At 48.5% G+C, this 135,671-nt stretch overlaps 8 protein-coding genes and 3 long non-coding RNA genes across 31 annotated transcripts in view; 9 read left to right on the top strand and 2 right to left on the bottom strand.

Annotated features, from left to right (window-relative positions):
• Nucleotides 1–2,322: 2,322 nt before the first annotated feature.
• Nucleotides 2,323–4,877, bottom strand: LOC141948829 (uncharacterized). Its single transcript, XR_012630562.1, has 2 exons — nucleotides 4,646–4,877; nucleotides 2,323–3,599 (listed from the first exon to the last, which is right to left on the bottom strand). It is a non-coding gene; the product is annotated as an uncharacterized LOC141948829 (long non-coding RNA).
• Nucleotides 4,878–9,167: 4,290 nt separating this feature from the next.
• CHST4 (carbohydrate sulfotransferase 4) lies at nucleotides 9,168–15,054 on the top strand. The gene is made up of 2 exons (XM_074881554.1): nucleotides 9,168–9,342; nucleotides 13,211–15,054. The coding sequence occupies exon 2, from the start codon at nucleotides 13,227–13,229 to the stop codon at nucleotides 14,361–14,363; it is 1,137 nt and encodes a 378-aa protein (XP_074737655.1). The 5' UTR covers nucleotides 9,168–9,342; nucleotides 13,211–13,226; the 3' UTR covers nucleotides 14,364–15,054.
• An 8,375-nt stretch (nucleotides 15,055–23,429) lies between these two features.
• Nucleotides 23,430–33,918, top strand: KARS1 (lysyl-tRNA synthetase 1). Of its 2 annotated transcripts, none has more exons than XM_074881276.1 (14): nucleotides 23,430–23,779; nucleotides 24,249–24,399; nucleotides 24,606–24,771; nucleotides 25,184–25,277; nucleotides 25,549–25,735; nucleotides 25,910–26,035; nucleotides 29,339–29,458; nucleotides 29,701–29,863; nucleotides 29,963–30,136; nucleotides 30,859–30,944; nucleotides 31,186–31,271; nucleotides 31,589–31,715; nucleotides 33,352–33,495; nucleotides 33,784–33,918. In XM_074881276.1, exons 1-14 carry the CDS (start codon nucleotides 23,445–23,447, stop codon nucleotides 33,868–33,870), a joined length of 2,046 nt encoding a protein of 681 aa, XP_074737377.1. In that variant the 5' UTR covers nucleotides 23,430–23,444; the 3' UTR covers nucleotides 33,871–33,918. The 2 variants fall into 2 exon arrangements, with proteins under 2 accessions (XP_074737377.1, XP_074737378.1); XM_074881277.1 differs by having other exon boundaries at nucleotides 23,474–23,601.
• Nucleotides 33,919–34,034: 116 nt separating this feature from the next.
• ADAT1 (adenosine deaminase tRNA specific 1) lies at nucleotides 34,035–66,375 on the top strand. 10 transcript variants are annotated; one of them, XM_074881694.1, is made up of 10 exons: nucleotides 34,035–34,140; nucleotides 34,464–34,655; nucleotides 35,410–35,478; nucleotides 37,110–37,164; nucleotides 37,921–38,051; nucleotides 39,492–40,110; nucleotides 45,177–45,322; nucleotides 47,706–47,805; nucleotides 50,257–50,343; nucleotides 57,616–62,471. In XM_074881694.1, exons 2-10 carry the CDS (start codon nucleotides 34,487–34,489, stop codon nucleotides 57,746–57,748), a joined length of 1,509 nt encoding a protein of 502 aa, XP_074737795.1. In that variant the 5' UTR covers nucleotides 34,035–34,140; nucleotides 34,464–34,486; the 3' UTR covers nucleotides 57,749–62,471. The 10 variants fall into 10 exon arrangements, with proteins under 10 accessions (XP_074737795.1, XP_074737785.1, XP_074737787.1 ...); XM_074881686.1 differs by lacking the exon at nucleotides 57,616–62,471 and adding an exon at nucleotides 66,025–66,375 and having other exon boundaries at nucleotides 34,047–34,655; XM_074881685.1 differs by lacking the exon at nucleotides 57,616–62,471 and adding an exon at nucleotides 63,967–64,427 and having other exon boundaries at nucleotides 34,047–34,655.
• GABARAPL2 (GABA type A receptor associated protein like 2) lies at nucleotides 64,227–70,957 on the bottom strand. Of its 3 annotated transcripts, none has more exons than XM_074881697.1 (5): nucleotides 70,785–70,957; nucleotides 70,401–70,456; nucleotides 66,867–67,039; nucleotides 65,908–66,037; nucleotides 64,227–64,809 (listed from the first exon to the last, which is right to left on the bottom strand). In XM_074881697.1, exons 1-4 carry the CDS (start codon nucleotides 70,816–70,818, stop codon nucleotides 65,932–65,934), a joined length of 369 nt encoding a protein of 122 aa, XP_074737798.1. In that variant the 5' UTR covers nucleotides 70,819–70,957; the 3' UTR covers nucleotides 64,227–64,809; nucleotides 65,908–65,931. The 3 variants fall into 3 exon arrangements, with proteins under 3 accessions (XP_074737798.1, XP_074737800.1, XP_074737799.1); XM_074881698.1 differs by lacking the exon at nucleotides 64,227–64,809 and adding an exon at nucleotides 65,237–65,794; XM_074881699.1 differs by lacking the exon at nucleotides 65,908–66,037 and having other exon boundaries at nucleotides 70,785–70,945.
• A 337-nt stretch (nucleotides 70,958–71,294) lies between these two features.
• TMEM231 (transmembrane protein 231) lies at nucleotides 71,295–77,974 on the top strand. 3 transcript variants are annotated; one of them, XR_012630559.1, is made up of 8 exons: nucleotides 71,295–71,462; nucleotides 71,542–71,711; nucleotides 72,744–72,872; nucleotides 74,226–74,369; nucleotides 74,656–74,737; nucleotides 74,871–74,976; nucleotides 75,855–76,139; nucleotides 76,768–77,974. XR_012630559.1 is itself a non-coding variant. In XM_074881696.1 (7 exons), exons 1-7 carry the CDS (start codon nucleotides 71,321–71,323, stop codon nucleotides 76,042–76,044), a joined length of 963 nt encoding a protein of 320 aa, XP_074737797.1. In that variant the 5' UTR covers nucleotides 71,295–71,320; the 3' UTR covers nucleotides 76,045–76,213. The 3 variants fall into 3 exon arrangements, 1 of the variants encoding a protein (XP_074737797.1); XR_012630560.1 differs by lacking the exon at nucleotides 76,768–77,974 and adding an exon at nucleotides 75,512–75,564 and having other exon boundaries at nucleotides 74,871–75,389; nucleotides 75,964–76,213; XM_074881696.1 differs by lacking the exon at nucleotides 76,768–77,974 and having other exon boundaries at nucleotides 75,855–76,213.
• Nucleotides 77,975–90,602: 12,628 nt separating this feature from the next.
• LOC141948807 (carbohydrate sulfotransferase 5-like) lies at nucleotides 90,603–94,496 on the top strand. Its single transcript, XM_074881695.1, has 2 exons — nucleotides 90,603–91,567; nucleotides 92,986–94,496. The coding sequence occupies exons 1-2, from the start codon at nucleotides 91,473–91,475 to the stop codon at nucleotides 94,193–94,195; spliced, it is 1,305 nt and encodes a 434-aa protein (XP_074737796.1). The 5' UTR covers nucleotides 90,603–91,472; the 3' UTR covers nucleotides 94,196–94,496.
• A 5,854-nt stretch (nucleotides 94,497–100,350) lies between these two features.
• On the top strand, nucleotides 100,351–127,747 carry LOC141948725 (uncharacterized). Of its 6 annotated transcripts, none has more exons than XR_012630537.1 (7): nucleotides 100,351–100,758; nucleotides 100,912–101,002; nucleotides 124,972–125,167; nucleotides 126,344–126,510; nucleotides 126,598–126,638; nucleotides 126,729–126,758; nucleotides 127,010–127,283. It is a non-coding gene; the product is annotated as an uncharacterized LOC141948725 (long non-coding RNA). The 6 variants fall into 6 exon arrangements; XR_012630532.1 differs by lacking the exons at nucleotides 100,351–100,758; nucleotides 100,912–101,002 and adding exons at nucleotides 123,564–124,410; nucleotides 127,290–127,747 and having other exon boundaries at nucleotides 127,010–127,050; XR_012630533.1 differs by lacking the exons at nucleotides 100,351–100,758; nucleotides 100,912–101,002 and adding an exon at nucleotides 123,564–124,410 and having other exon boundaries at nucleotides 127,010–127,050; nucleotides 127,136–127,283.
• On the top strand, nucleotides 101,265–104,730 carry LOC141948764 (uncharacterized). Its single transcript, XM_074881595.1, has 6 exons — nucleotides 101,265–101,305; nucleotides 101,371–101,698; nucleotides 101,808–101,924; nucleotides 102,470–102,666; nucleotides 102,925–103,106; nucleotides 104,368–104,730. Exons 1-6 carry the CDS (start codon nucleotides 101,265–101,267, stop codon nucleotides 104,517–104,519), a joined length of 1,017 nt encoding a protein of 338 aa, XP_074737696.1. The 3' UTR covers nucleotides 104,520–104,730.
• On the top strand, nucleotides 105,745–118,292 carry LOC141948727 (uncharacterized). Of its 2 annotated transcripts, none has more exons than XR_012630539.1 (13): nucleotides 105,745–105,959; nucleotides 106,130–107,396; nucleotides 107,540–107,722; nucleotides 107,897–107,951; nucleotides 108,787–110,043; nucleotides 110,218–110,272; nucleotides 111,108–112,364; nucleotides 112,539–112,593; nucleotides 113,429–114,690; nucleotides 114,866–114,920; nucleotides 115,756–117,018; nucleotides 117,191–117,245; nucleotides 117,600–118,292. It is a non-coding gene; the product is annotated as an uncharacterized LOC141948727 (long non-coding RNA). The 2 variants fall into 2 exon arrangements; XR_012630538.1 differs by having other exon boundaries at nucleotides 106,133–107,396.
• A 2,947-nt stretch (nucleotides 127,748–130,694) lies between the features above and the next one.
• LOC141948659 (uncharacterized) overlaps nucleotides 130,695–135,671 on the top strand; it is a 10,276-nt gene continuing 5,299 nt past the window's right edge. The window contains exons 1-5 of the mRNA XM_074881392.1: nucleotides 130,695–130,753; nucleotides 132,614–132,941; nucleotides 133,051–133,167; nucleotides 133,713–133,909; nucleotides 134,168–134,349. Of these exons, the coding sequence (XP_074737493.1) occupies nucleotides 130,695–130,753; nucleotides 132,614–132,941; nucleotides 133,051–133,167; nucleotides 133,713–133,909; nucleotides 134,168–134,349 (883 nt within the window). The remainder of the gene's footprint in view (nucleotides 130,754–132,613; nucleotides 132,942–133,050; nucleotides 133,168–133,712; nucleotides 133,910–134,167; nucleotides 134,350–135,671) is intronic.

Here is a 135,671-nt window from a genome sequence, read left to right on the forward strand (position 1 = left end):
CTGACAAGGAGGATTGTGAACATGCCCAAGTGACTTGCAGCTGAGGTGTAGAAAAACACATATATCATATGAATTTTTGTTTAGTCTTGTGTTTGACAAGTAGAACATGTGTTTAGGTAACAGGTCTGTGATAGACTTAGAGGCACCTATTGAACATGTTTGAGATTTCTGCCCTGCAGTGGGAAAGATCAAAGCACGGTGGTAAGCTATGCCTGCGTGAATCCCTGACATACAGGCGAAAACAGCCAGCTCAGCGATGCTCTAGCATGGACCGAGCTCTGTGGTGCCTGCGTCTCTGTTCGTGTGCTTCTGCCTGGGTGCTGCTTTGGGGGTCCCCCAGTTGGTGAGATAATGAAAATAAATTTATTCTTTGCATTTTGTCTGTGGTTTTGTGGTTGTTGCCGTGTCCTGCCTGTGCCGGCTCACACGCTGATCCACAGCCATCCTCCCTGTCTCAGCTGGGGACCACCAGCTATATACCCTGGAGAAGGCTTGCAGTGTGCTTCTGCTCTCCTCTGCACTGGACTGGCTGCATTTAGGAGGAGGGTGACCTACCCCAGACATGGGGACCTAGACAGTGAGGCAACCAATTTCCTTCCTTGGGAAAGGAACTTCTCAGCTCATGAGCAAATGAAGGTGAAATGTACAGGTCCGCAGCTTCCAAAGGGACTGGCAGTAGGCCCCAACCCAGCAGGGCCCAAAACTGCCCCTGCGGGCGGGTTGGGCCAGCTCACACCTGCCAGCAATGAGGCCATCAGCTCCTCAGGTGCTTCAGGAAGGAGGATGTGGCCCAGCCCCTGGTCCTGGTCTCACCCCACCTCTCTCCTGAGGCCCTGACTGCCTGCAGTGGGGCTGCAGCCTGGAACAGTCTCCCAGTGTCTTCCTGCTAGGGCCATGGCCCTTGGCCCTGAGGGTCTGGCTGAACCTGCCTGCTCTCCACCAACATGTAGGTGCCCTGTGCACCTGCAGCAGGAAGATGTGGTCTGCCCTAAGCCAGACCCAGGATGGCTGCAGGGAAACAGTCTGGGGGTGAATCAGGACCCATCCTGCTGGGGAGCTCAGGTGAGGTTCGAGCATTGTGTGGGAGTGGGAGGGGAAGAAGGGCCCCAGGGGAAGGCATCTGTGCAAAGCTGCTTTGTACATGAGGGTGGGCACATAACCTCATTTTCCCAGGCTGTGTGGACCTGTCAGAGGCCAGATGAGCTGACCTGCTCATGAGGGCTGGAGGAAGAAAATACTTGGTGTATGGCAAAGGGAGGTACAGATTGGTTTCCACAAGGAGGAGAAGTGGACAGGAAGACTGTGGATGTAAGAGGAGGCAGCAGCAGTGGGCTGTAAGGTGACTGGGTGGGATTTTGCAAACCAGACTGTGAGAGGGTAGAGGAGCTCTGGATGAGAAGGAAGGCTCAGCATGGGCAAAGTCTTGCTATTGATAGGACAGCCACAAAAGACACAGCCTCAGCAGGGGTCCAGTAGCTGGAAGGCACCTAAAAGCTGGCTAGCTAAGCTTAACAACTGGTCAGAACAAGGTTGTGGTTATATCTTCTATATTGGCCTTCAACCTGGGATCCCAGCGCTGTGGAAGCCTTCTGAGGGGCAGAAGCCCTGGATCTTCCTCATGGTTTGGTTGTGTGGTATGGGCTCTCCCTCAGTGCTGGGAGCCCAGACTGGATACCAGCCCTTTGCTTTGTCATGTCTTGTCTTCCATTAGTTTGTCTGATGTGGATCAGTCTTCCCTGAAGCCTTGCTGGAGCAAACAGGTGCTGTCGATAGCTCTGAGTGACTTATTTCCAGGATGCCTGACAGAAGTAGTTGGTGCTAGCGCTGGGGCTTCTGCACTCAGTGTATTGTGTGGACTATGCATGCTTCAGCTCTGCTTATTGCTGTTCTTCCTCTCAACTCTAGACTAGCTGTTCTACTCCAAGCTTCAGTGCATGTGCAGATTTCTGGTTTTAGACAGCCTATGTATGTAACAAAAGCAGAAGCTGACCAGTGAAATTAATTCAAAAGATGAATAAATACATTTTTTTTCTTACTATTTTTCTCTTTTCTGTAATGTGTTGATAAAGTATTATGTAACCTCATTCTTAGAGCCTTATTTACATAAGATTCTTTCTTTCTCTCCTGTTTTCCCATTTTCCCATTCCCCCACCGCTTGAGATGTTGGAGTGCTATAGTACAATGAAGTCAATAAATGAGTTGCCATTGCATTATTTGTAAGAAGTGGGAACATGGTCCAGTAAGGTTCTTCCTGGGTTACAGATCCCTACTTCCTGCTATTGAACAGACAGCTCTAGGGCAGATCTGTCTTACTAGCCCAGCCATGGTAGAATACCTTTATTTGTCATTCTGTAAGAAAATGAAAAGGCAGATAAACAAAAATAAAATCAGTTAGTACACAGTTTGTTAGTAAGGAGAAAATAGTAATATTAACTCAAGCGATGGAAAAGTAGGTGATATTGGAGACCAGCCAGGAAATGGAATAATGTTAAGCAGATATGGCCAAGATGTTTGTTCAGTAACGCAAGGAATCGGCAGTAAGATAGAGGAACTACAACTCCTGATACTGGCCATGGAGTGGGGGGAACTTACAGACTGACATAGATAGGCAATCATGAATGGATCATTCGCATTCAAGGACGTGCATTGTTCACAAAGGGTAGAAACACAAGTAAAAGTCATGTGACAAGGGGTAAAAACCACAATTGCTTGTCTGAAAATCTCTCTGTAGAGAACTTAGAAGAAAGCATGATGGAAGGGGTCTTATTGGCCCTGTGCAATTACATACACAGATCTCCACGATACTAGAATAATAAATGCAGCGAGGAACTGTGTGATTATGGAAGACTTTCACTTTTTTCATGTAGAGCCCAGAAAACTAACATTACTACTAATAATAAGAATCAGTTGTTTCCTGATGTGATGGGGAGATTGTTCACTGAATTAGTGAGCTAATAAGAGTGACACTACTTCAAAATTGTTTTGGCAGGCAGTCGTCACCTTCTAGAAGAGGGTCATGGAAAATAACTTCCAATCATGTAAACATAAACCGGGTCAGTTTAAATTATGGAGAGAGAAACAAAGGTCAGGTGAAGTGAGGAGCACAAATACTAGGATGTGGATAAGGCTTGTAACTTTCCTGGACTGTAATGTATCTTTATGTTCATCTCTGTAGTCTGGAACAAGGGGAATAGTTGTTTCCACTCAGCAATGGTGATTTCATGGTACTTGCCAATGGATTGTGATCTACCTAAAAGCCTTCTGCTGGTCCAAACTGCTACACCCTCAGTAGCAACATACATTGGTTCCATTTTCTTTCTTTCTACAGAACTAGGGCAAAATTGTTCACTTAAAAGCTATGCTCTGTTGCCTGGAGGTTGAGCATGTTTCATTATGACTTTCCTGCTGCCTACCACGTATCACTCTGTAGTTCCTGATGGCTGCATTTATAGCTCATTTGTCTTCACTGCATACCGGAGTCCTCGAGTCTGTGTACATGTTTTGCAGTGGTTTGTTCCTTTCCCAAACTGTTCAGCTGTCCTCTTTGGATGCATCTCTCTAAGGCAAGATTCATTTCACTCAAGTTTTGCTGCTGCCATCTGAAATCACAAAATCGTGGAGTAATTTTGGTTGAAACGGACCTCTAGAGCCTTATGGTCCAACCCCCTAATTAAAACAGGGTCAACTAGAGCAGGGGCCTTGTCCAGATGAGTTTTGATATTTCCAAGAATGGAGATCCTACAGCCTGTCTAGTCTCCTGTTCCAGGGTTTGACCCTCATTGTGAAAAATTTTCTTTTTGTATTGAGTGTCTCATCCTGTGCACCTCTGAGATGCAGTCTCCCCTAAGAGAGGGGAAGGCAACCTTCTGCTGTCTGCGAACTTGTCGAGAGTGCACTCTGTCCTATTGCCCATGTCACTGATAAAGACATTAAACAGTATGTGCACAAAGATTTCTTTAATTTGGAAAGCTGTACCACCTCCACAGTGATATATAAATCCTGTCTTTAACAGAAGCATTACTTACCACTTCTGCTGCTTGTTTTTTGTGAAAACTATTATATTTTTATATTTCTGACACTTCATTTTGTGCAGGGGCACTCAGGAAACAAACATTTTCATTTGCTTTGATATTCTAGGCTCCACTGTTTCTTCTTTTCTAGTCCCTTTCCTTTCCCACAGTGAAAATGGAAAAAATAGTTTCTTCACCTGAAGAATATCTTTAACCTATTGCTATGCTTAACCTCAGGTTTTGTTTCCATACATGTAAAGGTTTTCACATGGAAATTCAGTTACCCGGTTTATCTAGAACATGTGTTTTGCAAATTTGCAGTTTCTAACTATTGGCTTTATGTGCTAATCATAATCTCTTCTTTGCTGTTGGTTTTAGCAATCCTTCTGCTCCAGTGTGTTTCATAGAGCATTTGCTGAATTACAGGAGAAAAGTTCCTTTCTTGTGAGAGTAACTTAGCTCTTTGTAAAATAACTGTTTATAGAGATACTGCAACTGCAAGCAGGGTGGGGGAGGGAGGGAGTTAACCACCATCCTTACTGTTGCCTACTACATCTTTGGGTCCTCCTGTGCCAATTCAGACAATCTGCCTATCTCAAACTGCTTCTAAACCAAAATGTAATTTTAAAACTTACCTCAAACACGAGGGAAAGGCCATAGCAACCAGAGTGCAGAAGCATGCCAGCCTGCCCTTGGAGAGAGGTCTCATAGGACATCATATCAGTCATTTGTCTCAACTTTCCTTGTTCTGGAAGCCACACGGGGCAAGATCTGCTCTGGCTCAGGAGGAATTTGCTCTGAATGGAATTTAGCGCAGACATTGCGCCTCTAGAGCTCCTATGTGTTCTGGAGCTCGCCTGACTACTGCATTTCCTTTCCATCCTCTATGAATGATGATTTCTAAAGCAACCAGAGGGACTGTATACAGCACCCCTGCCAAAAAAAAGCTCTTTCCAAAAGCCAGAGTTCTGCTCTGTTGCTTCATCTCTATGAAAGTGATGAGCAACTGACGTACGAACTTTTTTTTTTTTTTGAAGATTACTGTTTATTTTCTGCAAGGAGCAGGGTTTTCCCTGTGCATTTCAAAACACAAAAATGCAGCAGTATGCAAAATCCAGTGATCAGTAGGGGAGATCATGCACAGTCCTTGTGTGAGTGGTCACAGTGTAGCTTTCTGTCACAGTCAGTCCCGCAGAGCCATAAATTTACGTCTTTCCTTTACAGCTTTAGTGGTGCCAGCTAGAAAACACCCAAACTCCCAGTGCACAGTCACTGCACTGACTCTTACAGAGCTCCCTGATGTCATACCTTTGGGATGCAGGAAATGTGAACCATCCCATCACACTCCTCTTTCAGGTGTATTGTGACACCGGGAACTGTTCCCTCTAAATAAATATTAACAAACACATGAGAGAGACTTGTATTCTCCCGAATCTGTCTTTCTGCCAGGAAGGTAAGAACAAATGGCAGCGTTTCAGTCCTTGTGTTTGGGTCTAAATGTTTTTCAAAGGTCAAGGTTGTGATCTGAGTCAGGCAGGATGTTGCAAGACAGCAAACTTCCCTTCAAATTTTAGAAGACAATGACCCTCTCATCTCTGCCTGGAGTCCTGCCAGTGAAAGAACATTGCTGTCTCCAAAGGAGGGTGCTTTCAAGGGCAGGGTTCATGAGACAGATGAGTTGATGTACTGAGGAAGAGGGGAGAAGGATGCAGAACATATGAAGGCCTTTCATCAGTCTGAGTCCCCTTGTATGCTGCACAGGGTTGTGATCTATCTTGCATGTGACAGATGGCTCCAGGGTTAATATTCTTCCTCTGACTTAGTCGCGTGGGCTCCTTCTGCAATCAGTGGAGACGGAGACTTTCACATCATGATTCCCATGAGCTGCTTTAGATATCAACCTGGTATGAGTTGTGTTCTACAGGGCATATGAGAGCAGATACTAAAATCCTGTATAGCTTAAAGACTGTGAATAGGGAGAAATTACTCATTGTCTCTCTTGATTAAAAAAAATGGTGGTATTATCAAATACAGTCTTTATATGCCAGGCTCAAAACAGAGGGAAGTAGTTCTCACAACATGCAGCCAAACATATTCACATTGCCAGGGAATACTGTTGATGCTAAAAGTATCTGTGAGTCCAAATCAGGATCGGACAAGTGAATAGAAAAAAATCTAGGCGCTATGAAATCCGAAGACAAGCTTGATCTTGATTGAATTTAGGCAGCTTCAGTGCGGATGTCTACTCACAAGCATCAACCCCCACTCTTGTCACAGCCAACAGAAAGAAACAGGAACTTCTAAGGCATCACTCACTAGCTTATTTTGGACACCTGCATTCAGAGAGATGAATCATGTACTCCAGAGTCTGTTGCAGGCCAGGAGAGCACCTAGGGAGGAAACATCTTCTTGTTCTCTTCCCTGGGCATCTGCTCTTGATGATAGCAGGAGACAGGGCATGGGGTTGGTCAAACTTTTCAGCTGAGCTGGTTCCACTGCTCTAGGTATGCCTGTTTCTCTATCAGACTATCAAAGACATGCCCTCAGGGAGGGACTCTTCTCCAGTGTCAGCACTGAGGAGTAACCTCCAGTCTCTACCTCTGACATTACTCCTCAGTCTACTCCCGTTGCTGTTGCACTGGGTCAGGTGCGCTCTGTGTATGTGTGCTGGAAAGTACAGCACACATTGCTTCCTTCTTCAGGGTGTAAGAAATGGAAAGTCTGGCTGCATGGGCAGTTCACAGGGATCACTAGTCTCTGAGTCCCCAGAAAACACTTTTAATCCTGGAAAAAAGGTAGAAGGCAGAAACGTGATCAGCCATCGTGTGAGGTGGAAGCAAGGTATACAAGGCCAGGTGATATGGGGCTGACTGCCATGTGAATCCTAGAATGGTTTGGGTTGGAAGGGACCTTAAAGTTCATCTAGTTCCAACCCCTCTTGCCACGGGCAGGGACACCTTCCACTAGCCCAGGTTGCCCAAAGCCCCGTCCAACCTGGCCTTGAACCCTTCCAGGGAGGGGGCAGCCACAGCTTCTCTGGGCAACCTGTGCCAGGGCCTCACCACCCTCACAGGGAACAATTTCTTCCTTAGATCTGATCTAAATCTGCCTGCTGTCAGTTTAAAACCATGACCCCTCATCCTATTTGCGCCCCCCCCCCCCAATCAAGAGTCCCTCCCCCCTTTCCTGTAGCCCCTTTCAGTCCTGGGAGGCCGCTCTAAGATCTCCCTGGAGCCTTCTCTTCTCCAGCTGAACCCCCCAACTCTCTCAGCCTGTCCTCACAGGGGGGGGTGCTCCAGCCCTCCGAGAATCTTCGTGGCCTCCTCTGGCCCCACTTGAGCAGGTCCATGTCCTTCTGATGTTGGTGCCCCAGAGCTGGACCCAGCACTGCAGGGGGGTCTCCTGGGAGAATCCTCCTGCTCGCCCTGCTGCCCACACTGCTCTGGATGCAGCCCAGCACACGGGTGGCTTTTCTGGGCTGCGAGTGCACATTGCTGGCTCAGGTTCAGCTTCTTGTCAGCCAACATCCCCAAATCCTTCTCCTTGGGGCTGCTCTCAATCCACTCCTTGCCCAGCCTGGATTTGTGCTTGGGATTGCCCTGACCCATATGCTTCTGACCCACTTGCTTTGTAAAGCAAAGACACACAGGGAGAATAATATCTGTTGTTCAGGAGCCACAGATTCCTCCTTCACTTTCTACAACGTGCAGGTCTCGGGAAATGCCGTGTGCCAGAACTGGCCCTCCCAAGCCTTGTCTCCAAAGAAGAGTATATTCTCCTCCTCTCTGCAGCTGCTCATGCCACAAAGGCTGCCTTCTGGAAAGCTCAGCCAAGTAGTTAGAACTTGGGATCTGTGCAACTGAAAAAAATCTGCTCGGCTCTGTGAGTAGAGGACTGTACAGCAGTGTTCAGTGCTGTCATGAAGCCTGAATATCGGTGCCGAAGGATCAGCGTGTCTTGGGCAAATGACATACAGGTTGGAACAGGAGTTTTGATACACCTCTGTTTGTGCAGTTGTTGTTCAGGGAGGAATAAGTCTTCAGGAAGAGCCGCTCAAGTGGTGTGACCTTTACAAACCAGCTTTGTAACACTTCACGACATACAGGTAAACCCTTCCTACAGATGGTGTCAGTGCAGGGCATAGTAATACACAGCTGAAACCCAGGTTGCACAGAATACTGCATCGTTCTCTCTGCAGGGCCCTCCCTGGATCACTGCCAGCTTCTCACCTTGTTTCCCAGGCCCGGTTTACCAGGGCTTGACCATCTGTGTTTGCAATGCAGCAAGTGAAAGGGACCATGACCTGCCCTATTCAGGTTGTCCCTCCCGCTGGAAGGACCAGCCTTGCCCAGATTTTTTGCTTCTGCTGTCTCCTATACTCCACTTGCCTCAGAGCAGCTCACTGAGATCCCTGGGGACAGGGTACACCATCAAGAGAAGGTCCACACCTCCCCAGACGGTGTGACAGAAACAATGAGATCTGGAATAGGAATGATCCAAAGCCATTGCCTCTGCATGGTGGCAGAAAACCATGCGTTTCTCCTGAGCCCAGTGCTGTCCTGCTTCACCACCTCACCTGGCACAGCCCCACTGCAGCTCCAGCACCCTTGTGAATCATTAACAGCCCAGGTCCAGCTGTTCCTTTCACAGCTTCTCCTTTAGCACAATTTTCTTTCCCAGCCCTCAAATGTTTTACTCAAGCACAGCACAGACACAAAATTGTCAAAAAGACTTTATGTGAATCTGCATCTGCTGACGTGGCAAGCAGCCAGAGCAATGGTAGGCAGATAGGGCCTATCTCTGTGCTCCAGGTGAGCGAGCTGGTCCTTGCAACAAGGATTCCTGTTTGTCCATTGCTCTGATGCTCCACAGACACCCCTGTTCCTTCTTTTACAGCGAACAGTCTCATTTGGGGCTTACGATGGAACTTAACATAAAAGCACCTCTCACTATCCTTCATAAATTTCCTGGCCCCCCTTCTTTACTAGCAGTGTTTGGTGATTTGTGCCCCTGCAAGAAACTGCCATTCCCATGCTTTGTGGCTTAGTGCAGGGTGGAGTTTTCTAGTGTAAGGCCGGTCAAAGTAGGCGGGCACTGTAGTCGTAAACCTGGGACATACACAAATGAAGGGGTCAGCAGGGAGCAGGCACAGGTAGAGGTAAGAGCTGAGTACATGTGCGTGTGGGAGCCCGGAATGAAGACGGAGTGCCAGTACATGAACACACAGCTGTTGGTGTGGCTGCCTGGAGGAGTGTGTACCACAGCAGTGTACGTGTGTGAGGGCCACTTTGCTTGAATTGGGTCAGGTGGTGCTTCAAGAGGACTTGTTAAGGTGAGATTTTTCAACCATTTCTTGATATCTGGTGTGGATGCTCTGGCATCCAGAACTGCATTCACTGCTCATCATCAGCAGCCTGAACTGGGAGATAATTTTTGTAAAACACTGTAAACATAAATGCCAATAAATTCCTACATGATTTCTGTGCAGACAGAAGCTGTTGGTCTGGCTTAGAGGGTAGTTCCTGCTTCTCCAGACTGTCTTCTCAGTGCCCCTTCTCAGCATTTCCCACTAGTGACAGTCATGCCATCTGTTCTGCTCTGAATGGGCAGATGTTGCTTCTAATTCTGCTGAAGCTGATCAGGCCAAATTGAAGAAGAATTTGATAAAACTATTATCGACCATCAGTGCCATCCAAGACCAGTGTCTGGGGCTTCTCTGACACCAGATCCTCTTCGCTACGCTGCTGGCACTACAGCAGTGAGGGATCTGTACAGGTCTGGAGAGCTCCTCCACGCTTGCAGAGCACTCAGCCAGTCTGCATAGCATGAGGTATTTTGGGCTGTACTGTCATAACCCACCCCAGACATGCAAAGGTTCAACAAACCTGTACTCTGGAGACATGCCACCCACGCTCGGGGTGCGTTTTGGGGTATGTCTCCCTGAGACTGCTTGCTGCTTTCTGTAATGCTTTTTCTTTGCAAAGGATCAAGCTTTTTCCAAGGCCCTTGTGTGCTTCTGGAAAAGCTTAAAACTCTGTTCATTTTTTTGGAGACACTAGCTGCTCAGACAGGCAGATCCAAGTTCTTTGCTTTCTCATACGTGTGCTGTGGGACTCTAACATAGTGACACTGGATTGTCATATTTTTCAGTAGTTTCTGTTCCTCATGCTTAGTGCCTTGAGATTCTTCCCGTTCTTTCTGTTCTCGGCCTGGCTCATCTCTCTGCCAGCAGGCAGTAACAGTGTGCCTTTTCTTGTTCTGCAGCTGAGAATGTCTCAGTCATTCTGGGCTGATCTTTACTCTGCAGCTCTGTGAGGGCTTCATATTTCACTTTTCCAATATGAAATTAACTGAATCACTTGTGACTCTAGGTGTTTGCTGTAGGGAAAATGTGGTTAAGACCTTAGTTTAGAAACTTCCCAGCTGCCATGATCAAGAGATACAGTGGTGAAAAATTGTTATGTAACTAATATTTTTTTCATATTAGGAAATGTCTGATAGGACCTTTACTGCTTTTTGCTGCTCCTCTATTCCATTCCAAGTCACACACAACTCATTTCAGTTCTTCTCCCCTCCCTGTGGGACAGACTGGTCAGGGCAACAATCATCACTACTTCTCATATAAGAGTGAAGAAGCCGTTGAGGCTGTGGCCTCACGTGAGAACACTTCTACCAAGAGCAGTCACAGGGATGGTCTGCATACTCTGTGAAATGTCTAAAACATCCAGCTGTCCCACCCTGGTTGGATTCAAGATGAAAGTCACCCTTGCTTCCCCAAAAAACAGAATCCGTTCTCTTTGACCCATATTCAGGCTATTCACACACAGGTTTCCAGAGAAATAATTATTCCTGTGGTTTTAAATCTGCCTGGGTTCATGTCTGCTCAACAGAGTTTTTCTCAATTAAGAGCTGCTGGCTATAGTCCAGCAACTCTGTCAGGAGTTAGAATAACTATATTAATGGTGCCAGATGGAAGTGATATCATCAAAGTTCATTTGGAAGCGGGGACTTTTGGTAAACACTGCTGTATTCATTTGCAAGGAGGAAGCTGGTACATGACTTATTTTTGCAACAGTTGTTGCAGCTCTTCCTAGGCTTGGTCCATATGTCAACCTGAATCAGCTTCTTGTCAGACCTCAACACTACAGTCCATTTGTATGACCAAAAAAAATCAGTGGGCTTCTTGTCCAGGAGACCAGAGGCATGTGTTCCCTCACTAAATGCACAGCCCCATCCTTGCAAGACTTTACTAAAATAAAATTCATATTGTGGTAACACTTGCTGGCAACAACCAGGCTTACCCGTTGGGCTAGGTATTGTCCTGACTCTAAGAAAATATAATTGCTGCCTCATAAACACTAAACTCAAAGCAAGCGCACAGCAGGTAGATTAGCCAATTTATGCATATATGCTGGAGGGAAAGATGAGTGCTGTTTGTAGTTGGTTAGCAGCAGTGCCTGTACCTGGAAATTCAAACATCAGTGCTACAGGAACTGAAGTCATGGGAGGAGACACCTCCATGTAAATTAGTCTGAAAGCTTTGCTGCAGAGGGAAACTGAGGCAGGGCATAAGGAGGAGATTAGGGAAATTTTGACTGGGAACATTCATGCGTTACCATGGACCCAGAAGAGAACGTGGTAAGCACATGGTGTGGAAGCAGTGTCTGCACCGTGGCTTGTTGGGGCACACTTTGTACCTCTGCTGCTTTAGCAGGGAGGCAGCTGCTCTGCGTGGGCATGGCTGCCTGAATTCAGTTCAGACGTGGGCTGTACAAAAGCAGTGTTCAAAGCTGTAGGGACCTGGGCTCCAGTGCTGCTCTCTTCAGGAGGACTTCCCGCTTGCCCCGCAGCCCTGGAGGCCCTGCTCTCTCCGTCCTGTCTGGCTGTGGAAGCACCTGGAAGGACCGACCATGACTGAGAACCAGTAAGGTTTTTTAGTTTCAGTTCACCTTGGGAAATGTAAAGCAGTTGCACTGGCCAGAGATTCCAGTGTCCAGTGTAGCACAGCTCAACTGCCAGCCTGGCTCCTGGTGAGGGAGCACACCGTGCTGTGTGGACTCCTGTGCTACTGGAGCAGTCGTCCCCAGGCCACCCGTGTTCTGCAGGCACCCACCCGTGTTGGGCAGGCACAGCTGGGGAGGGGAGGAGAGCGCACAAGAGGGGAGCAGTTGGCAGAGCATGCTTTAATGTACTTTTTAAAAATCAGGTGAATCCCTTCTGCCTCAGATGCTATCCCTGATCATGTACTTCCTGCAGATTCCTGTGCCAGCAGGTACACAGGCTATGAGTTGTCCCCAGGCAGCACAATGGACATTTTCCTATAATGAAGTCATCCTCAACAGGTAGAATAGAGGTTTAGGGCAAGAAACAAGGTGCCACCTTTGGGTAGATCTTTGAGCTGGACTGATGTGTCGTACCTCTTCTCATAAAAGACCTATGGGATGAGTGGGATTGGAGGGAGGGGTAGCAGGAGACAGTCCTTAAAAAGGAGTTAGGCTAAGAAAGAGGTTAGTTGTAGGTAAGCCTGCCTAAACAAAGATGGATGAGATAAACCCTTTCTAGCAAAGTTGCCTATGATTGTGGAGGAGATACTGTTGTGCTTGGATTTGTTACAGTGCTAGATGACTTCCTTTGGTATGTGAGTTTTTGCCTGTGATAACAATAAATGTTTCCTGAAATTCCAAAAAGAATATAAGCAAAAGAAATGGAAATCTGATTGTGTTTTTACAGCATTCTGGTATAAAAATAACATGTAAACAGTGGTCAGAGCAGGAGTTTAAAAGTAACAATGTGGAACTGTTGAATTCTCCACAAAAACTGTTTGTTCCATCTTTCTTCCATTAAAAATTGCTGGGATCATGTCTGCAGGGATTGTTTACACTAAATACACGTTTGTGTGTACTGAATTATTTCAGTACACTGAACTAACTCTTAAACTTTGATAAAAGTGCCAACAATCTTTTCAGGGATCTTCTAAGACTGCATTAGAATGTCTTACTGACAAACAGTGTTCGTGTTACAGAAAACTTTCAGCCCTGCAGTATTTATGCACTCTCCAAAGACATCTGTTGTCACAGTATCACTGGTAGTGTGGCAGCTTTCCAAAACCCTGAGCCTGCAGAGGGATTGGCAGGAGCCTGATGCACCGCATCCTGCCTTCTTCATGATCCAGTGATGCTGAACTTCCTCTGTCTCTGCAGGTCCCTTGCAACTGTGATGAAGTCTAGAAAGGTGCAGCTGTTCCTGATTCTGGCAGTTCTGTCCTTCCTTCTGATCCACTTCCACTTCCTACCCTGCAGCAACAATGCCCCCATGGAAGAAAAACCTTCTCCGGTCCACATCCTCATTCTCTCCTCCTGGCGGTCAGGATCTTCCTTCACTGGACAAATCTTCAGCCAGCACCCCAGTGTCTTCTACCTGATGGAGCCCGCGTGGCATGTGTGGGTTACAATGTACCAGAACAGTGCCAAGGTCTTGCACATGGCAGTGCGGGACCTAGTAAGGTCGGTCTTTCTGTGTGACATGTCTGTATTTGATGCTTACATGTCTAGCCAGAAGAAAAAGTCTGATTTATTTCAGTGGGAGACAAGCCGAGCCTTGTGCTCCCCCCCTGCCTGTGACTCATTCAGTCGCAGTGACATAATCACTGCAGGCAATTGCAGAACAATCTGTGGCAAATACCCATTCAGCAAGGTGGAGGAGGCTTGTAAAACTTACAGCCATGTTGCCATCAAGGAGGTTCGGTTCTTTGACCTGAAAGTTCTCTACCCCCTTCTCACTGATCCATCCCTGAACCTCAAAATCATTCACTTGGTCCGTGATCCTCGGGCTGTGTTCAGGTCCCGAGAGAATACAATGGCAGACCTGAAACGTGACAGTAACATTGTCGTGGGGTCCCAGAGGACAAAGGGAGAAGTGGGGCCCTACAACACAATGCAAGTAATCTGCAAAAGCCACGTTGAGATTTACAAGGCAGGCAGGCAGGCCATTCCCAGCTTCCTGAAAGACCGCTACCTGCTGGTTCGCTATGAAGACATTGTCAGAGACCCGCTAGCAAGGGCTGCTCAGATGTACAGGTTTGCAGAACTCCATTTCACACCAGAACTCCAGAAGTGGGTGCACAACATCACCCATGGCAAAGAGCAAGGAGCACAGGCCTTTGAAATTGGGTCCAGAGATGCGCTAAGAGTATCCCAGGCCTGGAGGAAGACCCTTCCCTTCCAGAAAATAGAAAAAGTGCAAAATGTGTGCAAGGATGCAATGCACTTGCTGGGTTATCGGCTTCTTCAGTCTGAAGAAGAGCAAAAAAATATGTCGCTGGATCTTTTGTTTGCCGAGAACTCCTTTGAGTAACAAATTCTGGAGGCAGAAAAGCTGCTCTCTGCACCTACTTGCTGAAGGCTGCAGAGTAGAGAACTGTTTACAAGAGCGAAAAGAGAACAAAGGTGCAAGCATATGTGTGTAAGAGTGCATGCATGGGTGTGCTATGCAAGGACAAGTAACACAGGAACCCTGACTGCACTCACGAGAGCTTTCTCAGCAGCACAAGGTCACTCTCCAAGGCCCCTGGAGGCTCAGCCACAATGGAGGCTGAAGTAACCCAAGTCTGTTTTCCAAATGAAGTCCATGGTTTATGTGAAAGAGGAAGTGTGTGTGGACTGGAGCAAACAGAAAGGAGTGGGACCAGATAGCTCAAACACCTCACAGACCACAGCTAGTGAAACCACAGGGAGCAATTGCATTGCAAAGGAAGAGGAGTTATAAATGGAAGCTGAATAAAGAGAACATTATTTGTTGTGCTGCCACCCAGGATATTTAATGCCAGAAGAGACGCAGGGATAACCAGACATCAGTTTCTGGAAAGATCCTTTTTTCTGAATGGTTGAGTTTCAAGACGAGGTTTTCTCTTGCTCCATTCCTGTGCCTGGGCATCCAGCCTTGGTGGCAGTGGTGGGGAAATGTTTGTGTTCACTTACTGTATAATGGGAAAATGGAATAAACCAGCTATAGTTGAAAATAAAAACTCCTGGGTTTGCATATGGGCATACATTTCTGGGACTATATGAATCAATTTTTCAGCTGAAATAATTCTGTCTTCTAGCTTTCAAAACCAAGAATAGCTCTTCCCCTGGGAGTTCTCACAGTCCACATGTGTGACTGAGAAGAATTCATGCTAAGGTTGATACTGTAAAGACAAGGTAAGGATACAGATTCTGTTGGTATAAATACTGGAACTGGGAAGATGATAGGTTTATGGCAGTGGACTTAAGAAGCTGAGAGGAGAACAGGAAGTTACCCTATTAAACTATTTGGTGAGAGTATTTCCTGTTTTAGAGCACAGCAAAAGTGCATTTAATAGACTATGCCATTCTCCACCATGTCCACTGGAGATACCCTTCTCCCACCTCCAATGGGAATACGTAGCTCAAACCTGAACAGCAGCATTGTTTTTACCTCTTTTAACAGTGTTCCGTAAGACAAGGAGAAAAGCTTGTTACCAGACTTGGGGAGTGAAATGCCTACAAATACCTCCTTCCAAACATCTTATTTCCTATGTAAATTGCAGCTTCCTTTTAACATGCATCTGTTTAACGGTGCATTCAGATGTTGCTCCAGAGCTGGAATATTTCCACTACCCTGCAGACGGCAAGGCAGCTGTCCTAAGGTAGGATCACAAGCATAGACAAGGGATGAGGCTCCATTCTGAGACTGTGCATCCTTGGGAGAAGGTGATCGAGGCAAGGCTGGGCGTTGGAGGTGATCTGAGGAGCCTCCAGGCAGGATCAGGGTGTTCAGGGCCATGGGAAGCTGTGTTCCACTTCCCTTTCCACCAACACCACCCCCACACCCCCCATCCCCAGTTCACTGCTGCTCCTCCTGGTGCTCCCCTCCCTTCTCTGCCCTGGCTGCAGCCCCAAGGCCCCTTTCACTTTGTCTGTCAGCTGCCCCCCCTCATGCCAGTGAGGTGAGGAGGGCTCATATTAAACCTGCCAGAGGGCATGTGGTGCCCACTATAGAAAAATGGCAATGTCTACCTGGAGGACTAGACCTCATTTGCATGTTATTAAAAAGTTGCAATATCTTCTTAAAAAGAGAAACATATCCTGCTGAATTTTAAAATTAGGAGATATAGTGACTCTGTTCCTGTTTGAAGGTATATAGGCAAGAAAGTGTCCAGCCTCTAGCTACTGTGTGTGTGTTTGAAGGGTGACAGAGATGATTCAGTTTAACTGAATAGCAATCTCTGATAGTAGGAAGAAGGCTCTTCTGACAGGTTCACAGCAGCTGCGTGTGTTGGGGGGTTTTGTACCAGAGAGTGCTGATTCTGCTGAGGAAAGTAGGGAAAGTAACCTTCCAGACAGACACTGAGCAGTTATGTTGGTTAGCAAGAGAAAGTAGCTGCTAGCTGAAGAGTGGACCTGTGGAGTGAACCCATGAGCCATCCTCAGTTAACAGTCAGCTCTGAGACCACAAAGAGGAGGGAGAGCTTCCCAGCCCAGAAGCAGCTCTGTAGTTACCTTCACTGGGGTCCAGACCTTGTGTGTACCTTTGGGGTAAGAGACCATCCTGCAGCAGTTAGGAAGAGAGTTGCAGAGTGAATTATGCAACACTGAGTGGTGAGTAGGGGAGGTTATTTGCCCAGCAAGGTAGCTCTAGAAGCAGAATTGGTCAGCAGCAAGAGAGACAGTATAGGCAGGAGCCTTTCTTTCAATTTCTATTACATTCAGTGTTATTGATAATTATTTAGATTTCACAGGCTGGTGTTTTGTTGCAGCATTTCTCTTATCCATGAAATTCTGTTTCTTCAAATGCCGCTGTGTACACTCGTGCCTTGGCACGGGGTGGGTGGGCAGGGCAGACCTCAGCTTGTTACCCAGTCAGCAGGGTTTTCCTGGTTTCTGGGTGCAGGACTAGACAAATGATGGTGGTTCTGAAGGAGCCCTTTGAAATTGAACCCAGACATCTCTTACCACTAAACAGGGCCTAGCACACTGAATTATTCAGATGCACTACTAAGTCTGTACACCATACGAGCTGAATTTCTCCTATAGCTGCTGGTGATTCCTTCAGCAGAGAGTCAGTCACTATCCAAATTTCATTTTCAGTCATGCTTTTCTTTTGGATGAAATAATCAGACCTGATCACCAAGACTAAAAACTAAAGCAGCTGTGGATGTTTGCTCCTCAGGGACATGGTTTCTTTCTGGAGACCACTAAGGTAAGGTTCCTCTAAGTATGAATCGTATTGTTTAAAACAAATCTTTTCTTCTTAGTGGTTGGAAAGATTTCAGGTGCTATTTCTGTGTCTTTCCAGAGTCTGAATTTCCATTTTATCATCTGTAAAACTGGAATAATACTGACTCAATTAGAAGAGGCTGATGCCAATCTTTTATTGTGTAAATAAAGGTTTCAGAATGGAGAAATCAGAAGTTTCATCCAACATTTAGGCTTTACTGACATTTACAGATCACCTGCTACCATAGCACTGTGGATATCTACATTCCTAGAGCTAAACCCCTAATTCCTGCAAAGAGTGGGATGTATATTATAGAAATCATAGTCTTACTACTAGGGATTCTGTTGTGGAATGTCAAAATCCATGCTGGGCAGGCAGCACTGGCATTGTGGTAGCAAGTCCACTGAAAGCAAGGTACCTCCTTCACAGAGTGTTAGCACACAGAGAAGGTAGGCTGGCCTAGACATGTAGAACTCATACTGAGCCACAGAAGCACACTGCTGCTGTTATTCTTTTAAAATCCATTTAAAATGGACCTTAACACATTCAGCTAAAAGCATGGAGTCTCAGAAGCCTGTTCTTACTGCAGTCATGGTAAAAAGCTTCCTACCTTAAGTAGCCAGGAAGCCTGTTTCTGAGCAAAAATAGGCTCTTTTCAGTACACTGCTAATTATAGCTCTACATTAACCAATGTCAGCTTGAGTGGCATAAGTTTTACTATGAATACTTGTTTTCAGTGGTTTCAATCAATTCTGCCTATCAAATGTTTAGCTGGACAAAAACCTTCATAGTGTTTCCAGTCAGCCAGTAACCAAATAACATAGGATCCATTTTCTTAATGTACTGTTTTGAAAGTTACTTTAACATCTCCTTCCTAAACTTAATCAGAGAAAAAGCAGGATCGCTGATTTCAGTGTATTTTTAGTACACTTCTTTAGCTGTGTTTCCTCCATACAACAACTGGTAAGATTTTATTTTTCCTGGAAGCACCAAAGCCACACAGTGTGGTCACATGAAAATTTAAAGTTGTCTTAATGGAAGCAGAGATGACTTAAAGTGCTTTTTAGAGGAGGAAAAAAACAACAAAAAGACCCCCAAACTTTCAAGACGTGAGAATGACATTTAAAACCATGGCTACATCCTGTGGCATGAAATAAAGATCATGAAAGTCTGTTTAGAAACAAATGTCAGGTTTACAGTGTGCAAGTTCAGAAGAGTAAACTCTGCTTTTATACCAATGAAGTGTAAGAAGAAGTAACCAATCAAAGCGACATTTAAAAACCAACTCTTTGGTGTTCCTGTCTGCTGCTCTTCAACCTGGTGCATGCGATCAGTTCTTCACTGGTAACTTTAGTTATGAAAAGCCAGAATTCGATTTTGATGAATGCTGACAAACTCTAAAGGGAAGCAAATGAGAAATACCCAAGTTCCAGATTATAGTTTGCACACCCAGTATTTCTGCCTCTGTAATTGTCGTTAACTCAAAGTCTGGCATGCATATTGCCACTCTGCTCACCCTTCTAGGTTTACAAATATTGCTGCTCCAGGCAATAATACAAAGAAGAAACTTGTATACTTCTTTGAGCTTCAAAAAGAGTGTTCCTGACACTCCCTGATAGTACAGGGACCTGATATGAACATGGAAAGGCAAACTGTCTCTAGCATATTGGAAGTAATGTAACTGTGTCTTTGGTAAGACAAAGCAAACAAGGATTTTTATTGTGGGAGAAGGCAGAGCCAGAATGCCATGAGGCAGAACCATATGACTGTTCTGCTGATCAAGGATGCCAATTAAACTCAGACACCAGAGTGAAAAGAGTAGGCTGATTTTACTGTTAATCAAAGAACATAACTAAGTACTACAGAAAATAAGCAGTAGGAAAAATACAGAATAGTACACTTACTTATTACTACATACAGTTAAGCAAGGCAATGAACCTAATCATTACTACATGATGGGGAGAATAGTGATTAAGACAGACCCATCACCACTTGCACCCGTTCCCATCATCCAGACCCGCAGGCGCTGGGCAGCCCCGGTTACAGCGAGGATTTGGAGAGCCTTTCCCGGCAAGTGGGAAGTCCTACGCGGTGCGTCCACCCGTAGGTGAGGCTTCCAAAGTCGCTGTGAGCAGGTCCAGCCTTACATACCAAAAATCAGCAAGCCAGAATAGCTGGCACCTTTAATTTGAGCAGGAACATCTGGTTTCATCCTCCTGTTGAATTCCACCCAGAGCCTGGCCAGGGCTCAGGGGGGAAAACCAAGGGAGTTTCTAACAAGGCCAGACACGGGTTCTCAGCCTTGAACAAGGCTAAACAAGGGAAGTTGGATACATTCTCATAGCATTTCATCCTACTAACTACATTTTGTCTAAGCCACATCTTTCACTAGTGAGCATACATATTTCATTAATGATCAGATACAAATAATTAACAAATAGTAATACAGATTTTACTAATTAACAGATACTAATAACGGATAACATTTAGTTGTGAGGTTCATCTAGAGGTCAACTTTGTTTCAGGGCCTGTTATTCTGGCCCTAGCACTACAATGACATAGTGACATCTCCAGGTCCTGTTAATGGGAAAGTGGACTGAGGAGACCTAGACCTGTGTGCCTGCAGATAAGCAGTGCCTTTCAGGAGCTCAGAACAGATGAGAAGGCAACCTGGAGTAAGCTGTGCTCTTTGTGTCTTAGTTCCCATGCCTACTGACTGCACCAAGTGGATGTGGAAAGGTTCTCAGAGTTAGACAGTGTGTTTGTACGGTTCTGCAGAGGTAACAGCACTGTATGTGGACGCAGAAATATGCATTACATGTCTGACTAATTGTCCTGAAAAAGACAAACTCACTCTTAAATAAATGTGTCACTTAGAATTATAAAAAGATAATAGTAAACCTTACACCTGATCTTTTATGTTGCAGCCATTGAATGTGTTCTACTTTTCACTTTGAATTCTAGACCAGTTTTGGTTAACCTGGACAACCACTGAATGCCAAGGTTATGGTGCTGTTGAGACCTGTACACCACCCAGGATAGAAAGGGAGTTTTTGGCTGCAGGAGGTGACAGTTCTGTTCATGAACCTGGTCATCAGCAGTCCTTGGATTTCAAATCCAGCTGGTAAAGTTTCTAATCTTACTACTTTATTTGCTGTGTTGTCTTACACTCTCTTGTTAAGTGCTTGTTTGGTCTTCCACACAAGTCTCAACTAACCAGTCTGAACAGTATAAATGTTCCAAGTAAATAATTCTCACTTTTTCAGCAGGAATGACCTGTCCAGTGAAACTCTAAAACAAGAGTTTTAGCATTTATTTGGTTACATTGGTTAACTCCCCAAATAATCAGTTGGTGTTTCAGGACAGCAGTTTTCTGAAGCAGCAGTCTCATTATCAAGTTATCATTAACTTTTAATATAATCTGAATTTGGTTTAAAATCAGCAATTTACTAACTCACCTTTTTTTTTGGAGTGCCACAGTGCAATAAGCAAAAACCCCAAAACATATTTCTAAGGAAACAAGAATAAAACTCAATCTTTGCTTTTACCAGCCCATTTTATTTCACCAAAAGAATGAATTCCAGATTTACAGGACTGACTTCAAATATTAAAATAGTGACCAGAGCATGATTTCAGGCTTAAAGTACCGAGCTTTTCAGACTGACTGTGTACCAGCAATGGTGTTCTCTCTCTCTCAAACATGACTTAGGTGATAGATACATAAATAAACTCTGAGCACCCTTTCGTAACTTGTATCTCCTACTTGAACTATTGCATGTGGCCCTGAAAGCTGGTCTACTTTTTCCAACTAGACTTTATGGTCTAGTACAAGTGTTACTTTGCCTGGATTAAAGCTGTAACTCTTCAATCTGTAGAGATTCAAGCTGGGGCAGAGTTATTTATTGTTTTTGAAATCATGAAGCAAAATGGTAAAGTTAATGTTATTAAATCCTGCAATATTAGCACTGGAGAACATGTGCTGAAGTGGTAATAAAAACTGAGATGATCATCCACAACAGTTTGAAGTTAGGCACACGACAGAGAGCGAGCTGCTATTGTGCACTAATAATGCACTACGGGTTAGAGCACTTAATGTGATTGTCACATTTTGGTGCCAAATCTATTCAAAATCCTTTGCACGCAGCAATGTACAGGTAGGACTGTCAGCTGCTTTATATAGTAGATACACACTTTCAAGCAAACTTTCAGTGAAAACTTGATACTGTATAGAACCTTTCTTTTCATCATTTTCTACTTTTAAATGTTTAGCGTACTCAGTATTACAAAGAAAAATAAATACAAAATAGGTCTTTTATAAAAAAGATTTTAAAGCATTTCTGAAACTTCAGAATGTTGCATCAAGTTTTCCATCACATTTGCACTTCTGAGATTACTTTTAGTTCTTGCCACAGTCCTAGATCAGTCATTTCCCTCTGCTTTGCTATCTAACTTTTCCTAAATGCTACCCGCTTTGCTACATTTTCAGCTCCAAATTTTGCTATCAGTTTATTTCTGGCATGTTCATCATCTTTTTGCAATTCCAAATCATCCTCTCTGCTCCATACAGGGTACCCATCCAAGCGCTGCCCTGTCTGCAGGAAGTATAAAGTAGTCTCCACTTCACCAGTGTTTTTCAGAAAGGCCTGTGTGACAGTGAACAGGTCCACACTGAACTTCTCCATGAAGTGCTGCATAGTTTTTACTACTTCTCCCACCACACTGGAAGAAGAGCAAGTGCTTGGTCTTTCTTCCCTCTGTAAGGGCGTGTCAGGGAGGGCAGAGTCCCCTGGTCCAGTTTTCAAACCACATGCTGTTTTTCCTGGGGACTTTCCCTCTCCATCTTGTGTAGAAAGTTCTTCTGAAATGTCTGAAGTGTCACTTCCTGACTAAAAGAGTGAGCAGTGGAGTCAACCATTAGATATGGTATTTTCTGGCAAACTTCTTTTATCCCTGCTACCCAACCACCTTCCACAGTGACTTTACAGTATATAAAAAAACTCAGAAATTACTAGGTATAGTAAAACTCAGTGATTGAAGTGAAGCTGTATGTGTTAATGAGGATACACAAGATCAAACAAAAGCATGAAATATAAGGGAGAATTTGAACAAAGTATAAAAGGCAAAAGTTAATGCAACTGCAGGAACATTTTATGCCCGAGGTGAAAGGATGAGTTCCCCTTGCCAACGCAGCTTTTAACGTGGCAACACTGTCACATGAACTTCCCCCGGTCAACCTGGGCAGGGAATCAAACTAAGAAAATATGCCGGGGCCCGTAAGCCAGGGGCTTCGGGGCTCACACGAAGCTCCCGCTTAGCCACAGCAGAAGAGAGGTTTTTGCGCACCGCTTTTAAGTTAATTTTGGGTTAGTGCTGTGCCGTTTCCTGACGGGCAGGCAGGGCTGCTCGAGCAGCTCGCCCTCAGCGGCAGCGCTGCCCCCCGCGCCGGCCCGGGCGCTCACCTCCGTGCTCTCGAACTCCCGGTTAGCCGCCTCGAAAAGGCCCGTGCCTCGGGCGGGCTCCTCCGGCCGCCGGGGCTCTGCGGGAACACGCGGGCATCGGTGGCGGGGCGCGGGGCGCGGGGCGCGGGGCGCGGGGCGCGGGGCCGCCCCCCGCCCCGCTCACCGTCGAGCAGCGGCCGCCGCCCCCCGCCCCGGCCGCCCCCCCGCCCCGGCCGCCCCCCCGCCCCGCTCACCGTCGAGCAGCGGCCGCAGGTGCCGCAGGTACCGGTCGCGCATCGCCTGCCAGCTGTGCCGCGTCAGCGCCGCCCGCTCCAGCTCCTTCCACAGCGCCCGCCCGCCCGCCCGCGCCGCGCGCCGCCCGCGCAGCGCCCGCAGCAGCGCCGCGTCCTCCGCCGCCGTGAAGGCCAGGCGCCCGCGCGGCGCGGCGGCGGGCGGCGCGGCGACGGCGGGCAGGCGGAAGGGCTCCAGCGGCAGCCGCCGGTTGCGCTCCACGCACTCGGTCACGTACTCGGTGGAGACGGCCCCACCGGGCGCCGCCTCGCCGGGCTGCGCCAGGAGCACGGCCCCGGGCTCCTGCACGCGGCACAGTCGCCCGCCGCCCGCCAGCACCAGCGGCGCCAGCCGCAGCTTGGCCAGCCCGGGCCGCACGTAGAACCGCATCGGGCTCCCGTCGTCCCACAGGAACAGCGACCGCGACCGCGTGGCGGCCGCCGCCGCGCCCCCCGGCTCCGCCGCCGCCATGACCGCGCCCCCCGGCTCCGCCGCCATGACCCCCCGCTCCGCCACCGCCGCGCAGGCGCGGGAGTGCCGGAAGCGCCGGCCGGAGTGGGGAAGATGGCGGAGGCGGCAGAGCGCGCGGGCGAGGCGGCGGAGACCGAGTCGCGCCTCAGCAAAAAGTGAGGGCGGGCGGTCGGGCGGGCGCAGCCAGCCCGGGGAAGTGAGGGCCCGGCCGGCCCGGTGCGTGTCCCCGCCCGAGAGCACCATGCTGAGCGCCGGCGCCGCGCGGCTTCGCGGCTGGGCCCAGCGGGCCGCGCCCGCGCTGCGATGGCGCCGGGCGCTCCATGACCGAAGCAGGTCGGTGCTTTGCGGCCGGGCCGGGCCCGCCTCTTTCCTCGTGAACCCCCGGCCGGCGGGGCTGGGAGCAGCGGTGCCGGTGGGGCGCCGGGCCGGGCCGCGGGGGCGGTGTCGGGCGTCCTGTGTAGCGGGGGGGTCTCGGGGCAGCGTTGGCCTTATCTCGCCTGGGCGGCGCGTGGGGTTGGTAGGCGCCGCTGGGCCTGCGGGAGGCCCTTGGGCGCGCGTCCTCAGGGTTCTGTCTGTGTAACGCTTAATCCACTTTCAGCTTTTTTGGAGTATGTATGTCTCGTAGGAAATGAGCTAAAAGAGTTCAAAGAAGAAAATGCTTAAGGATTGTTTTGACTTTTGGGCAGAGCAGGAGAAGTGACAGGGTTATTTGTACAGCAGGCTTTCGGCAGAATCCTGCCGAGTGTTTCCTTGTAGAAGCATCCGGAGTATCTGCTGCATCTGGTTTCACTTTCTCTTGCAGTGAGCTGAAGAGACGTTTAAAGGCTGAGAGGAAAATAGCTGAAAAAGAGGCAAAGCAGAAGGAGCAAAGCGAAAAGCATTCAAATAAGCCTTCCTTGACTTCTGACTCTGAGAATAACGTTGTTGCTGACGAGGAAAGCTTGGATCCAAATGTGAGCATCTGGCCTTATGTTCATTACTGTTCTGAGAATAAATGTTACTGATTTACATTTGATTTTTTATACAAGGGGAACTAAGTGGTTGAAAGGGGAGAGACCTACATGTTCCTACATAAGGGCAGCTGTGTTTTAATTTACAACCTGTAAAATATTTTCAGTTTCTAATGAAATCGTTTGGTTTGGTTTGTTTCTGGTCATAGCAATACTACAAGATCCGTAGCCATGCGATCCAGCAGCTGAAGGGCACCAATGAAGATCCCTATCCCCACAAGTTCCATGTAGACTTATCTCTCTCAGATTTTATAGAGAAGTACAGTCACCTGCAACCAGGAGATCACCTGACAGACATTACCGTGAGAGTGGCAGGTAAAGGCTTATCTGAGATACAGAAAGATGATCTGTTGCTTTGCTAAGTCAGGTCTTAGCTGCTTTTAGTGATGGGGTGGCCTCTTTCTGGATTTTGCTGATCCCCTGTTACTCGGTCATGAAGTCTGTAGCAGTGTCAGACTATTCAGGACATGTCCTTTCAGACTGAGTGGAATCGTGCAACATCCTTTACAACTACAAGATCAACTTGTGATATGGGCTCCAGGATCCAAAGCTGATATGGTCTTTTGTGCACTGGTATTAATTTTGAGGCTTAGCCGTCCCTCTTTTGAGGTTAGTGGTCAGTTCAGAGCTGATGACCCTTTGTCCAAGTGGTAAATACTGTGCCTTTTGCACCTGTATCCTTTCTGCTAGGGACTCTTCCTGATGTCCTGTATACTTTGATATTTAGGTCGAATCCATGCGAAGCGTGCCTCTGGAGGGAAGCTGATTTTCTATGATCTTCGTGGTGAAGGAGTCAAGTTGCAGGTCATGGCAAATTCCAGGTAGAGGTATTCCCAGTAGCATTCTAAACTGAACTGCATTCTGAGGCCTAGAGATCTGTATTTGGGCGTTCTATTCCTTCATCTCCTTATGCTATTCATCTGTGGGTTGGCTTAGGCAGCCAGGTAGTGTTTTGCTTAGGATGTGGTTGACTTCCCTGCTAGAAGAATACTTTTTTTTTTTTTTAAGGGTTTGGTCTGGGGAGAGACTTGCAGGACAGTTTGGAATGTTGAATTTTATGCAAACGTGCTTGCATTGGTTTTGTAATTACAGGCTCTACAAATCTGAGGAAGAGTATTTCCGTGTTAACAACAAGCTGCGTCGTGGGGACATTATTGGTGTAGAGGGGAATCCTGGGAAAACAAAGAAAGGGGAACTGAGTGTTATTCCTTATGAAATAACTCTGTTGTCTCCATGCCTCCACATGTTGCCTCATCTTCACTTTGGCCTCAAAGATAAGGTACTTGTCATACCTGTCACTCTTGGAGGCAGTTTGACAAATTGGTCTGAACGGATGACCTTTTATATCTGCTGATGGTATTAGTCAACAAAGAAACATTAGTTTTGTTTTGGTATTTTTTCCTTTGACAGCGCATTTTGTCTAGCCTGTTCTAAAGATACTTGTTCTTTTCAGGAAACTAGGTATCGTCAGAGATACTTGGATTTAATTCTTAACGATTACGTGAGGCAGAAATTTATAACCCGTGCAAAGATAATTACATATATTCGGAGCTTTCTAGACGAGTTGGGCTTCCTTGAGGTAAGACTTAAGTGTTTATTTCTCTCTGTGTACTGGATGTGTTTAGCGCTTCTCAGCTTCAAGGATGCTTTCTATGCAGGCTTATATGCAAAGTATTTACAGAAGTGAGAATAATTGCCTCAGCACGGTGTCTTTTATCAGTTTAATGTAATGGGAACCATTCCTTTCCTCTCTTTTTAAAGTTAAGACTGTTGCTTAGTTGGTAAGGTTATGACTCGGGGAAACTCTTATCAAGGTAGTACTTCAAACTACTGCTGTCCTTTCCTCATTTCAGTAAATTAAGGTGGAAGTAATATCTTTGAAATGGTGTTTTGCCTCTGGAGGTAAATGCAGATTTTACTTCCTGTAAGTAAAATTGGTTTTATCTTGAAATCTGTTGCAGAGTAGCATATGAGAAAATAATACTAGTTCTGCTCTCTGTTGCATCCAGATTCTCGGCTGTACTTTACAGTTAGCAAAAAGATTGTAACTTAATGTAGTTTATTTGTAAGTGTTTATCAGCTGAATCTGCAAAAGCTGCTAGTGGGGGTTTTCTGAGGGCAGTGAGAATCTGAACCTGTGCTGTGTCATTTCTGTCGTATGTGTAATGGCTTTAATGTCTGTCTTTGGTTTTGGTTTGGGGTTTTTTTCCCCAAATAATTCTTAATCTAATACTTACAGATTTTACTATTCTGGTAACTTAATCAAAAAGGACCGAAGAGTCCTTCTCAATTTATAAGAAGCTTTGACTGTTGTTGGAATAATGAAGTTGCTTAGGCTTGGCAAGAATGTTGGGAATAAAATAAAAGGCAGAGAAGTCAGGCAATGGCTACCATACAATAGAGTGCAGTATGGAGGTAGATGAGTTGGGCAGTGCTCAGTCATACCAGTACTCCATATGCCACAGTTAGTGTCATGCCATGGACAGATACTAGTTAATTTGGAGAAAAATTAGCTAAACTCTCATGAGATTTGTATCATGCTCTTGAGCTGGTTGTCACATCTTGTTAGTTCAGTTGTCATCACTTAACTTTATTTCTGATGCCAGTAGTGTCTGGGGTGCTGACTGCTTTCTGTTTTCTGCAGTTCAGCTTGTTTTACAATGTAGATCTGTTTGGAGAATCCCATTGAATACTTGTTTAGGGAGCTATATTAATTTGTAGCCTACACAGATTCTCCACTTTCTAAAGTTCTATCTGCATCCTTGGTCTCTTCTTATCACATATTGACTTCTCTCTTTTTTTTGCCCCAACCTTTGTTCTTTCACAGGGGCCCTGAGTCATTCTGTTTCGTAGACACATTCCCCTTCTGTATGGCTATAAGTAGTTCTATTGTGAATTGTGAAATTTGGCTGGGAAAATGCCTGTTTTCACGCTTCTGGTCAGTAAGAGGGCGTTAATTCTTGATGCTAAGGTGGGAGGATATGGACAGGTGTACTGAAGTTCTTTGGTTAATGTGAAAGCCAAGCTGGTTTGTAAGTACAGCAGTTTAACCATGGCATATCCCACAGAATCAATTAGAAAATTGTTTGGCCGCTTCCACCAGCTCTTTGTGTAGAGGACCATGTTTTGAGTTGTAAGTCGTTCAGCTACTCCTTTTTTCCATCATTTGCAGCTACTTTCAATGTCAAGAGACATTGAACTGAAGTCTGTTCCTCATGTAGTTGATAGTGTATATTGCTTGAAGCATAAGTGGTCACCTTCTAAACATCTAAGATGATGCAGCTTCTGTGAAAGAAAACTTGTAATGATTTGAATTAAATCAATCCACTGAAGCCTGCAGCAGATTGATTTAAATCTTTTTTCCTTCTTGAAATTGTGTACCTCTTCAGAAGTTAATTCAGTTGGACTCTAGGATTCCCCATACATATAGAAGATCAGTAACAGCTTTTTATCTAAAGTGATTTTTTCTGTGTATCCATATACTCCCAGCCCTTCTCACCACCAAATATTTTTAAATGCTCCAAATGTAAATAATTTTATTTTTTTCCTCAAAAAGTGATATGATTAGAATTGTTTAGGTTTAGCAAAATTTGCAGTATCCATGGCATTTCATTTCTTTCAGGACTACTGCATTACAGCTTTGCTACAGAGACTATCCTAAAGAATTTGCCACGCAAACAATGATTTGGAGAAGATACTGAGGAAGGCTGCTACTTCCCATAGGTTTTATGAAAGAGCTCGCTCGCTCTCTCTTACCCAAGTGGATTTTATCATAAAACCGCAGTATGGTGTGGGTTGGAAGGGACCTTTAAAGATCATCTAATCCGAGCCGCCCTGCAGTGAGCAGGGCAACTTTCATTACATCAGGTTGCTCAAAGCCCCTGAGCACTTGCAGGAATGAGGCATCCACAACTTCTCTGGGCAACCTGTGCCAGCGTCTCACCACCCTCATCGTAAACCATTTCTTCCATATGTCCAATCTAAACCTAACCTTTTCCATTGGCCCTTGTCCTGTAACTACAGGCCTTGGTAAAAAGTCTCTCTGTGCCTTTTTTACAAGCCCCCTTTATATACTGAAAGGCTGCAAGAAGGTCTCCTCGGAGCCTTCTCTTCTCCTGGCTGAACAGCCCCAAGTCTCAGCCTTTCTTCACAGGGGAGGTGCTCCAGCCCCCTGACCATTTCTGTGGCCGCCTCTGGCCCCGCTCTAAGAGGTCCACCTTTTACTGGGGACCCCAGAGCTGGATCCAGTGCTCCAGGTGGGGCCTCCCAAGAGCAGAGCAGAGGGGGAGAATCCCCTCCCTCCCCCTGCTGCCCACACTTCTGATGCAGTCCAGGAGACGGTTGGCTTTCTGGGCTGCAGTGCACATTGCCAGCTTGTGTCCAATTTTTCACAGACCAGTATCCCCAAGTCCTTCTCCTCAGGGCTGCTCTCAATCTCTTCATCCTCCAGGCTCATTGATACTGGGGCTTGCCCTGACCCAGGTGCAGGAGCCTGCACTTGGCCTTGTTGAACTGCGTTTTCTGCAATGTAGAGAGATGGTTTTGTGACAATGCCACAGCCCAGTTCCTGACTTTGATAACGTGAACCCAGCAGGTTCACACTTATAGTAAATATGAATGATTCTTGATAGCAACAAATAGTTTTAAGTAATTTGTCTTTACTGACTGCATGGGAGCAATGCTCTTTAGTTCAGAATTGTTTTCATATACTGGAATGTCCATAAATGAAATACAGAGATTTTTCATCAAAGTTAGCTGTGGTTTGTTTGCTTGATCTACAGAGTTCTGCTTTGGAAACAGATTAGATGACAGCAGGGCATTGAGGCAGGAGCATGGAAATATTCATGCCACTGTTAATTTTTTCTGTTGTTACATTTTACAGATTGAAACTCCCATGATGAATATAATTCCAGGTGGAGCTGTGGCAAAACCTTTTATCACGTACCACAATGAACTGGATATGAATTTATATATGAGAATTGCTCCAGAACTTTACCATAAGGTAAAATATGAGCCCCTCATGGCTAAGCCTATATTCTCCAGCCTGTTGTGACTTTATTCTAAAAAAGTACATGTAGCTAAAATGAGGATTATTCTTGAAGAAAGGTGGAGTCATTGCATTGGAGGAAACAAAATGTATCTTGAATTTGATTTGTACGGTCGCATAGCAGTTGTGTGTGTTTGAGCTCTCTTTAGTTCTTTTGAAAAAAGTTAGTGTGTTTACTGGAATTTCCTTTTTTTTAGATGTTGGTGGTTGGGGGCCTGGACAGAGTATATGAAATTGGGCGTCAGTTCCGGAATGAAGGGATTGATTTGACTCACAACCCTGAGTTCACAACTTGTGAATTCTATATGGCTTATGCAGACTATCATGACTTGATGGAAATTACAGAGAAGTTGCTTTCAGGTGATGTATGCAATATTAATTCAAAAAGAGTAAGAATCTCTGGAAGAATTGCATATTATGTGGCATACTCTTCTTCTAAACTTCAGGTTCCTTTTGTAGGGATGGTGAAACATATTACTGGAAGTTACAAGGTCACTTATCATCCAGATGGTCAAGATGGACAAGCCTATGAGATAGATTTTACCCCTCCCTTCCGACGAATTAGCATGGTGTATGATCTGGAAAAGGCCCTAGGAGTGACATTTCCACCAGCTGAGTGTTTTGAAACTGAAGGTTAGATGCTGAGTATGAATGTCCTGTAATTCTTCCTTAACAGAAAGAGGGCAAAATGTCTCGAGTTCTCAGCCTGCAGTCTGTTAGTGGCTTTTTTGAGGTGGTACTAACACATGGGATTGCTTTCAGCTGTTTCCGAAGAGTCCAGAAAGAAGGCTTCATGTCTTGCAGCCTTTGGCAGGATCTGATTCTTTTGCCTCTTCCTTTGTTGAGTATATGTGATGCTATGGACTCAAGAGGCATGATGTGGGAAGTTCTTGGCCTGCTGAAGAGACCCAGCTTTTTATTTCTTCTGTCTTTTTGTGCAGTTGATGCCTGTGATCATAGGTTAGGAGTATTTTGGGCTTTCTTCAAAATGTGCATATGTGCTATTTTATTCCTGGAATCCAGAGCCATAAGGAAACAAGTTCATATACCTTTTAGTGATTTCTTTTTTTTGTTGTTGTTGTTCCAACTTTTTTTTCCCCAAATAATAATGTCCAGCAGTTGTGTGGGGTTGTGCTTAACCATTGTCAAGTTTCTGAAATAGAAAATAACTTATATTTTAGCGTAAACTGATTAAAAACAAACACTATTTTTGTAGATTGACATTTAAGCTCATGTTTTTTATGATGTATACCATCAAGATCTTATAAATCACTCTAAGACACATTGATGGATGCAGAAAGAAAAAAACACGGTTGCCTGGGTGGCTTTTCAATGTCTGTCTACAACAATTTCAGAAATTCGCAAGTTCTTTGATGACCTTTGTGCAGAGAGGAATGTTGAGTGTCCACCTCCCAGGACAACAGCCAGGCTTCTTGACAGAGTAAGTAAAGGTGATATTTTTATAATCCTGATGTCTTTGAGGATCTACCTGTATCAACAGAAGTCTCTTCAGAGCAAAATCGTGGCTGCATCCGGGAAAACACGCTGAAATGAGCTTCAGCTATTTCTGTATCACAGTGAAAAAACTTGTTGTGAAGAGAGGGAAGCAGGATGTTTGGGGAAGGCAGTGCTAGGAAAGTGAAACTGTACTCTACATAATTGTTTTGCTTTTGTTTTCCCAGTTAGTTGGTGAATTCCTGGAAGTCACTTGTATCAACCCTACATTCATCTGTGATCACCCACAGATCATGAGTCCTCTAGCCAAATGGTAAGAATAGGAGACACAGTCACTGCGTAACTCTTAAACCCTCTACTCCTGCTTTGTTATAAAGAAAAAAAAAAAGTCGCATATGTGAAAACAGATTTTGATGTTACATACCAGTTTGTGAATTCTGACACTAACCAAGACAGACTGAGCTGTGAAACCCATTGTCCAGGGAAGAGGTGTGCTGATGCTTAGTGGTGTGAAGTTTTGACAGCTGTTAACTGCTAAGCATGGGCAATCCTCCTGAAGTAACGTATTTGCTCTTTGCTTCTGTAAAGATGTTTATTTTAAGGTGTGGTTGGTTTGTCGTCTTCACATAGGCATCGCTCTCATCTGGGACTAACAGAACGCTTCGAACTCTTTGTCATGAAGAAGGAAGTGTGCAATGCATACACTGAACTTAACGACCCTTTCCGGCAACGGCAGCTTTTTGAGGATCAGGCCAAGGTACGGTGTCTTGCTGACAGTGAATCGGTGATACAGGCACGTAAGCAAAGAATATTTCCTGTGTCTATTCCAAATCTGTCATTAGTCCCTGCTGAAAAGGGTTGTAACTACTTTGAGCAAATGTGTCTCAGTCAAGTGAAAGCCTGTCATTAAAACTTAATTCCTTTTAAAGGAACCTTGCTCTCCAGGGCAAACAAGTCCAAACACTGCTGTTGGTTAGTTTTTTAGTAGTGTGACTTTGTTTTGCAATATCTTCCCTTTTATTCTACCTGAAATGCTAATCTGAAAACAAATCTGCAAAGCGTTTTCTCTGTTTTGCTGAGGTTGAAAGTTATTTTTCCTCGCTTAAGCATTTATGTAGTCATACAACATTACACTTCTAGGTTCTTAAATAAATTTTCATGTCTGGTGAGAGTTTGAAGAGGTAAGAAATAGCCTAATTTCCTGAACGGAGTTATTACTATTTTAAATTGGCTCACAGAATAGAGCTGCAGACTGGAAATTATTAGGCCTGCAAATTTATAGTACTAGGTTTCTCTAGATAAGCCTCAGAAAGGAGTGACTGAAACTGATTTTTGTTATTAATTAGTTATACACATCCATGAGTGCACGTGTGCCCGCACGTAATTGAGGTCAGGTGATGCGGTCTGCAGAAACAGAGTTCCTGTTCTTCCTACTCTTTCTGATGGCTGCACAGTGCCTGAGAGGATTAAACAATTGTCAAAACCAGAAAAATAGACTTATGTTAACTAACTTACTTGATAGTAAATTTCAAAATGTCAGAATGAATAATACTACAGATGTCTTTTGCCTTTAGTCTGTTGTATATATGTTTGCTGCAGTTGTCTCTCATGATTATAGCCAGACTTTGCAGACATATGATTATGTATAATGAATGAAAATTTGCCTGAAAATGTTAATGTTAAGATGAAAATTGAGATGAAGGATGGCAGCTCACATTTCAGGATTTCAGACTGGCAGAAAAGTTTGCTTAACAGTCTGCTTTTGCAAAGTCTTCCTTGAAACTGTGAGCAAAAATGTTTGTTGTTGTTTCAAAACTGGGCATTTTCTAAATTTGCGTGGGTTGGCTAGTATGTGTTTTTTATTATGACTTCTGGCACTTGGAGGCTGTCAGGGACAGATGCATTAGTTACCATCTCAGTGTAGGGTTTTTTTAATCTTTCTACTTGAGGGGAAAAAGAGCAATCCCTAAACTTTGTTTCATGGAGCAACTACTGTTCAACAATTCAAACAATCATGCTCAGTTGTTTCTGCAAGCAATAAAGAACCTGAGAAGCCTCTGAAAGCAGTTTATTCCGCTGTCATCTGCTGCTACACGGCCCTGGAGATCACTTTTACTGAAGCGAAGGGCCCGGGCCTTTGCCTAGAAAGGACACTTGCAGATCAGAGAGGAGCTGAGCCTCAGGCTCTTTTGGAAGCACCTGTACCAGTGACCTCCACAGTTCCCCAGGTGCTGAGATTCCTTCACCTGTTACTCACTTACACAGGTGTGCAGGGCGTTGGTTTCTTCAGTGACACAGCTGCTACAAATGCCGATATTTGTCCTTTTGGTAGCGGTTGGCAGAAGTCGCACTGTGTAGCTCTGTACAGCCCACCTTTTATTTTTCTCATTTAGGCAAAAGCTGCGGGTGATGATGAAGCCATGTTTATTGATGAAAACTTCTGCACTGCACTGGAATATGGCCTTCCTCCTACGGCTGGCTGGGGCATGGGAATTGATCGCTTCACCATGTTTCTCACGGATTCCAGTAACATCAAGGTAAACGTTAGAAATGGTGGCGCCTGTCGCTGGCTCTGCCAGAGAACAGGGAACGAAATTCTGCAAAGCAGAACAATGAGCAAAACAAAACAGCGAGCAGAGAGCGCAGCGGTGGGGATCATCGCTAAGAGGAGGAGTTCCCCTTTGCTGCGCTTAGAAACCTCCGCGGAGCGCGCGCCCGCGCTGCCCGGGGCCGCTCTCGCGAGACTGGCGCGGGGGGGGTGGTGTGGGGCGGGGGTGTACCCCGCGGGCCGGCCCTGGCGCCGCTGAGCGCGTCCCTTTCCGCAGGAGGTGCTCCTCTTCCCTGCCATGAAACCGGAGGACAACAAGAAGGAGGCGCAGCCCGACCGGCCCGCCGAGGGCACCTCCGTGTGAAGCCCGGGGCGGCGCGGACCGTGAATAAACGCCCCGCTTTTTACCGCCCGTGTCTGCCTCTCTGTGTGCGCCTGCGCGGGACCTGCCGCTCCCGGCGGCCCCCGCGCGCGTCTGGGCCGGGGGGTGGTGCCGGCCGTTAACCGGCAGGGGAGGGTTCTGCGCCGGGCCCTCGGGCGCGACATCGGCCCGCTCGGACACCGGCTCCCCCGGCTGCGGAGCCCCGCGTGCCCCGGCGGCTGGGGAGGGTGGAGGCCCGGAGGCCTCGGCAGGGTGCGGCGGTGCCTCGGACGCGGTGTGGGGACCGGGCAGGGATGGTGGGGCGCGGTGCTGCACAGTGGGACCCTTGGGAACCCAGCAGCCTCTCCTGCCGCTGGACCATAAGCGTTCTGGCATTGCTTTTTATTGCTGGCCATTTGGGGAAAACGTTTTTAATCTCGTACGGTTGTTTCTTATAAATAATCCTGAAAGGGGTGATGCAGCCAGGCCTTGGATGTTGGAATCCGCTGCAGGAAGGTGCCATGCAGAAGGCGGTGGTAGGGTTTGAAGAGATGGGGCTGTAAATCAGAGTTGTGATGGAATCCAATTCTGTTTAGAACCTGCGCTTGAATCAGGAGCCATGTGGTCAGCTGATGAAATTGCTGAGCTATGTTACCTGCATTATAGGACCAGACTCCCTAAGCAGGGGAAACCAGATCCAAACAGGGAATGGACTTCACTGGCAGCTGTTGTCAAAGTGGAGTCTGCAACTCAAAGAGAGGTTCTTGATAGTCCGGGGAATCTGCAGGGTAAGAATGAGTTGGGATTGGGGTGGGAGGGGAGGGAGAGGAGGTGGCAGTCCTTGATTACTTTTTTTTTTTTCAAGATACATTTTAAAAAAAATACACCCTTTCCTATATCTTTTATGTCTCCACCCAAATTCTCTACTCTTTGTGATTGTACAAGTTTTTACAGGTTCTGTCTGGAAAGAGATGGTTATAGTGAAATGCTGTTCTTCCCAGACTGTAACTAAGAAGATGAAAGCTTCATTTGGCTGTTCAATAAGTGGCAAAAGTCTAGGCAGGACCTGAATTCCTAATGTAAACCCTTGCAAAAGTGGGTTTGGCTACTATTTGAAAGAATCCTGGAAGGGTCTGTTTGCTCTCCTTTAACAGACTGTGTTGTTATATTGTGCATTTGTGTTAGTTCACCATCATCTTCTTTTCCGTTACTGGCACTTGACTGTGTTGTCATGCAGGCTGCATCCCATGCTTCTTTCTTATGTGATGAGGAATCCTGTGCCAGATTTCACTGTGTGTTGTGTAGCATATCAAACCTGTGTTAGCACTCCTGCTGTGGGATCACAGACTTTTCCTAGCACTAGTGCTTCTGCCTACTATGTTCAGTTCTCTAGCTGATACCGTCTCATTTCTGGAACATCGCATGACTTCCCGCCCTGTACCTTCCCTTCTACACAAAGTTCTGTGTATTGTCTTACCAGAATGACCGTGTGAGAGCGGTGCTTCTGGCGATAGTTCGTTCAGGTAATGTTTCTTTTTTCAGTAACGAAGGAAGTTGTTGCTATGGGAACCGGAACAAAATGTATTGGCCAAAACAAAATGAGAAAAAGTGGTAAGTATGGTGTAAAATCCAAGAACAGACTATATATGCTACCTTCTTTCTTGCTGATGTCATAGAATCAATTAAATGCCCAAGGCATTGAGCTCCGACTTCTGGATTGAAGCTAGAAGTGTAAGGCAGACCTCACCTCGACAAGAAGAGAGGGGCTTAGGCAGCCAGAATGGCTGCCCTGAAAGTTTGTTGCGCTTGCTGCCTTATAGGCCAATAAACTTTTTATATGTGGAAATCTGTAGTTTAGGCCCTGAGCCTGCATACCCAAAGACTTCATAACTAAAAGCAAAACAAAACAAGCAAAATAATTGTGCTTCAGTCACCTGCTACAGTCTAGTTTTATTGTAGTCTGATGCAAAAGATACCACCCCTGTGTTAGGGTAGGGGTGTCAGCAGAAAAGCACTAACAGACTTTTTCTCCCTTACCATATATTTTGCAACTAGGTAGTTCTAAGTGTTTGTACAATAAATGTATGGGATAGATACATGACTTCTTCATAGCCACCATTTCTTACCACATATTGAAGGACTTTCCTTGCTCTGCGTGTCACATTTTTTTATTCAGAATGTATCTGAATGCTGAAAAGTGACTAAGGAGGAAAAATGTTTGTCAATATGTAGGTACAGGGCTTTCCATCTTCTTTAGACTTCAGAGGAGGAGTAGAGCAAAATAGGAGAAACAGTTTTTCATGCATCAGTTTTAGGCTGTTTCGTGTTCTGTATAACATCCTTCATATTGAAATGAATTAGTGGGGCAAAAGAGAAGCAGCTAAATTCTGCATCTTAGATTTTTGTGGATGTTTCTTGTGACTTAGCAATCTTAGAAGAGTATTAGTACTGACATTTTTCTGATTGATTTAGGAAAATTGTGATTAAACTGCCATACTAGTTACAGTCTAGGTATTAAAGAGTCAAAGTAGAAATTTGACTGGAAAAGAGTAAAGCTAGTTCTTCTCTCTGTTGTCTTCAGTGATCTTAAGTTTAGAAAATATTTTCCTCTTATGATAACATTCATTTACTTTTAAGTTAACTTGGTTGGTAGGTCATGTTAATGGTTGTCTTTTAAACTTCAAACTTTTAGAACTGTTAAAGAGGACTTTTATCACCTGGCCTTTTATTCCTGAAATAAAAGCTGATCTGCAGATCCTGTTCCTTTAGATACTGCAATAGGCAGACACTGCAAGAAGTTTGAAGATGAAATGTGTAAACCTGGTAAATATCAATTATTTACAAGAAAAATAATTTAAGTTGTGGTACATAGTGCAACAAGAAACTTCAACCAAAAGCTTAACAAACACTTGAAATTTTCTGGATATTATATTTAATCTGAGAATACCAAGCTTTACTGTTAAGAACAAACATCAGGAAGGTTTTGAAGGAAGCCAGTGTTTATTCAACTCAAAGGATTTCAGATAGCACGAGTTGAAATTTGGTATTTAAACCAGTCTCTGACTTGCTGTGGAGACTTTTATCTCTCATTCATGTAGGCTATTGACCTCCTTTTGTAGTGACTGGAAGCTTAAATATCTTGCAGTAACCTGATACCAATGTTAAACCTTCAAATGCTAACAAATCTGGAGAACCATTATCTGTCAAATTCTGTTTGCTTTCTCATTTGGTTGCTGCTTTAGGAGACGTTCTGAATGACAGTCATGCTGAAATTGTGGCCAAGAGGAGCTTCCAGAGGTGAGGCATGAAGTTCACGTGCTGTTATTCAGTGCCACTTGAGGTTGTTTGTTGTGATACAAATGGGTTTGACCTGTAGCTGAAATAGCCAGATTTTTCACCTTCAGGGATGGGAATGTAATAAAAGAGACAGTATTACTTCTATGTAGGCAACACTTTTTTTCCCTTTGTTAGCAGTTTAACCTAATTTTTACACCTCTAGGTGGTGGTAAGGCCCTTTTACAAAAGCTTGTTTCTTCCTCGTTCTTGTGGAGCCTCAGTATGAAGAAGTAGGATCTGATTTCAGGTGATGTCAGTGCAGATCTGATGACTAGCTGTCAAGGGTGGCCTTTTTACTGTTTCCCACGTACCAGTCCTCTTGTTCATATGGGGGATAGGCTGGTTCAAGGAGCCAGGAGAATAGTAATGCCACGGAAACGGGTATGTTTCTTGCAGTTTGATGCCACTAAACTGGCTCTCACAGAATTGGGTGAGTTGCAGTGCTGGTGAAAATACAGAGTGGGAGGAGGGGACCTTAGATACACAACTGGAGGAGATGGCTCCACTGAATCCAAGCCTTTGAGTTCAGTTACTAAGGTTCCAGTGATGTGTTTGTGTTTATGGAGTTGGCTGGATCCCATCTGTCTGCAGAAGCATAACTGATTAGCTCCTCATAGACTTCATCAGGAAAGGACAGGCCCTAGTGGGCATCTAGTTTTTGTTTTCCCATGCTTCAAATATGAAGTAAATGTTTCTTGAAAACTTTCTGCCTAACAGGTATCTTCTCTATCAGATGCAGCTGGCAGCTGTCCATCAGCAATGCAGTATCTTTATTCCAGGAACTGAAACTGGGAAATGGAAACTCAAACCAAATATCATATTTGTTTTCTTCTCCAGTCATACCCCATGTGAGTATGCTGGAGTCAACCAATTTCATGGCTTCCACTTGTAGAATCTTTTCTGCCCCTTGTTTTTCTTTGGTCTCTCTTTGGTCTCTCTTTGGTCTGGAGTGAGAGTGAGGCAGTAACTCACAGTATCAGTATGTGCCCCAAGATGTACTTTTTTGGTCTTCCACAGATAGATTTGGCATTTTATCTCACTGAATGTGATTCATGAGAAGTCAGTAAATCCAATATACCACTCATTACATACTGGAATGCTTCTCTTTCTCTTTAAACAATGACTACTATTTTTCTTTTCTGGAAACTAACATACTTGTCAGAGGTCCTGTCATATCTCCTGGTTGCTTTGCTTTAAACTTACCTCCTTGGATTCAAATTTTAATGAAAACCATTGACATTTACCAGAGTTCCTAAAAAAAAACCTCCACAAAAACCATACAAAAAAACCCCCAACACAAACTGAACAAAAACTTAAAACAGGACACTCCCCTCCCTCCCCTGCCAAAACCAACTCCAGAACTCCCAAAAAACAACCAAAACTGCCCCACCCACAAAACGCTACCACCCCCAACTGAAAACTTCTTGTAGAGTAGAATGCAACCATTTGTTTTGTCATGGAAAATGCTCTTTATGTGTTTTTTAAAAAGCCAGCACCACAAAGATGAGGATCTATTGGCAAAATGTAGGAATGCAGACCTCTTGGTCTACCAGCTTATTGGACATGGCAATGTTGCCACGCTCTTAGTTGTATTCTTCAACTGCTAGTCTGTTACCAGATCAGAGAAGTCTAAGCACTCAACATATGCCTCATCAGTACTTCACATAGTGAATTAGTTGCTCAGTCATGATTTTGATGGCATTGCTGGAATATGCTATGATGGTTTTCTTCGTTAATGTAATATGGGAATAGAATCTACATACTCCAATTTAATAGCAAGATTGATTTCCTGACTGCCTTTTTTTCACAAGCCTGTTAGGCTTTGTTTGCTTTGAACTGAGCTTCAGAATTTTGGTTTTGAGCTTTTTAGTGATACAGATTAAAATTTCCATCATATTTTTAATAGGTTATTATTTAGTTATGCATTTGGAGGGCTGTATTATTTGGTTAGATCAGACTAGTTTTCCTGTGAGTCTTCAGCACTGTAGTCTGTCAAATGCCTTTGACACCTTTTGCTGTATAATTTTTGTTTTAAATTTTGCTTTTTTGATTATTTCTTAGTTAGAATGCAAAACTTGAAATTAAACATGTATTGGCTCAAATTTGAACAAAGACAGATTCATTGTTGTACAGGGCAGTTGTTGTTTGAAAAGTCCATTCTTGTAATTAAATTTGCCTGAGTACGAATCTGTGAAAGCTAATAGTAATCATAATATTACTGGTGTGATGTGTTCCAGTCATGAGAGATGTGCTTTTGGCCAATTTTGATGTTATTTCTCTTGTTTCAGGTGGAGACGCTTCTATTATTCCAATTAGTGAACCAGAAAACCAGCTTTCTAAGCCAGTGACTGGAGATGATGCAGCTGGACAATCAGCAGAGTGTAGAACTAACCATGATCGTTTCGGTCCAGAAGATAAAAGGAAATCAGAGACAATGGCAAGTAATCATATCAGCAAGAGAATGAAGACTGACAACAATGATTATTTTTCCGTAATCACTGAAGAGCTGGCTGTTCAGCAGGCATCTGTGAAACGAGAAGATGACACAAACTCGAAGAGCTGTGAATGTTCTGCAGAGATGCAAACAGCTCATCAGGAGACTGGCTTAGGGAGACCGAAGGTGGTAGATGTTCACAGAACTGGAGCAAAATGCGTCCCTGGAGACCTGGGTGATGCCCGAGTACCTGGGCTGGGGTATCACTGCGTGGGATTACTACGGTTGAAGCCAGGACGTGGGGACAGAACACGCTCTATGTCCTGCAGCGATAAACTGGCTCGCTGGAATGTGCTGGGGTGTCAAGGAGCTCTTCTGATGCATTTCCTGCAGTATCCAGTGTATCTGTCAGCAGTTATAGTGGGAAAGTGTCCATATAGCCAAGAAGCAATGCAGAGAGCAATTATTGAAAGGTAAGTGCTCTCCTCTGGAAATCAGATGGCGTCTGTGGAGACAATGAGTTATGGAAGACAACATGTTGCACAAATACTAGGACTTTGGACCAAAGTCATTTGCAGAAAATGTGAATTTCTGCAAATTCACATTTTCAAAAAGTAGCCCTCTGTAGTATGGAGAAAAGGTGACTACTGCTGGTGGATCAGACTTGAAGATTCATAAAAGAATTTCCATTAGATTCAGGATCCCCTTGGTTGTCCCTTCATGGAGCAGTGAAGACCTGTTACCCACTTGAGTTTTTCTAGAAGCCTTCCAGCAGAAAAAGCAGCAGGAAGGACACAAACTCAGCATAGTGAAGTTTTTTAGTGTAGTGAAGTTGAACTTTCTTCTTGCCCTCTTCCTGATTTCATTTCCTCAAACAGGATCAAGGAAAGGTTTAGTTTATTCTGTTATCCATACTCCACAAAGTCATTCTGAATATCTGTAAGTTTCCTTTTATAGAATTGTTTTGGTGAGCAAAAGTAGCTTTTATTTCTTGCAGGACCATTCCTAAAATTAAATTAAAAAGCCCCCAAAACTGTATCCGTCTATCCTAAAGACAGTCTGACTGAAATGAATCCAGATGAATGCATAGGTAGACTTTTGCACTGTGGAAGGGATGTCTTTCTGGTTGTTCTTACAAACCTTTTATAACAGCCTTAAATCAGCTTAGTTCTTCTGAAACTTTCTCTGATTTTAGACACTGCTTTCAGACTTACTTTCCAGCAAGTAAAAGTTGCAGTATTTTAAACTTGTTTTGAAGGGAATTGTGTTAAAAACAGTTTACTTTTTGCTGTCTTCCTAAGCTTGGATCCAAACTTAAAATTTTCCAGGGGGTTAATATTTGGGTTATTGCATATGCACACAAGTTCATCCCATGTAAAATGTCAAAATTGTATTGTCATTCCATTCTCAGTAGAGGTTTTTGAAAGCTGCAATTCTAAAGTTTTGACGGTATCATGTGCCTTCAGGTGTGCTGCGCAGCCCATGGAAACTGAGTTCTAGACATAACACAGACATTTCTGTGGAGTGGTGGAGTATATTTAGGTTTAGAAAGATGAGTGATGTTTGGCAACCAGATGGGAAAGTCATGATTTCCTGTCAATTCTTGTTTTCATTAGTGTTGCCAGTTTGTTTCTTTTTGAGCAAAACTTCGTACATCTGGGACACTTCACACTTGCATGCAGGCAAGTGTCTCTCATTGGTCTACTCCACCACTTATCTTCACATGATTTGGGCGTGCAGTGCAAGCCCCACCATTTGTAGTCTTCATGCATTTTGAGGTATGCACTTCAGAATACTACTATGAGAGTCTGGACCTTCTGCTTCTGTAAAGGATGAGGTTTGTGGCTCTGCAGCTCTGGCTTTGGCATACTTGTTTCTCATCCTCCTGCTCTGCAATATAAAAAGAATTTTTGTATTTTGCAATTTTTGAACCTGATCCATCTTTCGGAATGATTTAAATGGGAGATAGAGGAGCCAATGAGGAGAGGTGCTCTGCTGGACCTCATACTCGCCAGCGATGAGGAGCTTATTGGGGATATGAACATCGAAGGAGGCCTTAGTTGCAGTGACCATGAGATGGTGGAGTTCAGGATTCTGAGGGGAGTGAGGAGAGTAAAAAGCAAGCTCACAATCATGGACTTCTGAAGAGCAGACTTCGGCCTCTTCAGAGATGTGCTTGGAAGAGTCACGTGGGATAAGGCCCTGGAGGCAAGAGGGGCCCTTAAAAACTGGTTAATATTCGAGGATCACCTCCTCCAAGCTCAAGAGTGGTCCATCCTGTTGAATAGGAAGTTGGCCAAAAATGGAGGAGGTCTGTGTGAATGAACAAGAAGCTCCTGGCCAAACTCAAATATGAAAAGGAAGCATATGGAGGGTGGAAGCAAGGACAGGTAACCTAGGAGGAGTATAGAGGCAGTGTCTCTGTATGCAGGGATGAGGTTGGGAAAGCTAAAGCCCAACTGGAATTGAATCTGGCAAGGGATGTCAAAGACCAGAAGGGCTTCTCTAAGTATATAGGTGACAAAAGGAAAAGCTAGGGAAAATGTAGGCTCACTGCTGAATGAGATGGGGGATCTGGTTACCCAGGATGTGGAAAAGGCTGAGGTACTGAATGCTTTCTTTGCCTCAGTCTTTACTAGCAAGACCAGCCTTCAGGAATCCCAGGTCCTAGTGACCAAGGGGAAAGTCTGGAGCAAGAATAGCATACCCTTGGTGGAAGAGGATCAGGTCAGGGAATGCATAAGTCCCTGGGCCCTGTTGGGATGCACCCAAGACTGCAGTTGTCATTGCGAGGTCAGTCCTGCTAACCTGTGATTGATCGTGGCGGCTGGGAGTTCCCAAAGGCTGGAGGAGGGAACAGGTCACTCCATTCTTCAGGAAGGGCAAGAAGGAGGACCCAGGGAACTACAGGCTAGTCAGCTTCACCTTGATCCCTAGGAAGGAGATGGAGCAGCTAAACCTGGAAACCATCTCCAGGCACATGAAGGACAAGAAAATCATCAGAAGTAGTCATCATGGATTCACCAAGGGGAAGTCGTGCCTGACCAACCTGAAAAACTTCTATGATGAAGTGACTGGCCTGCTAGATGAGGGGAGAGCAGTAGTGGATGTTGTCTACATAGACTTCAGAAAGGCTTTTGACACTGCCTCTTGTAAAATCTCCATAGAGAACCTGTTAAAAGTATGGGCTGGATAAGCAGACAGTGAGGTGGATTGAAAACTAGGGAATGACTGAGACCAGAGGGTGATGATCATTGGACAAAGCGTAGCTGGAGGTGTAACTAGGCATGTACCCCAGGGATCAGTACTAGGTACACTCCTGTTTAACATCTTCATTAATGATCTGGATGATGGTGCAGAGTGTACCCCCAGCAAGTTTGCTGATGACTCAAAACTGGGAGGAGTGGCTGATACGCCAGAGGATTGTGATGCCGTCCAGAGGGACCTCGACAGACTGGAGAAAGGTAGGAGCCTTGTGAAGTTCAACAAGGGAAAATGCAAAGTCCTGCACCTGGGGAGGAGCAGCCCCATGCACCAATATATATTGGGGGCTGCCCAGCTGGAAAGCAGCTTCGCAGAAAAGAACTGGGGATCCTGCTAGAGCCAAAGCTGACCATGAGCCAGCAGTGTGCCCTGGCAGCAAAGGCAGCTGATGGCATCCTGGGCTGCATTTGTCAAAGTGTGGCCAGCAGGTCCAGGGAGGTAATCCTTTCCCTGTACTGGCACTGGTGAGGCCACACCTGGAGTGCCGTGTCCAGGGCTGGGTTCCCCAGTACAAGAGAGACACAGACATACCTGGGAGAGCCCAACAAAGGCCTCAAAGATGTCTGAGGGACTGGAGCATCTCTCCTGTGAGGAAGGGCTGGGAGAGCTGGGACTGCTCAGCCTGGAGGAGAGAAGGCTCGGGGGGGATCTTACCAATGTGTACAAATACCTGAAGTGAGGGCGCAAAGAAAATGGAGCCAGGCTGTTTTCAGGGGTGCCCCGTGGCAGGACCAGAGGCGACAGGCACAAACACAGGGGGTTCCCTCTGAACATCAGGAAACACCTTCTTAGTGTGTGGGTGACGGAGCACTGGCAGAGGTTGCCCAGAGAGGTTGTGGGGTCTCCCCCGCCTTGGAGATATTCAATAGCCGTCTGGACACAGCCCTGGGCAGTTGGCTGTAGGTGGCCCTGCTTGAGTGGGATGGGGGGGGTGTGTGGGGGTGTGGACCAGGTGGCCCCCGGAGGTCCCTTCCCACCTCAACCGTTCTGTGATTTACTGAGGTGGTTCAGGACACCTAGTGTGTGACAGCTTGTACTGGTCAGCTGGAAAAAGACTTTAAGAGTTGTTTTAGACTGGAAAGGCAAAGCTTATGTGCATTTCCGTGGTGGTAAAAATTTGCTTCTTTGATCTGTTTTACGTCCAAGATTTCTCCCTGCTGTGAGTAGTAGAACTCTGATACATAATCTGTCACCTCATGGAAATTTATGTGAGAAGTGCATGCACTGCTGCTAAATGAGGAAATTCATCTGCTGTGCACTGGCTTTCTGGCTCCTCAGATCCTTGAGTTGATGAAAACTACCTCAGCAACAAAAGGATAGGAAATGGGTATTTTTCTTGCTTAAGAGGTTGAATCAGTGCAACAAAGGAATCTGCAAACATTAGAGGAGAGTAAATGGAACTGGGCAGAGTGGAGGGAAAGAAGAGCAAGGAAAACAGGAGCTGAACCACTCCCTTTTAAAAGACAGTTACTAGACTAGTTCATCTGAAAGGTTTGACTTTGTTTAGTAACTCCTTTCCTCCATAGCCCTGCATCCTTCTAGAATGTTTATAAAAGAGGTCATAATATATTAACAGGGGAAACTCTAGCTACCTATCCAGTGGAGTTTACTGCATAATCCTTTCCTCATTCTGTAACACATGGGACAAGAATTTGCCCAGCCTTGTTAGTCTTAGGTTGCAAAGTCAGGCACTTTTTCAGACTCTTACATCTGACAATATGAACCTCAGTCTTAATTCATTCCTTCTCTATGTAAATATTATGGTGGTTTAAACAGGCTGTTTCTTCCTTTTCATATGATCCTAATCCATTTAGTGTGTAACAGTAATTTAAGGTAACAAAGATGAGATGATGCATGGAACTGTAAGTATATTTTGTATCTTTCTAGTCTTTGATTATAAACCTTTAGGATAAAATGACTGTTAATGTAATATGGTTGACTGTAATCATTATTTTTCATTGTGATTGCAGAAGTATACTGCAGTTTTTATCCTGCATACTTCATCAATTATACTGGCTTTTAACTAGACCATTTTAAAATCAATTCATCATCGTTTTCTAGGATGGACAAGGTCTTAATAAACTGTGTGGCTTTGTTTTATTAACAGACACTTTTTTGAAGGCAAAAATGTCTCTAAAGCTCCTTGTCTCTCTTCTGTTCAATTCAGTTTTTATGTGAAAGTAACATTTTAGATTATGAAGGGAAATTGCACAAAATCGGCTTGTTTGGTAAGACCAAACTTAAAATCACTTGCATTTTTCCGTGTTTACTTTAGGTGTCAGCACATCTCATTTTTACCAGCTGGTTTTCTCACTCAGGAGGTTAAGCTGCTGCAATCGGATATTCAGTTTGAACATAGCCGTCAGGCAATTCAGGAAGTTCAAACTAACAGCAAAACAAAACTTGTTCCTTGTAGTGCAGGTGAGTTAACTTGGGCTAGTTGTGTAACTGTGTGCAAAAGTCTGAATAGAAATTAGGTGGTTTTGGTGGCTTCCTAAAATGGAACATCATTCATTGCCAGTGCTAGAGGCAAAAAGTGTGACTTACAGCAAGAAATTAATTTCAGGACAGAACTTAATTGTTAATAATATTCAGCTCAGCCTCTAGTTCCCTGTAGGGAGTTCTCAGACTGAATAAATACTTGGTTGATGCCATTAAGAATTTATAATCTAAACAAACTCAGAAAATAACCAGCAAAAGCAGAAGTTCTGAGGGCAGTAAGAAAACAAAAATATGAAGAGACTTCTGGTTTCAGTTAGTTTTGTATTCTCCTTGGTAATGAACAGAAGACTTGCCATGCTGAGTTGTGTTTGTAATGGCTCCAGAAATCTGTGAACGTAGAAAGAATACAGAGTAGTATAGTGTAAAGGTTTAATTGATGGAGGTTTTGAACATTGCATTTTTTGTCATGGTGATGAATGAATATGCAAGTCACGTTGTGATTTAGCAGCATGGTCTCATTTGAGGGGAAAAAACAATGGAACTAACACTCTATCTGTATGGTTAAGTGGTTTCTTTAAACTTGGACATGCCTACCTTCTGCTGTTGTATATTTTTCTGGCTTAACTGGAACTGGAAGTTATTCTGTTACGATAGAGCTGATGATAAAATAGAATGGAAACGAACAGTTCCTTAATGGAATTCAGATTCATTAAATTGGATTTATTTACAGGTGCAAGGAGGGAAAAGATTCTGATTCTAAGAGATAGGAAACAAAATCCGTCATTGAAAAATGGTGCCAATTCACTTAGCAAAAAAGATCTGAAGCCGACTGTGACTAAATTCCTGTGTATGCCTGCCTTTCTGTACAGTTACTCAGGTCATTCTGTTAAATAAAGATGAATGATGCTTTACCATGCTTTTTTGCATATATGAATTATGCCAGGTTGATTTTTTTTCTTGAAGGGCTGAAAATCAGAATAAACTCTAAGTTCAGGGCTGTTACACTGAGTATTGAAATATGCTTGATAGGAACATTCCCACTGGTATTTTTAAAAAGAAAAATGTCACCCATTTAATATTTTGAAGTTTGCGATAACCATGAAGAAATGAAAGAACAGAAAACATTTTCGTTTTTAAGTAAATTTTAATCTGCTTGTCAGAATCTGATATCCTCTGACCAGGTGGTTTTAGATACTCCACACGTGGAGGGTTTAATGTTTAATACCAGTTGTATGTATTTAATGTAGTTAGACATTACACAGGATTTTAATTTGAGTGATACAGCATTGTACCTAAATCACAATGCGCGTACAGCTTACACTTAGAGTACAGCAATTGCAGTATACAGTTGAATCATAATACAAGTGTGATTAACATAACCAGTCTCTATAATATGCTTTATAATGTGCAGTTTTTGAGCATCTTGGATGACAAGATGGTATCATGAAGGAGAGAAGCTGTGAAGTTTGTCTTTGGAGTTAATGCATGTGCAAGTGTTTTGCCTGTTTGGAACACAGATAAGTGGGAGAACTTGGGAACAAAAATTGTCTCAGAAGTTAAAGGTACTGTTGTTAGGCTGTGGAGGGACAGATAGGGCATGTCAATCAGTTTTGTTTCTGTTAAGATGCTACTGATGCTTTGCTAGTTATTTATAAAATCGATGAGTTGTGGTATGCAGAGTTTCAGCATTAAGATGTTTACAGTCTAAGATGGTAATAAGGTTACCAGAATGAGGGTAAAGGATAAGGTTGTTGGCACTTGCTGTCTTTTCCAATAAATTAATCTTATTTTTATTTGACTACTAACTAATAATATTTTTCAAGTAAAGACTACGGATATTTGATGTGTATCAGCTATCAAACATAGAACAATTTAGAGTATACAATACACCATAAAACAATAGCACACAATAAATTAATAAGAAAAACATAGAGTGACTGGTGCAAGTAGCTTGGGGGAGTTATTTCACAGCATGGTATGAAAATAAGCTGTCTGTCTTGAAAATTTCTTCATGCTTTGTCCGGACAGCATGCACAAAAGAAAGTAGAATCTCCCTAAAAAGGGGAGAATTATAAAGCTGGAGGCCAAATGTTTAGAGGCAGGGATTCTTGAAGGACCCGATTAAGATGAAAGCTCTGTGTGTGTGTGCATGTGTGTATATATATATATATTTATTAATTAATCGGAATTTACCTGTTCTTTTAGGTACTAGAATCCTGGCTCTAGAGAATCGTGGTCTTCTTTTTAGTTTGAATTATTTTGGGAAGCATGGTATCATGTGAACACATAGAATGAAAGGAACTGTTAAGTTCTGCTTTTGAGATGAGAGCACCTCCCTTGTTCATAATCCTTTCTTCTACAGCTATCAGTTGGAGTGCAGTCCCTGAGCAACCTCTGGATGTCACCTCAGATGGCTTCCGGCAGGGAACAACAAAGAAGGGGATTGGGAGCCATCAGAGCAGGTGTGAGAGTGTTGTGCTATCTGGATGCCTGTATCTTAACTTGTTAGCATACATGCCTCTGTCAGCTCATGTGGGGTGTAGTGCATTGTCAGAGCAGAAGGAAATACAGGGAGTGGAGAAAAAGGGGGAAGGTAGGGAACAGGGGAAGAGTCACTGTGTAAGTGAAAGAAGGGGAGTTGGAATGACAGAATTTGAATTGAGGGATAACAAGTTTATCCTATTCTTTTGTCACTGTTGATTAAAGAGAGCATTGTAGATAATGGTGGTGGGGTACTACGATCAATTTTTATTAAAAGACAACTTATTTATTGGTGAAGTTAGAATTTTTGCTTTGTATCTTTTGGGTTGATGACTGTGAAGGGAAATGTGTATGTTGCAGGTCCTCTTTTTACAGATCTCTTTTTCTGTAAGAGTCAGGCCAGCTGACCTGGATGTATGATTGTTAAGTGTTGCTTTGAAATGTGACTTTCTGCCTTGAAGTTGGAAGATGCTATGAAACGCTTGCAGCAGATTTTGAACACAAAACATGTCACCTTTTCAGCTGTCGTCTTGACACCGTGCTCTTTTTAAGAAACCTCATAACCTTCTATCAGCTATATGTTTAAAGAAACAGTTACGTTTTTTCTTGTGGTTGAGAGGAATTACTTGTAAACATCTGCAGACAAATTTCTCCATCTTTCTATACTTTCCTCAGTTTAGGTGAGGTGACCAAACTTATCATTGGTCTGTGGAAGTTCAGCTTGAGAGTTGGGGTCACGTTTTGATTGTTGACTGCTTATATACTACTGATTTATCAATGGTTCCCAGGCTTTCTGGGAGAAAGAAGATAATCCTTACAGTAGTGAATAAAATGATAAGTAGAGCTTAGACAATTCTTGTGGAGAATTCATTCATATGCCTGTGAGTTGCACATTCTGAGCTTCTCGAAGTTAGGCCTGACTTGACTGAAGTTTATCATGTGGTGTGTAACATATTCCAGAAGACACGTGAAAGGTGAAACCAACCAACTGACCCCTTTTACTCAGTAGGCTAAAATTTGTTATGTAGCATTTGTGTATCAACTCTAATAGAGCCATCTGCTAGCTGCCAGTTTGCACAAAACTTTAGGGACTTATGTTGAGAGGTCCTCCTCTCTTTTTAACATGTACTCAAAATTCACTAAAACATTCAAAAGTTATTAGAGAGGACCTACAAGACTCTTGTGATTGCAAAGGTCTTGCTTCCTTAGGAAATCAAGACTAAAAACAATGTTAAGGAATAAGTAAAATGTTTACACTTATGTGGTAGTCACAAAAGGAACTTTTATCATGAAAATAAGGAATTTATAGCCTTAATAGGTGGGGTGTTTAATAATAAACAAGACTTGTCTTTCTACTCTTGTTTTTTTTTTTCCCTCAAGGAGTCTCAGGGTGATGGTGGGGGATGGTGTTTGGGAGTTTTTCCCTTCTCAGTATGCTGGATAACACTAAATATCAAGGAAGGTAAAGCTGACTAAAAGGAATTTGTAGGTAGATGTCTGGTATGTGCTTTTGTTAATGCTTAATTAACTAAAACACCAAAATCTACAATATGAACCTTTGACAGATTAACACAACGATGACATTTTGGGGGTTCTTAAAGAACTTACTAGCAAAATAGGAAGATTTTTTTGATTGGTGTTTTTTTCAATGCTTCTGGAGAATCAGCTTGCCCATGTTGGAGAACTGAATCAGTCATTGTGAAGACAAGTGTATAAAGAGAATTTAACTAAACAGAGAAGCTAGCTGGGGCTTTCAAAAACAAACCATGCTTTATAAACAGTTTTGGTTGCCTTCTCTTTGGGGGAAGAGAAGGGCTTAAAGCTGACAATGATGCATATGGTATCTTCAAAAGACATTTCAAACTTTGACTCACTTTATTTTTTGATGAGCCTCTTTGTATTTAACTGCCCTGCAGCTGTTGCTGGATGGTGTCCTTGTCACCATTGTGAAAAGGACAGCATTGTTCCAGAGATTTATGCTGGTTCTTTTATTTGTTCTGAATAATAACAAAGCTTGCCAGTTTGAACAAGCCTTTGGAGTCCTTCTGTACTTGTTTGATCAGTTCTGGGACTAGTCTTCTAGCTCAAGCTTGCTGTAATTGTGAGCCGATGACTATGCAGTCTCACACAGATAACAGTGTGGGGATATTAAAATGTTCTCTCTGCAAACTGACAGAGTGCTGGCTGGGACAATGGAGGCAATGAGCTCTTTGTCAATATAACATTTAAAACGAAGGGAAAAGGCAGGTGGGCAGCTTGGATAGGGTAGGAGAAGTTGTGGAGATCTTTTTACATTCTTCGAGAAGAGAACATAATGTATTTTTTATCAAAAGTGTTCAGCTGGGATGTACTACTGTGAGCTGTAGGAGGAAGTGCATTTCTGATTTCTTTTTTCCATCAGAATTTCTGATTTTTATTTTTTTTTTCATCAGATCCAAGATCTGTAAAGTGGAACTCTTCCATACATTCCAAAAGCTGGTGACAAGTATTTCACAAGAGGATCTACCAGACACTCTCCGGTAAAGACATTTTCATTATATTTAGAAGAGTGAATTTATCTTAATGAAATTCAAGAATACTGTGATGATGCCAGAATCTGCTCATGAACCTCAGTTTAGATAAGTTCATTGTTAAAATTTGATACTTGAAAAATATATCATGTGCTTGATGGGTTAGAAAGACTCTCTTTTTGGTCTTTTTAATCACCTCCTTGGAGAAGTAGCTATTGCATCTTATGTATTAATGACAGAAGAATTGCAGGTGATTTGTTTGGAGTTAAGGTAAGAATCTGGGGCAGCTGACTTCTTCTGAAGGCTTACTGCTTTTCAAAAGGATAGCCTGTGTTGATGATCAGTAGAGCCTCGTCCTTCTCATGCACTAGATCTGGTGTCTGTTGAACACCTCTGTAACCCTCTTCAACTTGATGTCTTGGCAGAAAACACTACAGTTTGGGGTTTTTTTCTGAGTTAAAGTGAGCTTGTCTGAAAGTGGCAGTGGACAGCTGGGGAAGGAGTGAAGAGGGAGATGAGAGGAGGAAGTAAGTATCTTTTTTGAAAATGTGAGCAGTGACATCAGTTGCCTGCAGAACACCAACCCTTGGTGGCGTTCGAACCTCCCATCCCAAAATTGTCGTGGGGTTATCAATACCTGGTTGGTGTTTAGTAATTCTGTCAAATGCCACTTCTTTGTTTCACAAGAAGTAGAAGTTTTTTTTAGAAAAGTCTAGGCTAAAATCTTTTTTCATCTAAGTGTATGATGGAGTGAGAGTTAGTAAGGTGAGATAGTGCGTAGGGCTCTTTTTGCAAGCATATATTACGTAGATGGAGGCTTTCTGGAAAGAACAGAAAGCTTTTGTCTGAGGAAGCCATACTTGAAGGTTTCTTTTACATTATTCAAAACACATTTGGTTTATCAGACAGGAGTTTCTTGTGGTAATCATCTGGTCTGGCATTGTATTACGGGCATTACATACTTGGTAGTATTACAGCCTGAGTAGCTACCATACAGCAGGGCATAGTTTCATATATTCAGAAACTTATCTCTCACTTCAGCTTAGAGATTCTGAGAGATGTAAAAGGTTCCAAATCCATTGCCTTGAAGGGTTTAGTTTATTTTAGATTTATTTCCTGGTATGATTTCACCAGCTCTGGGATGCAATTATACCATCTGTTGAGCTAATTTAACTGCTTGTATCTGCTGATGGGGATGGTCCTGCAGCAGTCTCTGCTGCTACTGGCTGTAGATTCCTGTTTTCTCCCTTCTATCAGTAGCACTTCTCCAACCTCATGGTGAGCCAGTTCAACTAGCTGATGTGGCAGAAAACAGTTTCCTTGTCTTCTGTGTTTTCTGTTGGACTAATAAGCTGAACTGGCTCATGGAAAGCTAAAATAGATAATAAAACCCGTATAAAGGATGTAGGAGGTATGGTACCAAGACATTAGATAAGATGAACTTAGCCGAAGTAAGCACACCCTGGATCTCTAATTATTAGATCTTGCTTGCTTTTGAGTTTTGTCAATTAAAGATTACCTTCTGTGTCTTAACTGTTTTTAAGTTCTGTTGTCAACATGAACCATGCTATTGCTGGAATGGTTTCAACTGATTCTATAAGTAGAGATACGCTTTCTCCTTAATTCAGTTTTAAATATAAAATTATTAGCCTGTTTTGGGTGGGAGTTTGTCCTCACTAGTTTAGCCATAGTAATTTCCTCAGAATAGTGTGAGCTGGTGCATTGTTGGGTAGGTGACTCATTGTGCTGATCATGCGCTGCTTACATAAAGTCACTTCACCTCAGGGCTTTTCTAGACTTGAGTGGCTTTGTAATTTCCTTTGACATTTTTGTCCTCTACCATTTTTCTGTCTGGGCTTCTCCTGACGAAGTCCAGCTGATTTGCAGATGTGGCATAACTTTTAGGCTGCACAAACTCTATTTATACAGTAGAGGTGCTAGCTCACCAGTCAGCCTGTCCTGTTGCTTTCCTTTTGAAGTCTTTGTTTCTCCTACTCTTCACTTAAAAAGCAAAGTAAAAAAAGTCTTTGTATTGCTGCTTCCTTTTTCTTCCTTTTCTACACAATATTCTGATGTGTTTTCTTACTTTTTCTTCCTTTCCTCCTTGTGGTCTGAATCTGTGTGGACTTCAGATAAGAAATCCCCCACTCTCAAATTGTTTCCTCTAAACTCTTTTGTATTTAACTGTTACCCAGTTTTATATTTTCTTCCCATTCAAATGTATCTTGTCATCTCCTCCCACAAATGGTTGGCTCTAGTGCTCTGCTGTCACTCTGTTTCCTTTTCCCACTTTGCCCCTAAGTTCCTGCCCTGCCTCTTCTAGTCCACTTTTTGGTCTCTTGCCTCCCACCCTTTCTGCTTCATCAAGGGAATCTCATTCTGTACTCCTTTCAAATTTGCTGAACAGCTTGTCCTCATATACCCTACAACTATCAAGACAACAATCGTTCTTTACTTAACCCTTCCTTCATCTACTGTTGTCTGCTGTCAGCCCTAGGATACTGGGGCAGTTACAGCTTTACATGGAACTAGTGTACTGATTCTGATGTTCTTTTGTTTTCTTCTTTCCTGTTCTAAAGCTGCTTCTTCTGCTTTCTGTGCCTTCCTTTCTCTTTCATTCTTCACTTCTCTCCAGAGGATCAGTGCAGACACTGTTTAATTGGAACAGGTAGAGAGGCTACTGGGGGCAGAACTTTCCTGGCACTCCTAAAAGGCAAGTTTAAGAATTTGTAGTGGTGTAGCTTAGCTAAGGTGCTGAGCATAATATTCAGCAGTTTTTTTCAGGATTCCATTTATTTGCTTTCGGCTGAGACTGTGAGGAGGAGATGGTGTTTGGCTGGCATTAGCTACTTCTTCACCAAGAACCAGATGGTGCTGTATTGTGCTGTTCCACTTTCTTTTGTCCTTCTGATAATGTCTTTGATCTGTCTTCTGTGCCTTACTTAATTCTCACTCATCTCTCTAGCTAGACTATCTAAAATGTTGTTTCTTTATAACCTCTTACCTCCACCTGCCATGCTTCATTCTTTTCAGTTGATTCCTCCTCACATGCTGTTTCGTGTTAATGTTTTGAAATTACTGGTACATAAATCCATCTTTTTTTTTTTTTTTCCATGTTTTGCATGCTCACTGTCAAAGGAGTGATGGCACACCATTGGGCAGTGTTGTGCCATTGCTAATCTGGATTGTTATGTAAAAACCTCTGCAGTATTATGTTGTTTCCAGATCACTTGGTGAATATGGCAAAGGAAGTTTTTTGCATTGTGTTTTTTCAGTGCTGGTAGAAAAAAACCATGCCTTGTTCATCACCTGAGGAGGTGAAAGCCTTCTTTTGTGATACAGTGGCATCCACCATCCAGAGTCACCAGGCATTGGTGTTTGTGCAAGGTGTGGCTGGCTGTGCAACCTGTTGTCTGAATCTAAGGGAGACTTTGTAACATAAACCTGCCTTGAGTTTCTTGATGGACTTGTTAAATGGATGACTGAGCTTCTTTTCTCTTAAATTATAGTCGGAAGCTGTCACAATTAAGCTTGTGCTTTCTTACTCCTTCCCACTCAGGCTGCAGTGTGAACAGTTCCCATGACACCTGGTTGGAGGGGGTGGGCTGTTGTGCAGAGGGGTGCAAGGAGTTTCAAATGGGTTTAAGATTTAAATATCTAGACTAAAGTATAGAACCTTTGCTTGTACTTCATGTTTGAGATTTTTTTTGCCAGTGTTCATTTATGAAAAACAGAAGGATTCTGCCAGGTGATGGCTAAATATTTCCGGCTGGAGTGGCTGAGGATGATTGTAAGGAAGTGTCAGCCTAATGAGAGTAACTGTCATGGGAGGGGTGCAGTTGCACTATTACTGCTGTTTGCCAATTAAAAAAAAAAATTGTATTTGGCAAGAATTTTGTTGAAATTTTCTAGTCCCTTCTCAATTTTCTTTTTAAAGTTTGTACATTAAACAATTTCTGTGATGGTCCTACCACTGCGTACAGGCCTGCAGGACAGTTTGGTCCTTTGACCTAACTAAGAAAATCTTTTCTCTACTGTACATCACACACAGGTGCTTGTTAGGTCTTTGCCAGATTGAAGAGCCTTTTATTAAGTATCATTTTCTGCCCCGTGAAAATACTTACCCATCATAATTATCTCAAGACTTGAGCTTTTTTTTTTTTAAATTACTCTATCGAGCTTCTACATCTTTTCCTCTGTGTGAATAATTTTTTCCACATCTCAGATGACATTGGAAAAAGCCGCAAAGCTGATTTTTCAATAACGTTTTGAAAATTTGGTCTTCCAGGCTAGACACAGCAATGCACTAACAGTCTTCCAAATGCTGCAAAACCTTACATTGCTGTTAAAACTTGTATTTGAGTGGAACTCACTGAGTTAGCTCACTCTGAGACTTTGTTCTGTATCTTCTTAACAATCAGTGTCAATTACAAAGTTTGCCTGCAATGACTGCATTTTATCTGAAGCATTGAAGAAGATACTAGTAGAATCAGGCTAAGCATGGTTTCCTGACCCCGTATCACCATGGACTCACAACAGATTTTCATATATTGAAGTTCTGTGAGCTTTTGCCCTCTTAGACGCGATTCATTAATTTTTGTATATGAGTAACGTTTTGGTTGATGCCTTGCGCTTATGTCAACATTTTTCATGTGCAGTATGTCTGTAATCTCAAACGTACTTTATGGGTTGAATGTAAATATTTGAAACTGGGATTAAAGGTGGGCTTTGTTGCTGAGAGGAAAGTATTGCAGCAGTGTATTGCTTTTCTTTGCAGCCTGCCTTGTTTGTGAGACCATTTCTGCTCAGGTTTGCAGTGGCTGAGCATGTGAATGTTTTCAAGCATAACAGTGTAAGGCTTTTTCCAAGAGTGTGATTCCTTTCAGAATGAAATCTGTGGATCACCTCTCGTGTCTCTGGTACACAGCCATCAGAATCACTCTGTCTCTCACACAGTAGTGTAGGGGCAAGATTGAAATAATAAAGGGAAACATAAAAGGAGTGTAGTCAGGCAGACCTGGATAGGCTGGAGATTTTATGATTGTACTGGAGTTTGCCTGGAGCAGCAAGCTAGTGTTCACTTCTGCCCAAAAAATGTCACGGGTTCTTAATTTCTAATGCTCAGAGCCTTAATGGCCCAACCAAAGCTGAGATACAGTCAAAGCATGTGAGGTTTTTAGGCAGGTGTAATTGTACTTTGAATTTGAAAGCATTTTTCCTGTACGTATGTTGAAAATTTCTTAGAAGCTTAATGCAGAAGTTGAACATGAATTAAATAAGTCTGTCTGATTTTGGCAGCTGAGGAAGCTGTTTAAAACGCAGCTTTGTTGCATCCACTGTTGGAGAATGAGACCCCAAGAGGCTGCGATCACGTGTGCTCTTTTAGCTGCTGTAGTGGGGTGAAAATACTGAGCTGCTCCTTACTGTCTATCCTGCTTTTGTTCTAGCTGTGTTCTCCCTTACTGTCCTCTGTAACAGTTTCCAAACAAAGGTGTCTTGGAATAACCTAGGTTAGAAGAATCCCATATGTGTTTGGTTAAATCGAATCAGACTGTCAGATGTGAGTTGAAGAGCCATTGATTTGCCAGCAGACTAAACAAATGTGTCAGACGTACTTCAAGTGCAAGAAGCATGCTAGCATAGGAGAGTTTCTTCCCAAAGAATGATTTGGTCGTTATCCTCAAGTGTAAGCATGCATATTGCTCCCCAGAGAATGGTTTTGAGGTGGAGGAGAAGGTGCAGGTGGTTTGTACTGTGTCTGAGGTACATGGTGGAGTACCTGGGAGAGGAACTGCTTGCTTCTGCTGGGGATTTGGAGCAGGTTGTGATGGGCTGACCTTGGCCCTTCTTGGACCTGTGTGTTTTCCTGAACGCCTGCTATGCAGATAGTTGCTGGTCTTTTGCCTGTTCAGTAATTCTCCTAAACCATGATCTACCATTGATAATGGGGTTCTGTGACTGTTCCACCAGCCAGGTGGAAGAGGGTGGCAGTGGGCCCTTCCATGGAACTTTCCAGAGCAGCTCAGAGGTTAGTTTCAAAGAGTTTGATTAACGTGAAAGTGGTAGAGAAAGCAAAATGGATTAGCTGTGGCAAGAGTGCAGGCAGATTTGTAAGAGTATACATCTACCATGTTCAGCAATGGCATAGTCAAGTTCTCCACTCTTGTACGAAATTTCTGAACCTAAGGTCTGCAGAATAGATAGTATCTTATGGCTTGCTATGCTTGTCACAGTCTTCTAGAAATCCATTTATAGCAGAATGCTGAATGCCTGAAATACAGCTTTTGTTAGTCTGCTGTTATGTTTTGGGGAGTTTTTTGGGGTGGGGGTGATCAGTATTGCCTTTGAGCATGAAAGCCCGTTCTGGAAGTTAGTCCAGTGGTTCTCAGACTTCTTAGACTAGGGGTCCTGTAGTAGTTTGTCCCTTCCTCTTGATGAAGGTCATGTTGCCTACGATTTTCCCTTCATATTGGGTCGAATGTGTAAGCGTTATGCTACATGTGGCTGACAGACTGTTTGGCAAAGGGAGACAGAAGAGGCTGGGAAAGGCATGCAAGGAAAGGAAAAAAAGTCTTGATGAAATTGTCTTAGAGGCACTTGTGTTCAGATGCTCTAGACCTGAATTTCCCTACTTTGAAAGTCAATGGTATAATTCACTCAGCCAAGTGACCAGTGGTTCTGCTGAGATTGTGGGGAGCTGGTGCAACATGAGGAAGGGGAACAGAGCACTGAAACTGCCGAGTCTCTTTTGACTTAGGGAGAAGATAAAAAAATATTTTCTCCTTGGTCTCACTCTTCCTCATTATTTTGTGTTGGAAAAGAAAAACTGTCCTGTTTGTCCTTGTTCCCTTCCCTTCCAGTCAGCAATCGTATCCATTCTTCTTGCAAACAAGACTACTTCCACCCAATTCAAAGCACCTGTCTTTAGCCACCTTTTCTGCTTTGCTTCAACATTTTTTGCTATCATGGAAGTTTTCTGTAACCTATTGTCACACAGTCAAACACTGACACTTCTGTTGCTGAAGAGTGTGTAGGAAGCATGGTAGAGGAGTTGTGGTTTTGCTTCCTTTTGTAAGACTGCTGACAATGTCTAGACACACTAGCTTCAGGGCCTGGGCCTCTCCAAGTCTCCCAAGAAGCACAAGAAAATGTTGTTTAGTAGCATGAAAGAGCTCATAGGGCATTGTTGTGTTCTTAGATGCTTGATCGCTTTTTTCATTTTCTGACACTACATCCAATAGGATAATAGAAATATTTTCATTGTTGTGCGTTTTCTGTCAGGATGAAGACTCTAGAAACCTACTGGGACTACAAGGAAGCTGCATTAAATTATCAAGAAGCCTGGAAAGTGCTGCGTAGCCAAGCCCTGTCGGGTTGGGTCAAGAATGACAAGGAATATCTGCACTTCACATGAGAATACATGCGGCTGTGTAAATCCAGCAACAAGCCCTGGTGCACAGCAGATACCTCTGCAGTTCAAGGGCCAGGAAAAGTTGTCCGCTAGTTCATACACTGTGAGGAGACAGGAGTGAAAAGGAAAGCAGTTTAGGAGTCTTTAATTTGGTTGAGTTGAAGCCCCCTTTTTATTGAAATATAGAAAAGGATCAGTGCACACTTAAAAGTTCTGAGCTGCATGAAACAATATGCCTCCAAAAGAAAGAAGCAGTGATGTGCTATCCTCTGAGGATATGATCTGTCAGCCACAGTCCAAGAAGTAATGTCAACTGCAATTGAAGCAGTGCTATGGAAGAAAGCCTGCCATTGTAAAATTTTAGTGCTGCTTTTTTCTTTCACTCTTCATAATGTTATGGTTGGTTTTGTGTTGCTGGGACAACCCTAATGTATAGTAAGTAATATTTTTTATAACTCTTGGCTCTCCTTGTATGGTGCCTGGAAGAATTTTCCATGTCTCCAGCCCCATTGCTTCTAATGGAAATACTAGTTCTGTTAAAGGGTCTTTTTTTCTGGGAGTCCTTCATTTAAGCTTCTATTTACTAAACATAGTCAAAGCGGAAGCAAAAGAGTGCTGGGGAGAAGGCTGTGTCAAATAATACCACTTAAGATATCCCGTGCATCATTCTTAATTTCAGGACTTTGCCAGGTACCTCTTCAGCTGCTTTGCTTCTTTGGGCAGGAAGGAAACCTCCTGAATTACCTAGTTCAAACCTGTCACTCCTGTGTAATTCCAGGCAAACATTTACCTACTTTTCAGTGTTTTGAGCACTGTCCATTCCCCTGTACCTCCATGATACATGGTTACTTAAAAGCAGGGATGCCTTAGCCATTTATGTCACTGTTTCCTGGCAAGTGTTCATTAATAGCCTGGCAAAGGTGGAGATGCTTTGGAGGGGACTGGAAAGCAGTCTTTGCCTTTACACTTTATTACCAAATAACATCTGCATGGCGAAACAGTCAACATTGTGAGCTGGGGGGAAGCAGTGGGTAATCCTCCTTAAACTTTCTGTCCTGAATTATTGCTTTCTGTGAGCAAATTCAGGACTGCAGCTGCTACTGACCACACTCCCCTTTTGTACTTCTTCTGTTGTAAACTACAATTCGTAAAATATTTGGACAAGACAATGGCAGGATGAAAGAAGTGGATAATTGAGAAGAATTCTTCAGTGATTTGAGTTTTCCGTTCTTTGGTATCTTACTTTAGTTTTGGATTTGAAAAATGGGCACAGCAGTTCTCCAGACAGCCTTTACAGTCAACCTACTGAGCTACATATGCGACTGAACAGTACATACCACATTACAGTTTGAGAATCGATTACAGAAAATCCTTTTACTTCACAATCGGGTTGACTTGTCAAATAAGAGTAGTTCTCATCTTACTTGCTGGAGAAGTAACAGAGAACTTGAGTTCTGTGTCTATAAGCCTGTTGTCTTAAATCCAGCACTAACATGCAGAAAGACCAGTTGTATTGGTGAGGGGGGAGTCATTGAATGTGTTTGTAGAGGGCAGGGGATTATGGAGAATGGTGGCTTGCATTAGTCATCAGAGGATGAAAAATGGCCAGATGCCATTGCAGATGGGCTACAGGGTGAACTGCTGAAGAGAAATGGTAGCAGTTACTGTAACTGAGCAAATAGCATTCCAAGGGCAGAGTCCTGTAGTGTACTTAAGAGATAACCAGTAAATTTCCAGGCTCCTGAAATTTACTTTTGTCTTTCCCTGAGATCTTGCAGAAACTATACCTTAAGGTACCTAGGTTCCCTTTGTTAATCAACAAGATCTGTAGTGAACCTGCTGACCAGACTGGAATGTTCCCATTTCCTGTCCAGCTGCAATGTTACAATGGGTTACATAAGACTAGTTGTTCTGTAGTCTTGGCATCAGACTAGTTTTCAGATGAGCAGTTATATGATGTAAATTCTTTTAACTCTCCTAAAATTTCAGCCTGGCTGTTAGGAGAGATTGTTCCTGGTATAAGATTGTCCTGTGCATTTGTAAAATACCTGTGAACTGTAGACAGCTGCTTTCTGCTACACTTCAGGTTTAAAAGTAGTTTTAGAGGTGCTGAACACTGATATTAACCTCACTTTTTGGAGGGAGTTGAGGACACATTTAAGTCTGGAGTGAGTCAATGAATACGCAAAGAGAGGGAAGGAGCTAAAACAAAGCAACATTTAAAAGGCTGAGGGGCTAATCCTGCAGGATCTCGTACTCAACTGGAAGGCATTTCTGGGATTGAAAATAAGTATTTAAATGCTGCATCTGTTTAATTCCAAAACGTCAGGAAATGCTGTAAGCAATACTGAGAAACTGCTCTAAAGATCAGAAGGGAAAAATACTGCGAGAAGAGGGAACGCAATCTCTGCCTTTGGAAGAGGTAGCAAACTAAACTCTCATCGTCAGCAGATCTCTGGAAGAATTGCTCCTGGGAGGTAGTACTTGATGTGTTCCAAGCCTGTATCGCTCCTTTGCACTGGAATAGCCGACACACTGAAAAAGAGAGATAGGCAAGGTGTAGGGAGGACAGCAGAGTTGGGGGAGTGGAGCGAAGTAGGAGGAATGAAGTGCCTGCAGTTCATGGTTAATGGGGACAACTGAACAATTGGTCATGGGAGCAGCAGAGCATACAAGGGCAGCAAGTTTCCCAAGGCATGTGTAAAATGCTCCGCAGAGCATACTTGTATTACCCAGATAGGTCCTTGACTTTCCCAAACTAGTATGGGGACCAGTGGTCCCTCTTTGCCAGAACAAAGAACCTGTAATCCTTATTTTGAGTGGGATGTCTTTAACAGCTTCACTATTGGAGAAATCATTATGTTTTCAGTCACAGTAAGAAGTCAGGGCAGACTGCCTGCTTATCCTTAAGGAAGTCAGCGCATAGAAACAAGTGTTTTTGTCCAAGTGGAGAAGTAAACAATTAGTTTGAGCTGGAGGCTGCAGTTCTGTGAGACAACATGCTAATGTCCCACTACCTTTGAAAAAGCAAGGTTTTGATCTTTGCGGTGTGCTTTCACTGCTCACCTTACACAGACTGGAGTGCTCACTGATCTCAAGTACATTCAGAGTAAATTGAAGATTATTCAAATTACTGTCTTTGTAGAAAAACAAACTATGGGCCCAAAACAAGGTGTAGCTTTTCACTAGGAGTTAAATCAGCTTTGCAATAAGCCCAGTAAGCACTAGAGGAAAGGAAAAGCTAGGGCTGTGCTGATGAGGGCAGAAGGAGGTGGAGCCAGGCTTCCTTTCACTTGTTACAAACTATTAGCTGGTTATGAAACTACACCTGGAAAAAATGCTTGAGGCATGAGTATGGAAATGAAGTGTGACTTACTTCTGGGAAGCTGCTGTTGGTAAGGAGCAAAGAAAGGTGCTGGAGTAAAATTGGGAGCCAGATGTAGTTGAGGGGCCTAGCAGTTCTTTCTCTCAAGGCATAAGCTTCCCAAGAATCTGATAATGTTATTGTAAGAGGGTTGCAGCAGTGGTTTACAGGTGTAAGGAAGATATTTTTTGATGAAAGACAATCTAAATTCATCTAGTACTGGTTTAGTTGTATTGGAGATGACATTTCAAGTTAGCTTAAAGATAAGTGATGTGGAAGTGTTGGTGTAGGTAGAGTGAGGTATTTCTTCATTTTCTGTTCAGTGTATAAATTAAAATGTCTTCCCAGTCGTGAAGGGTTAACAGAAAGTGAAGATCATATGGGACCCAAATGCTTTTAATAATTTTACAAGAGTGACTGTACCATCTTAAGGGATGCATTTCATCTATGCATTTCAAAAGGAAATCTCTTGATGCTTTATTGCCATTTTAAGTGCGTCTGCAGATGAAAAGTAAAGTTACTGCTGTAGAATGTTTATCTTTGCATTCTCTGGAATTACTTGTGTACCTGGGCTCCAAAATCTAAACTAATACTTACAGAGACATTAACGAAAGTAGTTATGTGGTGTTTTTAGAGGTTCATGAAGGGTATTCCAAAAGTCACCTTGATGATAACATTGGGAATAAAACTTCATCCTCCCTTGTTTTGTTTAAATATTATCTATGTGCTACCATGCAATGAGCTCTAACAGTTGTAAGTTACACTTCTTATTCTTGTTAACAGCTAGCAAAAAGTATTACTTGATAACCATAGACAAACTGTGAAGTTTCAGCTTAAAGGAAACAGAACATTTTCCAGTAATAAAAGGTAATAAAACAATCAGAGATGAAAACACTTTTCATTCTGAATCAAAAATTCTGTTAAGAGTAAACATTAATACCAAATGTGTGGAAAGACAGGGGGTAGAAGAAATTAATGATGAAAGCAGTGACAGAATGTTTACTAAAGCAGTGCTGTACACTGCAGTGCTATTGTGAATAATGAAAGGATTACTGAAGTCAACAGCACATTTTAAGATACAGTAAGCACGTGGAGCACTGTTACTGTGACAAGCTTTGGTAATAATGTCGACATTTCACAGGCTCCTACCTTCTCATTTTGGAGTCCTTCTGCCAGTACCTCTGAATACCTGTAGAGCCAAACATAATTCTAGGCATTAGGTGGCTTCATGGGAGTTAGCATGAACTTGGCTTAAGCTTGGAAAGTGATAAATTTCCACTGTAGCTGGAAAAATTTTAAAAACTAAAGTCTTCCGCACCATGTAATGTGGAAAATGAAGTAAAACTTTTATTAGGAATCTAAACTGTAATTAGCGTTTCCTTGCTGGCTTACAAAGTTCAAAGCGATGCTACTTTTACAACCCAGTGTTATCCTTAAAATCAAAGCGTGAACTCCAGTACTGTGCCATTAAGTCAATTAGGTGGTTTTTCTGTGTGCACACCCTGCTCCTGTCATTCAGAGCCATAAGTTTGCCTCTTTGCCTGTAGGTAGAGGAAGCTGTGTGACTATGGTAAGCCCCTTTGGAGAGAAGTTGAGAGCCTCATGAGTAACAACTTTTTTTGGTTTTGTGGCAAAGCCTCTTTTTGCTGTGCTGCATGCATGCTTCAGCAATACTGCTCGTAAACTGGAGGAACTATCTTGAATTCTTTCTTGCTTGCAGCATTTCTAATTCTAGTTGTCTGTCTCAACTAAGTAGAACCACAGAATGGTTTGTGTTGGAAGGGGCCTTTAAAGGTCATCTAGTGCGACCTTTCTGCAGTGAGCAGGGACACCTTCCAGTAGATCAGGTTGCTCAAAGCCCCGTCCAACCTGGCCTTGAATGTTTCCAGGGATGGGACATCTACAGCCTCTCTGGGCAACCTGTTCAGGGTTTCATCACCCTCACTGTAAAAAAAAAAAAAAAAAAAAAAAAAAAATTCTTCCTTATATCTAGTCTGAATCTACCCTTAGTTTAAAACCATTAAAAAGTCTGTCCCCATCTTTCTTATTAGCCCTCTTTAAGTATTGAAAGGCTGCAATAAGGTCTCTCCAGACCCTTCCCTTCTCCAGACTAAACCACCCCAACTCTCTCAGCCTGTCCTCACAGCAGAGGTGTTCCAGCCACCTGATAATTTCTGTGGCCTCTGGACCTGCTCGATTAGGTCCGTGTCTTTCCTGTACTGAGAACTCCAGAGCTGGACACAGCACTGCAGAGTCACAAGAGCAGAGTAGAGGGGGAGAATCCCCTCCCTCGCCCTGCTGGCCACAATTCTCTGGATGCAGCCCAGGACATGGCTTTCTGGGCTGCAACTGCACATTGCTGGCTGACAGTTTTCCATCCACAAGTACCCCCAAGTCCTCCTCTGCAGGGCTGGTCTCAATCCTTTCATCCCCCAGCCTGAACTGATAGCGGGGGGTTGCCCCGACCCAGGTGCAGGACCTTGCACTTGGCCTTGTTGAACCTCATGGGCTCACTTCTTGAGCTCGTTTAGGTCCCTCTGAATGGCATCCTCTCCCTCGGGCATGTCAACCACACCACTCAGCTGTATAGTAAAGCTGTTCTTTCACATACATGGTTCTGTAATGTCCTTACAATATCTACAGAATTTTTACTTGGAAAGGACGCATATATAACTATCTGTAATACAACTACTGTTTTGTTGGCTTTTTTTTAAGAGCTTCTTATGCAACTGTTTTAATCTCTCTGCGATAACTCGTACCAATTATACCTTCCAGTTCTCTGGCTCTCTGGTCTCCTATTTGTATCATTCCTTCTCCTAGCTGCCCCTTCCTTACATGCTGTGCTTTTGTCACCTAGGTCCTGCTTTCCAAAGCCCAAGGTCTTTACTTCTCCACTGATGGGTGGGCACAGCTCTTCTGATGAGATCTGGTAGCTCTGAAGCTGTTGGTTTTGGAACCCGCACACAGCTCCTTGTTTCTTCCTTGTATCATCATCCACATACTAAAGGTTGAGAAGCTGTACAGTGTCTAGTAAATAAATAAGCAGCTGTATAGTGTCTAGTAAATGTGATTTATAACTTTCTGGCCAAAATTAAGGTAAAGAAATGACAGCACTGCTTGTTTGTGACAGGAATTTTTATTGTACTTTGTTAATTGAGAAAGAGGAACATATTAGCTCAATTCAACACAATCAGCATCTTGCTCCTGCTTAGGATAAGCTAGCAAATCCAGTGTTCCCAATACTAATTTAATGGTTTTATTTTTCTTAAACTAACACCTCAAACCAGAATAAATGCATATTCTTCTTTTCATGTTTTAGTAGCCCAACTACTTCGCTTTATTATTTAATCAATGTTATCAAATGTATCCCCCAAAGGAGTGAGGCTCTGGGAATTCATAGCCATGAGAAAAAAAAAATGCACAAAAACAACAAAACTTTTTTTTTGATAATTTAACAGTCTAATAAAACAAGACCTATCAATATATTAAGAAATAAATCCAGTTACAAATGCATGTATATAGAAGGAACTTCTGTGGATGCCAGAACAGAAAATGATTAGCTATTTACAAGATACACAGCAGGATGGTATACTAGCCAAGACCCACCATTCAGAAACCAAATGTGTTCTCTCCACTGTAGGCAACATACAAGAATCCATCCTCATCCTTTTCCTTCTCATAAAGTTGTCCCATGGTTAAGCTTGAAGGGGAAAAAAAGAGAAACGGTTTGCTTGGATCATGACAGTTGCAAATGGTAACAGTTAAAACCTCACACAAACAAGGATTCAGAAAAGCTAAAACTTGTAAGTCTGTGTTTACATTAAGATACAAAAATGAGGGTCTATGAAAAGCAGTTGACTCCTGAGTTACCAAAATGATCCTGGGCTCTCTGCAGTTTTTGTTACTTCTTCACAAATGCCTTTGTCAGAATGCTTCCTTATTTTATATTCAGTGACTGATTTCCAGTATTTCAGATTCTGAACCATCTATTATTGATGCTGTGACTAATACCAGGTTCAATAGCTGACAGCACCTTCCTTGAATGCAGCTGCATTACTGTCTTGCTGCTTGTGTGAGCAACCTCATTTCTCCCTCTACCTGGTGTAGTCATAAACGTTCAGCTGGTCTCAAGTCTATGAAACTTGTGCTTTTTGGACTGTTTCTTTGAAGTCCAGGTTGGTCTGGGGAGTAAAAGCTTTGTTTTCTATATTGTTAAAAAGTCATGACTTAAAATAGTCCTAGTACCAAAACCTGTGGGTGATAAATTACAAGTTAGCCAGAAACTAGTGCTTCTTCAGTGAATAAGGTTTTGAACATTTGATCAAATGAAAATTTTCTTAAACTGCATACACATGTGGCCCTTCACAGTCTAAGCAGTTGCAATCTTTAGGGCAATGTCTGTATTTTGAAAACAAACGCAAGTAATTACTTTGCCAGTACAACTGCTCCAACCCTCTATCTACAGATGAAACAGGCAGCTGACATCAGTCAGTTGCACAAATGACACCTCCTCAGCTCACCTTTCTCTGACTTCCCAAGACTGAGAAAAGGCTAGTGAACTGAAAGATGCAGACTGAATGTGCATGACAGGGAAACGATCGTGGCTTTTTACCCAAGAGAGGAGCTAGCAAGAGTTGCAGGCAATACTTGAAATGGAAGGGAATTGGTGAGTAGTAGATAAATTTCTGGATTAGGAGAGAAGGACGTCAAGAGTTAGTGGTCTATGTAATAAACTCAGACTAGGAGATGAGTAGAGCCATTAACGGATTAGAATTTTGTTTATCTGTTAACAAGTTACCGTTTTTGCATTAATATTGAAGGTTCAAGACCCTGTTTTTCCACCAGAGATGTGACATCTCATCATGAACGTGTGAGATGAGACAATGTGCCCTTTCTTTTTCTTTCCTGTTGCTAGCAGTTCTACAGCACTGTTGAGAAGATGACATAGAGGGATTCCTAATACTCTTAGAAGAAAGCAAGCAGAAAAAGATGGTTCTCACATGTCCCTACTGTGCATCACAAAGTAAATAAAAATATTCCTAACTGAGTCTGGACAGGTTACCTGGAGGGACTGTTACTGTTACACAGGTAAGGATTAATAATATTATATCTAAGCCACGTAACATCATGATGTACTGTTTTCTCACATACTACTATTAAAGTATCTCGCATAAAAAGCAGTTGTAGTAGCTGCCTCTGCTATACATTATTCTGTATGTAGCAGACAACAATGAAACTTACTCCTCTATAAAAGCAATGTGAAAAAGCTCTCTATAGTCATTTTGCATTTTGTGTTTATAGAATAAGTAATTTTTAAAACAAGAAACAGCAACTAGTCTGTAATGTCACAATTTCTTTGTGAGCTGACAGGTTAGTTTTTTCAGAATAATTTATGGTGTTTGCTTTTGAGTATTTAACATGCAACTTTTTTGTTACACTGAGGATGAATATTTTTTTGGCATTGATGATGTAAATGTTCTTGCACTCAACCAAAGATATCATAGTAACTCCAGAGCTCATCCTCTTGCCATGGTAGTAAATCATAATATATTTTCCAGTCACCTTTCCTTTCAGCCTAGCTCAAGAAATAAGATGTTAATTAAACTCATGAGAAAAAAACCCTATCACAGTGAGATTAAGATGTAACCAAACACTTCCTAAAATCACCAAATAAGCCTCCAAGAGGGGAGTTACTGTTCCTCTGACAGGCACCGGCTTGCTGAAATGGTTCTGAATACCAAGTGAATAGCCTCTCACCTGGATTGGGGGACAGTCTTGTCTACAAAGAGGAATATTGCTTTCTCAGATGGCAGCTGAATCCTCTTCCTGATGATCCACATGAACTGAGCCACGGTGATGTCAGATGGAACCAAGTACTTCCTCTTGTCAATATCAACTATCTGAGATCCTGAGACCTTCTCCACTATGACCTGTAAAGTGCAGGTGTGAAGGTCAGGCTTTTTGGGATTGGTATGAACAGACAGTGTTAGTAAATCGCTTGCTGGTACAGGCTTACAACAGTGAGTGGAGGGGAGGAACAAAAAGGTTTATCGACCACAACCAAATGAGAGGTAGAAGTGGCTCAGCATTGCAAAACCTGATTTTACAACTGCACTGAAACCTACGTTCATATACATGATGGCTCAAAACTTCCTATGCCCAAGGTTGACAGTCATGGGGTAAAAAGATGCAGTATGCCTAAAAGAAACATGTGACAGGAAAGCATACACATCTTTTAACTTTTCGTACACCAATGATAGGAAATTACTGCGGTGTGGACCCAAAGCTGACCATGAGCCAGCAGTGTGCCCTGGCAGCAAAGGCGGCTGATGGCATCCTGGGCTGCATTCGTCAAAGTGTGGCCAGCAGGTCCAGGGAGGTAATCCTTTCCCTGTACTGGCACTGATGAGGCCACACCTGGAGTGCCGTGTCCAGGGCTGGGTTCCCCAGTACAAGAGAGACACAGACATACCTGGGAGAGCCCAACAAAGGCCTCAAAGATGTCTGAGGGACTGGAGCATCTCTCCTGTGAGGAAGGGCTGGGAGAGCTGGGACTGCTCAGCCTGGAGGAGAGAAGGCTCGGGGGGGATCTTACCAATGTGTACAAATACCTGAAGTGAGGGCGCAAAGAAAATGGAGCCAGGCTGTTTTCAGGGGTGCCCCGTGGCAGGACCAGAGGCGACAGGCACAAACACAGGGGGTTCCCTCTGAACATCAGGAAACACCTTCTTAGTGTGTGGGTGACGGAGCACTGGCAGAGGTTGCCCAGAGAGGTTGTGGGGTCTCCCCCGCCTTGGAGATATTCAACAGCCATCTGGACACAGCCCTGGGCAGTTGGCTGTAGGTGGCCCTGCTTGAGTGGGATGGGGCGGGGTGGACCAGGTGGCCCCCGGAGGTCCCTTCCCACCTCAACCGTTCTGTGATTTATTCATACCAGGACAGTAATGTCCTAATGTGTTTAAATATGGCTAATTTTTAAAATGTTCTGAAGTTCTCCATGGGCACTATCAAGAAATAGGGTATTCTGCAACAAAAGCTTGGGGGGCAGGGGCAAGAGAAGAACTGGTGTCTACTGAGACATTCAAGGCACAGGCAGCTTGAGAACTTCAGGTTTAGGAGTGGCTTGTCTGCACTAGTTCCCTTAAACTAACCGGTGATTGAAGGAAGGAGTCCAGGAGTTCTGTCTTTTCATTTACTCCAGTTGATAGTAACAAACTGAGGAATCTATTTAACTATATTCCTTCCTTGCCCCATTCAGCTATAGTGGAGTGAAAAATTCAACTAGTCTGTAGCGCTGGTACCTGAGCAATGGCAGGTGATCTGAGGAAATGCATTGCCTTTGTACAGATGCTTGCTTATTTTGTTTTTGTCACTATCACAACATAAAAAGAAAGTAGAATAGAACAGAATAGTTCAGTTGGAAGGGACCTACAACGATCATCTAGTCCAACTGCCTAACCCCTTCAGGGCTAACCAAAAATTAAAGCATGTTAAGGGCATTGTCCAAACGCCTCAAATACTAACAGGCCTGAGGCATCAACCACCTCCAGGAAGCCTGTTCCAGGGTTTGACCACCCTCTTGGTAAGGAAACGCTTCCTACTGTCAAGTCTGAACCTCCCCTGATGCAGCTTTGAACCATTCCCAGGCGTTCTGTCAGTGGATACCAGACAGAAGAGCTCAGCACCTCCCTCTCCACATCCCCTCCTCAGGAAGCTGTAGAGAGCCATGACGTTGCCCCTCAGCCTCCTTTTCTCCAAAACAGACAAACTCTGAGTCCTTAGCGGCTCCTCACAGGACATGCAAGTGTGACATCATTGCTTGAAATCTTGTGTTACACAGAATTCTCAGTCGTAATGAGCATGTCCTATCCTCTTTTAAATTGTCATATGACTAAATAAAATCCCATGATAGGAAGAAATACAGATTTAATATACACACCACCTCCACCCTTCCAATTTAACTACCTTCTTTAAACAATGTCCCAAGTTGCTCCTAACAGATGACAGAACCAATTGCCTTGATATGGCATATAGCAAAAGAAAAAAAAAAAGGAAGAAATATTAGAAATAAATTCCAGTAGCAATGAAGCTAAAAAACCAGTATTTAGGTGAAGGCGGGGGCGGGGAGAACCACCAGTCTAGTATCTAATCTGCCATTTCACCTGTTGTCCAGAAGCCAGAGATGCCAAAATGGCTCTCAGGCTTCCATCTAGATGATTATTCATTATTATTTTTTTTTTTCTCCCTGAAGTCTTTTATATTCATCTGTGGGGCATACTGTACCATTACACAACACATACCAGTATGTCAGAAACTCATGCTAAGTAGAGCCACATGCGTTCTTCAGCTAGCTAGCTCAGTGTAGAGTTGAAGAAGCCACGTTTATCTGAATACAGTCAAACCTCTGATCGAGTTGCAGTGTGAACTGTGGTATAATGCAAGGTTCTAGTTGGCCATAGACCACATGTTCGGTTTTTTAAAGTGCTTTGCAGTACTGCTTTTGATTTGACACCCATGCTCTCTGCATGTCTGTAATTACTCCAGCAATGATTACTGACTTCCCACAGCTAGCCACCAAGCATTTCAGCCAGGCTCAACAACGCCGCAAGGAGAAGAAACAAAGCATGGTTGCAGTACGCTCTGGAGTATCAGTTGGCTTGCCAAGGATGCCAGTTGAGCACTTCCCCAAATCACCAGAAAGGTGTTGTGATGTGATTTCTGTCTGTGTGCGTCTGCTGTACCAGACTTATACTGCCAGATAATCCAGCAATGTAGGCATCTGATTCTAAAAACTTTACGATTACAGCTTCAGTTCAGAGTGCAACAAACAACAGCGTTTGCATGGGGGGATTCACCACAGTAAGACTGGTTACAGGCATGGAATACATAAGGGAAAAATCACCTTTCTCATATAGCCAGGATGGAATGTTGTCAAGGATTAAAGAATTTATGATCTTGGGATCAGGTACAGAATGAATCCTCAAGACACTGAAGGTATTTCTTGGGATATAATTGCCATTAGAAGAAACCATGACACTGATAAACCATAAACATGCTTGGGAAGTGTTTAGAAAGCCAAGCACTCTTGCTTGCTTGTTAATACACACTGGGGCAGAGGAGGGAATGCTGGATTAGTTAGATGTGTCTGGAGCCTCTTTAAAACGTCTAAGGACTCAAAAGGGAAGATGAATTTACTTAGTAGCATCTGACCAAAGAAGAGAGGGCAGGATGGAAACAGCTTATCCACCTTTGCCTCTTAAGTACTCAGACGAAGCTGGCTTGGTTACTCACCGGGACACGGTCAGGGTATTTGGCTCGGATTTTTGCCGACTCGACACATCTGTGCTCTGTGAACAAAACTCGTAATTAGTCATTGCATAGTAATAGTATCGCCAGTGTCCGAGGCAGAGAGGGCAGCGCCCGCGGAGACGGAAGTGTGCGGGGATCGCGACCGTCTTGCCCCCCTCGAGGGGGTCTCCAGCTGTTGAGGGAGGCCGACCCCGGGCGTCACGCCACCCTTCGGCGAGGGACGCAGGCAGCTGTCCGCCCAGAGGCAAGACGACCGGCTCGGGGAGCCGGCCGCGGCGCACGACCTCGGGAGGCCTCGGGGCGGATGGCGACGCAAGAGCCGGCGGGGCCGCCGGCGGGCAGCGCCTGGCCCGGGCCCAGCCTTACCCAGCGCGTGGTCCTCCTTGAACATCCACTTCATGGTGCGGGCCGGCGGGAGCGGAGCCAGCGGCGGCGAGGCCCGTGGGGCGGGCGGGCGGGGGCTCGTGCCGGGCGGCCGGGCCTGTCGCTGTCACGGTCCCCGTCACAACAACAACAGCCCCGGCTCGGCAGGCGGGACTTCCGGCTCGCCGGTCCCCTAGCAACCGGCGCTTCCGGCCGGGGGATCGAGGGGCGGGGCTGCGGCATCTGGGTTCGCAGTCCCCTAGCGGGTGCGGGGCCGCGCGCAGGCGTCGTCCGAGGAGCTCGAAGCCGCATCAGGGGCTCCGCCGCTGCGGCCGATGTCCTCCCCATCCCCGTCCCGCTGCCGTTCCCGGGCGCTCTCCCGCCCCACCGCGCGCGCCGGTCCTGGAATGCAGCGGTACGCGCTCATTGGCTGACGCGCCGCGCCCCCTCGGCGCCCTGGCGTGCTGATAGGCGCGGCGTCCCGTCAGTCCGGCGTCCTGCCGTTGCCGCGGCGCGGACGCACGCTGGATCGGGTGGTGATGGCCGGCGTGGAGCTGTTCTCGCACCCCGCGCTGCTCACGCGGTACCGGGCCGGGCTCTGCTCCGCCGCAGCGCTGGCGCTGGCGCTCCTCACGGTGCTCACCTACGTGCCGCCGCTGCTGGTGGCCTACCGGAGCCACGGTGAGCGCCGCTCGGCCCCTGCGGCGCGGCCCGGCCGGCGCGGGGCGGCCCTGAGGCCTCGCGCTGTCTCTGCCTGCAGGTTTCTGGCTGAAGCAGAGCGCGTACCTGGAGCAGCCCACGGTGCGGTTCCGGTACGAGGTGCTCTTCGTGGCCACCACCGGGCCCGGCCCGAGCAGCTTCTTGGCGTGGAGCACGTTCCCAGCGTTCAACAGGCTCCAGGAGGACCGGCTGCGAGTCCCGCTGCTGTCGGTAGGCCTGCCCGGGGCGGGCCTGGCAGCGGTGGCGGGGAGCGGAGCCGAGAGGGGAGCGGGGGAGCGGCCGGGGCCAGGGCATGAGCGGTGGCGGCGCCTGCGAGCGGGTGGCCTGCCGTGCACTGCTGCCTTCGCATAGCAGCTTCAAGCATAACCGCGTGCCTCGCAGCAGAATTCACTTGGGGCAAGTGACTTTTAACCAGTTTTACTCCCTCTCAGTGTTACAGAATGATAGACTCATTTAGGTTGGAAGAGACCCTTAGGATCATCAAGTCCAACCATTAAACTAACGCTACCAAATCCACCACTAAAACGTGTTCCTAAGCGCCACTGGTTTGCCTGAACGCATCCGTTTACTTTCCTCAAATGAGTTGTGCTCCCCTCCCCGCCATACAGCTCATCATGTTCTGAAGTTTGCAGGGGTTGCTAGGCAGCCCCTGGTTTTGAACGCAGGTAAGTGCTTTCCACAGCACATAGCCTCTGCCCTGCAGCCGTTGTTCCTTCTGGGATTCAACAGTGGCAGTTATTTTTGTGTGTTTCCTCTGTTACGAGTCCTGTCATGCTTGCAAATAGCTGAAGTGCTGGGCATCTGTGGCACAGAAGCGTAGCAAGCCTTGGCTCACAGCCAGGAATTGGCACACAGAGCCCATTAAGAGGCAGGCTGAGCATCAGTCACACATTTGCACAGGATGTGACAAAGACCCAGCGCTAAGGCATGCTTTGTAGCATGCAGGGGAGATGGTTGGAATGGGGTAAGGCGGAAGAGACCGTGAAGAGTCTGATGAGCTTTCCCTCCCTAGGGCCCATATGAGACTTTGTGTAACAGAAAAATTGCAGGCTTCTTGCTTGTCTCTAGTCCTGTGTCTATAAAGTCCAGCAGCTTTTTATTGCCTTCCTAACTGTGCAGTTTATTTGCTTCCTCAGTATGTGCATGCTGCAGTTGTGGAGGTCCTCTGGGGTTTTACCTTTTCTGGTTTTCTTTCTAAAAGAAGTTCCTGTCTTTAAAAAAAATTCTGACTGATTCTTTTAGACTAGAGAAGAAGACAAAAATCAAGATGGCAAAATGGATCAGTTGTATTTTAAATTGGAACTTCCGCTACAACCTACAGAGCATGTAGTTGGTGTTCAGCTGATTCTACTCTTTTCCTACCAGCTTTATGTAAGCATTTTTAGTTTTATTTGTTGTGACATACAGACCCAGTGTGATATTCCAGTAGTGGTTATGCAAAGGTTGAAAGAACCTCTCCATGTTTCAAATTCCTATCTAAAAGATTTATTTTACTAACAAATATTTCATTTTCTCTTCCTCTGCTGGATCATTCCTAGTCTAGCTCTGTTGCGTATTTTTGATATGTTTTGTTAGATTTTGGGGTTTTTTTAAGCTGTATATTCTCTTGGGCTGTAGGGCAGCATAGAAGACAGAGATGCACAACAGTGCAGTATCAGTGTAGGTGGCTTCAGGAAATAACTGAGTCTTGCAGTAGGCAGAAGGATGAGCATTTTTACATACTGCTGTGTCTTGACATAACCAGTTACTTTCCTGAGGTGGAGGGGCCGGCTGTTGCAGCAGCCTAAAAGTCCATACATTTTGCTTACTTAACAGGTCTTAAAGCAATGGTAATCATCTGCCAGGATCTTCTGTATCTTGTAACTGGGAGGGGGAGGAAGGTTTTGTAGGGAGACAGGAGAATAAAATTCTGCTGCCATTGCATCTCAAGTGGCAGTGCAATTAATACCTAAACCAGTGAGTAAAACACTAGTGCACAGAGAACCCATGGATGCATCTGAAAGGAGCAGCAGGATAGAGCTCTGTTGCATGCAGACACACAGACAAGAAGTTGTTTTACTAGGGAGATTAGGCTTAGTTTATCCAGGAGACTTGCTGATCGCAGATGGACAAGTTTAGCAAGCATAGCTGTGTGGTGTAGAAAATATTCTTAAACCTGTGAGGCCCAGAGTAAAGGCTTGACAGTCCTAAATTTGTGCTGAAATATTAGGTCAGTGATTAGTATCACAGAGAATTCTGATATTCACAGTACCTTTGTTTTATAGTAGATGTGAAAATTTTCTTTCAGACTGAGTGGTTGATAAGGTCTAAGGAACTTCCTTGTTTGGTCCTTACTGCAGAGCAGGAGTCCTTAGCTGGCTTTGATTGCTGAGTATTTTAAAGTGTGTCCCTAATGAATGTGTTTAGTCCTCTTGCTGCTTTTCACATGTTATGGCAAGTCAGATCTTTCTGTCGTTAGCCACAGACTGCTGGACTTCACTGAATTTCCTGTGGAATTTGGTTTATAAAGTTAGTTAACTAACAACTAAGGTTGTTCACTTAAAAAAATGTAATTCATATTTCTTATTTGGTGTTCCCTTGTTTAGTCTAATGTGATGATCTGAAACTTGGAAGTCAGAAAAAAATCAAATCCATGCAGAAAATCTGTAGATATAAAGAGGTAGAAAAGTGCGTTGTGTGTCTCCCCGCACCCCTAAATTCATTTTTCTCTGTTCACCATTTCAGAGAATGTCAACACTTGTGATGCAGAGCATGGCTTTTCTTCAGTTTTTTTCTCCTGTGCCAGGGTCTCAACTCTGTATGAATGGAGACCTGAAACTGAACCAGAGGCAATTACTTAACCATTGTGGACTGGATACCAGATACAATGTGAGGAAACTTTTTTTCCTTACCCATCAATTTCCCTACTTCTCTTTATCCTCCTAGTAGCATATGTGACAGCCTAATTATTTGCAGTCCTGCACAGAGTGGACCCTAGAACTTTGGAACTAGTGTTTTCTTGTTAGGCTGAAAGGTGGAAGAGGTTATTCTGCCAAGATGTTCAGTCTGATGTTTATGTGCGCTCCTTCAAGGACATGGTAACTTTGCCTAAGAAACTTGGTAGAATTACTTTCTTGAAGGGTGGACAAATAATGCAAGTATCTCCTTGTAACAGGTGTCTGTGGTCAATGGCACAAGTCCTTTTGCGAGTGACTATGATCTAAAAAACATCATCGCAGCATATTGGGATAGAAATGGTAAGCCTGGATGTATAGCTGCAAATTTCAGGATGGCAGTAGTTAGTATATTGGCAGCTGTTCTCTGAGGATTTAAGTTCTGTGTTAAGACTGAAAAGCCCCTTAACCTGGATGTTTCCCTTCCGCATTTCAGTGACAACAGTCTTTTCAGATCCCAACCCTCTTTGGATGACTGGAAGAGCAGCAGATACACCATTTATCATTAACGCCACTATTCGTTACCCAGTGGAAGTTATCTTATATCCTTTAAAAACTGCATATATTGTGACATAACTGGGTTGCATTATTTGGGCCTTCACATAAAGGCCAAATGAAAACTGTTTTCTTCTAGACTTGTTGCTAAACTTTTCCTTTGTTAGCTAAGCAAATTCTATAGTTCTGGGGTTAACTGAATACCTGTTTGCCTGTTCCTCCAAATGGTTCTGCTTGCATAACCACTTTTTGCCTTTCTGTACTGGGAACCTGTGTGGCTTTTCAGCGTTAATAACCTGGCCTTGAAGGCAGTTTCTTAGCCCTTCACAGGGAATATCCTTAGTAAGTCTTGCTTTGCTCCTGCAGCACCTGCTGTCCCAATCTGTCATGGATGCCACTATCAAAGCATGATGCTGTCTTCTGTGACTTAAAGCCAAATCATTAGAAATCTGTATGCAAGGTAAGCTCACCAAATAATAACCCCTGTGGATGTGGCAAATCTGTTACATGCACAGACAGACCTGAAATTTTTTTTCTACAAAATAATTCTTCATTCATTACATTATTCACTCATTTTCTCAGACAAGAGCAAGCCTGTGTTTAAACGAATGTATATGGAGCACACTTTCTATGAGGTTTGTTTACCTGCCTGAGCATTACCAGTAACTACTTTCTGATGAGTCAGGGAGGAAGTAGCCACTCCACACAATTGGTTTAAATGTCTTCTAGGCAGACATTCTCTGCAGCTTTTGTTACATACTAAGGTAAAAGGCTTTTAGGGGTTTCCATGGCTCAAAGGCTTTGAGTTTGCCACACAAACTGATGTCTAAAGTTTTGTGCCTTTCCACTTCTTAGTTCCTTTGTTTAGTTATTGCAGTGGTAGTTATCAGAAACTACTTCATTAACACTCCTTGACTTTCTTTAAATATCAGCCAGGATTTTGGGAAGTTATTAAATTTGCCTGGATCCAGTATGTCAGCATTCTTCTTATCTTTCTTTGGGTGTTTGGTAGGATTAAAATGTTTGTGTTCCAGAATCAGGTCTTGACTACAACTGCAATATCACCAGTTCTGCCGGTGTCTCCAGTACTGTCCTACAAACAGCACCAGTCCTGAAGAGATGCCTGAGAACACTTTAAAGAAATGCAGTTCAAAAATAGATACCTGCTTTCATTCTCAATATGCTTTTTACTTCAGAAGATCAGAACTTTGTAAGTGTGTTCCGAGTATGTTCTGTTAGTGCTTACATTTAAAATACATGTTCATTCATCTGTTTCTCTGGGAACACTGCTTTGGGATGGAAAATTTTTATATTTTTGACAGTTAAAGAAGAAGCTCAAACAGGGCCAGAGGAGGCCACGAAGATGCTCAGGGGGCTGGAGCACCCCCCCTGTGAGGACAGGCTGAGAGAGTTGGGGGTGTTCAGCTGGTGAAGAGAAAGCTCCGGGGAGACCTTAGAGCGGCCTCCGAGGACTGAAAGGGGCTACAGGAAAGGGGGGAGGGACTCTTGATGGGGGGGGGGGGGGGGAGGGGATAGGACGAGGGGTCATGGTTTTAAACTGACAGAGGGCAGATTTAGATCAGATCTAAGGCAGAAATTGTTCCCTGTGAGGGTGGTGAGGCCCTGGCACAGGTTGCCCAGAGAAGCTGTGGCTGCCCCCTCCCTGGAAGGGTTCAAGGCCAGGTTGGACGGGGCTTTGGGCAACCTGGGCTAGTGGAAGGTGTCCCTGCCCAGGGCAGGGGTGGGGGGCTGGATGGGCTTTAAGGTCCGTTCCAACCCAGACCATTCTGTGATTTTTTTTTTTTTTTTTTTTTTTTTTCAACTGGAACACACTGCAGTAACCAGTAGAAAGCAATGAGACTACTTCTACATGATCTTAGTTTTGTTAAACCTTGAAGACTGAAAATAATATGCTAACAGTAACAACATAAGCTGTTTTTACTGTCTTGTAAATCACTGCTCAGTTAGAGTTCTGTCAAGAGCTGTATGCATTTATGTGCACTATGACAGGGGAAAATATAAGGAATGTGAAAAAATGTATGGATGAGTTAAGGTCAGAGCCACGCTTCTGCAGCTGTGGCTATATATGCTCACCCATTTAGTTACTAAATTAGATGATGGATAAATTCAAGGTTGATGTGAGAAACTGGGTTGTGGGTGATAGGGTCTGCAAGGTTTGCACAATCATCTACTATTGGCATTATTACTGCAGCACTAGACCATTAATTGTAATTGGGACTAGTAAAACAAACCTGGTATTTATTTAAGCTAACGAAAAAAACCTATCAGAGAAGCTTCAGAGTTCCAAAACAAGTGAGTAATTACTTTCAGAACTTAAATGATCACTTAGAACAGATAAAAATTAAATCAATTATAATCACCTGGTGAGCACTGAAAGACTATGTCCCTCATTCTTGAAGGGAAGATTTAATTTTATTTTCTTTCTGGGCTGACTTTTTATGCCAGACAAGCTTAGAAGGGAAAACAGCAATATTTCCATTATGTTTTCAGTTTTGTAGTTAAGCAAAGCAGCGTTATGGCAGGAGAGAGTCTAAAACAATTCTAGATGCTAGTTAACAAAATTCTGAGTGTCTTTGGTTCTCTTGAACTCTTATGATGTGGTGCAGCTATGAAATGTGAAAGAGCAATTTGTACAGCAGTACCCACCTTTTGGCTATTGTCCTCTAGAATTCAAGATCCTGGCAGTTTAGAGACCTGCCTATTCCTTTTTTCTTTCTCCTCCTCAAAATGGCCAGCTTCTTTTCAAACTTCTGTTTAAGCTTATTTTAAACTTTGTAGTCTTGCAGTTTGCATTTCTCCCAAGTTTTACATGCTGGATGGACTCCAGCCTATTCTTTAGTGCAAGTGAAACATTAATGTGGGGAGCCATGTCTTGGTTATTCAAGACACTTTTGTGCTTGTGAAACTTAAGTACTTAGATGTGAATTGTAAATTATTGCAAGGAGCATTTGCTGTATATACATATATATTTTTTGGTTTGAAATCTTCAGTTTGCTCTTTGATCTTTAAAGTCTGTACCTGGCAGCCTAGGGCTACTGATAACTGGCTTCATACCAGAGTGCACAGAGTCAAAGCAACTGTCTACTGCTTTTTAGTGTTTCTAGGCCCTATAGAGGATGGACGAAGGGGCCGATATCTCAAGCTGATGTACAACTGGTCTGCTGTAGTCCCAGCTCTTCTCCCTTGCAGTGGTGATAGTGCTTGTGTGACTGCATGAGTTAATTCAGGGAGGTCATTATAGTGAAGATCATCTTTGCCAAATACACTCACTTTTCCAGACAAGGCAGTTCTGTGAGTGAACTTGGTAAGTGACTGCACGAGCATGAAGGTGGGTATAAGCAAGGGATGGAAATCTCTGGAGTGACCACAGAACCCCATTTTAAGGGTTTGAGCTGTTGTACTCTCACAGAATGGTATGTGTTAACAGTCCTCCAAACTGAACAGAAGCCTGTTTAAGGTAGCAACTGGAATGTGAAAGAGGATAATGCCAGAAAACAATAATAATATTGGGAGACTCCATTATCTCACTTTTCTCTCCTATTGTATCCTTCCACATTATGACAAATGATGCTGCTCAGAGCAACAGTTCAGTGAATGCATGTGAGATAAATTGTGAATAGGTCTGGTTCAGGAAATACAGAGAAAAATATCATTATGTTCCATTTTCCTTTAGAAGGAGAAAGCTGGAAAAAATCCTCTACAGTAATTTAAGACAACTATTTAAGTTAAAAGGAGGAAATAAAAAAAGAGTTAATTGCTTGCAGGTGACATGCAACTGTTTAGTATGACCTGAAGCAATCCCTCCCTTTCTTTTGAAAGAGGAACTTTTGAAAGGGACTAATAGTGAATGCAGTGTAAAAGGAGCAGTAAAGGTAGATGTGACAACAGCAGGGGAAAAAAACCTGTTTGTAGTACCTCTGGTGGGGTAACTTCCTGGATCACTTTTATGCTGCCCACAGTTCTTGGTTCATAGTTCTGCCTCGTTTTTCAAGCTTGGAGAGGTATTCTGCTTCTGTAAGTAACCAAGCAATAGAAAAAAGGTAAGATTTTTACAGCTGTAGCAATAAACTGAAGTACAAGGAAGAAAATATACCTGAGAATCCACTGCCACTAGCGTTAGAGGAGTTTTAGGAAGGAGTCATCTTTCTTGGAAGGCTCTCTGTAAGGACTCTTCCTTTTAGCTTGCTAAGTAACAGAAAATAAAAAGACAAAACCACGGTGCTGCTACACAGATCTGTATACGCATACGTCAGCAGTCTAAGTGCTGTTCGTTGAGGAAGGACAGAGGCATGTTAGGATTAATCGTATTTCTGTAAGTGGCTCTGTAAGAGGTAAGGAGCTGGTTAAAAGTTCTGTGCGTAAACAGAAGTGGGAAGGTGGACGAGCCGTGCTCCGGCAGGTTTTTAGGAGGTGATGCCTGGATGAGACACCTCCTCCCCGAGCGAAGCCGAGCAGCCTGCCGCTGCAGGGCTCGCCCCAGGCAGGCAGGACGCGGCGGCGCCGAGCGCGGGGCTGCGGGGGCCGGTGGGAAGGCCCCGGGGGGCCGCGGCGGGGGGGGGGGGCGACCGGGGGCGGTGGCGCCGAGCGCGGCCCCGGGGGGGGCTGATGCGCGGGAAGTGCTGCGGGGGAGAGGCCGCGGGCCGGCCCCGGTGAGGCCGCCGGGACCCCGCGGGTCGCGCGGTCGGGCCTTTGCGCCAGGCCCCGCCGAGCCGGTCCCGGCGGGGGCGGGCGGGGCGGGCGGCCGGGCCGCCTCTGCCAGGCTGCGCCGTTGCCCGGGGAATGCTGCGGGTGCGGGGCGGATCGGCCCCTTCCCGGCTCCTCCCGGCGCCTCGGCCACGTCTGAAAGCGGCTCATTGTCTCTGAGGGCGACTCGGATCCGCGGCGGAGCCGGGAGGCGGCAGGAAGGTAGGGGCAGGCCGGCGGGCGTGGGGGTGCCACGCAGGGCTCGCGGTGGCGGCCGGCGGGGCGGGGGGGTGCGGGGCGGGGGCAGACCCGCTCTCCGGGGCTGGCAGCGGCGCTCGGCATCGCTCGCGCTGCGTTTCGGGGGCTGTTGGAACCGCGCTGCCGGGGCAGGAGCGGTGACAGCCCGGCGCCGGTGTCGCGCGGTCCCGGCCGGGCGTTGCTTGAACTGTGGGCAGTTGTTGACAGAGGTGAAGCTGTTGAAGATCGGCTTTTTTTTTTTTTTTTAACTCCCCCTAGAGATCATGGCTGATTCGGGTCAAGGTGGTTTTGTTTGCTGGAGTTAGATGGTGAAATCAGGTGCTTTGGAGAACATTCCCCGTTTTCTTGCTGTTTTCCTGCAGTGTCCAGCCTCTCTAGGTGAACGTGACATACTGGACCAAAGAATTTGTCGTTGTTTCTTACTTGCAGCGGTTGCCTCAGTGGGGCACACAGGGCACACCTCAACCGTTTGTCCTCAGACCGAATTTGAGGACGCTATTGTACTGGTGCAGACAAAGTCCCAAATAAGTGAATAGCGTTCAGTCGCTGCGAGTCTCTTTGTCACCCCAGTTTTGCTATCCTTAAAACCAGTAAAAATTCCTAACAAAAACTGCAACTGATCAGACCTTATTTCTTGAACACTGGTAATTCTAGTAGCTGAAAACACTTTGTGATCTTCAGCTGCGTTGCATGAAGAAATAGAGAAATAGGTGTAGGGCCACACCTCGATGCTGCCATTTGTCCAGGCTGGACAACTTTAAGTCCAAACAATCTAAAATAATAATTAAAAAAAAGCCCAGTACCTTTTTTTAAAGTAATTTTTATGGTTGTATCATAAAATTATGGTGTTTCATTGTATCATAACGTATTTAAGGCTGATGATTACCTGGAAGCAACTCTTCTAATCTCATTTTCCACTAGATTGTAAAAGGAAGTATGTTTTCAAAAGCTAAATTAACACTATCAGCTGAAATGCTAATATAATGTCAGAATTCAAAATGTCTGATCACAGTACATTTACCATACTTGTATTATTTCCATTGCAGTTTCACTGTTGTATTAAACAAGTGGGCTTATTAATTCTTTCAGCTATTTAGCAATGATCAGCTATTGGAAAGACTTTGAAGTACCAGTGGTTATAGGAGGCACCCTCCAAAACAACTTTTTCTTTCCCTGTTCAAAGACCAATCTGCATATTATGGCAATACAGTAAGCTTTTTCCTTGTGAAGATGTCTCATTTCTAGCTGTGGAAGAACACTGGAAAGTGACGTTTTGTCAGCTGGATGATTTATAGCAAGAATTACTAGCAATATTGTTGCGCATTTTTCTTGGACCAGCTTTGTCATGTTCCTGCATGTCACTTTTTTGAGCAGCAAACCATGTTTTTAATGTTAGCTCACAGAAGCCATTCTGGTTGCGGTTGCATTGGTACGATGTCTTACAGCTGAAGTATGTAGTGAGTAAACTTCTCCATGGGGTATAGTAGACCTTCAGGTGATCATTGTTCTGTTTATCACGCCATGCACAAACATTTTCCTATTAATTCTATAAAATGCATGATGACATTTGCCATTATCAGTTCTTTTCACAGTACTGAGGTGTTTTGGAAAATTATAAGTACACAAATGATACTTATATTTGGCTCATATGATTGCTCTGAAAGTCAGCATTTAGTGTATGACAAGCATACAGGACAAAATCATTTTTGGCTAGCAAAAGGTTGAGCACGTAACATAGCATTAGGTATTCATTTTTCCGTGGAAGAGATTGATCTGGGAAATTAATTGAATGTGTATTTTTGCATTTTGTGGAAGCTGAAGTAATTTCTGTGTAATCTATAAAGACTTTGCCTTTAAAAATGCTGCATAAACTGCTCTAAATGAAAGTGTGCTGGAAATTTTCTCAGACACAAAATGGTCAGGGAAGACTTTGACAAAGACAGCTAAGATTCAGTTACTCAGAAGTCATTTTAGGGGAGTAGGTACTTGTTATTCTTCTCAGTTGTTTTGCTTCATTCCAGCCAGATTTTTCAGTCTTTCTGCAACAGACCCAGACCTGTTTGTTCTGAGGGAATCTTTCATCCCAACCTTTTGTCCCAAACTCAAAGAGACCCCATGTTTCTTTACAGCTCTAAAGTGAGGCACTCGCTTTCTGTCCTCCTACAGTCTTTTTAGTATCCCAGAAAAAAATGAGAAGTGTAATAGGAGAGTCTTTTTTTTTTTTTTTAAAGCTATAAAATTATTTTTTGTTAATTTACTAGGTGTCTTCAGGTTGAATTCCATACTGAAAGGAAGTTCACTGAGGAATTGTGCTCCTTTCAGTGCTGACCTGCGAAGATCTGATTACTCGACTCCAACATTACTTGTCTTACGTGACAAATAAAAGTCCCTGAAAGCAAGAGCTAAATGATCATCCACTGCACAACATATTTCTTTCTTCCTCCATTATTTTCTACCATTCGGGGTCTGAAAAGTGCTCTGTTTAGAAAACAAGCTTTCTGGGATCAGTACTGCTACTCACTGTATTTTTCACCTTGCCCAGTAAAACTGGATAGCTTTCTGTAATGTATCTAGTCTCTTGGCAAGCAATGGCAGATGCTAGTGGCCCTGCAGCTCAGCGTTTTATCAGAGCCAGTTTAAGTGGTGAAGAAAATTATTGCTTTGTTGGACAGTTTGTATAATTCATTTTCTTTGCACAGTGTGTAAGAATAGTTATTCTGGGGCAGACTCAGGGTTCATCCAGTCTAGGATCTTGTTTCCATTAGTAGCCGTTAGCGGACAAGCCCTGTGACAGGGCTTGACTCAGGACTGTCAAGTAAACCATACGTGCAGATGCTTTTCAGATCACGTTTTGAACATTTGCATTGGCTTGTGAAGAGGTGATTTGTTAGAATTAGACTCCTCAGGAATTTGTTAGAATTAGACTTCTGATTATTTTGCTTTTTGCCAGAGCTCTCCCTGAAGATATAGTATCACAAAAGTGATACATATACAAAAGTGATAGCAGTATTACTTATACTGCTATCACAGAAAAGGGAAAACATTGTAACTGTTACTAAATTTATGCTTAGCAGTATTCATTATGTACAAAGCATGTATTGTGATACCATCCAGTATTGCAGTGTTTCAAACGTCTCAGCTGAGGGATGCGAAAGGTGGAGTGCTCTGTGCACTGAGAACTCAATGTCCCTCACAGTCTGTTTTTCAGCCTCTTGTAGCTCCCCTGCTGCTTCTGGTCAGTCTGATTTCATGAGTCGATGAGGAGGTGCTTGCTAGAGGGTTTTGTCACTAAGATGGCAGCTATGCTGGGACAGCTGGCCCCTCTGGTGCTTCTCTCCCTTTCCCCCCGTGTTTTCAGTCTGCTCTAGTCAGGCAGGTGCAGCTGCAAGGAAGCACTGCTGTGGAGCAGAGGAGGAAGGAAGGAGGCAGGAGCGAGCCCCTTTTTAGCTCTCCTGAGGGGAGCCTGGGGTAGGCTGGTAGTGCTGCTGAGCTGTAGGCGCAGGAGGAGGGTACTGGCGAAAAGAGTCGAGGCAATGCAGAGCAAGTCACGGACTAGTGTTTCGCCTAATAACTAATGAAGTTCTGGCCTATTGCCTTTCTGTGCTGAAAGAGCAACCTAGCCTCACCAGCACCCTCTGGCGAGTCCTGCCATGGAGGATCAGAAGGCACAGCCTGTATCATGAGATCCTGTCCCTCACAGTTAATGCAATGATATAATGTAATCTATTCAGTAGATTTATAAATTATATATATTTATATGTGTGTGTATATATATTCAGCAACTTTTCGAGAAGGTGATTCTTCAGGTTATTCAAGAGCTGCTTTCTGCCTCAGCTAACATTGTCAAAAATCACAGAAGAGCTTGGTGGGTTATAAAGTTGCACATTAAAGGAGTGTAAGTTTAACCCGGGCTGAAAGCACCTTAACTGCAGAATGCAATTGCAAATGGTAAAAGGGTATTTACATGCAAATAGAATTACAAGTGCCCAGTGTGAGAAAGGCAGAAATAAAAGGCACTGTTTACAGAGAAAATCCAATGAACTGGATGTGTATTTGGCCTCATGCACTGGAAACTGCCTGAGAGAATACTCTTACAGATGCTGCATTTTGGAGTGTAATTACTAATTTCTTTGTGGTGTCTGCATGTGTGCATATTCCTGAGAAACATCCCAACTTTCCAAAAAGGGTAGAAGATGAATCTTAAATATTCAAAATGGATATCTACTTAGTGCTTTACTTTGATATTGCACTTCTTCCTGCAGGTTATATCATACTGAAGAATAGGGAAATACTTTAGCTACAGTCATTTTACATATTATTTGTAGTGCTCATGGTGGGCAAACTACTTCAGGCACAAATTATCACTAATACTCATGTTAGCAGGTCTTTCGTTGGCACAGTATTGTCTGCAACAGTACTTGGGTGGGAATCAGGGTGAGAAGAGGTCCAAGAGGCAGTCAAGGCAGATGTCAGACAAAAAGCTACATGTTTTCATTCCTCACTCCTCCACCCCTCACCAATAACATATAAAGAACAGTTAGTGTTTGCATTTCTGCAGAGTGATCTTGATTAGAATGGAGCAGCAGTTCTGTGTAGCTGGAGCAGAAATGTACTAAGTCTTTAAAAAGCATCACTGGGTCTCTAAAAGCTATGTAATGGGGTTAGACTGTGAGGAGCTGCAGAATGCAGTTGTGCAGAAAATGGCTAATACTTTGCAGATGAGAAAAAGGTTTGAGGTAGTTATGGCTCGCTGGCTTTCAGGCATAGAATCTGTTTCAGGATAACTCCTTGAACTAGCAAATGCAACTGCTCTTCCACTTTTGCTCAGATTCTTTCTTCAGCTCTGTTTGGCAAAGTGTTAGTGCAGGCTGCTGGATTGCTGATAGTCCTCACAGTTTAGAGAAACTCATAGATGCTTCTGGTGACATAATATGAAGAAATTCGCTGCTTGAATGAAGCAGATTTTATCTGTGAAGAATGGCCATGCTGAATTAAAACAAAAGTTTATCTATCTGCTTTTGTGCCTGACAGTAGCAAGTAGTGGACTGCTAAGGAAAAAAAATTACATAATACAGGAAATGTGATTTCTCCTAGTATACCTCCCAAATGCAGACAGATACCTCGGGCCATCTATAGTTTAGGGAATTGCTAAGCCACTAGCTGTAGCCTCATCTTTTCATTTAGCTGTCCTTGAGAGGCTCTCCTTCCATTAGTTACTTTAAATTGATGTAGTCATTTGTTGAATTCTTGTATACTCTTGCTGCCATAGCATTTTGAGGCAGAGTTTCACGTTTTTATGCAGTGTACAAAAAGGTTTTGTCATGAGTGATCATTTAATTGAATTCTCCCAATTTTCCTGTTTTGAGCAGTTGTGAGAGTGTTTTTGCAGTTGCTGTCTCCAGGCCCATTGTGATTTTCCTGTCCAGGGAGCCGCTCTTCCAGGCTGAGTGATAGCCACTTCCGTATTCCTTTTACAGGAGTCATTGACTTTCCCTGTGCTTGATCTTACTGTATTCTGCTATATTTTCTTGAATTATTGTGGGCAAATTAGCACACAAAATATGGTGCTCTAAAAAAAATAATTGGTGCCGTATGGAGTCAGGACTCATTCGGATCCCAATCAGGAGATCTTGGAGCTACGCCAGGGGCCCAATAATTCCATAGTAAACATTTCATGGTTTAGTGCAGTGCCAAGGTATCAGTTGATAGACCAGACTACACCTGTCATTCTTCAGTTCCCTTTAAAGTACAGCTTTCATATTGATTGTGCAGCAAAAACAAAAGCCAACTTGCAATGTATTTGGTTCACAGACACCCCAACCCCCCCCATCCCACTGCCAAAAGTTGGCGACATATTTGTTTGCTGTCCAGACACTGTTGCTGGAGCAGAAAGGGGACACTGGGCTATTTTTTCTGGGCTATTTTTTCCGGGCTATTTTTTCCACACTTGTCTGCCTGAATATAGTAGTAGCTATTTGAGTGAATATATTGACATCTGGGTCTTGTGAGAAGGTAGGCTCTTTTTGTGGCTTTGAATTTGCTTATGAACCTGACCCTGAAAAACAAGGTTATTTATGAGCATTCTGTTATACTTGTTATTTTGTTACTATCCTCTCAGGAATATGGAAATATACGTACAGGGGGGTTTTTTGTTCCATTTTGCTATTTAAAAAAAAAAAGGATCTTGAAGTGAAAACAGTAAAGGTTACTGTATAGAGGAGCTGGTGAAGTATGGGCTGGATAAGCGGTCAGTGAGGTGGATTGAAAACTAGCGGAAGTCCAGGCCCACAGGGTGGTGGTCAGTGGAACGAAGTCTAGTTGAAGGCCAGTAACTGGTTGTGTACCCCAGGGGTCAGTACAGGATCCAGTCATTAATGATCTGGAGGATGGGAAGAGTATACACTCAGCAAGTTTGCTGATGGTAGGAAACTTGGAGGAGAGGCTGATACTGGGAGATCTTATCAATGTTTATAGATATCTGAAGGGAGAGTGTAAAGAAGATGGAATCAGGCTGTTTTCAGTGGTTCCCAGTGACAGGACCAGAGTCAATGGGCCCAAATGGAAATACAGGAGGTTCCTCTGAATATCAGGCAACACTTTTTTGCTGTACAGGTGATGGAGCACTGACAGGTTGCTCAGAGAGGTTGTGGAGTCTCCCACCTCAAAAACTGTCAGGACATGGTCTTGGGCAACCAGCTGTAGGTGGCTTTGTCAGGGAGGGGTTGGACCAGATGACATACTCGAGCTGCCTGTCAACCTCAATCGTTTGTGATACAAACCAGGGTCCTTTAATTGCCATTTGGAAATTACAAAAGAATTGTACCAGCTTCATGAGAAAGATGTGGGGGTTTTTTTTAGTTTGTTTCACAGAAGTTGTGCAAGTTTATCCCTTTCACTGTTCATTTATGTTTTATAAGGTTGGCAGTTAGCTATGTGCCTGTGTAATGCGAGCAGTGACCCAGTAGTGACCCTGCTTGAGAGACTGATCACAGGGGAGGCCTAGCATGACTCCACCTGAAAAATCCATGTAAATGATTTTGTGGCATGATTACGTGGTAGATGGTCAAAAGGTATAATACTGATTAATTTGAAGACCTGTGTGCATGGCTCAAGCTGTGTTCTGTTGCCAACCGTGGTCTGGGACTCCCCCACTCTCTTTTAACATCTATGCCTTTTTGTTCCCTACCTTCTTCTAGCTCCAGTGCTCATCTGTGCTGTGCTGAGTTGTTTCGGTGCTAAAGAGCTAGGTGAAGAAAAAAAAGTGGCTCACTTTCTTCCAGGCTAGCAGACTGAAATGGCTTGGCAGAGTGTCTGATAAGCATTGGGACTATACAAGACAGGCTTAGGGGGCCATGGGTTTCATCCCAGGAGGTGCTATTGCAGTCATATGTCACAGACATTTGCTCAGAGTTGATGAGAATGTGGAACCACTGGAGGAAAGGGCCTTGCCTCAATGAACAGCTGTCATGGTTTGAACTCAGCTGGTAGGCAATCACCACACAGCCAGTTGCTTACTTTTCCCCCCCCATCCCTGGTGAAATAGGGAAGGGACAATAAAAGGAGAATTCATAGGTTGAATTAAAAAAAACATTTTAGTAGTAGTAATAAAACAACAGTAACAATAGGAAATCCAAACAGGTAATACACAATGCAGTTGCTCACCACCCGGCGACCAGTATACAGCCCGCCCCCAGCAGTGATCCAGACCGCACCAAAGATCCCACCCTGCCAACTAGAAACGGAAATGAGAGAGCACATGCCTCCTTCATATACTAAGCATAATGTCACATTATATGGAATACTCCAATGACCAATCCAGGCCTGGCCCTCCAGCTGTGCTCCCTCCCAGCCCAAGGAAAGTTAACTCTATCCTAGCCAAAACCAGGACAACAGCACAACCAGTGAAAACTCGGTGATAACTGTAGTTTGAGAGATAAATAAGTGCTGTTGCTAAGCTACAGAAACAGACTGTATGGTGAAATAGGGACACTTTTCACTAGCCCAGGTTGCTCAAAGTCCCGTCCAGCCTGGCCTTGAACCCTTCCAGAGAGGAGGCATCCACAATTTCTCTGGGCAGCCTGTTGCAGTGTCTTGCCACCCTCACAGTAAAGAATTTCTTCCTTATATGTAATCTAAGTCTAACTTCTTTCAGTTTAAAACTGTTACCCCTCATCCTGTCACTACACTCTGTGACAAAGAGTCCCTCGCCATCTTTCCTGTAGCCCCATTAAGTATGGGGAGGCTGCTCTAAGTTCTCCTTGGAGTCTTCTCCAGATGAACCCCCCCAACTCTCAGCCTGTCCCCACAGGGGGGGTGCTCCAGCCCCCGAGCATCTCGGTGGCCTCCTCTGGCCCCGCTCAAGCAGGTCCACGTCCTTCTGGTGTTGGTGCCCCAGAGCTGGACCCAGCACTGCAGGGGGGTCTCCCGAGAGCGGAGTAGAGGGGGAGAATCCCCTCCCTGGACCTGCTGGCCACGCTTCTCTCGATGCAGCTCAGGATACAGTTGGCTTTCTGGGCTGTGAGTGCACATTGCTGGCTCATATTCAATTTCCCACCCCCAAGTCCTTCTCCCTGGGGCTGCTCTCAATCCTCTCATTGCCCAGCCTGTATTTGTGCTTGGGATTGTCTCGACCCATGGGCAGGACCTTGCATTTGGTCTTGTTGGACTTCATGAGGTTTGCATGGGCCCACCTCTCAAGCTTGTCAAGGTCCCTCTGGATGGCATTCCTTCCCACCAATGTCTCAATCGCACCACACAGCTTGGTGTTGTTGGCAAACTTGCTGAGGGTGCACTTGATCCCACTGTACATGTCGCCAACAAAGATGTTGAACAGCGCTGATCCCAACACCAGCCACTGAGGACACCACTCGTCACTGCTCTCCACTTGGACATGGAGCCATTGACCATAACTCTTTGAGTGTGACCATCCAGCCAATTCCTTACCCACCGAGTGGTCCATCCGTCAAATCTATGTGTCTCCAATTTAGAGACAAGGATGCAGCGCAGGACAGTATCAAATGCTTTGCACAAGTCCAGGTAGATGATATCAGTTGCTCTTTCCTTATCCCCCAACACTGTAACCCCACTGTTGAAGGCCACCAGATTTGTCAGGCAGGATTTGCCCTTAGTGAAGCCATGTTGGCTGTCACCAGTCACCTCCTTATTTTCCATGTGCCTTAGCATAGTTTCCACGAGGATCTGCTCCATGATCTTTCTGGGCACAGAGGTGAGACTGACTGGCCTGTAGTTCCCTGGGTCTTCCTCTTTTTTGCTTTTTAAAAATGGGAGTTATGTTTCCCTTTTTGTGGACAGTGGGAACTTCATCTGACTGCCACAGCTTCTCAAATATGATGGATAGTGGCTGAGCCACTTCACCCACCAGTTTCCTCAGGACCTATGGATGCATCTTGTCAGGTCCCATAGACTTGTGCACCTTCAGGTTCCTTAGATGTTCTTGAACCTGATATTCTTCTACAGTGGCGATTTTTCATTCTCCCAGTCCCTGCCTTTGCCTTCTGCATCTTGGGCAGTGTGGTTGGAGCCCTTGCTGGTGGAGACTGAGGCAAAAAGGTTATTGAGTACCTCAGGCTTCTCCATATCCGAGGTGATCAAGTCTCCCTTTTCCTTCCAGAGAGGTCCCGCATTTTCCCTAGTTTTACTTTTATCATCAATGCACATGTAAAAGCTTTTTTTGTTGCCCTCGACATCCCTGGCCAGATTCAATTCTGTCAGGGCTTTGGCCATCCTAACCTGCTCCCTGGCTACCTGGACAGTTTCTCTGTATTCCTCCCAGGCTACCTGTCCTTGCTTCCACCCTCTGTAGGCTTCCTTTTTATGTTTGAGCTTGTCCAGGAGCTTCTTGTTGATCCATGCAGGCCTCCTGACATTCTTACTTGACTTCCTCTTTGTTGGGATGTGTTGCTCCTGAGCTTGGAGGAGATCCTTGAATATCCACCAGCTTTCTTAGGCCCCTCTTCTCTCTAGGGCTTTATCCCATGTTACGCTGCCAAGCAGATCCCTAAAGAGGCCAAAGTCTGCTCTCCTGAAATCCAGGGTAGCGAGCTTGCTGTATGCCCTCCTTGCTGCCCTAAGGATCTTGAACACCATTTCATGGTCACTGCAGCCAAGGCTGCCCTTGAGCTTCACACGCCCCACCAGCCCTGCCTTGTTGGTGAGAACAAGGTCTGGCATAGCACCTCTTCTTATTGGCTCCTCTATCACTTGGAAAAGGAAGTTATTATCCACACATTCCAGGAACCTCATGTATTGCTTATGTGCTGCAGTGTTGTCCCTCCAAGAGATATCAGGGTGGTTGAAGTCCCCCGTGAGGACCAGGGCTTGTGAACGCAAGGCTGCTCCTATCTGTCTGTAGAGGGCCTCATCTGCTCGGTCTTCCTTGTCGGGTGGCCTGTAGCAGATCCCCACTAGAATGTCTCCTGTCCCTGCCCTCCCTTTAATCCTGACTCATAAGCTGTTAGTCGGCTCTTCATCCCTCCCCAGGCAGAGCTCAATGCATTTCAACAGGTCATTGACAGAGGGCGATGCCCCCTCCTCCTCTCCCCTGCTTGTCCTTCCTAAAGAGCCTGTATCCTTCCGTTCCAACACTCCAGTCATAGGACCCAGGTCCCACCACATCTCTGTGGTACTAATAAGATCGTAGCCTTGCAGGTGTGCGCACTCTCCAGCTCCTCTTGTTTATTCCCCATGCAACATGTGTTTGTGTAGAGGCGTTTAAGTTGGGCCCTGATGAAGTTGATTTACTGGATAGAATTCCTTGTGCTGCTCTTCAGGTGCTCTCCTGCTGCCCTGTGATCCCTCTCCAGGCTCTGGGCATGTTTTGCTGGCACTGGCATTGAACTGGTAGGAGTGAGATGGATTGAAGTTCCCCTCCCCTGGCAACTTTGGTTTAAAGCTCTCTTTACCAGCTTGGGAAGCCTATGACCAAAGGTGCTCTTCTTCTTCTCTGACAGATGGACCCCATCAGCCCCCAGTAGACCAGATTTCTCAAAATGAGTCCCATGGTCTAAGTAGCCAAACCCCTGGCTGTGGCACCAGTCCCAAAACCAATTGTTAATTTGCCAGATTTGACTGGCCCTTTCAGACCCCTTCCCTTTGACCAGGGTGATTGATGAATAAACTATCTGCGCTCCAGAGTCCCTTACCACTGCTCCCAGGGCTCTGTAGTCCTTCTTGATACTCCTCAGACTGCTTCTGGCTGTATCAGTGGTGCCCATGTGAAACAACAGCAGCAGCTAATAGCGGACTGTACGAGGCTCAACAGTCTCTTGGTGACGTCCCTGATATGAGCCCCTGGTAAGCAGCACGCCTCTCTAGGGAGTGTGTCAGGTTGGCAGATGGGTGCCTCTGTACCTCTGAGAAGAGAGTTGTCTACTACTATCACCCGTTACCTTTTTTTAGTTGCACTGGTGGTTGTACGTGGAGCGTATTGGGTTGCCTTACTCAGCTCCAGCATCTCTCCTGATGTGATGGGTCTGGAGGTATTTAAAAGATCTGTAAATGTGGCAGTTAGAGATGTGGTTTAGTGGTGGATTTGGCAGTGTTAGGTTTATGGTTGGACTCGATGATCTTAAAAGGTATTTTCCAACCTAAATGGTTCTATGATTCTGTGTCTAACAAGCGAGAGATGATACTATGGCAGAAAACTTCCACAAGCAGGTTAGTACCTTACTCATTTGCCTTACTCTCCTTACAAGATACTGTATGATACCGAAGGTAGATGCTTTTATTGACTGCTTTTTCTTATTTTCCTACTTTCCTTTTTCATATTTCTGCTGTTTTTCTTGGCTTAAAAACAAAAGTTGAGTAGCAAAATTGTGTTCATTTAAGATAGAATGCATTTCTTTATATCGTGAAGAGACATTTATGCAGTGGAAGGAGTCAAAACTGGCTATTTCTAGTCTTTCATTCACCATTTATTTCAGCTTTTCATACTAATTAATAGTCTTTTTCATGTTTCATTAGGCTAGCACTAAGAATGTAATGCATTTATTATGGCAAATGAGCATGTGTCTGTATTCATTAAGTCTTCATGGTTTACTTTCAGGAGTCCAAAGTGTGTTGATATATGTACCTTTCACTGTAACAAGAAAAAAATTGTCTAAATGCAGCTAGATAGCAAATGCTTATATGTAAAACTCTAGAGATGATCTTCATACATGAGACTTTCCTAATACTGCGCCTGCTAACATACACTGACTGCTTACAGGTGGAATCTGCAAAAGCGAGAGCACAGAGGAGTAGGTGCCAAAAACCTCTAGTAAAAAGTTGTGAGGAATGCATGTGGCTTGAACTTTGACTTCAAAGTAAAAGAGAAGCCCACTTGGGCTTCTACTACTTCCAGGAGTAACATGCAGACTAATTCTAACTCACAAATGGATAATTCTGTAAATGCAAACTCAGGGTATTCAGTCATGGTGTGTATGCACTCCAGCCCAAAGACACACACATCAGTTGCTTTTTCATGTTAACATTTCTTGCCAGCTGCAGCTTCAGGTTGAGAGTTTTCACCCATCTCCTGCAATTTGGAAAATAGAGGGTTGTGCGGAAGCATCAATTGGTGTAGCACCCTACCATCACTGCAGGGCACAGTGCTCACATTAGTTAAGATGATTTTTATTTCTGTAGCCACAGTTACTGATGTTCCTGTCTACTCCTTTTAAGGGATAGAAGCCCTTGTTAGACTGAAATGGAAATACAGTGGAGCGATTCAGAAAGGGTTTTTTCCCTCAGCAGTGTTTAGCAGAATTCAAGCTGAGGGCTTTGTGTATTTTGTAGATTTTTTTTTTTCCAACAGTTGAGCTGCATCAACCCAAGATTTCCTTCAGCATCAGACGTTTGCTCCAAGCTTATTTCTGCTGTGATCTTGCTGTCATGCATTACTTTCTTTCAGTTTCCAACACCTGTCACCTGCAGATGATCGTCTCCCAGTGCCACTGATTAAGAAAGCAAATAGTGCCAAATACATGCATATTTGAAGAAAAGTTTTACTACTGCAGGAGTTTTTATTGTGTAAGTTATATCATTACTGTGCCAGAGGAACAATGGTTCACCAACATTTTCCTTCTCTTTTTCAGCTTTTTAAATTGCTTTTCCTTGGTGAGAATGGCAAGGATTCGGATTCCTAGCACAATCGTTATACTTTTTGTTATGGTTCAGACTGGATTCTTACTCTTCATGTATGCTCGCTACAGTAGCTTCATGCCTCAGTCTGAGGAGAAACCATCTCAAGTCCACATCCTTATTCTCTCCTCCTGGCGGTCAGGATCTTCTTTTGTCGGTCAACTTTTCAGCCAGCACCCCAGCGTCTTCTACCTGATGGAGCCCGCGTGGCATGTGTGGGTTACAATGTACCAGAACAGTGCCAAGGTCTTGCACATGGCAGTGCGGGACCTAGTAAGGTCGGTCTTTTTGTGTGACATGTCTGTATTTGATGCTTACATGCCTTGGAAAAGAAACTTATCCGATCTTTTCCAGTGGGCAGTGAGTCGGGCTCTGTGTTCAGCTCCTGCTTGTGACTCCTTTCAACGTACTGACATAACCAGTGAAATGGCATGCAAGACTCTTTGTGGACGGTACCCATTCAGCAAAGTGGAGGAAGCCTGTAAAACTTACAGCCATGTTGTCATCAAGGAGGTTCGATTCTTTGACTTGAAGGTCCTCTACCCCCTTCTCACTGATCCATCCCTGAATCTCAAAATTATTCACTTGGTCCGTGACCCCAGGGCAGTTGTCAAGTCACGGGAACAATCGGTCAAAGCCTTAGCCCGTGACAATGGAATTGTTTTGAGTACCAATGGCACTAAAGTGGAAGACAGCAAATACAAAGTAATGCAAGAGATTTGTAGAAGTCATGTTCAGATTTATGAAACAGCTACCCTAAAACCACCTAATTTCCTTAAAGATCGCTATTTAATGATCCGTTTTGAAGATCTGGTCAGAGATCCATTATCAGAAATCTCTGAAATGTATAAATTTGCAGATCTTAGTTTGACCCCCATGCTCAAAAGCTGGATCTATAATATCACACATGGACAGGGACCAGGAAAAAAAAAAGAAGCCTTCAAAATCACATCTCGAGATGCAGTTAGTGTTTCACAGGCCTGGAGAAATGTTCTTTCCTTCCAGAAAATAAAGAAAATACAGGAAGTTTGCAGAGGTGCTATAAACATGCTTGGCTATCAGCTGGTGGATTCAGAAAAAGAACAAAGAGATCTGTCATTGGATTTAGTGTTGCCAAGACGACAAAATCAATTCAGTTGGTCATCATTTAATCCAAAGCACTGAGACATTATTTTTGAGAGATCTGGAGGGTGGGGGGGGGTAGATGATTGAGTATTTGCCTACTGTGCAGCATATAGGTAATTTGAAAATCCTTGGCTGATGAGTTTAGCTGTCTTCCTGTCTGCTGTTTTTCTGTAATGGGAGGAGGATTTTCTTCTGAGTTTCTTACACCACAAAACCAAAAAAAAGCATGAGAAATGCCATGAGATACTTGTCAGATTGCAAATTTACAGCTGAGCTGTGCTGTTCTCAACATTGTTTTAAAAATATAAGTACTTTCTATTAAAAGATGAATTGTCAAAAATGTCTTTGTTCATTGATAATAGTTCACTTGTTGTCAATGCTTTAAATCTTTAAGAATCTCAGTTCTTAATTTGTACGAATAGAACAAAGTAGAAACTAAATTCCCTCTCTTTCTTCCCGAATTGCTTGACTGACTTCTTTTGAAGTTTTTGTGCAGTTGTGTGTGTTTTTAGACTTCTCTTGATGTTTTAAATTTTGACATAAAAGTTCTCCAAGAGCGGAGCGACCGCAGCAGTTCTGTTGTAAAAGGCTTAAGCAGGCACTTCATTTGTTGATAGAGTTCTTAGTGCTTTCCCTGGAATGGCCAAGTTTGCAATCAGATCCTTGAATGCTGTGTTGGCATGAAGTGCAAAAAGCAAAAGAGGTGAAGAAACTTTGAGTGGAATCACTGTGGAAATAGCTTATTAATGCCACCCCAATCATGCATTCTAACGCTGCAGCACAGATTAGGCACATGCTTGCTCCTCCAGTACAATTCATAGCATTATCCTCTCACTTCAGAACTACAAGTTGTTGGTAATGAACATCACTGAGAAATTTAAGGTGCCTTGGAAATCTGCGTATTGATTATACTGCTGTATGGAAGTGATCAATTCAAACAACTTTGATAGCAGAGATAGACACTTGTGTATGGGGTTTTTGTTGGGTTTGGTTTGGTTTTTTTTTTTTTTAATACAGCACATTTCAGGATGCATAGTACATGTTTGACAGATACCAGGTAATCCTGTTAGGGCTAATTAAAGAATGTCATGCTATAGATCATTTAGGATGAGCACAAAAGCTCCTTGGTGCCACTACTGTGACCTGCTGTAGGAGATAGATGTTCCTAGTCCTCTAAATGCTGGGAGGTAGGCTCTGTCTCCTTGGGGGGGTTCTCTAGGACCACACCTGTTGCTTCTGGGGATTTTCTGAAGTGTTCCCAGAGCTATCATGGGGCTGTGGAGCCATATTTTTTTTTTGTCTTGGTAGCTTTTCCAGGGACTCTGAGGTTGCACTAGCATTTCTGGTGCATTACTCAGTTCTTTGGGGGCCATTTGCTTACTATCTGGGGCTTCTTCCCTGTGTCAGGGAATCTGGAATTTTTGGGTGGGAAAGGTTAACTGGGCTGTTGTCTGTAGCGCAGGAGGTCTTTTGGACTCCCCAGTACAAGAGAGGCACGGACATACTGGAGAGTCCAGTGAAGGGCCACTGAAGTGACAAAAGGATTGGAGCATCTCTCACATGAGAAGAGCCTCAGAGAGCTGGGACTTTTCAGCCTAGAGAGAAGACAACTCGGGGTGTGTATGGGGGATATCTTATCAATGTGTATAAATAACTGAAGGGAGAGTGTGAAGAAGATGGAGTCAGGCTGTTTTCATTGGTGCCCAGTGAAGGGACAAAAGACGATGGGCACAAGCTGAAGCACAGAAGGTTGCCTCTGAACAGTAGGAAACACTCTTCACTGTGTCAGTGATGGAGCACTGGCAGAGGTTGCCCGGAGAGGCTGTGGAGTCTCCCACCTTGGTGATGTTCAGAAGTCATCTGAACATGGTCCTGGGCAGCTGGCTGTAGGTGGCCCTGCTTGAGCAGGAAGTGGTTGGATCAGATGACCTGCAAGAGTTCCGTTCCCACCTCAAACTGTTCTGCAGTTCTGGAGTCACAACTGTCACATCCAGGGCCGTGAGCTACCACAGGCGAGAAAGTTGCCCCAAGCTTCAAGGCCATCCCGAGTGCCTGCTGCTTTACTCTGGCCGCAGCGCTCCTGAAGAAGAGGAGAAGGTAATTTGCGCTGGTCAGGGCTTTTAGGGCTCAGTGGTCGTGCTGGCACAGGGTTGCATGGTTGGGTGGTTTGAAGGGACAGTCCGAGAGGGCATCTGAAATGCCCTTGCAGGGTGGAGGGAGGCAGGAAAGCGGGCAGTTAGAGCTGGCGAGGGACTGCCCCGGGCTGGGGGGCAGTGTGCCCGTGGGTGCCAGTACCTCAGCTGCTGTGTGTGGCTGTCGGCATTGCGGGAGCCATGGGGGTCGTGGACTTTACTCTGCCTCCCCCCAGAAAGCTCTGGCTGACAAAGTTATGCCACAACAGAGACTGCAGCCGTCAGCACCACGGGATGCTGATAACGACCAGCACAGGCCTCGCTGTACTGTTGTTTTCACTGCTGCTTGCAGTGGATCTGCAGTGGCCTTGCAGGTCCCAAATACCCCTGAAGTCTGCCCCAGGCTGCCCAGCTGGTGCCTTGAAGCTGCCAACAGCTCCCAAACTCTCCCATACCCTTCCTCAAAGCTCCTACTGGCCCCCAAACACTCCTCAAAGGCCCCCTAAATCCCTCTTTCCATTCCCCTGTCTGTCTCCCCGTCCCTCTCCTCTTCTCCCAGTCCCCTATATGGATTCCTGTTCCTCTGCCAAGCTGAAGGCCCAGCATTCCTTTGTGTTTTGTCAGGCCTTTGAGGTACCAAGAGCTGGTGGGTGCTCCATGGAGTTGATCAGCAGCAAATGGAAGGTGCTGTTGATCTGCCTCGTTCAGACTAAGTCTGACACCTCTCCAGAGATTTTTGTGCTGAGGCACGGGGCTGTGGATGTGCCCTGGGGGAGCACCAACAGGCCAAGATGCTACAGGCAGGGTACGGTTGGTAGTGACGGTGCTCATGGGGAAGGTGTCAGGAAGCTAGAGATCGGAGTCTCCAAGGGCTTGGGTGTTAGGACAGGTGCCCGTGGCAGGGTAGTCGGGAGTCGCTGTTCCTGTCTGCGCTCCCCATCGGTGCGCAGGCTGTCCTCCGCATAGGCTGTTGGTGCCTCTTGCATGCCTATGCCCAGACGGGCGGGGCTGTTGCGTGGTGGGGCTTGAATGAAAAAAACCAAAATGGAATATTTTGGAAAAGCAAAAAACCCAATTTTTGTATTACAGAAAGGCAAAAAACCCAGACTCAATTTGGGGTGAGACGCCGGCTGTTTGAGGGGCATTGCTGGGGGTTCTCTGGTGTGGATTATCCACTGAGGGTCAGTTCTCCAGAGTGGCTCATCTGTTGAGGTTGTCCTCAGGTGAGTGATCTGCTGTGGGTTATCCCCACCCGCGTCCCCCCACGTGCGTTTCTACCCACACGCAGACCCCCCTGCTGTGTCCGCCCCAGGTTCCTCCCCCCCCCCCCCCCCCCCGTGAGGTTTTTCTCCCCCACAAAAGGTGGGTGTGTGGTGGGCGGGTGGTGGTTTTTTCTTTTATTAAACTATTTGTATCTCAACCCACGAGTTTTCTCACTTTCCCCTTCCCGTTCTCTCCCTGTCCCGCTGGTGGGGGGTGTGAGTGAGCAGTTGTGTGGTGCTCACTGTCCAGCTGGGCTCAAACCATGACATGAGGTGAGTTGCCAGCCCTGCCCGGCTGATGCTTTAGTCTCTCCTTGTTATTGCCACCATCCCGATGGGCCGTCCTCGTTCTTCACTGCTGCTTTCTAGTGCCTGTTGCTCTGTAAGCAGCAGTGCTCACACTGTGCCCGCAGACCCGTCTGCCGACCTCTGGGACATAACTCTGCCAAAGAGAAAGAGCTAAACGGCCCCGGCACAATCTGCAGCCGTTCTGCCTCTGAAGGGACCCGCCGGCCCTTCTCCTGCCCCTTCCTCTGCCCAGGTGGGCTGGGAAAGTACGGTTGTTGCAGAAGCTGCTACACACCCTGGGGTTCCTTCTTAGGTTCCTTCTGTCGGCTTTGCCCTGTGTCTGGGCTGCCGAGGCCATCGACTGCGCGTGGGACACAGGCAGCCTGGAAGGCTTTAGCCCAAGTCCTTCCTCTCCCCTTTGGGCAGCAGCGGTTCTGCCGCTGCTACAGGCAGCCGCTTTCTCGGGGGCGAGGGGCTGGTACGCAACAGGCCGCTGCCCCCTCCAGTCAGAGGAAGAGGCTGTTCTCCGGGCACCAGGCGCAGGGCAAGCGGAGGGACGTTCTGCGCTGCCGATGGCTCTTCCCGAGGGAGCTGTGCTCTGGTTTTAGCAGAAAAAGGTGTCGGTCCCAGGCAGCCGCGTATGGCTGTGCACAGCTATTTGGCCGGTGTCTTGCTTGTTCGAGTAAAGGCATATTTCTTGCCTTGCAGTCCTGCTGACAGGTCAGACATCCGAGTTACAAAAGCCTTTTGCCATCAAAGCAAGATGACTGCTCGATTTCCACCAGCACTGTATGTTGGCTGTGTTGCTAGCTGAAAATGGCTGGCAGGCCAGGAGATAGCTAGAGGGGTCTCAATTAAAGAAAGCGAGGGTTGAAGTGCGTGTTTTAAGGAGGTGAATCAGGCAGCCGAAGGCACTGAGCTGCTCGCCTGACCCAGTGGCAGAAGAGCCCCTCCAGCCGACCAAGTATTGCGTGTTGCAGGCAGCAAAGTGCTCGCTGGTGGGAGCGGCAAGGAGCACAGGGCTCCGCGGCTGCCCGGAGCAAAGACGGACCCTCCCGGGCTCTGCGGTCCCTGCTGAGGACATCTCCCAGCCCAACGGGCCTCTCTGCTTTCCCTGCCGCACGGCTCGCTGCGCGCTGGAGGGCAGGCTGGGGAGGAACTTTGTGCGGCGTCTCTTCTCGAAGGGACAGGCCCTGCCCAGGGAGCCTCGTGTGGATGCCGGGGGAGGAGAGCAGAGCACCGGTAGCCCAGAGGTGAGGAAAGGTGCAAACAGCCCCGCAGAGCCCGCGGGTCCCCAGGGTGTCATCGGTGCTGTGCAGCTCCGCCGCTGGCACCGGCTCTGCTCGGCCGTGCTGTTTGCTGCTGAGCGCGGCCGCCGCCCTGGCACAAAGCAGCTTTCCGTCTGTGCCCTGCTGCCTTCAGCACCTGCTGTGCTGCCGCCGGGGTGAAAACTCTCTCTGCAGTGTCTGCTGCCGCGCTGCCGGCGCTGCCGGGGCCGGGGAACGCGAGCCCTGTCCGCCCGGGGAGCAGTTGCCGCGTTGGGATGGTAGAAGGGGGCTGCTGCGGGCGTCATTTCTGCTGCCGGGAACTGCTCCGAGGGGCGGGATGGGGCGATGGCGCCGCCCGGCGGGCAAATGTCGGTACTGCAGCGCGGGGCCGGGCTGGCGGAACGGCGCGGCTGTTTGCCGTGTTCTGTGCTGCCACCCTGTGGTTAAAGCCGGGAACTGTAGCCCGGGGTCATGCTCGGGAAGTGCCGCCCCCACTCCGTGCGCGCTGTCGGCGGGTGCTCGGAGCGCAAAGCGCGGAACGGCAGCGCCGGTGCCGCCCGTGAACAAGTGCTGGGGGCGATCTACGGCAATAACGGTCAGTGCTGCTGCCTCTTGCCCTCTTCCAGAGGCTGCACTGAGGACACGCTGCCTGGCCTTAATCCCGGTGCTGCTCGCTAGAGTTACCGCGGGGGGGGGGGGAGCGTGGGCCGGGCTGGAGGAGCCCCAGGGGCGGGCAGTGAGGCTGCGGGCAGCGGCCCCTCCCTGTCCGGGACGGTGCTGGAGGAGGAGCCGGTGCGAGCCGAGGGAGCAGCAGAGAGAAGGGGAGCGGGGCCGCGCGGTCGGTCGCCAGGCGGCTGCCGGGTACAGCCGCGACGGGGGGGCCGCGCGGTGCGGCGGGACCGGCGGCAGAAGCCGCTCCGGGTCAGGGCCGGGCGGCGGCGGCGCTTCCCGGGGCCGCGCTTGGCCGGGCTTCCGGGTGCGTGGGCGACGGGCGGGCGCTGTAGTCACGTGAGCGGGGCTTCCGGTCGGCCATGTTGGCTCCCCGGGGCACGCCGGGAGCTGTAGTTTTTGCGCACTCGATTGCCCGGCAGCTGCGTCGCTCCCGCGCGCGGCACGGCACAGTCCTCGCTACCGGCGCGGCCCCACGGCGCAGCGCGAGGGGCGGTTTTGTGGCGGGTTCGTGCGGTTTCCCGCGGGTTGCCCGCGGCTCTCCCAGAACCGTGCCCCGGCAGTGCGCATGCGCGGTGGCGGCCCCCGGAAGTGCCGCAATCCCCAAGCGCTTCCCAAACCCGCCCGTGGGGCTCTGGGGGTGCAGGGCTGTGGGGTGGCTGCATTCCCCCCCCCAACCCCTCGGCATCGCCCGTGGGGACTGCGGAGGGGGTCAGAGAGCAGACGGGGTGAGCTGTGCTGTGGGCCAGAAATGGAAGCAACGTTTTGCCTTCCTGGGACTTGAGAACAGACGCGTGTGGCTGATTGAGGGGCTCTGAAACAGACAGAGTTGTGTGGCTTTGGGCTCAGAAACAGAGGTCAAGTGCGTTTTTGGGGACTTGAGAAGAGGCTCAGCAGGCAGGTTTTTGGGCTCATAAAGAGGCACTAAGGCAGCTGGTTTGGGGGCCAAAAGCAGAATGCAGTTTGGCTGGTTTTGCAGGCAGGTGAGAGGCGGAGGGTTGTGGGAGGGCCCTGGGGGCTGCGGGGGAAAGGAGGGGGTGGGGGTCAGGGTGGCATGGGACCCCGAAGCTTGGGAGGCCGGCGTGCACCAGGCCAAACTCCATGTCTGCGGTGACTGGCAGCGCTCTGTCTTGCAGGTGATGGAGAGGAACCTGGTGAATGCGGGAGCATCCCAGTGAGATGATGTGCTCCTGATGAGGATGGATTCTGGAGTGTGCTCTCTGAAAGGTAAGTCAAGGGGCAAAAGCCGTGGGTAGGGTGGGGCCAGCAGAGGCTCTATCATCAGGGCTGTGGAGAGGGCTATTTAGGCTTCCTTAAGTGTGGGGGAAGAGAGCAGGGTCTGTCCCACAGGACGTGCATGTTCTGGCCTGTGTCAGTGTCCTCGTGTCATTTGTGGTGTCTGTGTTCTGTCTTGTATGCGGTGCCTTCCCCACATCTCTGTGGTGCCCCGTGGGCTCTCTGCACGGGACATGCACCTTGGTAGGTGTCCATGGGGTCTGTGATGCCTTGCTGCGCGGTGGGAGGTGGAAGGTGGGGCTCCGGTCACGTGCGATCTACAGCAATAATGGTCAGTGCTGCTTCTTTCCCTCTTCCAGAGGCCGTGCTGAGGCTGCGCTTGTCTGTTCCTGCCCTGGGGTGCCATTGACTGCGCCCACCTCGGGCTTGTGTGGGGTGTCTCTGCCTGGCCTTGCGCTTCTCACGGCACAGGGGCAAAAAGGGACAGGCGGAGCCCTTCCCGGCTGTGGGCAGCGGACAGGAGCTGCCGCGGCTGAAGCTGGAGAGACCAGAGAAAGGGGAAGAAAGAGAAAATCAAGACCATCTGTGCAGCACCCGCCTCCCAGTGCAGGAAGAGAGAGCCTGCCTCTCTGCGTGAGGAAGGAGCCCTCTTCACAGTCAGACCGCCAGCGTGCACCCAGGGTCTGCGTGCGTCACCCCAAGCGCAGTACGGCCGCGTAGTGCGCGAGCAAGCGAGGCTGTGTGTGTCGGAAGCCTGGTCTTGTAAGAGGTGAGAGACACCCGCGTATTCTTTTAGGGTGAGGACAGCCAGGCGACTGGAGTTTCAGAAGAAGAAGAGGGGCAGGAGGAAGGAAGGAGAAGGAAGCATCTGACCCGTCAAATTCTCCCGGCAGTGCCGAGAACGAGAGCTGCGGTGAGTCCTGGGCCTTCAGGGCCCTGTCACACGTCTTGTGCGTCCCGGTCCTTTCCTGCCCGTCACCTGGACCTCTTTTTTCCATGCTGCTGTTATTTCTGCCGCCCCCGCCCCTTTCCTAGACCTCTCCTCTTCTTTATTCTTCTGTCCTGCTCCCCCTTCCTTTCTCACTTTCTCTCTCTTGTCCTACTGCTCCCTTTTCTCATTTCTCTCTGTGCTTTTGTCCTGCCTCTCCCTCCTTTTTTTCATCTTCCATCTCTGCGCTTAGTGTCGTCGCTTTTTAAATTTTCATTCTACGTCTTTTAGTTTGCTGTCGCTATTTCATGTTTCCTTAGTGCTGCCGCTTTTTAAATTTTCTTTTCTGTGCCTCTGTTCTAGTTCGGTATCCCTGTGTGATCATTTTTTCCTTTATTTCACCAATGCCTGTTGCTTTTAAAATGTTCTTTTTCCCTTCAGTGTCTTTTTAGTGAGTTTTTCTCTTTCCTTAATGCCCTCTGTGTCTTTTTAAATCGTCCCCTCTTTTGTTCGCTGTGGCTACTTTTTAGTTCCAGGGCGTGGTTGGACCAGATGACCTGCAAGAGTTCCCTTCCCACCTCAAACCGTTCTGCAGTTCTGGAGTCACAACTGTCACATCCAGGGCCATGAGCTACCACAGGCGTGAGAAAGTTGCCCCAGGCTTCAAGGCCATCCCGAGCGCCTGCTGCTTTACTCTGGCCGCAGCGCTCCTGAAGAAGAGGAGAAGGTAATTTTGCAGTGGTCAGGGCTTTTAGGGCTCAGTGGTCGTGCTCAGTGGGTTGGGTGGTTTGAAGGGACAGTCCGAGAGGGCATCTGAAATGCCCTTGCAGGGTGGAGGGAGGCAGGAAAGCGGGGGGGGGGTTAGAGCTGGCGAGGGACTGCCCCGGGCTGGGGGGCGGTGTGCCCGTGGGTGCCAGTACCTCAGCTGCTGTGTCGGCATTGTGGGAGCCGTGGGGGTCGTGGACTTTACTCTGCCTCCCCCCAGAAAGCTCTGGCTGACGAAGTTATGCCACAACAGAGACTGCAGCCGTCAGCACCACGGGATGCTGATAATGACCAGCACAGCCCTCGCTGTACTGTCGTTTTCGCTGCTGCTTGCAGTGGATCTGCAGTGGTCTTTGATTCGCGGAAAAAGACTCTACAACTCGAAATGGAGTTATAAAGCAGGTATGTTTTACTCCGGCCGGGGTGCAAGGGGATTTCTCCACAAACCTTGCACACCAACAGCACATTTTACCAAAACGTTACAGAGTGTGGATACACTTATTCACTGGATTACATAACACAAACATACATATGCATGAGTAAGGCTGGGTTAGTTCTAGAGGCTGGTGTCAGCAGTTTATGTTCTTTGCACCTGCGCATTGCCTCCTGGGGGGCGTCTTCGGGGTCTTTGGGAGGAAGGCTCGTAGTCTTTCTCACCTTGTTTTTTCCCCGGAGCATGCGCAGATTCTCTTAGCCAATTTCTTGAAAAACAAAAATGTTTTTCAGCTGGTTTACTCATGCTATCTTATTTAAGGGAAGCAATGAAACTTCTACCATCCGTATATGTCTATTTTTACTCGTTACCGAGGCCCAACTAGTTAGAGCACACCTGTTCCTCGAGGACAAAAACATGATATTTTGCTGAACACTGCAGTTCTTGGTAGATTTTCACAGTAAACTGCTTTGTTTTGATGAACACAGCAGTCCTTGGTAAAATTCCACAGAACAGTCTGGGCAAGCAGGATTCTTAGCAAAATTAAAAACTACTATAAGTAGTACTATAACTTGCTAGAAGTAAGTAAATAAGTTGCTAAGCAGCTTTCTATTGCAGATTTAGAAAAAGACAGATTACTTCCACAACTCGCGCCTCCACCCCCCCACCCCCCCCCCTACAATTTTCCTGTTTGGCCAGTCAGTAAACCAGAGGGGGAGGTGGCGTTGAACAGGCCATTATGGGCATTTAAGTGCTTAAATAGAGCCCCATTGTCAGCGGCAGTCCCCAACAATGCAGCCTTAACGACTAGGCTGCAAGTCCCTGCACGTCCTTGGCTGGCAGTGCTACATGTCAAAGACATGGTTTTTCCCTTAGGGGAAGAAGGCAAAACAAAAATTTGCATTTACATGGGAGGGTAGCCAGCATACCTTTACCAGACTCCCAGAGGGGGGTAGAAACAATCAGAAATGCCCCAATCTAGAAAAAAAAATTACAACAGCTTTGTAATGGGTACTTTAGGATATTGGAGAAAACAGGTACCTGGATTCTCCATTGCCTGTCCACTGTATTGGCTTTTACAAAAAGGAAAACGGTGGAGTTGGCATTCAGAACATGAAGAAGCGATTAAAACTCTGATACTCGAATTAAAAACATATCTAACTTACAAATGCCTATTAATACTTGACCCACGAGCATTACAGCAGCCATTTAAACCTTCACCAATTTTAGATGCACCCCCTCTACCTCTAGCATGGGATGCTAGTGACAACAATGGAGTAAAAGAAACTCAGTACGAGATGGATTTATCCTGCATCCTAAGGGGTAACCTGTTCAGCCTTCCCCCCCCTCCGCCCCGAGACAGCTCTCTTTTCTTTCCTTGAAGAACATCGATGGTGGGAAAGCTTATCTGGGTGGTCACCACCACCAACAGGACTGTTTAATTCCACGTTTTACTCGGTCTGATTTTCCTAATTCTAACTTTATTATGTTTACTACTGCTAATAGTATTGTATATTCAGGTTTGGAGGATGGTTAAACAGATCACTCAGTTACAAAAGTATCCCTGTGTGTATACTTCCCTAAAATAATTTTTTTTTTAATAGCAGCTAATAAAACACAAAATTCGCTTCAGTTATAATTGGATTATGGCATCCGCTGCTTATAGGCAGAGAGGCAAGAGGCAACCACACCGCCACTCTCTGGACAAGATCAAGTACTGTAGCCCAGGTAATAGTGAGGGCGGGAAAGTCGCTGTGGGGGCGCCGCGGCCGCCTGAGGGGAAGGGGGCGGGACCCGCCTGTGGGAAGGGGAAGGGCGGGAAAGTCGCGCGCCGCTGTGAGGGGCGGAGCGGCCGCCTGAGGGGAAGGGGGCGGGTCCAGCCCCGCCAGACGCGGCCAGGAGTCCGGAGCAGAGGAGTGGCCGTCTCAGTCGTCCCTGTGGGAAGCACTGGAGCAGCAACTGGGTGAGTAAAGCCGATCTGTGAGTTGTTTTCGGGGCGGGGGAGGGGGGAGGGCGGCCGGGATTCGGGTGGTGCTGTGGCGAGCTCTGTCCGGGGGCCGGCGTCCCTCTCAGACGCGATGGCGTCCTCCTACCGTTGCAGCAACTGGTGGTGGAAAAGGAAGAGACGAACATCGCGTGCGGAAGGCCCGGCAAGTCAAGGGAGAGCGGCAGGAGGAGCGGAGGAAGTCTGGGCAACAAGTGGAGGAAAGAGAAGGGCGCTCCGGGCAAAGAGCCGCTGTGACGAGCAGAGGAGCGGCCACCTGAGGGGAAGGGGAGGGGGACCCGCGTGGGGGGGAGTGCCGTCGCCGCCTGGGGGCGGGGGGGAGCGCCGTTGCCACGGGGGTGGTGGGCAATGGAGCCGCCTGGGGGGGGCCGGGGAGTGCCGTCGCCGCCTGAGGGGGGGTGGGGAGCGCCGTTGCCACGGGGGGGGGGGTGTGGCGGGGAGTGCCGTCGCCGGCTGAGGGCGGGGGGAGCACCGTTGCCACGGGGGGAGCGGGGAGATGGAGCCGCCTCGAGGGGCCGGGGAGCACCGTCGCCGCCTGGGGTTGGGCTGGGCGGGTGGGGGGGGGGGGGCGGTAGCGCCGTCGCCGCCTGGGGGAAGTGGGGTGGGGGGCAGGGGGAAGCCCCGTCGCCGGCTGGGGGGAAGGGAGCACCGTTGCCGCGGAGCGGGCTGGGGGTGGACTGGAGCTGCGTGGTCGGGCGAGCGCCATCACCTCAGGGGCTGAGGAGGGTCCAAGGCCCCGCTGCACGCAGCCAGGAGCCTGTCGCAGCCGAATGCCCGTCGCAGTCGTCCTTGCAGGGAGCAGTGAAGCACCAGCTGGGTGAGAAAAGCCGTTCCATGAGGTTTTTTCAGGGGGGGTGTTGGGGTATGGGCGGGGGGGGTGGGGGGGGAGGGAGGGGCAGGGGCACTGTGGGGACCTCCCTGCGAGGGCGGCCTTCCCTCTGTCCTCCGGGTGGGGCAGCTGGCGCCTGACTGCACTCTCCTTCCAAGCAGTTCCTCTTGGAGAAGAAAGACGAGGCATCGTGAGGAGCGGCGGACTGAAGAGAGGAGTGGGGCGAGAGAAGGGAGCTCTGGACAAAGGGGACCTCCCTGTTACCGGGGCTGCGGTCGCACGAGACCGTTGCCGGCACTTCTGGTGTCCTGGCCGGCGCTGCGCTGGGTGACCTCCCTGTAAGCAGGGCTCGGGTCTCTGGTCTTTTGCCACCTTGCCCCACGGTTTGGCTGCCCGGAGAGAAGGGCGGCCCTGTCAGGAGAGTGAGTGGCGCTGTCTCCGCGCCGAGGGGGAAATGGGGCTCTCCGGACCCCACGCCCGCCCTGTAAGCAGGGGAGGGCCGTTTCCCCGGCCCCGGCGGCTTTCTGGCTGCTGGCGGCCTGGCCAGCGTGACCCCCTGGAGTCGGGGCGTGTCACGGCATTTGTCCCTTGGCCACCCCGTGAAGCCCCGTGGCACGTTGAGTCCCTGCGGCCTGCGTGCATCCTGGGGGGGCAGGTCTGGGGCTCTGCTCTCCTGCTCGTGGGAAGGGATGGCTCCCCAGACACTGGCTGCACAGAGCTCGCTCCCTCTTGCGGGAAGTTTTGTTTGTCCCTGTCTGTGTGTGTGTCTGTGTGTGTGTGTGCCTGCCTGTGTCTGTGTCTGTGGGTGTGAGTGAGCGAGCGAATGAGCTTCTCGTTTAGGTCCCTGTTGAAATCGCTGCAGCGTACTTAGCTTAAACTTCCCGGGAGGGAAAGAAGGGCCCTGTGCAGCAACAGGGGGTCGGTCCCCTCTGAGCCCGCGAGCGGAGGGCGAGTCCCGGCTTGCCCCTCCTTGCCCCTCCTTTCGAAGGAGAGAGCGAAGCCCCGTGGCAGTAGCGCGGCCAGCGTGCGACCCGCCTGTGTTCAGGGCCCGGGTCTCTGCCTGGGTGGCCGCCTGTCCTGGCTGGCGACTTGCCAGCGTGCCCGCCCTGTACTCAGGGCGAGTGCCACGAGCCGTGGAGCCCTCTGTCCCCAGGAGCCGCTCAGCTGCCCTTTAATCAGGGCTGGGCGGGCTGCTGTAGGCAGCCAGCAGAGGTTGCCCTGTAAGTCCAGGGCTGGCCGGTGACCTGCAGGCCCGGGCACTCTGCAGTGCCGGCAGCGGCTGGAGACCCCTGTAAGCAGGGGCGCAGCTTCCTTGGCCACCGCTTTTGTGTGCCCAGCTCCCCTTTGTCCAGAGTTCCCAACTCCGAGCCCAGCTCCAGCGCTGGTCGGGACTGCACGGCATGGCAACCCCGGAGTGCCGATTGGGTGAGAAAAGCTGATCTGTGAGGTTTTGGGGGGGGAAGGGAGGGGGGTGTTGGGGTATGGGGGGGGGGGGGGGGGGGGGGGCGGATTGCCTCTGTCCTCCGGGTGGGGGAGCTGGCACCTGACCGTACTCTCCTTCCAAGCAGCAGCTCCTGGGGAAGACAAGGCATCTTGAGGCGCGGCGGGCTGAAGAGAGGAGCGGGGCGAGAGAAGGGAGCTTTGCTGCCGCTTTGTGTGCCCAGCTCCCATTTGTCCAGAGTTCCCGACTCCGAGCCCAGCTCCAGCGCCGGCCGGCACTGCACGCGTGGCAGCCCCGGAGCGTCGATTGGGTGAGAAAAGCTGATCTGTGAGGTTTTTTTTGGGGGAGGCGGGGGGTGGTGGTGGTGTTAGGTTATACGGGGTTGCGGGTGGGGGGGCGTCTGGGATTCGGGTGGTGCTGTGGCGAGCTCTGTCCGGGGGCCGGTGTCCCTCTCAGACCTGGCGGCGTCCTTCTGCCATTACAGGAGCTGGTGGAGAAGAAGGAAGAGCCAAACATCGCATGCGGAAAGACCTTCAAAGGCAAGAGAGAGCGGGGGGAGGAGCAGAGGAAGTCTGGGCAACAAGTGGAGGTAAAAGAAGGGCGCTCTGGGCAACAGGACCACCCTGTCACTGGGCTCTGGTCGCGCAAGGGTGTCACCAGGACCTTTGGTGCCCTGGCCGGCTTGGTGCCCTGGCCGGCATTGTGCCCTGGCCGGCTTTGTGCCGGGTGATCTCCCTGTAAGCGGGGCTCGGGTCTTTGGGTTTTTGCCGGCCTTTTGCCACGTTGCCCCATGGTTCGGCTGCCCGGGCAGGTGGCAAGCGTCTGAGGGGGTTGAGCAGCACCGTCTCCGCAGCCGAGGCGGGAAGCTGGGCTCCTAAAGCCCACCGTGGTGGTGAGCTGCAGTCAGGACGGCCAGCCCATAACTCGGGCGTAGATGGGAGCCTTGAAGTGCACGGGGCTCGTTGAGCGGGCCGAGCCAAGGGAGAACCCCCTGTAAGTAAGGAAGGCCGTGAGCATCCCCTGTGCTTAAGGGGAGGTGCTGGGAGGGACGAGGGACCCTCCCCTGTGAGCAGGCCGGTGTCCCTGGCCCCGGCCTTTCAGAGGCGTGGGGCTGAGACGTGCAGGGCTGGGCGTGCCCTGCCCTAGCCCTCTTTCTGTGTGCTGTCAGCCCCAGGAGCAGCTTGGGAGGAAGAGAGGCACGGGGGAAGGCAGGAGGCTGGGAGGCAACGGTGCCTGCGAGCCGGGCCCAGGTCCGGCCCGGGCAGGCCTGGCAGTGCTTTGAGCTGGGCCAGCACCCTGGAAGCAGGGCTGGGGCCTCTGCTCCATCCTCCGGGTGGGGGAGCTGGCGCCTGACTGCACTCTCCTTCCAAGCAGTTCCTCTTGGAGAAGAAAGACGAGGCATCGTGAGGAGCGGTGGGCTGAAGAGAGGAGCGGGGCGAGAGAAGGGAGCTCTGGACAAAGGGGACCTCCCTGTTACCGGGGCTGCGGTCGCACGAGACCGTTGCCGGCACTTCTGGTGCCCTGGCCGGCGCTGCGCTGGGTGACCTCCCTGTAAGCAGGGCTCGGGTCTCTGGTCTTTTGCCACCTTGCCCCACGGTTTGGCTGCCCGGAGAGAAGGGCGGCCCTGTCAGGACAGTGAGCGGCGCTGTCTCCGTGCCGAGGGGGAAATGGGGCTCTCCGGACCCCACGCCCGCCCTGTAAGCAGGGGAGGGCTGTGTCCCCGGCCCCGGCGGCTTTCTGGCTGCTGGCGGCCTGGCCAGCGTGACCCCCTGGAGTCGGGGCATGTCACGGCATTTGTCCCTTGGCCACCCGTGAAGCCCCGCGGCACGTTGAGTCCCTGTGGCCTGCGTGCGTCCTGCGGGGCAGGTCTGGGGCTCTGCTCTCCTGCTCGTGGGAAGGGATGGCTCCCCAGACTCTGGCTGCACAGAGCTCGCTCTCTCTTCCGGGAAGTTTTGTTTGTCCCTGTGTGTGTGTGTGTGTGTGTGTGTGTGTGCCTGTCTGTGTCTGTGGGTGTGAGTGAGCGAGCGAATGAGCTTCTCGTTTAGGCCCCTGTTGAAGTCGCTGCAGTGTACTTAGCTTAAACTTCCCGGGAGGGAAAGAAGGGCTCTGTGCAGCAACAGGGGGTCGGTCCCCTCGGAGCCCGCGAGCGGAGGGCGAGTCCCGGCTTGCCCCTCCTTGCCCCTCCTTTCGAAGGAGAGAGCGAAGCCCCGTGGCTGTAGCGCGGCCAGCGTGCGACCCGCCTGTGTTCAGGGCCCGGGTCTCTGCCTGGGTGGCCGCCTGTCCTGGCTGGCGACCTGCCAGCGTGCCCGCCCCGTACTCGGGGCGAGTGCCACGAGCCGTGGAGCCCTCTGTCCCCAGGAGCCGCTCGGCCGCCCTGTAATCAGGGCTGGGCGGGCTGCTGTAGGCAGCCAGCAGAGGCTGCCCTGTAAGTCCGGGGCTGGCCAGTGACCTGCAGGCCCGGGCACTCTGCAGTGCCGGCAGCGGCTCGAGCCCCCTGTGTAAGCAGGGGCGCAGCTTCCTCGGCCGCTGCTTTTGTGTGCCCAGCTCCCCTTTGTCCAGAGTTCCCGACTCCGAGCCCAGCTCCAGCGCCGGCCGGCACTGCACGCGTGGCAGCCCCGGAGCGTCGATTGGGTGAGAAAAGCTGATCTGTGAGGTTTTTTTTGGGGGAGGCGGGGGGTGGTGGTGGTGTTAGGTTATACGGGGTTGCGGGTGGGGGGGCGTCTGGGATTCGGGTGGTGCTGTGGCGAGCTCTGTCCGGGGGCCGGTGTCCCTCTCAGACCTGGCGGCGTCCTTCTGCCATTACAGGAGCTGGTGGAGAAGAAGGAAGAGCCAAACATCGCATGCGGAAAGACCTTCAAAGGCAAGAGAGAGCGGGGGGAGGAGCGGAGGAAGTCTGGGCAACAAGTGGAGGTAAAAGAAGGGCGCTCTGGGCAACAGGACCACCCTGTCACTGGGCTCTGGTCGCGCAAGGGTGTCACCAGGACCTTTGGTGCCCTGGCCGGCTTGGTGCCCTGGCCGGCATTGTGCCCTGGCCGGCTTTGTGCCGGGTGATCTCCCTGTAAGCGGGGCTCGGGTCTTTGGGTTTTTGCCGGCCTTTTGCCACGTTGCCCCATGGTTCGGCTGCCCGGGCAGGTGGCAAGCGTCTGAGGGGGTTGAGCAGCACCGTCTCCGCAGCCGAGGCGGGAAGCTGGGCTCCTAAAGCCCACCGTGGTGGTGAGCTGCAGTCAGGACGGCCAGCCCATAACTCGGGCGTAGATGGGAGCCTTGAAGTGCACGGGGCTCGTTGAGCGGGCCGAGCCAAGGGAGAACCCCCTGTAAGTAAGGAAGGCCGTGAGCATCCCCTGTGCTTAAGGGGAGGTGCTGGGAGGGACGAGGGACCCTCCCCTGTGAGCAGGCCGGTGTCCCTGGCCCCGGCCTTTCAGAGGCGTGGGGCTGAGACGTGCAGGGCTGGGCGTGCCCTGCCCTAGCCCTCTTTCTGTGTGCTGTCAGCCCCAGGAGCAGCTTGGGAGGAAGAGAGGCACGGGGGAAGGCAGGAGGCTGGGAGGCAACGGTGCCTGCGAGCCGGGCCCAGGTCCGGCCCGGGCAGGCCTGGCAGTGCTTTGAGCTGGGCCAGCACCCTGGAAGCAGGGCTGGGGCCTCTGCTCCATCCTCCGGGTGGGGGAGCTGGCGCCTGACTGCACTCTCCTTCCAAGCAGTTCCTCTTGGAGAAGAAAGACGAGGCATCGTGAGGAGCGGTGGGCTGAAGAGAGGAGCGGGGCGAGAGAAGGGAGCTCTGGACAAAGGGGACCTCCCTGTTACCGGGGCTGCGGTCGCACGAGACCGTTGCCGGCACTTCTGGTGCCCTGGCCGGCGCTGCGCTGGGTGACCTCCCTGTAAGCAGGGCTCGGGTCTCTGGTCTTTTGCCACCTTGCCCCACGGTTTGGCTGCCCGGAGAGAAGGGCGGCCCTGTCAGGACAGTGAGCGGCGCTGTCTCCGTGCCGAGGGGGAAATGGGGCTCTCCGGACCCCACGCCCGCCCTGTAAGCAGGGGAGGGCTGTGTCCCCGGCCCCGGCGGCTTTCTGGCTGCTGGCGGCCTGGCCAGCGTGACCCCCTGGAGTCGGGGCATGTCACGGCATTTGTCCCTTGGCCACCCGTGAAGCCCCGCGGCACGTTGAGTCCCTGTGGCCTGCGTGCGTCCTGCGGGGCAGGTCTGGGGCTCTGCTCTCCTGCTCGTGGGAAGGGATGGCTCCCCAGACTCTGGCTGCACAGAGCTCGCTCTCTCTTCCGGGAAGTTTTGTTTGTCCCTGTGTGTGTGTGTGTGTGTGTGTGTGTGTGCCTGTCTGTGTCTGTGGGTGTGAGTGAGCGAGCGAATGAGCTTCTCGTTTAGGCCCCTGTTGAAGTCGCTGCAGTGTACTTAGCTTAAACTTCCCGGGAGGGAAAGAAGGGCTCTGTGCAGCAACAGGGGGTCGGTCCCCTCGGAGCCCGCGAGCGGAGGGCGAGTCCCGGCTTGCCCCTCCTTGCCCCTCCTTTCGAAGGAGAGAGCGAAGCCCTGTGGCTGTAGCGCGGCCAGCGTGCGACCCGCCTGTGTTCAGGGCCCGGGTCTCTGCCTGGGTGGCCGCCTGTCCTGGCTGGCGACCTGCCAGCGTGCCCGCCCCGTACTCGGGGCGAGTGCCACGAGCCGTGGAGCCCTCTGTCCCCAGGAGCCGCTCGGCCGCCCTGTAATCAGGGCTGGGCGGGCTGCTGTAGGCAGCCAGCAGAGGCTGCCCTGTAAGTCCGGGGCTGGCCAGTGACCTGCAGGCCCGGGCACTCTGCAGTGCCGGCAGCGGCTCGAGCCCCCTGTGTAAGCAGGGGCGCAGCTTCCTCGGCCGCTGCTTTTGTGTGCCCAGCTCCCCTTTGTCCAGAGTTCCCGACTCCGAGCCCAGCTCCAGCGCCGGCCGGCACTGCACGCGTGGCAGCCCCGGAGCGTCGATTGGGTGAGAAAAGCTGATCTGTGAGGTTTTTTTTGGGGGAGGCGGGGGGTGGTGGTGGTGTTAGGTTATACGGGGTTGCGGGTGGGGGGGCGTCTGGGATTCGGGTGGTGCTGTGGCGAGCTCTGTCCGGGGGCCGGTGTCCCTCTCAGACCTGGCGGCGTCCTTCTGCCATTACAGGAGCTGGTGGAGAAGAAGGAAGAGCCAAACATCGCATGCGGAAAGACCTTCAAAGGCAAGAGAGAGCGGGGGGAGGAGCGGAGGAAGTCTGGGCAACAAGTGGAGGTAAAAGAAGGGCGCTCTGGGCAACAGGACCACCCTGTCACTGGGCTCTGGTCGCGCAAGGGTGTCACCAGGACCTTTGGTGCCCTGGCCGGCTTGGTGCCCTGGCCGGCATTGTGCCCTGGCCGGCTTTGTGCCGGGTGATCTCCCTGTAAGCGGGGCTCGGGTCTTTGGGTTTTTGCCGGCCTTTTGCCACGTTGCCCCATGGTTCGGCTGCCCGGGCAGGTGGCAAGCGTCTGAGGGGGTTGAGCAGCACCGTCTCCGCAGCCGAGGCGGGAAGCTGGGCTCCTAAAGCCCACCGTGGTGGTGAGCTGCAGTCAGGACGGCCAGCCCATAACTCGGGCGTAGATGGGAGCCTTGAAGTGCACGGGGCTCGTTGAGCGGGCCGAGCCAAGGGAGAACCCCCTGTAAGTAAGGAAGGCCGTGAGCATCCCCTGTGCTTAAGGGGAGGTGCTGGGAGGGACGAGGGACCCTCCCCTGTGAGCAGGCCGGTGTCCCTGGCCCCGGCCTTTCAGAGGCGTGGGGCTGAGACGTGCAGGGCTGGGCGTGCCCTGCCCTAGCCCTCTTTCTGTGTGCTGTCAGCCCCAGGAGCAGCTTGGGAGGAAGAGAGGCACGGGGGAAGGCAGGAGGCTGGGAGGCAACGGTGCCTGCGAGCCGGGCCCAGGTCCGGCCCGGGCAGGCCTGGCAGTGCTTTGAGCTGGGCCAGCACCCTGGAAGCAGGGCTGGGGCCTCTGCTCCATCCTCCGGGTGGGGGAGCTGGCGCCTGACTGCACTCTCCTTCCAAGCAGTTCCTCTTGGAGAAGAAAGGCGAGGCATCGTGAGGAGCGGTGGGCTGAAGAGAGGAGCGGGGCGAGAGAAGGGAGCTCTGGACAAAGGGGACCTCCCTGTTACCGGGGCTGCGGTCGCACGAGACCGTTGCCGGCACTTCTGGTGCCCTGGCCGGCGCTGCGCTGGGTGACCTCCCTGTAAGCAGGGCTCGGGTCTCTGGTCTTTTGCCACCTTGCCCCACGGTTTGGCTGCCCGGAGAGAAGGGCGGCCCTGTCAGGACAGTGAGCGGCGCTGTCTCCGTGCCGAGGGGGAAATGGGGCTCTCCGGACCCCACGCCCGCCCTGTAAGCAGGGGAGGGCTGTGTCCCCGGCCCCGGCGGCTTTCTGGCTGCTGGCGGCCTGGCCAGCGTGACCCCTGGAGTCGGGGCGTGTCACGGCATTTGTCCCTTGGCCACCCGTGAAGCCCCGCGGCACGTTGAGTCCCTGTGGCCTGCGTGCGTCCTGCGGGGCAGGTCTGGGGCTCTGCTCTCCTGCTCGTGGGAAGGGATGGCTCCCCAGACTCTGGCTGCACAGAGCTCGCTCTCTCTTCCGGGAAGTTTTGTTTGTCCCTGTGTGTGTGTGTGTCTGTGTGTGTGTGTGTGTGTGCCTGTCTGTGTCTGTGGGTGTGAGTGAGCGAGCGAATGAGCTTCTCGTTTAGGCCCCTGTTGAAGTCGCTGCAGTGTACTTAGCTTAAACTTCCCGGGAGGGAAAGAAGGGCTCTGTGCAGCAACAGGGGGTCGGTCCCCTCGGAGCCCGCGAGCGGAGGGCGAGTCCCGGCTTGCCCCTCCTTGCCCCTCCTTTCGAAGGAGAGAGCGAAGCCCTGTGGCTGTAGCGCGGCCAGCGTGCGACCCGCCTGTGTTCAGGGCCCGGGTCTCTGCCTGGGTGGCCGCCTGTCCTGGCTGGCGACCTGCCAGCGTGCCCGCCCCGTACTCGGGGCGAGTGCCACGAGCCGTGGAGCCCTCTGTCCCCAGGAGCCGCTCGGCCGCCCTGTAATCAGGGCTGGGCGGGCTGCTGTAGGCAGCCAGCAGAGGCTGCCCTGTAAGTCCGGGGCTGGCCAGTGACCTGCAGGCCCGGGCACTCTGCAGTGCCGGCAGCGGCTCGAGCCCCCTGTGTAAGCAGGGGCGCAGCTTCCTCGGCCGCTGCTTTTGTGTGCCCAGCTCCCCTTTGTCCAGAGTTCCCGACTCCGAGCCCAGCTCCAGCGCCGGCCGGCACTGCACGCGTGGCAGCCCCGGAGCGTCGATTGGGTGAGAAAAGCTGATCTGTGAGGTTTTTTTTTGGGGGAGGCGGGGGGTGGTGGTGGTGTTAGGTTATACGGGGTTGCGGGTGGGGGGGCGTCTGGGATTCGGGTGGTGCTGTGGCGAGCTCTGTCCGGGGGCCGGTGTCCCTCTCAGACCTGGCGGCGTCCTTCTGCCATTACAGGAGCTGGTGGAGAAGAAGGAAGAGCCAAACATCGCATGCGGAAAGACCTTCAAAGGCAAGAGAGAGCGGGGGGAGGAGCAGAGGAAGTCTGGGCAACAAGTGGAGGTAAAAGAAGGGCGCTCTGGGCAACAGGACCACCCTGTCACTGGGCTCTGGTCGCGCAAGGGTGTCACCAGGACCTTTGGTGCCCTGGCCGGCTTGGTGCCCTGGCCGGCATTGTGCCCTGGCCGGCTTTGTGCCGGGTGATCTCCCTGTAAGCGGGGCTCGGGTCTTTGGGTTTTTGCCGGCCTTTTGCCACGTTGCCCCATGGTTCGGCTGCCCGGGCAGGTGGCAAGCGTCTGAGGGGGTTGAGCAGCACCGTCTCCGCAGCCGAGGCGGGAAGCTGGGCTCCTAAAGCCCACCGTGGTGGTGAGCTGCAGTCAGGACGGCCAGCCCATAACTCGGGCGTAGATGGGAGCCTTGAAGTGCACGGGGCTCGTTGAGCGGGCCGAGCCAAGGGAGAACCCCCTGTAAGTAAGGAAGGCCGTGAGCATCCCCTGTGCTTAAGGGGAGGTGCTGGGAGGGACGAGGGACCCTCCCCTGTGAGCAGGCCGGTGTCCCTGGCCCCGGCCTTTCAGAGGCGTGGGGCTGAGACGTGCAGGGCTGGGCGTGCCCTGCCCTAGCCCTCTTTCTGTGTGCTGTCAGCCCCAGGAGCAGCTTGGGAGGAAGAGAGGCACGGGGGAAGGCAGGAGGCTGGGAGGCAACGGTGCCTGCGAGCCGGGCCCAGGTCCGGCCCGGGCAGGCCTGGCAGTGCTTTGAGCTGGGCCAGCACCCTGGAAGCAGGGCTGGGGCCTCTGCTCCATCCTCCGGGTGGGGGAGCTGGCGCCTGACTGCACTCTCCTTCCAAGCAGTTCCTCTTGGAGAAGAAAGACGAGGCATCGTGAGGAGCGGTGGGCTGAAGAGAGGAGCGGGGCGAGAGAAGGGAGCTCTGGACAAAGGGGACCTCCCTGTTACCGGGGCTGCGGTCGCACGAGACCGTTGCCGGCACTTCTGGTGCCCTGGCCGGCGCTGCGCTGGGTGACCTCCCTGTAAGCAGGGCTCGGGTCTCTGGTCTTTTGCCACCTTGCCCCACGGTTTGGCTGCCCGGAGAGAAGGGCGGCCCTGTCAGGACAGTGAGCGGCACTGTCTCCGTGCCGAGGGGGAAATGGGGCTCTCCGGACCCCACGCCCGCCCTGTAAGCAGGGGAGGACTGTGTCCCCGGCCCCGGCGGCTTTCTGGCTGCTGGCGGCCTGGCCAGCGTGACCCCCTGGAGTCGGGGCGTGTCACGGCATTTGTCCCTTGGCCACCCGTGAAGCCCCGCGGCACGTTGAGTCCCTGTGGCCTGCGTGCGTCCTGCGGGGCAGGTCTGGGGCTCTGCTCTCCTGCTCGTGGGAAGGGATGGCTCCCCAGACTCTGGCTGCACAGAGCTCGCTCTCTCTTCCGGGAAGTTTTGTTTGTCCCTGTGTGTGTGTGTGTGTGTGTGTGTGTGTGTGTGCCTGTCTCTGTCTGTGGGTGTGAGTGAGCGAGCGAATGAGCTTCTCGTTTAGGCCCCTGTTGAAGTCGCTGCAGTGTACTTAGCTTAAACTTCCCGGGAGGGAAAGAAGGGCTCTGTGCAGCAACAGGGGGTCGGTCCCCTCGGAGCCCGCGAGCGGAGGGCGAGTCCCGGCTTGCCCCTCCTTGCCCCTCCTTTCGAAGGAGAGAGCGAAGCCCCGTGGCTGTAGCGCGGCCAGCGTGCGACCCGCCTGTGTTCAGGGCCCGGGTCTCTGCCTGGGTGGCCGCCTGTCCTGGCTGACGACCTGCCAGCGTGCCCGCCCCGTACTCAGGGCGAGTGCCACGAGCCGTGGAGCCCTCTGTCCCCAGGAGCCGCTCGGCCGCCCTGTAATCAGGGCTGGGCGGGCTGCTGTAGGCAGCCAGCAGAGGCTGCCCTGTAAGTCCGGGGCTGGCCAGTGAGTGACCTGCAGGCCCGGGCACTCTGCAGTGCCGGCAGCGGCTCGAGCCCCCCGTAAGGAGGGGCGCAGCTTCCTCGGCCGCCGCTTTTGTGTGCCCAGCTCCCCTTTGTCCAGAGTTCCCAACTCCGAGCCCAGCTCCAGCGCCGGCCGGCACTGCACGCGTGGCAGCCCCGGAGCGTCGATTGGGTGAGAAAAGCTGATCTGTGAGGTTTTTTTTTTTGGGGGGGGGGGAGTGGTGGTGTTAGGTTATACGGGGTTGCGGGTGGGGGGGCGTCTGGGATTCGGGTGGTGCTGTGGCGAGCTCTGTCCGGGGGCTGGTGTCCCTCTCAGACCCGACAGTGTCCTTCTGCCGTTGCAGCAGCTGGTGGTGAACAAGGAAGAGATGACCTTCGCGTGCAGAAGGACCTGCAAAGGTAAGAGCGAGCGGGGGGATGAGCGGCAGCGGGCTGCCGAAGAAGCGAGAGAAAGAATTCCTCAAGCATCCCTGCCCCTTTGGGGATGTTTTCTGTGCCTCTCAAGCAGGTACTTGGTTCTTGGCAGTTCCTCAGAGTTTTAGAAACTGCTCCAAATCCACCTGAAGTTGACTCCCTGAAGTTGTCAGGAAACTCCTTTTTTTTAGTTTGGTGTGGCCGCACCAGCTGTGGGGAGAGGGAGGGCTCTGCAGCCACCCGAAGTGTCCTTTGAGGCTGTGTGGCATGCCGGGGGAAGAGCAGTCGGGAGCAGGGATTTGGAGGTGGTTTCCCCTGTTCTGAATGCTTCTCTTTCAGCACCTGCACAGTTGTGATGTAAAAAGTGGAAGTGTTGAAGCCTGAGCAGCAGGCCCTGAGCCGAAGCTGCTAACTCAGTATGTAATCATTAGCGAGATACGTATGGAAGACGTAGCTATCTTGAATGTATATTTATCTTTGCGTGTGGATAAAATAACAGGGTCATGGAGACCGTTGTCTGTCGCTGTGGCCTGATGCGAGACCTTGCGCCTAATGCAATTAGATAAGCTGAGGAACTCCCTTAGCTTCTCCCCTGAGCCCTGGCCAGGCTCTGGGGGAATCTAATGTGAGATTGAAACCAGATATTTCCGCTCAAATCAAAGGTGCCAGCTATTCTGGCTTGCTGACTTTTGGGTATATAAGGCTGGACCCGCTCACAGCGACTTTGGAAGCCTCACCTACGGGTGGACGCACCGCGTAGGACTTCCCACTTGCCGGGAAAGGCTCTCCAAATCCTCGCTGTAACCGGGGCTGCCCAGCGCCTGCGGGTCTGGATGATGGGAACGGGTGCAAGTGGTGATGGGTCTTTCTTAATCGCTATTCCCTCTCTCTCGGGTAGTAATGATTTGATGCATTACCCTGTATTTTCCTGTTTGTTTGAGTGCACTATTCTGTGTTTTCTTACTGTATGTTTTCTGTATTATTCTGTTACATTATTTAGTTATTTCTAGTAAAAGATGCCTGCGCTTTTCATTCTGGTGTCTGAGTTTAATTGATACCCCTAATCAGCAAAACAGGGGGAGATCAGGTGGCGGTTTCCAGAGACGAGGTTGGTGGTGGGACGGTGTCGCCGTAGGAGCGATTTTATGTTGGTTTGGCTTTGGGCTGAGCTGTAGCCGGCGGGGCGCTAGTTCCTGGCAAGGGCATGGACGGGCGAGCTGTCGGGGCCAGCCAGAGCCGCAGCTGCGCGTGTTCCGCACGGGACTGGTGTGCAGAGCAAAGTGGGGAGGGTTTCTGAGAGCGGACAAGGCCCTGGCCTTCCCTGACTGTCTCGGCCTCCATCCTTCTGCATCTCGAGGCTGAGGAGGCCGTCAGTAACTGCAGTGTTCCCATGTCCTTCCGAGAAGCGCTGCAAACCTGCGCCTTAGGAAAGTCAAAAGAAAGCGTCACTGCCGCAAACTTGTGAGTTTGAGTGCCGCTTCCACAGCGAAGGTGTTCGTCGGAGTGGACTGGGGTCAAATTGCTGCCCAGTTGGGGGCAAAAGCAGGAAAGGTTCCTTTTGAGAAATGCAAGGTGCTGCTACCGGTAAAGGTGTAAACGATCGGCACGACCGCTTCACTTCTTAACCTTCTATTTTAATGCCGTTAAAGTTGAGACAGACCCCGGAACGTGCCTGAGCGAGCTGCCAAGAAGTGCAGCACACCCGTGAGCTCCATGAAGGAAGTGAAGCAGCAGCAGCAGCTGCCACTCCACAACCATGGAGTGTTTTCCTCCACTCCCTCCCTTTCTCCTGAACTTTCTCTAATAAAACTTGAGCGGTTCAGGAAGGGTTTGCCCTGCCTGTGCCCAAACTTGAGGCAACGGAGCCCCGTTGTGCTCATCTGCAGCTCAGAAGTTGTGTTGGCAGGTGAGTGCTGGCGAGTGGGAGTGGAGGTGGCCGGGGGCAGTATCCCCCCTCGGGGGGCAACATCCCCCCTCGGGGAGCAACTCTCAGAGAATGCCCGGGAACCAACGACAATCACGTGTCAGGCTAACGCTTTCTTTCCCTAAAAGGCTGCAGAGCCTGGCTGGCTTTTTTCCTTCTTTCCCGAAAGCCTTGCAGGTGTGAGTGATGGGCCGCCGCCCGAGCACCTCATGATGTCAAACGCAGTGGAGAAGTAGCTTGCACTTCCACCAGGATCAGTCTTTCTCCAAGAGTTTCTTCAGATCTCGTATGTAGCTAAAAATCCCAGGTGAAGACTCAGTTACCCTTCAGAAATACCAATTACGATTCGTATTGCGGTAGCGCTGAGGAAACCAGTGCCACGTTCCATTTGACATGGACTCACCTACAGAGATCATCCCTGTGCTAAGTCCTTAAAGACATACATGCACGAGACCCAGACAAGGGTCGTTAAACCCTTTTGACAGCTGGGGAGCCAAGGCAGAAAGGCGCGCGTGCTGTTACTAGCGCTCCCGTGGTAAAGGTTACACTGCTCCGACCCGCTCTTCAGTATTCTCTGGTTTCTTCCTCTGCCCCTTGCAGGCGTTCGACAGTGTCCTTTATCCCTGAGGTAACCCCTCGGGTTCCCCATGTTTGTTGTATTTCTGTTTAAGTATTTTCTTAATATGGCCAGTAGTTATCAGCAAGCAGGCTCTAGAGTTCCCTCTTTTGGCTTTTGCAGGTACAATAGGGCCACCGGGATTCCAGAAGCCAATCCTTCCATGAAGTTTGCTGCAGTGTACAAAATAAAGCAAAGAAGTACCGGGAGTGGTACACAGAGGGAAACATATTCCTCTTCTTCCAGCTATGAGGGCCTGTGGTGTGGAATCACGTGAAGCGGTTGTGATGGCTTGAAGTGTATGGTGGTGCAGTTTCAGGCATGGTTATGGTATTGGGGTGGTCTGCCCCACTGACAGGTGGTTAGATAGAGTAGATATTGAATGAGTGTTAGTTTCAGAAGGTGTCTATCCCTGTATGTGAGGATGTTTTTCATTTTAGGGTATATTGAATGTAGCAAGAGTTAATGCGTCTTTTAAAAACAGTGAAGAAACTGTTGAGCAGGGGGACTTCTTTATCTCCCTGACCTGGTTTATTGTCACTTAGTCCTGGCTGCTCTGTCGGGTGATGTTCATGGCCAGCGTTTGGGTGGATGTTAGGCTCAGGCCGTGGTGTTCGCAGGCAGGGTGATTTTGGAGGCCTTCAGGAAGCAAGTTCTGAGGAGTGCCGCAGCAATGGGGCAAGGAAGTGTTGTGGGGGTCAGATGGCCGGGTGGGTTTGCTGAGAGCAGGGGGTGGTTAGTGGGGTAGCTGAATGAGTGGTGTGTTTAGAATGTGTTTGCCTGTGCATGACTGCGCAATGTAATGGTTTTTTCTGTTGTAGTTGGTGTTTCTTGAATACTTAGGAAAAAAAATATAGAATAAAAAATGCCAGCGGGGGGATTTTTTTTTTCCCCCTCCGCTGTTTTTTTTTTTTTTCCCTGGTCCCGGCTGCTCTGTGAGGCGACGATCGTTGCCAATGTTTGGATGCGGAGCGGTGTAGGGACTGAGTTTTTGCAGCCAGGGTGATTTTGGAGGCCCCCGGGAATAGCGTTCCCGAGGAGCCATGCCCCCACGGGGTGAGGGCGTGTTGTGGCGGTCAGGGAGCGGGATGGCTTTGCTGAGAGCAGGGGGTGGTTAGTGGGGTAGCTGAATGCGTGGTGTGTTTACAATGTGTTTGCCTGTGCATGACTGCGTAATGTAATGTGGGTTTTCTTGTTGCAGGTGCTGTTTTTTGAGTAGTTAGGAAAAAAAAAAAACACAACCCAACTGGGGGATTTCATTTTTCACCCGGGTCCTAGCCACTCAGCGAGGTGACAGTTGTTGCCCATGTTTTGACATGGAGCAGTCTAGGGATGGCGTTTTTGCAGGCAGGGTGATTTTGTGTGGTCCTTGGGAATGGTGTTGCTGGAGTCACGTATGTCATAGTCTCTAAACAGTTATGAATCTAGTTAGTAAAGACATGATGCTAATGGTCATGTGTGAAATGACCATAAATGCTGTGAGAGGTAATAGTGGTAGGTAAAGCACTCATCATGGTTGTAGGGGTTTTGAAGTCCATAAGTTTTTGTGTAAGGTAGGTTCAATAAAGGTGTATTTGCTGTTGGTTCCCAGGTTTAATAAGTATGTAAAAGGTGGTTTGTAATGTGCATGTAGCGAAGGTGCTTGCAGTGCTTGTAAGGTTTCCAAAGTAAATAAAGGGTTTTGAGCAATGTAGGCTCAATGAAAGCGTATGTGCTCTTGGTTCGAACTCTAATAAAGAAGTAAAAGCTGTTTTGTAATGTAGCTTTAATAAAGGTGTGGGTGGGGGGGTTGGCTCCAGTGTGGTTTTTTTGGATGTGTGACTTGGTCTCTCTCTCTCTACCTCTGTCTGACTCTGCTCCTCTGTCTTACTCCTTATCTAACTTTGCCCCTCTGTGTCTGACTTTGACTCTCTGACTGTCTGGGTCTGACTTTTGTCTTTGAGTCTCTCTGCCTTTGACTCTCTTTCTGCCTTAGCCTCCATCTGTGTGTTTATCTGTATTTGTCTCTCTCTGTCTCGCTTTGACTCTTTGTCTCTCTCTGTCTCCCTTAGTCCCTTTCTGTTTAGTTAAGTCCCCCTCTATTTAGTTAAGAGGGAATTATTAGCAGCACAGGACCGTGGTTGTGGCCTGGGAGTAATGAAATATATGAAATTTTGATTTTAAAAAATAAAATTGATTACTCCTAGGCATTTTGGCCACATTCTACTGCTGCACCGGCCTTATTATTTTTTTGTTCTTTTCCATACACAAGTCTTACACCACTACAAAATGAACCACCCCCAAACAACCCCCCCTCCACAAAACAACTTCACCTCCCTTCACAGCTGAAAAATCACAACCCAAGCACAACGCAACCACACCCCTTCCACCCACCCACCCCCTAGTATCTGCCCCAAGTCACTGTTTCCGCGCGGACCCTATTCCGGGTTGCACCTGACCGCGGGTCACTGTTTCCGCCCGGACCCTGTTCGGGATCGCACCTTCCCCCGCGGGGTCATGCTCGGGAAGTGCCGCCGCCCCCCCCCCCCAACTCCGTGCGCGCTGTCGGCGAGTGCTCGGAGCGCAAAGCGCGGAACGGCAGCGCCGGTGCCGCCCGTGAACAAGTGCCGGGGGCGATCAGCGGCAATAACGGTCAGTGCTGCTGCCTCTTGCCCTCTTCCAGAGGCTGCACTGAGGACACGCTGCCTGGCCTTAATCCCGGTGCTGCTCGCTAGAGTTACCGCGGGGGGGAGGGAGGGAGCGTGGGCCGGGCTGGAGGAGCCCCAGGGGCGGGCAGTGAGGCTGCGGGCAGTGGCCCCTCCCTGTCCGGGGCGGTGCTGGAGGAGGAGCCGGTGCGAGCCGAGGGAGCAGCAGAGAAAAGGTGAGCGGGGCCGCGCGGTCGGTCGCCTGGCGGCTGCCGAGGAAAGCCGCGACGGGGCGGGCCGTGCAGTGCAGCGGGACCGGCGGCAGAAGCCGCTCCGGGTCGGGCCGGGCGGCGGCGGCGCTTCCCGGGGCCGCGCGGGGCCGGGTTTCCGGGTGCGTAGGCGGCGTGGCTGCGCTGTAGTCACGTGAGCGGGGCTTCCGGTCGGCCATGTTGGCTCCCCGGGGCACGCCGGGAGCTGTAGTTTTTGCGCACTCGGCTGCCCGGCAGCTGCGTCGCTCCCGCGCGTGCGCGGCACAGTCCTCGCTACCGGCGCGGCCCCACGGCGCAGCACGAGGGGCGGTTTTGGGGCGGGTTCGTGCGGTTTCCCGCGGGCTGCCCGCGGCTCCCCCAGGACCGGTGTGCCCGTGCCCCGGCAGTGCGCATGCGCGGTGGCGTCTCCCGGAAGTGCTGCAATCCCCAAGCGCTTCCCAAAGCTGCCCGTGGGGCTCTGGGAGTGCAGGGCTGTGGGGTGGCTGCATTCCCCCCACCACCACGCCTCGGCATCGCCCGTGGGGACTGCGGAGGGGGTCAGAGAGCAGACGGGGTGAGCTGTGCCGTGGGCCAGAAATGGAGGCAACGTTTTGCTTTCCTGGGGCTTGAGAACAGACGCGTGTGGCTGATTGAGGAGCTCAGAAACAGACGGAGTTGTGTGGCTTTGGGCTCAGAAACAGAGGTCAAGTCGTGCATTTTTTGGGCTTGAGAAGAGGCTCAGCAGGCAGGTTTTTTGGCTCATAAAGAGGCACTAAGGCAGCTGGTTTGGGGGCCAAAAGCAGAATGCAGTTTGGCTGGTTTTGCAGGCAGGTGAGAGGCGGAGGGTTGTGGGAGGGCCCTGGGGGCTGCAGGGGAAAGGAGGGGGTGGGGGTCAGGGTGGCATGGGACCCCGAAGCTTGGGAGGCCGGCGTGCACCAGGCCAAACTCCACGTCTGAGGTGGTCTCTGGGGGGAAACACGCTTTTCAGACCTACGTGCCCTCTTCGAGTTCAGCAATTATTTGTACGCTTCTTAGAATAATTATGACCTGATTAATAATACAAAGTAATGAATGCTTAGAGAACATACAAGGTGGATGTTTACTCCTAATACTCAAGCTCTGACAGTGATTGATTTACAGCCTTGTCAAAGCCCAGGCTGTTGCCGGTAGCTGGAGCCTGTGAGGAGAAAGAGCTGAAATCAAGCGGAGTTTCAGTGCAGAGTTGAAGCGTCACCGAGCCAGACCTGTATCCAGCAGGAGCTGGAACGAGACAGGGTGTCCGCTGTCTGGAGCCGGCATTAGCCAGAACTACGATTCTCTGCGGCTGTGAGGAGCAGGAGCTGCGCTCAGTCGGGCTGTTGACTGGCTGCAGCACCCCTTGGCTCGACGGCGGAGTCTCCTCAAAGAGCGCAGGATTTGAGGCGAGTTGGTGAGAGAGAGAGGAGCAGCCGGGCAGGAGCCACAGAGCGAGTGATTGCTTCTGAGTACGACGGATGCTTTATCTCTGTGGTTTCCTGGCTTCCACGGGAGATGCTGGCTGCAACACCTGCTTTTTGGGGGCAACACGGCACTTCCCGGGAGGGTGCTGTTGCGGTAGAGGTCAGTGCTGGCTGGCGTGTCGGTGACTGGCGGCGCTCTGTCTTGCGGGTGATGGAGAGGAACCTGGTGAATGCAGGAGCATCCCAGTGAGATGACGTGCTCCTGATGAGGATGGATTCTGGAGCGTGCTCTCTGAAAGGTAAGTCAAGGGGCAAAAGCCGTGGGTAGGGTGGGGCCAGCAGAGGCTCTACCATCAGGGCTGTGGAGAGGGCTATTTAGGCTTCCTTAAGTCTGTGGGAAGAGAGCAGGGTCTGTCCCACAGGACATGCATGTTCTGGCCTGTGTCAGTGTCCTCGTGTCATTTGTGGTGTCTGTGTTCTGTCTTGTATGCGGTGCCTTCCCCACGTCTCTGTGGTGCCCCGTGGGCTCTCTGCACGGCGCATGCACCTTGGTAGGTGTCCGTGGGGTCTCGGATGCCTTGCTGCTTTGGAAAAGAGCCCGTTGAGCACTCCCCATCTTGTGAGTGATGCTTACAGCATCTTTTGCATCACAGATGTTTGTGGAGGGTTGCCTTTGTGGAGGAGATCTGGGCCAGAATGACAGCTCTGCTCTTCAGAGTTCTGTTTCCATAGAGGTCCCTCCCGTACAGCACTTCACCCGGTCCTCGGCCTTAAAGCCCGGCTCCTCCCACGTCGGTTGTTCTGGTTGTGTATTGCACTGCAGCACTCGCTGTCGGTTTTGACTACGCCTTGCTTTGCAGGGCTTTGTGTTCTGCAGGTGACACAGGGCCATCTGGATCCCCAGAGAAAATCCTCGAGCGAGGTTTGCTGGAGCGTACAAACGCAAGCGAAGGAGGAGTGGGAGCCGGGCCCGTTGCGAAACATCTTCCTTGGCTCCCGGTTAGGAAGGCTTACACCGTGGGGGCGTGTGGAGCAGTGACGCTGCCGAGGCGCACGGTGAGGCAGTTCCAGGGGTGGGTTTAGAATGGGGGTGATCTGCCACTGTGGCAGGTAGGCAGTGGAACAGATGTTTGGAGTGAGGGGTGGATCGAGTGGCTGTTGAATGAGCGTCAGTTTCTGAATGTGTCTAACCTTGTGCGTGTGAAGTTTTTTTCATTTCAGGTTGTATTTAATGTTGAGATAGTAAATGTTTTTTTAAAATTGTGTTTAATAAAAAGCCCAGGTGGGGGTTCGATGTCTCTCGTACTCAGACAGAACCCTTCCTCAGGCTTTCTCTGTGCCCCTGAGCTCTCTCACAGTTTTCACTGCTGTCTTGGATGTCTCCATTCAGTCGCTCATCCCCTGGGGACATCTGTACGTTGCTGGAACGCCTTGACTTTTGCACTGTGTCCCAGAGCCGCCCTCTGTCTCTCTTTCAGTCTCAGCACCCTGCTCCTGCTGTCATCACACCTACTGAGGCCAACCTCGGGCCCCACAGCCCCCTTTTGGCACTGTGGCGCACTCTGCACCCTCCTTCCTCCCTGAGACCCTTTCCTGATGCCACCTTTCATCTGCAGAACGCTCGCGTTGTCCTCTGTGCTAGCTAGGATACCTACCTGGTCTGCTGAGGACACCTGTAGTTTCTTCAAATCCCCTTCGGAATTCTTCATCATGTCCTTGAGCATACTTTTGGCTGTCCTCCTCTGCCCTCCTGAGACTCCAGGGCCTTCGCCGTGTCTGCAAGGCTTCTTTTCTTACCCTCCTAACTCCTCTACTCTCTACAACGATGTCTTCCGAGTCCTTTTGCGTACTCCACCGCGCTCTTGTGGCACTTCAGCTCCCTTTGGATTTTGGTTTTTGGTGCTCTTCAGAGCACTCTTCTCTTACTCTCTGGCGTGTCAGCCTGCACACGTATGTGGGTTGGAACTGCCCTGCCTGGGGGCACAGCGATGTCGGTCAGGGGAAGAATAGCACTAAGAGTCTGTAGTTAATGTTGATTTGCCTGGACTGTTTAGGTACAGCCCCCTCAGAGCAAGCAGCCTTCAGCAGCAGGCAAGGATGTCACGGGGATGACCGGAGCTATCTGGGAGAGGCTGCGGGAGTGGTAGTTGAACAGATGGAATCTCAAAGGTGTTAAGGCTCGTGTGTGTAGGGCTTAATGCTGTTTTGTTTCTATGTTTTTTTTAATGGCAGGCTGTAATGAGACCCTAGACAGTGTTCCTACATGGAGTCAAGAACTCTGGAATTGTTAAGCTGTCACTCAGCATCTAGGTGACTTGCTTAAAAGTTTTTTTCAGATCCAGAGGGACAATATATGCACCAAAGAGTGACAGAGGCAGCAAGCAGGTCACTGTAAGAAGGTGGGTCAGCGTGTGGTGTCGGAGGAGAAGACGTGACTGGTTGCTACATGACTGGCTTATCGGTTTGGGGTTTTTTTTGTTTTGAAGGTGCAAAGCAGGATATCGGCACTGGAGGTGACTCGGGCAAGGTGAGACGCGTGAGCTGAAGTAGCAGTTATTTTTCATGTGTCGTACTGTTGGTGAAGCTAGAAGCATCTCCTGTTGTCTGTGTCTTACAGGTGGTACCCAGGCCTCGACGTGGGCGACCGGTAAATGTCAGAGGCAGGGTGGGTGAGCGGCCAAGGTAACGGGACAGGAGATGGCAGTCAGTGTGGGCAGGCTGCAGGTTCAGCTTGTGCCTCTCGCTTTGGTTTATGCGGGTGCCACATGTAGGCTGGGAGGGGCGAAGCCGCGTGCCGCTGAGCAGTCCAGGACAGCGAGGCAGTTGTCGGCTGGGTCAGGGTTTCAGTGCAGAGAATCACGTGGCAGCTCGATGAAGCATTTCTCTTTGGTTTTGCAGGAGCCGGGCACGCTGCCTTTGGAATCGGACGAGCGTTTGAGGTGAGCTGGGTACTAGAGAGCAGGAGCACGGGGCTGGTGATTTCTCGCAAGCACAGTGGTAGCTCTCTGTCTTTTGGTATCGTAGGTGCCACGGGCCACGCTGGCCGCAGCGTCCGACACTGGACTCTGCACAGAGCAGCTGAGCGGAAAGCCCCGTGGCTGTTGAGGTGGAGGGTGTTGTGACAGAGGTGTGTCAGCTGACGTGATGCTGACTGTTGGCACTGTTGGTTTTTTTGCAGATGAAGAGGAACCTGGCAGCTGCAGGAATGTCCCGGTTAGCTGATGTGGTTTTTGTTGAGGATGGATTCAGACCCCTGGCTCTCTGAAAGTTGAGGGATGAGGGACCGGTGCCCTACAGTGTCTAATCTTGACTTCAGTTAGAAAGAGACTTTACAAAATGGAAACCTTTCTCAAGGAAGTTTCATTTTATGAACTCTCCATCAGAGTGGATCTTCAGAGATGATGTATTTGGCAGTAGTACTCTTGGGCGGTGCAGCTGGCCAGACGTCCCTGCTAATTACGGAACACACCAAACCCGCCCCCCGCCTTGTCAAGTTTTCTTTGTGTATTTTGGAGATAGACAGTCTAATGGTATCAGCTCACAGCTGGGCGAGTTCAGGGAATGCAAAAGGAAAATCAAATACTTACACATCTAATAAAAACGCTTCTATAAGCATATGCCCACCTTTACACTAAAGAGTGAAGGACTGAGCTTTATTCTTTATTCTTTGTTTTAGCCTTTAAAGTTTTACACTTCACTTCTGATTTTATTGACCGAGCAAGCAGGATGTGCAGCAGCAGCAGCAGCAGCAGCAGCGCAAGGGCCGCGGCGGATCCGTCAGCCGTAGGTTGTGATGACGGTACGACCTCGTCCTGCAGCCTCACAGGGTTCCCTCCCTGCAGCCCTGCTGTAAGGACGGGATGAGACATTCCGACACCAGCAAGAGCATTTGTTTTTATGGGCACGATGTGCTCGGGATCGTATCGATCGGCCTTGCTGGTGATTTGAGGAGTTGAAATCGCTCCGGCCTTGCCAGGGTGTGTTGTATGTGGAGCTGACCTGTTCACGCAGAGTCCTCCCTGAGCTCCACTGCTATTCCGTCCCTTCTTCTGACAGAACTTTCTTCTGTGATAGTTTTTCAAGATGCTGGAATAGGATTTGGGGTTTTTGTTTTTCAGGTGTGTTGTCAGCATCTTCTGATGCTCGACAGGTCCCCCCGGGCCAGGTTTGCCTGGCAGCCGCTAACCCCCTGACCGTGGGGCCAGCCCTGTGTCGCTGCCACGGCACAAAAATACCCCAAGCACCCTGATTCTGGGTCTGCAATGGGAGGAAAAAAATACAGGGTTTTTTGGGGAAAAAAACTTCGATTTGGGGCTCCTGGGAAAGCCAAACCTGCCTGGCTTGGTGCAGCTGGAGAGCAGAAAACCCACCATTTTCATGCACAAAACCAAAAATCACCAATTTTGATGTTGTGGAGAAGTGCTGAAAAAAAACAAAATGGAGTATTTTGGAAAAGCAAAAACCCCAATTTTTGTATTGCAGAAAAGCAAATAAAAACCCCAGACCCAATTTGGGGAAAATCTGGGGTGAGATGGTGGCTGTTTGAGGGGCATTGCTGGGGGTTCTCTGGTGTGGATTATCCACTGAGGGTCAGTTCTCCAGAGTGGATCATCTGTTGGGGTTGTCCCAGGTGAGTGATCTGCTGCGGGTTATCCCAGGTGGACTCCCTGGTGCGGGTCATCCCCACCCGCGTCCCCCCACGCGCGTTTCTACCCACACGCAGACCCCGCTGCCGTGTCTGCCCCAGGTTCCCCCCCCTCCCCGCCGCGTGAGGTTTTTTCCCCCCACAAAAGGTGGGTGTGTGGTGGTTTTTTCTTTTATTAAACTATTTGTATCTCAACCCGTGAGTTTTCTCACTTTCCCCTTCCCGTTCTTTCCCCGTCCCACTGGTGGGGGGTGTGAGTGAGCGGTTGTGTGGTGCTCAGTGTCCAGCTGGGCTCAAACCATGACATGAGGTGAGTTGCCAGCCCTGCCCGGCTGATGCTTTAGTCTCTCCTTGTTATTGCCACCATCCCGATGGGCCGTCCTCGTTCTTCACTGCTGCTTTCTAGTGCCTGTTGCTCTGTAAGCAGCAGTGCTCACACTGTGCCCGCAGACCCGTCTGCCGACCTCTGGGACATAACTCTGCCAAAGAGAAAGAGCTAAACGGCCCCGGCACAATCTGCAGCCGTTCTGCCTCTGAAGGGACCCGCCGGCCCTTCTCCTGCCCCTTCCTCTGCCCAGGTGGGCTGGGAAAGTACGGTTGTTGCAGAAGCTGCTACACACCCTGGGGTTCCTTCTTAGGTTCCTTCTGTCGGCTTTGCCCTGTGTCTGGGCTGCCGAGGCCATCGACTGCGCGTGGGACACAGGCAGCCTGGAAGGCTTTAGCCCAAGTCCTTCCTCTCCCCTTTGGGCAGCAGCGGTTCTGCCGCTGCTACAGGCAGCCGCTTTCTCGGGGGCGAGGGGCTGGTACGCAACAGGCCGCTGCCCCCTCCAGTCAGAGGAAGAGGCTGTTCTCCGGGCACCAGGCGCAGGGCAAGCGGAGGGACGTTCTGCGCTGCCGATGGCTCTTCCCGAGGGAGCTGTGCTCTGGTTTTAGCAGAAAAAGGTGTCGGTCCCAGGCAGCCGCGTATGGCTGTGCACAGCTATTTGGCCGGTGTCTTGCTTGTTCGAGTAAAGGCATATTTCTTGCCTTGCAGTCCTGCTGACAGGTCAGACATCCGAGTTACAAAAGCCTTTTGCCATCAAAGCAAGATGACTGCTCGATTTCCACCAGCACTGTATGTTGGCTGTGTTGCTAGCTGAAAATGGCTGGCAGGCCAGGAGATAGCTAGAGGGGTCTCAATTAAAGAAAGCGAGGGTTGAAGTGCGTGTTTTAAGGAGGTGAATCAGGCAGCCGAAGGCACTGAGCTGCTCGCCTGACCCAGTGGCAGAAGAGCCCCTCCAGCCGACCAAGTATTGCGTGTTGCAGGCAGCAAAGTGCTCGCTGGTGGGAGCGGCAAGGAGCACAGGGCTCCGCGGCTGCCCGGAGCAAAGACGGACCCTCCCGGGCTCTGCGGTCCCTGCTGAGGACATCTCCCAGCCCAACGGGCCTCTCTGCTTTCCCTGCCGCACGGCTCGCTGCGCGCTGGAGGGCAGGCTGGGGAGGAACTTTGTGCGGCGTCTCTTCTCGAAGGGACAGGCCCTGCCCAGGGAGCCTCGTGTGGATGCCGGGGGAGGAGAGCAGAGCACCGGTAGCCCAGAGGTGAGGAAAGGTGCAAACAGCCCCGCAGAGCCCGCGGGTCCCCAGGGTGTCATCGGTGCTGTGCAGCTCCGCCGCTGGCACCGGCTCTGCTCGGCCGTGCTGTTTGCTGCTGAGCGCGGCCGCCGCCCTGGCACAAAGCAGCTTTCCGTCTGTGCCCTGCTGCCTTCAGCACCTGCTGTGCTGCCGCCGGGGTGAAAACTCTCTCTGCAGTGTCTGCTGCCGCGCTGCCGGCGCTGCCGGGGCCGGGGAACGCGAGCCCTGTCCGCCCGGGGAGCAGTTGCCGCGTTGGGATGGTAGAAGGGGGCTGCTGCGGGCGTCATTTCTGCTGCCGGGAACTGCTCCGAGGGGCGGGATGGGGCGATGGCGCCGCCCGGCGGGCAAATGTCGGTACTGCAGCGCGGGGCCGGGCTGGCGGAACGGCGCGGCTGTTTGCCGTGTTCTGTGCTGCCACCCTGTGGTTAAAGCCGGGAACTGTAGCCCGGGGTCATGCTCGGGAAGTGCCGCCCCCACTCCGTGCGCGCTGTCGGCGGGTGCTCGGAGCGCAAAGCGCGGAACGGCAGCGCCGGTGCCGCCCGTGAACAAGTGCTGGGGGCGATCTACGGCAATAACGGTCAGTGCTGCTGCCTCTTGCCCTCTTCCAGAGGCTGCACTGAGGACACGCTGCCTGGCCTTAATCCCGGTGCTGCTCGCTAGAGTTACCGCGGGGGGGGGGGGAGCGTGGGCCGGGCTGGAGGAGCCCCAGGGGCGGGCAGTGAGGCTGCGGGCAGCGGCCCCTCCCTGTCCGGGACGGTGCTGGAGGAGGAGCCGGTGCGAGCCGAGGGAGCAGCAGAGAGAAGGGGAGCGGGGCCGCGCGGTCGGTCGCCAGGCGGCTGCCGGGTACAGCCGCGACGGGGGGGCCGCGCGGTGCGGCGGGACCGGCGGCAGAAGCCGCTCCGGGTCAGGGCCGGGCGGCGGCGGCGCTTCCCGGGGCCGCGCTTGGCCGGGCTTCCGGGTGCGTGGGCGACGGGCGGGCGCTGTAGTCACGTGAGCGGGGCTTCCGGTCGGCCATGTTGGCTCCCCGGGGCACGCCGGGAGCTGTAGTTTTTGCGCACTCGATTGCCCGGCAGCTGCGTCGCTCCCGCGCGCGGCACGGCACAGTCCTCGCTACCGGCGCGGCCCCACGGCGCAGCGCGAGGGGCGGTTTTGTGGCGGGTTCGTGCGGTTTCCCGCGGGTTGCCCGCGGCTCTCCCAGAACCGTGCCCCGGCAGTGCGCATGCGCGGTGGCGGCCCCCGGAAGTGCCGCAATCCCCAAGCGCTTCCCAAACCCGCCCGTGGGGCTCTGGGGGTGCAGGGCTGTGGGGTGGCTGCATTCCCCCCCCCAACCCCTCGGCATCGCCCGTGGGGACTGCGGAGGGGGTCAGAGAGCAGACGGGGTGAGCTGTGCTGTGGGCCAGAAATGGAAGCAACGTTTTGCCTTCCTGGGACTTGAGAACAGACGCGTGTGGCTGATTGAGGGGCTCTGAAACAGACAGAGTTGTGTGGCTTTGGGCTCAGAAACAGAGGTCAAGTGCGTTTTTGGGGACTTGAGAAGAGGCTCAGCAGGCAGGTTTTTGGGCTCATAAAGAGGCACTAAGGCAGCTGGTTTGGGGGCCAAAAGCAGAATGCAGTTTGGCTGGTTTTGCAGGCAGGTGAGAGGCGGAGGGTTGTGGGAGGGCCCTGGGGGCTGCGGGGGAAAGGAGGGGGTGGGGGTCAGGGTGGCATGGGACCCCGAAGCTTGGGAGGCCGGCGTGCACCAGGCCAAACTCCATGTCTGCGGTGACTGGCAGCGCTCTGTCTTGCAGGTGATGGAGAGGAACCTGGTGAATGCGGGAGCATCCCAGTGAGATGATGTGCTCCTGATGAGGATGGATTCTGGAGTGTGCTCTCTGAAAGGTAAGTCAAGGGGCAAAAGCCGTGGGTAGGGTGGGGCCAGCAGAGGCTCTATCATCAGGGCTGTGGAGAGGGCTATTTAGGCTTCCTTAAGTGTGGGGGAAGAGAGCAGGGTCTGTCCCACAGGACGTGCATGTTCTGGCCTGTGTCAGTGTCCTCGTGTCATTTGTGGTGTCTGTGTTCTGTCTTGTATGCGGTGCCTTCCCCACATCTCTGTGGTGCCCCGTGGGCTCTCTGCACGGGACATGCACCTTGGTAGGTGTCCATGGGGTCTGTGATGCCTTGCTGCGCGGTGGGAGGTGGAAGGTGGGGCTCCGGTCACGTGCGATCTACAGCAATAATGGTCAGTGCTGCTTCTTTCCCTCTTCCAGAGGCCGTGCTGAGGCTGCGCTTGTCTGTTCCTGCCCTGGGGTGCCATTGACTGCGCCCACCTCGGGCTTGTGTGGGGTGTCTCTGCCTGGCCTTGCGCTTCTCACGGCACAGGGGCAAAAAGGGACAGGCGGAGCCCTTCCCGGCTGTGGGCAGCGGACAGGAGCTGCCGCGGCTGAAGCTGGAGAGACCAGAGAAAGGGGAAGAAAGAGAAAATCAAGACCATCTGTGCAGCACCCGCCTCCCAGTGCAGGAAGAGAGAGCCTGCCTCTCTGCGTGAGGAAGGAGCCCTCTTCACAGTCAGACCGCCAGCGTGCACCCAGGGTCTGCGTGCGTCACCCCAAGCGCAGTACGGCCGCGTAGTGCGCGAGCAAGCGAGGCTGTGTGTGTCGGAAGCCTGGTCTTGTAAGAGGTGAGAGACACCCGCGTATTCTTTTAGGGTGAGGACAGCCAGGCGACTGGAGTTTCAGAAGAAGAAGAGGGGCAGGAGGAAGGAAGGAGAAGGAAGCATCTGACCCGTCAAATTCTCCCGGCAGTGCCGAGAACGAGAGCTGCGGTGAGTCCTGGGCCTTCAGGGCCCTGTCACACGTCTTGTGCGTCCCGGTCCTTTCCTGCCCGTCACCTGGACCTCTTTTTTCCATGCTGCTGTTATTTCTGCCGCCCCCGCCCCTTTCCTAGACCTCTCCTCTTCTTTATTCTTCTGTCCTGCTCCCCCTTCCTTTCTCACTTTCTCTCTCTTGTCCTACTGCTCCCTTTTCTCATTTCTCTCTGTGCTTTTGTCCTGCCTCTCCCTCCTTTTTTTCATCTTCCATCTCTGCGCTTAGTGTCGTCGCTTTTTAAATTTTCATTCTACGTCTTTTAGTTTGCTGTCGCTATTTCATGTTTCCTTAGTGCTGCCGCTTTTTAAATTTTCTTTTCTGTGCCTCTGTTCTAGTTCGGTATCCCTGTGTGATCATTTTTTCCTTTATTTCACCAATGCCTGTTGCTTTTAAAATGTTCTTTTTCCCTTCAGTGTCTTTTTAGTGAGTTTTTCTCTTTCCTTAATGCCCTCTGTGTCTTTTTAAATCGTCCCCTCTTTTGTTCGCTGTGGCTACTTTTTAGTTCCAGGGCGTGGTTGGACCAGATGACCTGCAAGAGTTCCCTTCCCACCTCAAACCGTTCTGCAGTTCTGGAGTCACAACTGTCACATCCAGGGCCATGAGCTACCACAGGCGTGAGAAAGTTGCCCCAGGCTTCAAGGCCATCCCGAGCGCCTGCTGCTTTACTCTGGCCGCAGCGCTCCTGAAGAAGAGGAGAAGGTAATTTTGCAGTGGTCAGGGCTTTTAGGGCTCAGTGGTCGTGCTCAGTGGGTTGGGTGGTTTGAAGGGACAGTCCGAGAGGGCATCTGAAATGCCCTTGCAGGGTGGAGGGAGGCAGGAAAGCGGGGGGGGGGTTAGAGCTGGCGAGGGACTGCCCCGGGCTGGGGGGCGGTGTGCCCGTGGGTGCCAGTACCTCAGCTGCTGTGTCGGCATTGTGGGAGCCGTGGGGGTCGTGGACTTTACTCTGCCTCCCCCCAGAAAGCTCTGGCTGACGAAGTTATGCCACAACAGAGACTGCAGCCGTCAGCACCACGGGATGCTGATAATGACCAGCACAGCCCTCGCTGTACTGTCGTTTTCGCTGCTGCTTGCAGTGGATCTGCAGTGGTCTTTGATTCGCGGAAAAAGACTCTACAACTCGAAATGGAGTTATAAAGCAGGTATGTTTTACTCCGGCCGGGGTGCAAGGGGATTTCTCCACAAACCTTGCACACCAACAGCACATTTTACCAAAACGTTACAGAGTGTGGATACACTTATTCACTGGATTACATAACACAAACATACATATGCATGAGTAAGGCTGGGTTAGTTCTAGAGGCTGGTGTCAGCAGTTTATGTTCTTTGCACCTGCGCATTGCCTCCTGGGGGGCGTCTTCGGGGTCTTTGGGAGGAAGGCTCGTAGTCTTTCTCACCTTGTTTTTTCCCCGGAGCATGCGCAGATTCTCTTAGCCAATTTCTTGAAAAACAAAAATGTTTTTCAGCTGGTTTACTCATGCTATCTTATTTAAGGGAAGCAATGAAACTTCTACCATCCGTATATGTCTATTTTTACTCGTTACCGAGGCCCAACTAGTTAGAGCACACCTGTTCCTCGAGGACAAAAACATGATATTTTGCTGAACACTGCAGTTCTTGGTAGATTTTCACAGTAAACTGCTTTGTTTTGATGAACACAGCAGTCCTTGGTAAAATTCCACAGAACAGTCTGGGCAAGCAGGATTCTTAGCAAAATTAAAAACTACTATAAGTAGTACTATAACTTGCTAGAAGTAAGTAAATAAGTTGCTAAGCAGCTTTCTATTGCAGATTTAGAAAAAGACAGATTACTTCCACAACTCGCGCCTCCACCCCCCCACCCCCCCCCCTACAATTTTCCTGTTTGGCCAGTCAGTAAACCAGAGGGGGAGGTGGCGTTGAACAGGCCATTATGGGCATTTAAGTGCTTAAATAGAGCCCCATTGTCAGCGGCAGTCCCCAACAATGCAGCCTTAACGACTAGGCTGCAAGTCCCTGCACGTCCTTGGCTGGCAGTGCTACATGTCAAAGACATGGTTTTTCCCTTAGGGGAAGAAGGCAAAACAAAAATTTGCATTTACATGGGAGGGTAGCCAGCATACCTTTACCAGACTCCCAGAGGGGGGTAGAAACAATCAGAAATGCCCCAATCTAGAAAAAAAATTACAGCAGCTTTGTAATGGGTACTTTAGGATATTGGAGAAAACAAGTACCTGGATTCTCCATTGCCTGTCCACTGTATTCGCATTTACAAAAAGGAAAACGGTGGAGTTGACATTCAGAACATGAAGAAGCGATTAAAACTCTGATACTCGAATTAAAAACATATCTAACTTACAAATGCCTATTAATACTTGACCCACGAGCGTTACAGCAGCCATTTAAACCTTCACCAATTTTAGATGCACCCCCCCTACCTCTAGCATGGGATGCTAGTGACAACAATGGAGTAAAAGAAACTCAG

Source organism: Strix uralensis, chromosome 12 (genome assembly GCF_047716275.1).
Source record: "Strix uralensis isolate ZFMK-TIS-50842 chromosome 12, bStrUra1, whole genome shotgun sequence".
NCBI classification, from domain to species: Eukaryota; Metazoa; Chordata; class Aves; order Strigiformes; family Strigidae; genus Strix; species Strix uralensis.

What these genes read in the sequence shown, in the direction of transcription:
- CHST4 (XM_074881554.1), top strand. Translation starts at nt 13,227, where the DNA reads ATGAAGTCTAGAAAGGTGCAGCTGTTCCTGATTCTGGCAGTTCTGTCC.
- KARS1 (XM_074881276.1), top strand. Translation starts at nt 23,445, where the DNA reads ATGACCGCGCCCCCCGGCTCCGCCGCCATGACCCCCCGCTCCGCCACC. An exon ending in AGGAAAGCTTGGATCCAAAT is followed by an intron (nt 24,400 to 24,605) that starts GTGAGCATCTGG and finishes TTCTGGTCATAG; the next exon opens with CAATACTACAAGATCCGTAG. An exon ending in CATTACCGTGAGAGTGGCAG is followed by an intron (nt 24,772 to 25,183) that starts GTAAAGGCTTAT and finishes TTTGATATTTAG; the next exon opens with GTCGAATCCATGCGAAGCGT.
- ADAT1 (XM_074881684.1), top strand. Translation starts at nt 34,487, where the DNA reads ATGTGGTCAGCTGATGAAATTGCTGAGCTATGTTACCTGCATTATAGG. An exon ending in TAGTCCGGGGAATCTGCAGG is followed by an intron (nt 34,656 to 35,409) that starts GTAAGAATGAGT and finishes TTCTTTTTTCAG; the next exon opens with TAACGAAGGAAGTTGTTGCT. An exon ending in AAACAAAATGAGAAAAAGTG is followed by an intron (nt 35,479 to 37,109) that starts GTAAGTATGGTG and finishes TTGCTGCTTTAG; the next exon opens with GAGACGTTCTGAATGACAGT.
- GABARAPL2 (XM_074881697.1), bottom strand. Translation starts at nt 70,818, where the DNA reads ATGAAGTGGATGTTCAAGGAGGACCACGCGCTGG. An exon ending in CAAGGAGGACCACGCGCTGG is followed by an intron (nt 70,457 to 70,784) that starts GTAAGGCTGGGC and finishes TTTTGTTCACAG; the next exon opens with AGCACAGATGTGTCGAGTCG. An exon ending in AAGACTGTCCCCCAATCCAG is followed by an intron (nt 66,038 to 66,866) that starts GTGAGAGGCTAT and finishes TCTTCTCAACAG; the next exon opens with TGCTGTAGAACTGCTAGCAA.
- TMEM231 (XM_074881696.1), top strand. Translation starts at nt 71,321, where the DNA reads ATGGCCGGCGTGGAGCTGTTCTCGCACCCCGCGCTGCTCACGCGGTAC. An exon ending in TCTTTTCCTACCAGCTTTAT is followed by an intron (nt 72,873 to 74,225) that starts GTAAGCATTTTT and finishes TCACCATTTCAG; the next exon opens with AGAATGTCAACACTTGTGAT. An exon ending in AGCATATTGGGATAGAAATG is followed by an intron (nt 74,738 to 74,870) that starts GTAAGCCTGGAT and finishes TCCGCATTTCAG; the next exon opens with TGACAACAGTCTTTTCAGAT.
- LOC141948807 (XM_074881695.1), top strand. Translation starts at nt 91,473, where the DNA reads ATGATCTTAAAAGGTATTTTCCAACCTAAATGGTTCTATGATTCTGTG. An exon ending in CAGAAAACTTCCACAAGCAG is followed by an intron (nt 91,568 to 92,985) that starts GTTAGTACCTTA and finishes TCTCTTTTTCAG; the next exon opens with CTTTTTAAATTGCTTTTCCT.
- LOC141948764 (XM_074881595.1), top strand. Translation starts at nt 101,265, where the DNA reads ATGGGGTCTGTGATGCCTTGCTGCGCGGTGGGAGGTGGAAG. An exon ending in CTCCTGAAGAAGAGGAGAAG is followed by an intron (nt 102,667 to 102,924) that starts GTAATTTTGCAG and finishes GCCTCCCCCCAG; the next exon opens with AAAGCTCTGGCTGACGAAGT. An exon ending in GAAATGGAGTTATAAAGCAG is followed by an intron (nt 103,107 to 104,367) that starts GTATGTTTTACT and finishes CACCAATTTTAG; the next exon opens with ATGCACCCCCTCTACCTCTA.